The sequence below is a fragment of the Magnolia sinica genome, chromosome 2, assembly GCF_029962835.1.
Source record: "Magnolia sinica isolate HGM2019 chromosome 2, MsV1, whole genome shotgun sequence".
Taxonomy (NCBI): Eukaryota; Viridiplantae; Streptophyta; class Magnoliopsida; order Magnoliales; family Magnoliaceae; genus Magnolia; species Magnolia sinica.
In genome coordinates, this window is record NC_080574.1 from 127,062,489 (window position 1) to 127,206,667 (window position 144,179).

The 144,179-nt window shown below is 39.6% G+C and overlaps 2 protein-coding genes across 4 annotated transcripts; both read right to left on the reverse strand.

The window, feature by feature from the left end:
- Positions 1 to 39,130: 39,130 nt before the first annotated feature.
- LOC131237585 (elongator complex protein 2) lies at positions 39,131 to 84,447 on the reverse strand. The gene is made up of 10 exons (XM_058235431.1): positions 84,235 to 84,447; positions 84,072 to 84,159; positions 81,742 to 81,827; positions 77,612 to 77,765; positions 66,914 to 67,074; positions 65,814 to 66,491; positions 63,413 to 63,734; positions 55,875 to 56,092; positions 49,048 to 49,225; positions 39,131 to 39,674 (listed from the first exon to the last, which is right to left on the reverse strand). The coding sequence occupies exons 1-10, from the start codon at positions 84,364 to 84,366 to the stop codon at positions 39,211 to 39,213; spliced, it is 2,481 nt and encodes an 826-aa protein (XP_058091414.1). The 5' UTR covers positions 84,367 to 84,447; the 3' UTR covers positions 39,131 to 39,210.
- A 4,395-nt stretch (positions 84,448 to 88,842) lies between these two features.
- LOC131237586 (uncharacterized) lies at positions 88,843 to 98,914 on the reverse strand. 3 transcript variants are annotated; one of them, XM_058235434.1, is made up of 6 exons: positions 98,223 to 98,892; positions 95,802 to 95,960; positions 91,390 to 91,485; positions 91,125 to 91,280; positions 90,246 to 90,393; positions 88,843 to 90,009 (listed from the first exon to the last, which is right to left on the reverse strand). In XM_058235434.1, the coding sequence occupies exons 1-5, from the start codon at positions 98,763 to 98,765 to the stop codon at positions 90,256 to 90,258; spliced, it is 1,092 nt and encodes a 363-aa protein (XP_058091417.1). In that variant the 5' UTR covers positions 98,766 to 98,892; the 3' UTR covers positions 88,843 to 90,009; positions 90,246 to 90,255. The 3 variants fall into 3 exon arrangements, with proteins under 3 accessions (XP_058091417.1, XP_058091416.1, XP_058091418.1); XM_058235433.1 differs by lacking the exon at positions 88,843 to 90,009 and having other exon boundaries at positions 90,055 to 90,393; positions 98,223 to 98,888; XM_058235435.1 differs by lacking the exons at positions 88,843 to 90,009; positions 95,802 to 95,960 and having other exon boundaries at positions 90,055 to 90,393; positions 98,223 to 98,914.
- Positions 98,915 to 144,179: the final 45,265 nt, after the last annotated feature.

The following is a 144,179-nucleotide window of genomic DNA, read 5'->3' on the forward strand; positions in this document are numbered from 1 at the left end:
CTGGATCCTATCGGTTTCGGGTATTTGGATCTAGATATTGAGTTGGGTCCAGGACAAATAAAAGCATTAACATGGTTGGGCCCACACAATGGATGGATGGATTTTATTCCCCCACATGCACCACTTCAGCACGTATATGAGGTATAAACAGGCTTTCTTATATGCATGTAGATTAGGAAGCCTTATTTAGAGAGAAACAGAGAGATATAGGTTCTCATGAGAATCCTTTTGAGAACTCCTTTCATATTACCACACCGGCTCTTCATCTAGCCTAAATGAAGGGTTTGGCAAAAAATCATATTGTTTTACAACTCAAGTGGGCCCCAGTGAAAATCAAGGGTGGGAATTCGATCCAACCATCTTTCAAGGGTCAAGTGTCAATGGGCACATTTGAAAATTCAATATTTGAAATGTTTATAGATTCACTCCATCTTTAAAATGCAAGAGCCTGCTGCAGAGGGTCTAAGGTAGACAATCTTAAACTACAAAATGGTTGAAGATTCAAAATGAAATTCCCAGAATGAAATATTTCAGGCCTTCAATTAAGACCAAAAGAACAAAGTACATGCATTTCAGTAATCAAAGAGCCCAAATAGCCCTCAAATTGTAGTTACATCCCTTTTGGGTCCAACTTGAAAGAATCCCAAATTGGAGCCTGGCCCATTGAAATGAACGAACAGGATGTAATCGTCATTTAATTTTTTTAGAATCGACGCAGGATGATATTATTTTTACACCCAAAAATTTTCAGCCAACAGCAGTTCATGCACCCCATGTCAAGGTTGCTATGTGAGAAATAGGTTCTGAATTCTACTGTAACGCTATTGATGGGCCCGGCCTGCCTGTGGGCCCAATCTATTTAAATTTCTGATTTTTGGGGGAATGGGCCCAGCCCTGGCCAATGGACAGATTGTCCACACAGAATACACGCTGGTGCTTGAATGCAGAGAGCTATCAACCACAACAGATCTATGCAGTTGGGCAGAGAAAAATCGCTGGCAATCAAACAAGTGGGTCATTTCCATTAATGATGTTCAAAAAGTACAGTGCTGAGCATTTATCAGAGGAATGATAGGGTGATGTACATGGTACAACAACAATGTTGCACTGGCGCCTTCCCTACCATACACGTGTTGGGTTGCCCAAATCCAAACGGTCCCAATTAGTGGGGCCTATTGTAAATGGATTAAAACGCAAAGATCACGATAAAAGTGCAACCCTAACTGGTAATTGGTGATCATCTGATGGACAGTAGAAACAAAAGTAGTAAATGGTCCTAATTCAATATAATAGATGCTATCCTGAGAATCATAGTTGAAGGTTTTCCCCCTTGTCTCTACTCAATTTAGAGGTGTACGCGAACCGAGCTAGCTCGGTTATCTCGCTCGACTAGACTCGAAAAGGCTCGATATGGCTTGGTTCGAAGCCAAGGTCGAGCTGAGTCAAGCTGATTTTTTGAGCTTGAAAATGAGTTCAAGCCGAATTCGAGCCGAGTTTGAGCTGCCCCAGGTCGACTCAACTCGGATCGAACCCAACTCGAATCGAACTCAGACCGAACCAGTTAGATGACTCGGTTACTTTGATATTGATGTTGCTCACCAAGTATTTGATGAAATGACTCAAAGAAGTGTTGCCAGTGGCAAGGAAGGTATGTATATGAAACCAATACTCTTTTTTCCTTGATTTTTATGTTGCTTAAAAGGTGTTTGATAAAATACTGTAAAGCCATTGTTGTTGTCTCAAATATAGTGAGATTTTGAAGGTGCAGTCCAAGTGTTTGTGAAAATGCTACAATAGCAAACTCGGCTCGATCTCAGCTCTATCTTGGCTCGAACTGGCCCAAGCTGCTGACCGAACCGAGCTGAGCTGGCCAGTCAAGCTCGAGAACCGAGCTGAGCCGAGTTCGAGTTGATGTCAGCTAGTGGCCGAGCTAAGTCGAGTTGAGGCCAGCTCAACTCGATTCGACTCGATGTACACCCCTACTACTCATGCATAAGTGGTAGACTGAATTTCAACATGGAGGTCACGGGTTTGAGTGCCCATGTGATGTATGTGGGTATGAGTGTGTTAAAAAAATAATAACAAAATAAAAATAGTTAGGTTTTCTCATCTCTCTTCTGAGAGCATTCAGAGGATTGGTGTATTGTATATTGAGGGACTTTAACACTTTCCCACATGTGCAGGGTGGAGCACAGGAATATACTAGGCAAAGGTAACATTTAAAGACTTGATATTTCACTCTAATACTATGTCAAACAATCACCATCTCTAAAAGCTCAAGTTGTTAGAGGATGATGTGTGTGTGTGTGTACACACACACACATCAAGGGACTTTAACACTCCAACATAACCATCATTAGTGGCCCTAGAAAGGTTTCAACAATGAGTTTCTTTATCACCATTACTTTATGTGGTGCAGTCTGGACTCGCCTAATTTTTGGACTTATACCCTAAAATTATTTGGAAAAAAAATTGACAGATGTGGATAGAACCCATACATCACAGTGGGATTGGGATGCATTAACAACTTAAATGTGTGTAAATGGCCGCACCATAACTACCACGACAATGGGACAAGTCTACCAAGAAAAGATGCCTAAGTGCCACAATAAAGTTGGTCACGTAAGGTTTTTAACAGTGATAAATGCAAAGGAATTAAAATTTTGAATTGAAGATTTAAAATCACCGTTTATGAATGTTGTCATGTTTTAAAAGCATAAAACAATTATACATTGATTCCTTTGGTAGGGATCAAGGATTAACCAAGTGTCAAAAAGTGGGCCACAAAAGCTACGATGTGTGCATGTGTGGAAGAGAAAAAATGAGGACGCCTACTCTTCTCTCTCCTCCTCTCTTTATTCCTTGCATTCTTTTTACTATCTTTGAAAGTGGAAAATGTGGACGTTCAAAGCTTCTCTCTTATTTCTCCTGCAATAGGATCTCAAATAAGAGGATATTTAGGGTTTTAAAGGAGCACCACATCAGGGTACTCTACTACCCATAGCACTTCTATATACTCTACTTTAAAGGATACATGTTTACCTTCTTGATCCATCCACCCCAACCATCTCTTTCCTTCCATTATCCGTGTATCTATCCTTAGGTGAATCCCATGCCACCTAAATTGTGGACCATAATATCTTAGCCATTAAATATCCATCATGCTTGACTTAAAACATATCAATGATTAAAACCTAAAGTTTAATGATTAAAACCTTCGATTAATCAATCAGAAAATATAGAGTTGCTTGTTAGCCTATAAATTATATGATAGATGGTTCAAACCTTACTATTAAGTCACTAAATATAAGTTCTTAGGTAAATCAAGTGAATCTCATGTTAGATCATGTGATCCTTAATATACTTAATGAAGATACTCCTAGTATCACCCACTTTTAGTAGTAATAGAGTGACCTCGTAAAATAAATTGAAGTACTTAATATCAAGCCATCTTGGTCCACATATCCTCAGGTTTAAAGATATAAATGGATTTAGTGTAAATTTCCAAATATCATCCTAATATGGACAAAATCAGCCTTCTAGTCTCAAAACTTATGAGCAGTCTTTCTGTAACACCCTGAAAATCAGGGGTCGTGTATAGACTCGACTCCCGAGTTCCTGTGGTCACTTATAACTGATTTTCACTAATACACATTTAATCAGGTTTAAATGCGTAGCCTGAAATTTTTTGGAACATGAAGCACAACTACACAAGTCTACTGAAATAAAGGAGATCAAGTATATATATATATGTCCAAAAATATATAAAATGGTTGCACAAGGCGCTGCCCAATAAAACCACAAAAAGAATGATATATGCAAAAATAATGCTGAGAACACAACTCAGCAATCTAAACCCCGCCTGTCAAACTGATGGAGAGTCGCCTATCAACTGAAAGTAAGACAGCTCGTCCTCCTCGTCTAAGCTCGTGCCGCCAGGCTCCTCATACTCTTCGTTACCTACAACTATGGGAGAGTCTGATTGGTGTTTTAAAACACCGTCCCAGAGTGAGAGTAAGTAATCAACTCAGTGGGTGTTATTAATCTTAAGTTGTAACAGGCATCAGTTATATTATGAATTTAATGAAAAGCAATCATTCATAGACACCTATATAATCTTATTAATGCGTATGCATGATAGATGATATGGTGCATGCCCTCGCCACAACACTCCCTCGAGTAACTCCATCTAACGATCGCATATGACCAACACTCCCTCAGAGCGACCTCGACAGCCGAGTCGCCACCCTAACTAGTGTGATGCAATGTGATCGTATTGGTCGAGTTCTTAATTAAGTCCATTCATCCAGCAGGTTGGAGAATCTGATACACCTCACGTATCAATATCCTCAACTGGTTGCGATGCTAAGGCCTTGATCTCGTCGGGTTTCCCATCCCTGACTTCAAGCACATGGGGAGTGCTACGAAAGGGATCGCTCGCGGTCATACAGGGAGGCGCGTCACCCCAACGTAGGCCAACAGCTCGGCCAAAGTGTCTCATTCCACCATGTCTGGCTCACAAGTCGGTAGATCAGATTTAGATGGTTATCAATGGGCTACAGCGGTTGTAGGGTGTTCCAAGTTTCATTTATATGTGAGCAAACAGGGTCAACAATCAAGATTGGTCAGTAAGTAGGCTAGACCGCACGAGTCAGGCAAGCACGTGATGAACGACATCTGGTGTAAGAGACCCATGTAGTTAGACTACTGCCGCCCATACGCACCCACCCAATCCACGGGTTTAGCCTTAGGATAGTCCTACTAGTGGGGCTACCATCTCTCCTCATGTTCCTGACCAATCCAAGGGTTTGATAGTGATCCATAACATGCCAACTATTAAGGTTATCACTAACATAACAGCATCATGCTTGCATACAACTCAACATACGATTCAGATACTCCTAAAAAGCAAGCTACATTATCATGAATAAGGTGCATGTGAGTCATGTGGGTTAGTGAGGAAATGAAGCACTTCCTACAATCTCAAAGAACCAAAATGTATAAGGGCTAATGAATCATACATATCATAAAACAACACTATATGGGAAAAATCACGCAAGACATGAATATGTAATCATCCATTGTAACCTAATCATGTGAGAGGCATAAACAACATTATATAAGAATTAAACAAAACATACAATTCCATACATTCCAAAACAAACACCCAAATCCTAGGTTTTCTCTAGATTCTCTAAAAATATCATCCAAGCAATCAAAATCATTAGACTCATAGTATAATTGGTGTTAGGCCACCTAAGGATACTAGTCTGCACCTATGGATCGTTGAATCTTGGAAAACAACCTAAAAGCGTCGAACTCGGTGTCGATCGGCCGAAATCCTAAGACAATACACTTGCATGTTAGGATTTCATACAAATCCTAGCTCAACACAAAGGATTACAAAAAGGATGGGTGCTTACCTCCCCAATCAGATGGAATTTCAATTTAGAGTGGTGGGTGTGAGATCTCTTGAGGAAAAAGGAAGGAGTTGCAAGGATCGACTTCTCTTAGGCCCCACCTTCAACTATGGCCCACTTTCTCTCCCTTCTTCACTCTCCCTTCCTCTCTTCTTCCTTTCTTCTTTCTCCCTTTTCTCTCTTCTCTCTTTCCCTTCTCTAGGGCAAATTCGTATGAGGAGAGGGGTGCCCAAAAGAAGCCCCTTTTATAATGTCAGATTTGGTGCAAATGGCCCCAAGTGTTGGGTTTTTACTATACTAGCCCTATGGGAGGATTTTTCTAGCCTCTAGGGCCCACTATGGGGTGTACAAGTTGATATACACTGTAGGATAGTTAGCCTTAATGATGATCTACGTATGGATACGATCGGCCCGCCATTTGGATGCGCCAATTGACAGATATTATTAGAAGTTTGTTCAACAGTCACCGATAGTCAATCAGGGCCGCGGCTGTACTGATATGAGTGAAGAAATATCCTTACTTCACGTGTAAATTTTGGTCGTAAACCAATGGTCTGAAATCCTCAACTTTGCATAAGAGTGGAAGACCCAATTCACTTAAGTTGCAGCCTCTTCCTTTAAGATATTTGCACTTCTCATGCACTCGTCCTTTGGTTCAAGTTGAGCGGTTCTGAACAGTACCCAGGTCCAACTCCCGCGATAGACGTCAAGCCCAGTAAGACGGACATTATTTTATAGTTTTGGAACTAGTGGCCCACCAACGAGTGGTCTAGAGCTTGTTCGAAAAATTGGGGCATTTCTGGAATGAATTTGGTAGTGAGATTTCTTGTGGGCAATGATTAGGTTTTGGATTAGCTATGTTCATAATGTAACCTATTTATAACTAGTGAAAGTGGAGATTTGGTCATGATTACTCTAAACCATCGGTTTTAGGCTAAAAGAGTAATGGGGTTAATTTGGTCTATTAATCAAGATCTAAGCTATCACGCCCCGAACTTGGAAACTGAGCTCATAATATTCCTGATCGCCGAATCCTGCACCGATAGCCTCCGTAGTACCCCATTCTCGACTCCCGGTACCCATACACCAGGTTCCGATCCTGGGATGCTAGAAAGAGGATTTATAATCATCAATCTGATTCATAGTGAGCGTAACCACAAGCATAACCCACGAACAATAACCACAAGAACACCATCACAAAATCTACTATGATAAAAAAAATTTAAGTACAATGTGTCTGAAAGGACATACAAGATAATGCAAATAACAGAACTCCAAAAGCTCGACTGCACGCTCCCACTGCTACTATGCTACGACTGCGTCCTGGCGTCACCTGCACACATCAATCGTGCATAAGCTTATAGAAAGCTTAGAGGGTGGTGTAAGTGTGTGCGCAATATGATCGTGCTTAGAATGCAAGGTCAGAGTAATGAGGAGTCATGCTGATGAGTACATGAATGCAATCAGTCATATCAGGGCTATGCGGTGCATAATGCAAGTCAAGCATGACAATCCACATCCACATATCAATGCATCTCCTCACTAGAGCATCAAATCAGTACGGTTCTCAGTCTGGATAATCATCGGGGTTTAGTGCACTCCAAATGGCACTGTCGCTCTCCCAGCCGCACAGTCCAAGTGAGCGTAAGAAACCTCACTATCTGCCTGATCAATAGTCTGTCAATATCTATCTGGCACATCAATAGCGGACCCATTGACGAGCTAGTCAAACTCAGCATAGTATTGCCCCCTATGCTTGGGCGTGTAAGGCCACACCCATTTCCAACCGACCACGACACAGTAGGAGACGCGGCTTCCTGGTATTCGGCCCTCGTGCACTCATATATCCACTCGATCTCGACGTTAGAGTCATCCTCTGATACTATCGGGTTTAGGAATTTTCACCTAGGGACATCTATGGCGCCCGATGCTTAGTAACAATATTTCCAGTGTCTGATCCTGCTATCCACGATGTGCCTGTGGAGGTCATAGCCCTAATGTCGCTAGGACATACAATAATCACAATCACAAAAATGCAAGTGCATGAATCACACTACCAGTCATGCAACAATCCTGCAAGTACCACGCACTCATGTAGGAAAACTCCACCTATCAGGGAGCCCATAAACAATCTGCCTAAAGGCATATGCTATGATCAATCACTCCTCACATCAGGTATACATATGATGCGTATGATCATGAATCATGGATATATACTAAGCATGTTATGTGGTGATGGGCCCTGTTCATAACGAAGATGGGCCTTGACGGCCTACACACTACAAGTATGGGCCTACTAATGGGCCTTAGGGAGAGTCATAATGCGGACATTTAACCAACATTGCTCCCAAGGCACAGTGATTCACACATTGCAATAGGCCTTATGTACATCCTGTTGAGCCTCGACCCAAGGGCCTCTAATACATCAAATGGCCTTATAACATGGGTCTTGTATATATATTAAGGTGGGCCTCAACAACGGTCCATAAATACATCAAGATGGGCCTAATCACATGGGCATTATATTCATCAAGTGGGCCACATCAATGGGCAGCACTAATGGGCCTTATGTACATTATAATGTGCTACGCCAATAAGCTCTAACTATATCAAATAGGCCACACCTAAATATAAGTGGTAATAATGATTTTCACCATTTAAAATTCCCAAGGCCCGCCAAATCATGTATTTCGCATCCAATTTGATCATAAGGTCTCACAGACCCGAATTAAGAGGGAAAGCAAATATCATTTTGGTCCAAACCTGGTAGCCCCTAAGAGTTTAATGGTGGACATTCAAACTCATTGTTTCCTATCTTATATATATATATATATATATATCTATCTTATATATATATTCCATCACAGGCCTTAAAATAATCTCCAAAATGGTTGGACGGTTTGGATGAAACACATGCATTATGGTGGGTCCCATATGGATGGACGACATAGATAAAGTACCTACTTCATGGTGAGGTTCCACACCAATGAAGGGCGTGGATATAATACATACATCAGTGGTCCCATGTGGGGCCCACCATAATGTTTATCTTCCACCCAACTTGCTAATAAGGTCACACGTGACCTGGGCCCACTGTAATGTTTGTTTGCCATCCAAACCTATTGATAGGGTCACACGGGACCTGAATTGATGAGGAAAAACAAATTTCATTTTGATCCAAAACTTTTGACCCCAAAAAGGGGTTTCAATGCTATACATTCAATCCCACTGTTTCCTCTGTCGTGGGCCACCTGAGCATTGGATATGGCTTATTTTTGGGTGACCCACAACCAGGGAGGGGGGCCAACAAATGGATGGCGTGGATGTACAAACACACATCATGGTGGGGCCCACAGCTGGACCGTGGGTCCAGCCCGTCCGTCCGCCCGGCAGCGCAGGACGCTGCTGCGTCCTCAGCAGCTGCAGCGGCTGCTTCCTTTCCTTCATTTTTTTTAAATAAAAAACCTTTTCTCACGGTTTTTCACAGGTGGGGCCCGCATCAGAAAAATTCAACCCAACCATTGGTCCCTGTGGCTCAAAACAAACCTATCAAGTCCAATATTGGATGATTTTTTATGTACAGAAACACCAGGGAGTATTTCAATGGTAGAAACACTGTTTTCTATACTATGGCCAGCCGAGAAGCCAGATCAGCCTCATTCTTTTCGGCTCAACGTCCAAAATGATCTGAGAAAAAGGATGGACGGCTTGGATCAACTACATACATCAAAGTGAGGCCTGTAGGAGCAGTCCACCCCAAATTTGCAATATAATATTATTTTTTTTTTTGTTAGCCTGTTAGTACTTACCCATGTCAACGTACACACTCCATGTTAGCCACCCCTGGCTCACATCCAGTGTCCAGAGACGCTGGACAGCATGGATATACACAGTATCATGGTGGATCCCATATGTACGTGGCCCACCTGATTTTTGATGAAGCTGATACTTGTGCCTTTCCTTCCGTCTAGGCCTACTAATGGGATGGATGGTGTAGATCCACACATTCAAATGACAGGTCCCACATGAAGGTAAATGGATTAAAAATATGTAATCCATGGTGGGACACACACACTAGATGGGCCACACACCCTTCATCATCATCATCATATAAGGAGAGAGAGAGAGAGAGAGAGAGAGAGAGAGAGAAATACACGTGAAGGGGAGGGACCCCGCCACTATTGGGCCCTCCCAAATATGATGCATACATCAAGTGGGTCCCACAACAAGTGGGCCCTTAAAATTAAAAACAACGGTAGATCACCCATCTCTAGGCCTTCTCCTTGATCCCTTAGACTCCTTAGCTCCTTACCTTCACTTTTGATGGAGGTTGATGGGGTTTTGATGGTGGGGATGAGAGATGAGAGGGTGGGCCACACTTGTTGCTCTTAGAAATGCTTGGAAAGGCTTGGACGTGAGGTGCTTGGGAGGTTTAAGAAAATGAGAGGGAGAGAGAGAGGATGGGATGATATAGATGGGATGATGTAAGGGAGGTATGGGTTTAGTTTAAAATTTTGTAAAGAGGGATGGGGTTTTTTTGAAAACTTGTAAAAGAGGAGTGGTGAGGGGAGGGAGAGGTTTGACTTGTGGAAAAAGAGGGAGAGGCCACTTGTACTTGTTGTTAGGTGAGGTGGCATGGAGGTAAAGTGGTGTACTTAACTAGATTTGATATGACATGTCGTAGAGATTCCCTCGAAGTTCATAACGCGCGGCGTTTCTTCGGAATGAACGCGGACCCACAACTTGTAGCGTGGGTATCGGTTCGGTGCGCGAGTCACGGCGTTGGAACCACGGCAACGGCACGGTCGCTAGGGTACAAGTTTCAGTTCGAACCAACCTCGGTATGTGGGACCCGATTTAGGATCACGCGCAAACGTTGGATACGAGTCGAGGGTTGCCAGAATTCGACCGAAATGACCGCGGAAGCCAACTGAACGGTACGGAGTAGGACACCGGTCTTACAGCTTTACCCTCCAAATAAAAATTTCATCCTCGAAATTTACACAATCATTGTAAGTAAACATAACTTAAAAGAAAGAGAAAATATGGTATCATCATATAAAATCAAAGACAGCATACAAGATACAACGTACAATCAATCATAAAAGAGATGGGGATAGTGCTCTCGAATCTTGGCCTCGCACTCCCAAGATGCCTCATCAATAGAATGGTGACCCCACTGAACCTTCACCAAGGGAATGACCTTAGTCCGGAGGACCTGCTCCTTCCGATCAAGGATACGAACTGGCTGTTTAATGTAAGAAGCGTCCTTATGAACCTCCAACGGCTGCCAATCAATAACAGGAACGATGTCTGACCTACACTTCCTCAACATAGAGACGTGAAAAATGTTGTGGACGCTAGACAACTGAGATGGTAAGGTAAGCTGATAGGCCACGGAGCCAATGCGCTCAGTGATCTTAAAAGCTCCAATGAATCTCGGGGCAAGCTTACCCTTCGCTCCAAATCGAATAACGCCCTTCATGGGCGAGACCTTGAGATACACGTGGTCCCCTATATCAAACTCCAAGGGACGACGCCGTCGATCAGCAAAACTCTTCTGCCGGCTCTGAGCTGTGCCCATCCTCTGCCTGATGATATCGATAACCTCTGACGTCTGCTGCACAAACTCGGGACCTAGGAGACGCCGCTCTCCGACCTCAGTCCAACAACTCGGAGATCTGCACGGTTTGCTATATAATGCCTCAAAAGGAACCATGTCAATGGTTGCCTGATAGCTGTTGTTGTATGCGAACTCAGCCAATCGCAGATGCTCATCCCAACTACCCCTGAAGTCAATCATGCAGGCCCGAAGCATATCCTCAAGGATCTGGTTGACCCTCTCAGTTTGGCTATCGGTCTGCGAATGGTACATGGTGCTGAGTTACAAATCAGTACCCATAGCTCTCTGAAAGCTCCTCCATAATTGAGACGTAAACCTCGGGTCTTGATAAAAAACGATCAAGATTGGAATGTCGTGCAGTCTCACAATCTCCTCGATAAATAATCTCGCAATCCGGTCCAAAGGCCAAGTAGCACGAATCGCAAGAAAATGTGCCGACTTCGTCAGATGATCAACGATGACCCAGATGGCGTCATGACCGCGCTGAGTCCTTGGCAAACCCATAATGAAATCTGTAAATACGTGTTCCCACTTCCACGTCGGGACACTCAACAGTTGCAATAGATTAGGGGGTCTCTAATGATCGGCCTTAACACACTGGCACGTGTCACACTCGGCTACAAAACTGGTGATCTGTCGCTTCATCCCCACCCAAAAATACTGTCTCCTCATATCACGATACATCTTCGTCGAGACAGAGTGGATAGAAAACCACGATCGATGTGCCTAGTCATAAGATCTCTGCGCAACTCAGGAATATCCGGGACACATAATCGGCCTCTGAAGCGAAGTCCACCATCAATACCAATCTGCCAATCTGTCTAACTCTTAGATGCTGTCTTTGCTCGATAATCTTATAACAACTCGTCTGCCTGCTGAGCCTCGATTACCCTTGTGACAAGAGATGGTTGAATCGACAGGCTCAATAGCTGAACGATAGAAGACTGCAGATTAAAATCAAAGTCGTACTCTGCTATATCCTCGAGCATCCTCCACTCCTGAATCATCATATGTGCCACCAGGCCTCGTGGTTGACTGCTAAGGGCATCTGCCACCACATTCGTCTTGCCTGGGTGGTACTGGAGGTCAAAATTATAGTCCTTTAGAAGCTCCATCCAGCGTCTCTGCCTCATGTTCAGTTCAGACTGAGAGAATAGATACTTCATGCTCCTATGGTCAGAGAAGAGCTCGAACCTAACCCCATAGAGATAGTGTATCCACACCTTTAGTGAGAAGACGACTACAGTCAGCTCTAAATCGTGCGTGGGGTAGTTCAGCTCATGGACCTTGAGCTAAAGAGACGCATAAGCCACTGGTCTCCCGTGCTGCATCAGGATAGCACCCAAACCAATACGTGAGGCATTGGTAAATACAACAAATCCATCACTCCCAGAGGGAAGAGTGAGGACAGGAGCGGACGTTAAACGGTCTTTCAGCTCCACGAATGCCTGCTCACATGTGTCAAACCAAACAAAATCTGCTCCCTTTCGAGTCAACATGGTCAACAGGGCTGCAATACGGGAGAAGCCCTTAATGAAACGCCGATAGTATCCAGCTAAACCAAGAAAACTGCGGATCTCAGACGCGGTATTGGGCTGGCCCCACTAACGCACTGCCGCAACCTTAGAGGGGTCCACTGCGACACCCTCCCTCGTCACCACGTGACTGAGGAATCTCACCTCCTCCTGTCAGACCTCATACTTCTCCAGCTTCACATACAGCTGGTGGGCACAGAGGGTCTACAACGTAATCTCCAAATGTTGCATATGGTCCTCACGGGTCCTCGAATATATCAGAATGTCGTCGATGAAGACCACAATAAACTACTTGAGATATGGATGGAAGACCTCATTCATCAACTGCATGAAGACCATGGGTGCATTGGTCAGTCCAAATGACATAACATGAAACTCAAAATGACCGTAACGCGTTCTGAAAGCCGTCTTCGGGATGTCCTCTCGGACACGAATCTGATGATACCCGGAACATAGGTCAATCTTCAAAAAGAACTGTGCACCCTGCAGCTGATCAAACAAATCATCTATCCTCTAGAGTGGATACTTAATCTTAATCGTGACCCGGTTGAGCTCGCGGTAGTCCATGTAAAGCCTCAACGAGCCATCCTTCTTCCTAACGAAGAGTACCAGCGCTCCCCAAGGCGAACTGCTTAGATGAATAAATTCCAACTCACGCAACTCGTCCAACTGTCACTGCAGCTCACGTAACTCCATCGGTGCCATACGGTACGGGGCCTTCGAGATAGGCGCGGTACCAGGCACAAGATTTATCTGGAACTCAATATGACGGTGCAGCGGCAATCCCGGAATCTCCCAAAACATGTCAAGGAAATCGCAAACAACCGGCCACTGATCAATACAAATGGTAATAGGCTCCTCGACGGCGCAGGACATCAAGCAAGACAACGACTCTCCTCTGGGCTCAGCAATGAACTGGAACTGTGGCAAGCCGGATATAAAGAATGTGACGGTCCTCACAGAACAATCCAATACGGCGTAGTACTCAACAAGCCAATCCATGCCCAAGATAACGTCAAAATCTGACATCAGCAGCACAAATAAATCGGCAGGCAAAAAGATATCACCGATAAGAACCGGGCAAGATGAACAGAAATGGTCCAACACTATAGTCTTCCCCAAGGGCGTCGATACGGTCAACCCCTCACGAGCAGACTCTGTCGGCAATCCAATCGAATGACAAAAATTCTCGAACATGAATGAATGCGATGCACTGAAATCAAACAGTACACGTGTGATACATGCGGAGACGAAAAGGATACCCTCAATGACTCCTTCAGATGACTGAGGATCCTGCTGAGCCGCATAGAACCTAACCTGAGCTGGCTGGGGAGGTGTCTGTCCCCTCTGAGGTCCCTAGTGCTGTTGTTGTCTCTGCGTCGGCCTGTGCTGCTGTCTCTGCTGCTGCTAGTGCCTCGGCGGCTGAGGTGGCTGCGGTCGCTGCTGATAGAGTCGCTGCTGTGCTGGGGGCTGCTGCTAAGGTCGCTGCTGCGCTGGAGGCTGTTATAGCTCTCTTGACTGCTGTAGATGAGGGCGAGGGCACGCAGACAGGTGGTGCCCTGTCCCACTACATCCAAAACAGGTCCCTACAAATGGTTGTTGGGGTGGCGCTGGAGGTGTTGCTGGTACTCTAGCAGGTGGGTGGCTCTTGTATATCTGTGGTCGTCGATGCTGCTGGGAGCTACTAGAGGGGGCCTGCCTCTTCCGATTCTAACCCCTCTTCTGATCTCGGTCGCTTTGTGAGCCGGCCCACTCAGTCTCATAAATCTGGGCCCTCCATACTACTGCCTGAAAAGTAGGAAGCCCATGCCCAATGACACGGCCTCGAAGACCGTAACGTAAGCCGTTCTCGAAATGACGGGACTTCCGCCCCTCATCATCAACCAAATAAGGTGCGAACCTCGATAGCACCACAAAACAGGCCATGTACTACGCCACGGTCATGTCCTCCTACACCAAAGTCTCGAACTCCAGTGCTCTCTGACGTCGAATGTGGTCAGGGAAGTACTGCTCCTCGAATCAGTCAATAAAGTCTTCCCATGTCCAGATATAATCAGATCCTGCAACATGGGTAACAGAAGTCTATCAGTGCTAGGCCTCGCCCTGAAAAAGAAATACTGTCAACCGGACTCGCTGCTCGGTCGTACATGCCATAGTATCGAAGATCTTCTCCACATCGGAGCACCATCTCTCAACTGCGGTCTGATCTAGCTCGTCCTGAAAACGCGGAGGATCGAGCTGTCGGAACTCACAAAGAAGGGCGCTCGCGCGCTCCTACTCGGCTTGAGCTGACGAAACAACTAGGTGCCTACCCTGTCCCTGAAGTGTGGCCGTCACGGCCTTCAACATCTGTTGTAACTGCGATGCACTTATAAGCACGGTCGGATCCGCACTTGCATCAGGTGGAGGAACGTCATCCTCAGGCAAGGGAGCAGGGATCTCAGGGGATGGAATGGGAGGGCATGTGGTAAAGCTGGAGCCTCAGGTGGTGGAACGGGGTGCGCTCGGTTCGCTCTCTTGGGCGGCATGTCCTATAGGAAAGAACAATGACGCCAATCAACCTTGAGAATCGCACGTTAGGAAACCCAATCGGAAGGTTTCATACTCGGAACCTAATCATCTTAAACTCATACCAAACATGTGATGTCGTTCTTGTTTATTCCCAAGTAATGCTCTGATACCAACTTCTGTCACGCCCCGAACTCAGAAAACAGGCACACAAAATTCATGATCGCCGAATCCGGCACCGATAGCCTCCGTAGTACCCCATTCTCGGCTCCCGGCACCCATACACCAGGTTCTGATCCTGGGATGCTATAAGGAGGATTTATAATCATTAGTCTAATTCATAGTGAACGTAACCACAAGCATAACCCACGAATAATAACCACAAGAACACCATCACAAAATCCACTATGATCAAAAACTTTTAAGTACAATGCGTTTAAAAGGAAATACAAGATAATACAAATAACAGAAACTCCAAAAGATCGACTGCACGCTCCCGCTGCTACTATGCTACAACTGCGTCCTCGCATCACCTGCACGCATCAATCATGCATAAGCTTATAAAAAGCTTAGAGGGTGGTGTAAGTTTGTGCGCAATATGAGTGTGCTCAGAATGCAAGGTCAGAGTAATGCGGAGTCATGCTGATGAGTACATGAATGCAATCAGCCGTAACAAGGCTATGCGGTGCATAATGCAAGTCAAGCATACCAATCCACATCAACATATCAATGCAGCTCCTCACTAGAGCATCAAATTAGTACAGTTTTCAGTCTGGAGAATCACCGGGGTTTAGTGCACTCCAAATGGCACTGCCGCTCTCCCAGCCGCATAGTCCAAGTGAGCGTAAGAAACATCACTATCCACCTGACCAAGAGTCTGCCAATATCTATCCGGTACATCGATAGCGGACCTATTGACGAGGTGGTCAAACTCAGCCTAGTATTGCCCCCTACCATCGGGTTTAGGGATTTTCACCCAAGGACATCTATGGTGCCCCAATGCTTAGTAACAATATTTTTGGTATCCAATTTAGCCACCCACGATGTGTCTATGGAGGCTATGGCCCTGATGTCGCCAGGGCATACAATAATCACAACCACACAAATGCAAGTACATGAATCACACTATCAGTCATGCAACAATCCTACGCGTACCACGCACTCATGTAAGGTAACTCCGCCTATCAGGAAGCCCATAAACAATCTACCCAAAGGCATATGCTATGATCAGTCACTCCTCACATCAGGCATACATATGCTACATATGATCATGAATCATTAATATATACTAAGCATGTTATGTGGTGATGGGCCTTGTTCATAACGAAGATGGGCCTTGACGGCCTACACACTACAAGTATGGGCCTACTAATGGGCCTTAGGGAGAGTCATAATGCGGACATTTAACCAACATTATCCTTACAATGTGGACATCAAACCAACATTGCTCCCAAGGCACGGCGATTCACACATTGCAATAGGCCTTATGTACATCCTGTTGGGCCTCGACCTAAGGGCCTCTAATACATCAAATGGCCTTATAACATGGGTCTTGTATATATATCAAGGTGGGCCTCAACAACGGTCCATAAATACATCAAAATGGGCCTAATCACATGGGCATTATATTCATCAAGTGGGCCACATCAATGGGCCGCACTAATGGGCCTTATGTACATTATAATGGGCTACGCCAATAGGCCCTAACTATATCAAATAGGCCACACCTAAATATAAGTGGTGATAATGATTTTCACCATTTAAAATTCCCAAGGCCCGCCAAATCATGTATTTCCCATCCAATCTGATCATAAGGTCTCACAGACCCGAATTAAGAGGGAAAGCAAATATCATTTTGGTCCAAACATGGTAGCCCCCAAGAGTTTTAATGGTGGACATTCAAACTCACTGTTTCCTGTCTTATATATATATATATATATATATATATTCCATCACAGGCCTTAAAATAATCTCCAAAATGGTTGGACGGTTTGGATGAAACACATGCATTATGGTGGGTCCCACAGGGATGGACGGCATAGATAAAGTACCTACTTCATGTTGAGGTTCCACACCAATGAAGGGCGTGGATACAATACATACATCAGTGGTCCCATGTGGGGCCCACCATAATGTTTATCTTCCACCCAACCTGCTGATAAGGTCACACGTGACCTGGGCCCACTGTAATGTTTGTTTGCCATCCAAACCTGTTGATAGGGTCACACGTGACCTGAATTGAGGAGGAAAAACAAATTTCATTTTGATCCAAAACTTTTGACCTCAAAAAGGGGTTCAATGCTATACATTCAATCCCACTGTTTCCTCTGTCGTGGGCCACCTGAGCATTAGATATAGCTTATTTTTGGGCGGCCCATAGCCAGGGAGGGGGACCAACAAATGGACGGCATGGATGTACAAAACACACATCATGGTGGGCCCCATGGCTGGACCGTGGGTCTAGTCCGTCCGTCCGCCCGCCAGTGCAGGACGCTACTGCGTCCTCAGTAGTAGCGGCAGCGGCTCCTTCCTTTCCTTCATTTTTTTTAAAAAAACCATTTTCTCACGGTTTTTCATAGGTGGGGCCCGCATCAGAAAAATACAACCCAGCCATTGGTCCCTGTGGCTCAATACAAAGCTATCAAGTCCAATATTGGATGATTTTTTATATACAGAAACACCAGGGAGTATTTCAATGGTAGGAACACTGTTTTCTATACTATGGCCCGCCAGGAAACTAGATCAGCCTCATTTTTTTTAGCTCAACACCTAAAATGATCTGAGAAAAAGGATGGATAGCTTAGATCAACTACATACATCAAAGTGAGGCGTGTAGGAGCAGTCCACCCCAAATTTGCAATATAATATTATATTTTTATATATAGTTTTGTTATTAGCTTGTTAGTACTTACCCATGTCAGCGCACACACTCCATGTTAGCCACCCCTGGCTCACGTCCAGCGTCCAGAGACACTGGACGGCATGGATATACATAGCATCATGGTGGATCCCATATGTACGTGGCCCACCTGATTTTTGATGAAGCTGATACTTGTGTCTTTCCTTCCGTCCGAGCCCACTAATGGGATGGATGGTGTAGATCCACACACGCAAATGACGGGTCCCACATGAAGGTAAATGGACTAAAAATATGTAATCCGTGTTGGGACACACACACTAGATGGACCACACACCCTTCATCATCATCATCATATAAGAAGAGAGAGAGAGAGAGAGAGAGAGAGAGATACACGTGAAGGGGAGGGACCTCGCCACTATTGGGCCCTCCCAAATATAATGCATACATCAAGTGGGCCCTTAAAATTAAAAACAACGGTAGATCACCTACCTCTAGGCCTTCTCCTTGATCCCTTGGACTCCTTAGCTCCTTACCTTCACTTTTGATGGAGGTTGATGGGATTTTGATGGTGGGGATGAGAGATGAGAGGGTGGGCCATACTTGTTGCTCTTAGAAATGCTTGAAAAGGCTTGAACGTGAGGTGCTTGGGAGGTTTGAGAAAATGAGAGAGAGAGAGAGAGAGAGAGAGGATGGGATGATGTAAGGGAGGTATGGGTTTAGTTTGAAATTTTGTAAAGAGGGATGGGTTTGTTTGAAAACTTGTAAAAGAGGAGTGGTGAGGGGAGGGAGAGGTTTGACTTGTGGAAAAAGAGAGAGAGGTCACTTGTACTTGTTGTTGGGTGAGGTGGCATGGAGGTAAGGTGGTGTACTTGACTAAATTTGATATGACATGTCGTAGAGATTCCCTCGAAGTTCATAACGCGCGGCGTTTCTTCAGAATGAACACGGACCCATAACTTCTAGCCTGGGTATCAGTTCGGTGTGCGAGTCCCCGCGTTGGAATTGCAGCGACTGCGCGGTCGTTAGGGTACAAGTTTCGGTTCGAACCGACCTCGGTATGCGGGACCCAATTTAGGATCGCGCACAAACGTCGGATACGGGTCGAGGGTTGTCAAAATTCGACCAAAAGGATCGCGGAAGCCAACGGAACGGTACGGACTAGGACACGGGTCTTACATAGGCCTTATCTGACTCAGCTTCGGTTAAATCTTTAATTTATTTATAATTGTCGTGATCAGTTAGCTATGGGTCAATTAGATTTGGGCCTATGTGAGTAAATCATGGGGCTAAACTTGATGTTCAAAAGATCGGGTGGATTCGTTGGCTTTCTACGATTAATTAAACGGACTTGTGTGGTTCTTTACTAGTACCACCCCTGTATAAACTAAAATTGAGTGCTAATGGTCATTAAGTGATATTATAAGTTAATTAATAAAAAAATTCAAGAATTTTTGGAAATCCAAAACAGTGAAAATCCAGGATGTTACACTTTCCAATGTGAATGACCAAATATTCAACAAAGTGGATCATCAATGGCTTAAACACACACACACACTTTTGTGTGAAATAGGGTGTAGGTACACCAACACTAAATCAGGTCGAATAGTGGAGACTATCCATCGTAAAATCTAATTAGTCTCCCCACAAAAGATGACCATCAATGAAGAACAAAGATAAGTCTTGATACCTTTTGGTCATCTTCTAGATATTGAGATCCATGAAGGCATCTCTTCCATGGCACCTGCCTGATGTGTTCAATCTTTAAAATGTTTAAGTGTCATAAATCTAATTAATCAATAATAAACATGTCCACACACAATAACCATGCCATATGTATGAAAGAAAATCCATGTATAGCCAAATATAACTACGTCCAAGAGTAATTAAAACATTAGTTTTCTAAGGTACGACCCCGACAATCTCCTAGTTGCCCTAAAACCAATTGACATCAATATGTAAACCCTTACTAAGAACATAGGTATTAAATGAATGAGCCAACAAATCATTGGTAAGATGATCCACTACTTTTTTAACTGATGTAACTTGTAACACCTTAATTACCCGGTCCTTAACAGACCCTCTCACGATGTGGTATTTCTTGTTAATGTACTTGGCCTTGCAATGATTACAAGGGTCCTTATATTATGTGACTGCTCTAATGTTATCATAATAAATAGACAACGACCTATATACTCTAGGTAACTCTAAAGCAAACTTCCTTAGCTAAACAGGTTCCTTGGATGTTTCAGTAGCGACCATGTACTCTGCCTCCATCATTAAATCAGCGATGCACTTCTGTTTGGCGCTACAACAACAAACAATATCATCCACCATAGAGAATATGTACCCATTCATCAATCACCTTGTATCTGGATTTGCTTAAAAGTCTATATCAGTGTACCCAATAATGGATAGATCCTCATGCCCATAAACTAAGATTCAGTCCTTTGTTTTCTTCAGGTACTTCAAGATGTTTCATAGTCGTCCAAGGATTAATGTCAGAATTACTTTGATATCGGCCCACTGCTCTCACTTAAAAAGAAATAGCATGCCTCGTACGGAGCATCACATGTCTCCCAATGGTAGATTTAAAAGGAATATTCCCTATTGTATGCCTTTCTTCCAGAGTCTTGGGATAGTTATTCACACATAAACTAATGTTGTACCTACAAAGTAGGTCAATATTTTTGACACTAGCCATGGAGAATCTCTTTAAGGTCTTGCTTATGTAAGTCGCTTAGGAATGTCCTAAGATCTTCACTAATCAATTCTGATAGAGCCTAATGCCCAAGATATAAGATTCATCTCCTAAGCTCTTTACGTCAAAATTGGCAAACAGCCATACATTCACCTTCGTTATGAATCTAATGTTATTTCTAATCAGCAGGATATCATTCACCTAAACAACAAGGAAGCATAACTTCACTCCAATGGATTTGAGATAGGCACAAGGTTCCTCAGGGTTCTTCACGAAGATATAAAAGGGCACTAGCTAGTTGAACTTATAATTTTAGCTCATAAATACTTGCTCGAGGCAATATTTAGATCTATGAAACTTGCACACCTTTAACTCCTATCCAGATTGACAATATATTTTCAGATTCTCGATATAAATTTCTTCCTCTAAAAATCATTAAGGAATGTAATATTTATGTCCATCTTCCTTTAAGAAACTTTTTTTCTCCCTTTTGACTCGAAGGCATTTCCATCGACTTCATATTCTTAATTTTCTTAGTGTATGTTATTATCATCTTTCTTGAATCTTGATTTGCATCATTGAATTTCATTAAATTTATCTTGTATATTAATATCTTTTATTTCTCTAAAATCATTAATGTATTCTAACACGTGTACCTTAACTTATATGTTGATTTTCGTATCTATATGTATCATGATTGTGAGTGCTTGAACCTATATGCTTAGATTGCATGACTTATATTGAAAACATTGTTAGGGGCCGTTGCACAAAACCTTAGGATCTAGCCTCCCAAAAACACCAGACTTATGGGATAATAAAGCAATGAAATAAATCAAAGCACAAACCACATGACACAAGATATTTTTACATGGAAAACCTTCAAAGAGGTAAAAACCACGGGACCTCGTCCAGATCAACAATCCACTATAAAGTAGAACGTTACAACCGATCACAAGCACACACCGCTTGGATCAAACCTTCTTCACTCATGTAGGAGCGGATAAATAATAAGAGAATAAAATAAAATTGGAGAAATCTCACCAATTACGAGGACGTAGAAGCACTGAGATATCAAGTGCACAATAGATCACCTCTATGAGCATAACCTCCCTTCCACAAGCTTCCTCTCTCTCTCTCTTTCTTTCTCTCTCACACCTTTGATAGCCCTAAACCCTCTAACAAACCCTTGTAAAGCTTTAGAAAATCCTCTTGCATTACCTAGAAAAGTCCTAAGAACCCCTATTTATAGTTTAGGCAACTCCGTTCCGCACCATGGCGAAAACTGCCTCAAATTTACGCAGTCCGCACAAAATCCGGACATGAATCTACGTAAACTCGACTGGTCGAGCAGAGTCCTCGACTGGTCGAGCAGAGCCTCAACCGGTCAAGCAGACTCCTCGACTGGTCGAGCAGCATGGACGAATTAATTCAATAGGTCGCTGGACTTTGAGTCGAGCCCCACTCGACTGGTCGAGCAAGGCACTCGATCGGTCGAGCGACGAGGAGAAAATCCTCATCAAATCTCTCCATTTTCAACTCATGAGGGATTTACCTTCTTCAAGACAACCCGATTTCTACAAACCTCAAACTTACCATTGAGCAAAGCGTTGGTCATCATGTCTGACCTATTATCATCCATGTAGACCTTCTCAAGCTGTAACACCTTATGTTCCAAAGTAACCCTGATTTAGTGATATTGAATCGCTATGTGTTTCGACTTAGAGTGATAACTTGGATTCTTGCTCAAGTGTATAGCACTTGGATTATCGCAATAGACCACGTGCTACTCCTGCTTTAGGCTAAGTTCTTGTATGAACCTCTTCATCCAAAGCATCTCTTTATATGCCTCTGTGACCGCAATGTACTCAGCCTCTGTCGTCGACAATACTACGACTTTCTGTAGCTTGCTCTGCCAAGAGACCGCTCCTCCGGCAAACGTGAACATGAACCCCGATGTAAACTTCCCAGAGTCTAGTCACCTGCCATATCTACATCTGTGTAGCCCTCTAACACAAGTTTTTCGTCACCATAGCATAGGCTCAACCTAGATGAGCCACTTAGATACCGCAGTATCCACTTCACCATATCATAAGTGTGGTTCTTATGCAAGGATTCCATCTCCTCTTGCATAGCTTTCAACCACTCCCCCTTATGCTCGTCGGTTAAGGCCTCAGAATAGTCTTCTGACTCTCCCCCATCAGTGAGCATAATGTATTCATGCGGTAAGTACCTCTTGAAAGGATGTCTATCCCTAGATGACCTCCTCACCTGTAGCTCAACAAGTGGATCAAGTGGGGGCTGCTCCCCCGGTCCATCTTCTATAGGAACTCCCTCGTCCTTTGCACCTTGCTATACTCCCCCGTCATCAGGCACCACGGGAGGAATAACCGGATCCATATCCTCTAGTTCACCTGAACTAGGCTGGTTCTTCTCTAGCTTACAAATATCTTCTATACACTGATCTTCAAATAAAACCACATCTCTACTCCTGACGAGCTTCTTCTCAGTCGGATCCCACAATCTGTAACCAAACTTTTTATCACCGTATCCCAAGAACACATACTGCCTGATCTTCATATTGAACTTGGTACGTGAACGAATGCCCTACATCCAAACACCCTGAGATGACTGTACGATAGATCTTGTCCAATCCACACCTTCTCGGGTACTTCTCCATTCAACAAGGCTGATAAAGACCTGTTTATCAAATACATTGCGTGTGCATTGCTTCTCCCCAGAACGTCTTGGGCAACTTCGCATGGGATAACATGCATTTAATACTCTCTACAATGGTGTGATTCATTTGCTTAGCCACACCATTATGCTATGGGGTCTTGGGAACCATCTGTTCATGTCATATGCCCAAGGACTTACAATACTCATGGAAATCACCAATGTATTCACCATCATTGTCAGTACGGATGCACTTCAATGATCTACCTCTCTCTCTCTCTCTCTCTCTCTCTCTCGACCATAGTATGAAACAATTTAAACACACCAAAGACCTCGTCCTTAGATTTTAAAGCATAAACTCAAACCCTCTTAGATGCATCATTTATAAAAATGACAAAATATAATGCCCCACTCAAGATTTTTGTCCTTATAGGACCACAAACATCAGAATAAACCAAATCTAATGCATGTACTTTATTAACATGAAAGCAGATTTAACAAATGAAACTCTATGATATTTTCCTGATAAACAATCAATACAGGTTTTGAAAGGTATACCTGTCACGTTTGGAATGAGTCACTTCTTCGCTAGTACCTGAAGTCCTTTTTTCACTCATGTGGCCTAGACGCCTGTGCCCCATGTCAATAGCTAAATCTTCCACTGCGTTCAACCCACCCTTGCATACACTGACACTTGCCTTGTATAGAGTGCAACACTTCTTTTTTCTGTCTACAATTAACGAACCCTTAATGAGCTTCCAACGCCCACCAACAAAACGGCTTTTATAGCCATCATCATCCTTCCCGCCGACATCAAGTTGAGGCGAAGGTCTGAGATATGCCTCACATCCCTAAGAACCAATGTGCAGCCCATATCCATCTTCATGCAAATATCACCGACCTCTACGATATTCAATACGTCAGAATTTCCCATCTTCACGGTACTAAAGTCACCTGACTTGTAGCTTATGAAGAAGTCCCTGCCTGGAGTCGCATGAAACAAGGCTCCCAAGTCTATCACCCAGTCAGTGTCCTGACTCGTACCCATAAGATAAACATCATGATCTGCAGAAAGAATAACTATAATGTCACCATCTGAAGCGACCGCAATGGAGTTTGATTCATTTTCCTTCTCATTTTCTTTTCCTTTCTTGTCGTTCTTATTCTTACGACATTCATGCTTATAGTGGCCCTTCTTGCTACAATTCTAGCATTCAACGTCCTTTCTGGTACTCGACTTACCTCTTGATGTATATCAGACCTTCCCACCCTTTTTGTTCTTTCCTCTCCCTCGTTCTTGTGTCACAAGGGTCTCTTGCTGAGTAGATCCCTGAGACTTCCTTTTTATCTCTTCATTGAAGAGACAGCTAGTTACCTGTTCAATGGATACCTTTCTGTCTGATGCAGAGTTACTTAGAGACACCACCAATGTCTCTCAACTATCAGGCAAAGAGCTAAGTAATAACAAAGCCTATAATTCATCGTCCAGGACCATCTTCATAGTGGAGAGCTGGTTCAATATATTACTGACTTCATTCATTTGTTCAGCTACAGAACCACCATCTTTGAACTTGAGATTCACAAGTTGTCTTATCAGAAAAATTTTATTGCCGGCTGTCTTCCTCTCATATAGCCCTTGCAGTTTCAGCCATAGGCTAGCGGCCGAGGTCTCTGTAGACACATGGTGGAATACGGAATCGTCCAACCATTGTCTCATAAACCTCACCGCCTTCCGGTCCAATTTCTTTTAATCATCATCTGTCATATCCTTTGACTTTGCTGATATGCCTTGAATTAGAGAATATAAGTCCTTGCAATAAAGCAAGTCCTCCATCTTAGCCTTCCATATGGTCCAGTTAGAACCATTGAGGCTAATCATCCTCGATGAGCCACCTTCCATAATTCAGAATTGATCCCACTCCGTTCAATGAACTTAGCTTTGATACCACTTTGTTGGGGGCCGTTGCACAAAACCTTAGGATCTAACCTCCTAAAAACACCAAAATTATGGGATAATAAAGCAATGAAATAAATCAAAGTACAAACCACATGACACGAAATTTTTACGTGGAAAACCCTCAAAGAGGTAAAAACCACAAGACCTCGTCCAGATCAACAATCCACTATAAAGTAGAACGTTACAACCGATCACAAGCACACACTGCTTGAATCAAACCTTCTTCACTCACGTAGGAGAAGATAAACAATAAGAAAAAAAAATGGAGAAATCTCACTGATTATGAGGACATAGAAGCGCTGAGATATTAAGTGCACAATAGATCACCTTTATGAGCATAACCTCCCTTCCACAAGCTTCCTCTCTCTCTTTTTTTTTCTCTCTCTCTCTCACCTTTGATAGCCCTAAACCCTTTAACAAACCCTTGTAAAGCTTTAGAAAACCCTCTTTCATTACCTAGAAAAGCCCTAGGAACCTTTATTTATAATTTAGGCAACTCTCTTCCACACCATGGCGAAAACCGCTTCAAATTTACGCAGTCCGAATAAAATTCGGATATGAATCTGCATAACCTCTACTGGTCGAGCAGAGTCCTCGACTGGTCGAACGGAGCCTCAACCGGTCGAGCAGACTCCTTGACTGGTCGAGCAGCACGGAAGAATTAATTCAATAGGTCTCTAGACTTTTAGTCAAGCCCCAGTAGGACACTTGACTGGTCGAGCGACGAGGTGAAAATCCCTATCAAACATAGTGCATAATGATTGATTTGCTTGGCTCATTATAGAACTATAAGAATCATATAAGGTGGGCCTTATTGATCAACTGTCTAGATTAACCTAAAGGTTAGATAGTATGATCGGGTGCACCAGTAGGCCCCACTAAGTTGTGATACATCCAGAAATTTGTGTAAAGGGTGGAGTTCTACAATTGTAATATGCACACAATATTTTAGAGGAACTATGGTTTCAAAATCCTCACCCCTCTTCACCTATATTCACAGGGCTGGGTCCCCAATCCAACGCCACTGACAGAAGCTCAAGCCCATCATATCTTCTCTAAAGGGTATAAGGAAAGGAAGACCTCAGCGTTTCGTTTCATAACAATGGCATCACAGCAAGGTTAGCTATCTATTCCTTCAAATCTCCATATCCAATGCACAACAAGGTCCTTTGGCAATTTCACATTAAAAATTATATTAATGACGGATATGAAATTGTGATGATATTGTTGTGATGTTTAATTAGGGGATCATCAAGCATGTGTTACCTTGGCCTGTATGGAAAAAAATGATGTTGATGTTCGATTGGGGGGATCATTGAGTGAGGGTTCCCTTAGCCTATATGGCAAGGATGATGATATTTTTAATTTGGGGGATCATCAAGTGAGGGTTTCTTAGCTTGTATGACAAGGATGATATTGATATTTAATTGGGGAGTCGTCAAGCGGAGGTTCCCTTGGTCGTGGTGGAAATGATCTTGTTAAGTCATGTTTTTCTTTCAATAAGATAAATACATTTTGTCTTAACAGTTTATCTTGTTAAGCCATGTTTTTTTTTTTTTTTAAATTCTCGAGTCTATATCAAACTTTTAGTGAAATGATCTCATTGAGCTTCTAGCTTACCCAATCAACAATAGTTACAGGTTTTCAGGATGAGAGAGGAGCTGGAGATGAAGAATACTTAGACACCAATATTCATTAGAATTGGTTCTTAATTTTATTTTTTATTTATTTGAGAAATTTTAAAAAATTAAGACAATAAGTGATGGGAGGAATTTGTAGTAAAAAATGATAGCGAATTTAGATTTATAAAGTTTAATTTAAAGTTTAAAGTTAATTGTATCATGATTGAATGATTTAAATTATGGTTTGAAATGGATGAATGATGAATTGAATGAGAATGTGATTAATAAATTGATGAAATTATATTTCACACCCTAGAACTCGAGATCAGAGACACCGTACTCGGGTTCCGAATTTTGGAGCGTGGCAATCCATGCTTTAATAGTTTAGATGTGGAGATAAGATTTCTCCTAATCACGGGGCTATACAAGCAACCATATATGATGATCTTATTTTTTCTACCTATATTTAATACTACATTCCCCGTAGTCTCCACTCAAATTTTATTATCTGACCCCATGTATACATACATCTCATCCTCTTGTAGCGCCCTAACCTTAGACATGAATTGTAAGTTATTGCACATGTGTACAATTGCCCCAGTATTTATGCACCAAGTCTCTAATGATGTGGAGACATAGTACTTCATCTTGTAAGTGCACCCACCTTTACATATTTGTTTGTCAATCACGTGACTAGTTGTGTCAAGTAGTTGGATGAATTCTTGGCAAATGAAGATCAGCGACGCAACTAGATCAAAAGCACGAAAGCCACATTAAAGACAATGAACCGCTTCTACAATCTTGACCTTACAAATAGATGATCCCAACCTAAATAAGAAAACCTACTTAGGTCATCTATTCAAAGCCAATTCCGAGTTCATATTTTCTTTCCTTTAGTCTTGGCTTTAACAAGTCCTAAGTTGATGAATGGTTAAATGGATAAACAGAAAAATCTATCTACTTTCGGTAGGAAAAGGTGCCACCGAATAGCACTTTTAGTATCACCGAAGATACCTTCGATGTTACCGAAAGCACTCAAAACAGTCCAGCAACATTTCAAAGGTAATTCAGTACCACCGACTGGACATTTCGATAACACCGACTGCCACTGATGAACAAAGTTCGGTGTCACTGAAAGAAACCTTTTTCATTCAGCAAACATGAGGATTTAATTCAGTATTATTGATTGATAATTCGGTACCACCAAAGCAAGTTCGGTGATACCGAAGATAGCTTCGGTAGCACCATAAACTAGTTGTTTTCTATTAGTTGAAACTTTTTCTCTATAAAAGCGACTTGCAAAAATGATGGATTAAGGTATTTAGAGACTCTAGTACATCTCAAGCCTAATCTATAGCCTAGAACTCTTTTCCATTTAGATTCATGTCATCTTCCTTGTGATTCATCACTCAACAAGCATTTCATACTTCTATTAAGGAAGAACATGATCTCATATCTTCTCTAGAGTATTGAGACCAACCTTATAGGTATATCTATAGTCTTTATGATACTCTGAAGTGTCCATCGGTTGAATCCCCTAGGATAAATAACTACCCATTAGTTGCAGGAGATTCAACCCACTCTCATCACCTTGGTCATCTTGAATGAAACATCAAATGCAAGGAGATTGATGTCGAGCTGAAGCCTTGGCAAAGCTGCAGTAGCATGATCGGGGGAGCATCGAGAAGCTTATTGAAGCATGGAAGAGCAGAGATCAAGCAACCCAAGAGGAGATATAAAAAGGGACTCAATCCGACAAGTAAGTGTCATTATTAGGAGTCTGTAAGTTAGCCTCATTCCTAGTTTAGGATTAAGGCTAAGAATTTGCTATCCTCAAACTTGACCGCGTTCGGGATTAGGACCCTTGCTCTTGTGTAGAGCATAAATCATAGTTTCAAGATTAGGGCCTTGACTTGTGTGGCCTAAATTGTTGAGTTCGGGAGTAGGACCCTTGCTCTTATGTAGAATATAAATCTTAGGTTTGAGATTAGGACCTTGTCCTATGTGGCCCAAATTGTTTGGTTCGGGAGTAGGACCCTTGCTCTTGTGAAGAGCATAAATCTTAGGTTCGGGATTGGAACCTTGGCCTGTGTGGTCTAAACTGTCAGGTTCAGTATTAAGACATTTTCTCTTGTGTAGGGCATAAATTGTAGAGTCCTTATGTAGGGTTATAAAGGTTTGAGGTGAACCTGTTTTAAAACCTCCGATAGTGAAATTCGGTACACTCATGGGTTGACTGCGTCCGTCGGGAGTGGAGTAGGCACGTAGCTGAACCACTAATCGTATTTGGGATTGTTCTTTGTGTATTTATTTAATTATGCTTATGTGTCTTGAATGTTTAAATATGATGCATGATTAGATGAATGTCTAGGATTGACAAGAAAAATATTTGACACAGTCATATATACTATTTTATTTAGGCTAGTTGCTTAACTTGCATATTTAGTGTAGCATATGTGATTGGACCCTCTATTGGCTTGGAAGCCTTTAGAGTTATATTGCCTTACTTAATTTAATTGCAAATTAGTTTAAGTTAGGCACCCCCTCCCCCACTCTAGGACTTAGTCTACATTTTATATCTCAGCTATATTCTGCACTTAGACGCATTGCGGCCCATAACCGCAATTTCACATATCACACACAAAAAGGTTATTACCATGGGTGAGGCATATTTGTGTAACAACATAGGCTCGATAATCCTAAGATCAAATGTATAGCGATTTAACATTAGTGCATAGTATAATTGACAGATTAGGGTATTAGAATCAACTAAGAAAGCTTTAACAACTCATATAATCTACATCACATGAATACTAGTTATTATATGGACATGGTGTACCTCGTTCTAGGGAATAGAGTTTTTAAGCAATGAGAAACTATGGCCTAATACTAAGAGCCCCCTCAAAGTTTTCACACTCATTGCCAACAAGCAATAAGTATCTATGGGTATAGAACCCATAACATTGGGGTGTAGATGATGAGTATACACTAGGATTGTGAGTGCCAATACAACACCCATCATGAGAGAGAATCACATTCACACCAAAATTAAATTTGATATACACATGTACTATAAGCTTATGTACAAAATACAAGGCATCTATTTCAATTGTCTTGTCATCTCTAGTGCATTGCGTTATGTACGCACTTATGTAACTAGGGCACCCATGACGTTTGTGAAGCTGTGAGATACAACTTAAATCATGTCCATGGGATTAAATATGTAAGTCATAGGGACTGTGCAAATATCGTCATATGCGTGATTAAGGTTGGCCTGTCAAAAACCCATGATCAAACCTCTATTGATTAATATGAACCATTGAATGAGTTTACCGCATCACCATTAGGTTATAACGCAATCCGATTTCAGATGAGTAAGATCCATTAAAAATGGATCCAATTATCTAGATTAAATTAAGAACAATCATCCCACATTAGATACAAACCATCCGATTGATAGATTACATGAAATAAAGCTTCTACATCAATCTTTGGGTCCATTTAACCCAAAATAAGTAAAATTATGCCTGACCAAACTTAAGACATAACCACCACTCAAATCGTGCAATGTCCACAGAAAAATAAATGATTGAGTATCTATCATATGTAGTGTCTAGTGTTAAATCATTATCTCATTGACTCGTACAGTGTGGTCAAGCCTATAATTACACGATCAAAAGAAAATCTAACTTGACAGTCAAGATTTTGTGATCGGGTGAGCAGGCTCATCGAGATAAGGGCTCTAGATAACCATGTAAGCTAGACATGTGGCACCACTACCCACTATGTGTGGGTGACTCCACACGGCCCACACGTGTACGTCCAATCAAGTGAGCCATGTAAAGTGATCCCCACGTACATATAAACATATATATATATATGCAATAAAGTGGGTTATGCTTAGTTGTAAGTTAGAGAGATGAGACAACTTAGAAAGTGAGAGAGATGAAATGTGTTTATGAAATAAAGAGAGGGAATGTAACATCATCATAGCGTCACCCCTCTCCGCAGCTCTCCTACCAACATGAGAATGGAAGACGCAAAGGGTACAAAGTCTAGATGCCCTATGAGTGAGCCCCACATGATCTAATGAAAATAGATGGCATCCGTCAAAAAGTCTTCCTTATCTCACTCTCTCCAACAAGCCCAATATTGGTGTATGATTTCTCCAAAGTATCCATGATGCATTTCAATGGCTTGAAATGACATCTTCAAGATCTTCAATTTACATCATTTTTTTAATAAATCCAAACCACTTAGGAAGTAAAACAAATTGAAATATATGATCAAAACTCAAATTTTTCATAAGTACAACTCAAAAATAGAATCATATCTCAGAAATTTCTAATTAAAATAGTACAAAACTAAAGAATTCTTAAAAACCATATTAATTCAAGTCATGATAATTATCAAACCAAACCATTCATCGTAGATATAAAGATAATCAATTTTTGTAGAAGAAAATTAATTAGATCAGCCTTTATGCCCATAAGTGATCGTATATCTAATTTTGACCATTATGATATGGTAAAATTGGAACCCTTTGATCTCTCAAACCATTAAGCTACTTAAATTGAAATTTTACTCCAAGAAACTTTATAATGAGTATTTCAATTTGGTCGATCAACACAAAAAAGGTAGATATGCATAAGCAAAGTTTTCGAGATGAAACAAGAAGTTAATCATGGGACGGGTGGCTCTAATATCACTAGTGATAAACGTATATAATTAAAAAAATTAAAATTCTTTTACATATTTTAGATTTTGGATTACCATCCATAAATCAAATTATGTTTCAAAAGTATAAAATAATGATTATACATGAGTGTAGATTGATTCACCCATTTTTTGCTACGATCAATCTCCTAATGCAAAGTCTCTCCCAAATCTTTTGTGGACTTAAGATGTGGAAAAGCTATGTTGATTCCTTTAGTAGGGAACCGGGGATCAAGAAAACTGTCAAAGAGTGGACCACATAGATCGAGACATGTGCACATGTGAAAGAGAAGAAGTGAGGATGCCTACTCTTCTCTTTCATTCTCTCTTTATAACTCACACTCTCCTCTCTCTCAAAGTGAAAAATGTATGAGGGAAATGGGATGTCAAAAGCTTCCCTTTCATCCCTTTGTGTAATAAGATCTTAAATAGGAGGAATTTAGGATTTGAGGAGAGCACCTGCGCTACTGCCCACATGAGCTCTATATACCTTATTGTGAAAAAGGCATGTTTTCCTTCCTAAACAAATACCCCAACTGTTTATTTCCTTCCACTATCTATACATCCATTCTTAGGCAAATCTCATGGCACCCAAGGTGTGGACCATCAAATCTTAGTCATTAAATGCCCATTGGACTTGATTTAAAACATATAAATGGTTAAAACTCAAAGTCTAACAGTTAAAAACTTCGCTTAAACAATTGAAAAATATAAGGTTGTTGGCCAACCTTTAAAATATATGATGGATGGCTCAAACCTTAAGATCAACCCACTAAATATAAATTCCCAAGTAAACTAAGTGGATCCCATATTTGATCATGTGATCCTTAATGCACTTGATGAAGATAGCCAGAATCACCCACTTTTAGCAGTTATGTAGTGACATCGTAAATTGAACCAAAGCACCTAATATATAGCCAACTCAGCCCACATATCCTTAAGTCTAAAGATATGGATGGAGCTAGTGCAAATTCACAACTATCATTCCAACCTATACATGATAGGTCTTCCAATTTATAAACGTACAAGGGATCTTACCAACATTACTGACCAAAGATCCTAATAAGTGGATCATCCACGGCTCACCGACACCAAGTTAGGCCTGATGGTGGAAACAGTCCATCCTGACACAAGATGACCATCAATGAAGAACAAAGGTAAGTCATACTACCTTTATAGTTATGGCCTTGTAGACACCCCACCCAGGCTAGCAACTTGATGAGGCATGGATAACCCGTAAGCACCCATTATCTAAACCCTCAAGCCTCAAACCGTTCTCAAACCTTAGCCATACCCAAGCCTAGCCATTACTTAAGCCATTAGTAAGCCTTAACCACTTTCCAAGCCAAACTAAGCCTAACCCAAAAGCTCTAAATTTGGCTAATTCAAGACAAATTCGAATCAAATATAAGCCAAATGAGAAAAAGCCTAAAAATAGAAATAAAATCCCAACACTCACAATAAACTACATTCAACTGGAACCTTAGTCCTTTTGGAGATTATAGGACAAACCACACTAGCTAGCTAAAATTCAAGGCAAACTAAGGGTGTGGCAATATTCGAGGTGCCACCGGCAGCACTCAAAGTACCACTCTAGTTTGTAATGAGCTCAACCCAGCCAGTCGTTGCCTCTCTAAATGAGACAAATGTGTTGGCACTACCAATGCCCCCAGACTTTCACTTATTTACCCATGTGATATGCCATATAGCACCTCTTTTCCCTTCACCAATCACAAGACTCTACCCTGTCCTTTACCCCCAACAGTCCGTACAATTACTAGAATGCCAACCAAGGGGTTATAAATACCACCCTCCTCATTTCAACATACAACAAACACTCACCAAGAGAACGAGAGAAAGTGAGTGAGAGGGAGGAGAGCTTGAGCTTTCAAGCCTTCATCACTTTCAGCTTCCTCTAGCTCTCTCCTAACCTCCTAGCCCATTTGGGTCAACCCTTTTAGCTTAAGCTCACATAGGACTAAAAGTTCCAAACCACTATAAGCTGCAAGCTAAGGATCGAGCCATCATCACTTGCATTCATACTTTATACATCGCATTATCACTTCCCTAATCAACTCCCCTACTCGAGACTCCTATTGGGCATATACTCTGTAACTTGCCGGAATTCCAAATCCTATCTCATCAAAACTCATGATTACCTAGTCCTTTCACATATTATTCTAACATCATCACATCTCCTCTCAGCTCCTTTTTTAGGCTTTCTCTAGACGTATGTCCTATGGCTTGCTAGAATTCTAAATCCTGTCACATCAGAAATTTAAGTTTGTCTAGTTCTATTTTTGGTACTTTTGTATTTAAAATAGAATCATCTTATCCCCTAGAAAACAGTTAACCTCATGAAGGATAGATGCACGTTTGCGGGTAGAGAGGGTGCCCAACACCTTCCCTCTCAGTAATCAAGTTCCCTTACTCAGAATCCCACGTGGCAGATCAGGAGTCACTTTAAATCAATAGGGTCCCTAGATTCTCTGGGTTTCATATATTCCACCGAGTCTAGCCGGCTGTGGGCCGAATTTTAAGCTAATTAACTAGTGGCGACTCCAACTCTACTACATCATCAGTACAAGTCAACCCACACCACAATAACAAAAACGCATGGGCGCTAATTTCCAACATTCACAGACCTAGGCATTAAGATCCGAGGACCGTAATCTCTCCCATGACACTTAACCATTGTGTTCAATCTCCAAGATGCCTAACGAGTCAAAGGCTATATCTCAAAAGCCGATACAAATGACAAACATGTCCACCCATAATAATCATGCCTTATGTATAAATTAAAATCCATATATAGCCAAGTATAACTAGGTCCAAGAGCAGCTAAAACATTAGTTTTCCAGGGTACAACCCCAACATTATGAAAATCAGTTGCAAAGAGCAGTTTTCTAGAGTACAACCTCAACATCATGAAAATCAACTGCACAAAGCATGGTAGTCGATTATAACCGTAGCTGGTTTAGATTCTTGGTGATTCGAGGGCCTATCCTAACACATTCCAAGTCCTGGTAATTTAAGGTTCTTAAAATTGGATTTGAATATAGATGTCGTCATTGCCAAGAATGCTCATCCACTTCACGTGGCGTAATGAAAAATGCCCATTAAATAACAGTCGTTGTGTTCTCAACAACAGCTATTATTTCACCAAGGACATATTTTCTATACACCACCATTATGTTTTGTTATAAAACGCCGTCATTTTCCAGTTTATATATATATATATATATATGGGAAAAGGTTCTATACATTCGAGCTCATGGTAACTCCCCTTGAGGTCGAGCCGTGTGGGCCCCACCATGATGTATGTCGAACATCTACCTCATCAATCAGATGCACCATTCCATAGTGGGCCTAGGGCTTATAAATCAAGTCAAACCATGACTTGTGTGGGCCACACCACATACAAAAGTTGAGAGGGGTTACCCTCCATTAAAACATTCATAATCATTTTTGGGCCCACCGAGATGTGGTTCACAAATCCAGCCCATCCATTATGTGTGTCCCACTTGGATGAGGGGTCAAACCAAGTTTTAGACGCATCCAAATTTTAGGTGGGCCCCACCAATTGCTTTTATATGTTTTAGGCATGTCTTCACATGATTTTAGATGGTATGGCCCACCTGAGTTCCGTATACGACTGATTTTTGGGATATCCCATATTTTAAAAGGGACCCATCAAATGCACGGTGTTGATGTTTGACATACATCATGGTGGGGCCCACACAGCTCGACCTCATGGAGAGTTCCCATGAGCTTGACCATATAAAACCCTCTCTCTCTCTCTCTCTCTCTCTCTCTCTCTCTCTCTCTCTCTCTCTCTCTCTCTCTCTCTATATATATATATATATATATAGGAATGGTACTATGTGGTCGAGCGCGTGCAAGGCTATTGTGAGGTCGAGTCGTATCTCCTCCTCAACCATCGGATAACATATTTGAAAATATACAGGGAAGATGTCTATGTTGTAACAGAGGCGCGAAGCGAAAAACAAGGGAAAGCGGCTATAAGCAATTAAAATTTGTTAATTAAGTATCCTAGTAGGTGTTACTCTATCATGTGGGGGCTCACTTTGATGAATTTTTTATAGATCATCCATTTTTCCAGCTCACTTTAAAAAGTTATACCAAAACTTAAGCACGTCCAAATCTCTTATGGACCACCCACAGGAAAAGGTGGCAAATGACCTTTAAAAAAAAAAATAGGCCATGAAAGTTTGGGATCAATAGATTTGTATTTTCCCTTCATCCAAGTCTGTTTGACTTTATCAATAGGTGGATGGTAAATAAACATTATGGATCTGCTTTCGGTGGGTCTTGGTAAGCTTTTAATGGTGGGTGTTCAATCACTACATTTCTTGTGGTCTATTGTACTTGACATTTGGATCTATTTAAATTTTGGTACAACATTCTAAAATAGACTGGAAAAAAGATGGACAGTGTGGATATATAACATATAATCAAGGTGAGCCCCATGGTAAGGGTAACATGTGTAATCCAGTAACACGTAATATGGTGCCCTACGGCTCCCACGGATTGCATGGTGTGCACGAGACGTTAGTGGTGCTTGGATGTTATCAAGTTTTGTGGCCCCACTATAATTTATGTGTTATATTCATATCATTCATCCATTTCACGAGATCATTTGAGTGCATAAATGAAAAAATTGAGGCACATAGAAATCTAAGTGAACCATAGCTCAAGTGGTAGATTGAGTGAAAGATACCTCGTTTCAACATTGAGGTCTTGGTATCGATTCCCTAGTGGGGGGTTCCCTAACAGGGTGTCACTAACAGTGAAGTGTGAACTGGCAATGGGTGTACTAACAAGCTAGCAAAAAAAAAAATCTAAGTGCACCAACACCAAAGAAAGGGTTGGGGACAATGATGCCCACCTTGAAACTTCAAAGAGACCAGCGAATAATGTTTATTTGTTATCTAACCTGTTCCTAAGGTCACACATACTTATACTTGGATTAAGGGACAAAACAAATATGAACTTGATCCAAAACTTTTGTGGCTCCCAAGAAGTCCTCAATATTAAGCGTTCAATCCCCTGCTTTTTATGTTGTGGTTTGCCTGAGCCTGTATTCCCCCTCAGTATTGGGCTCATGCCCTAAAATGATCTCGCAAAATGAATGTACTATGTGGATATAACATTTATCATAGTGAGGCCCACGTAACTTACATTAGGCAATTCGCTTTTGATGCCACAGCTTGTCGTCCATATTGCCTGCGCTGCGGATGAATTTCTAACTACGGTAAGTTAAGTGGGTACTCCATGATATTTGTAAGAAATCCACTCCATCCAACCTTTTTGTCAGGTCATGTTAAGGCAGGCCCAAATATAATCAGATCTAAAAGTCAAGTGGGATGTGTGACAAGAAAAAGTAGGTAGGGAAATGCTTACCGTTGAAACTATTCTAGTGTCCACCGATGATGCTTATATGCCATCCATACCATTCACAAGTTCATTCCTAATGGGATGAACTGAAAACACAAAAATATCAACCTCATCCAAAACTTCTGTAGCCCTGCGAAATGTTGAGCAGTGGAGGTTCAATCATCACTTATTCTGTCATGCTGTCAATTTGCTTTCCATTAATTGGACAACTAAGAATGTCAGGTTAGTGTCATTTTTGTATATGATAAATTAAAAATGAGACCCACAATTTGGTTAGACTGGATAAATGTAAATCAGTGTAACGTAGAGGAAGATTGAACATTGAAAGTCTACACGGTGGGGAACTAATATTGAAAGTCCAACGAGTTTACAGTACATGTGCAAATGGCAACATCACTGGAGTTCTTCAAGTGGGACCCACGTATTCTATACACCGTTGTACTATATACACCGTCCATCCATTTGGCAAGATCATTTTTCAGCATGAGTCCAAAAATTAGACAGATCTAAAACTCAAGTGGACCACACCATGTAGAGCAGTGGGGACAATGACATGCACCGTTGAAACCTTCCTAAGGGCACACCATGCTTTTTGTTCACAATCCAATCCGTTCACAAGGTCACACAGACCTAGATGAATGGAAAATGCTTTTTGTTCACAATCCAATCCGTTCACAAGGTCACACAGACCTAGATGAATGGAAAAGGCAAATATCATCTTGATCCAAAACTTCTATGCCACGAAGAAGTTTCACTGCTAGGCGATCAATTCCCATTGTTTTCTATGGTTGAGCCATCACAAGGTTACAACACCGTTGTTTGAACATTGATCATTGGCCAGGATTGTCTAATCAAATCCAATTTTGGGGGTGCGATCAATCTACTGGTAGCCCCACTACTCGAGCCGATTGGATTTTAGGTATATGCCATGTACAATAGGCCACCTGCCTGTGGCAGTAGATCGTAGTGGTATAATGCCTAGCACCCATTCATGCCCTTAAGCATCAAAATAGAAAGATGGCCTCAATTTCGGTCAATTTGAATGCTGAGTTCCAATAAGCTGAGCTGATTTTCTTGCTACATATGGAAAGGATTGCTGGATACATTCCGACACAATGTTATAGGAAACGCTCCGACATGGACCTGTAAATCAGGTGTCATATTTCAATGATCCAAACCATTCATATGATTAGCCTCACCTTAGATAGGGAAATAGGCAAACTCTTATATTGGATTGTTTCAAGTCATTGGTCATTTGATTCTTTTTCTTTCAATGTGGCTGATCCCATAAACATTTAAATAATCAAATGATTGAAAATGTGTGCGTGTGTGTGTGTGTGTTTTCTGAGAGGCGTGGGTGCTTGCACACGTGTGCATTTCCTGTCAACGGTGAGGCCCACCATGTAAATGGTTTGGGCCATTGAAAAGGACCCCAACCCATAAGCTACATTCCCAACGATCTATCAGCAAGACTCTTCTATATGATATTGGATAACCCATACATGAAAGTGCGCGCACCACTTCACCAGAGTAGCACAAAACCAAGGTGAGTGGGGCCCGTTTACCATCATTTTCCAATATTGATCAGACAGTTGAGAGATTCTAACATGGAATTAGCATTTTCAAACCGGATCATATTCCATGTTGAAAAATATATCTTGTCTGTTTGGAGAGCACTTTTAATATCGTGTGCAATCATCACGCTCTCAGTAGGGACACCCGGCACGCATGTATTTGCCTATTGGCATCCGAGAAGCTCGTGGACCATAACCCAAAATGGGCCACGGTCAGATGATCATCCTAACCTTCAAATGGACTAGTTTTGAAGAAACTGAGAAAAGAGAAGATTATGTAACAGCCAATCGAGCCTCTAGGGTCATCTGACTGGTGTGATTTTTGGGCCACGGCCAATCCACGATGGAGCCTGTTGGATGAGTTATCGATGTGATGCACACCTTCGTCATCTCATGGATTTGTGTTTGATATGCTTGCACTTAAAAATAGCTGGTGAAAAACATATTATGGTACACAAAATCCAGGAGCTGCAAAGGCTACCCATTGCAATCTATATTTGTAGTGGAAAAAAACATGAGAAGCGAATTGTTACAAAATGGCCCATCACGGATCAGACCTCCTTCTCAATCAGTATCATAAGTGCAAACATAAATATCGTTACCATTTCAACCTATGCTCACCTGAAAGACTCTCATGCTGTGATCAGCTCCACATGATGCAAGCTGCAGGGTCCTACAATCTCCACTCTCCATGGCATTTCTTCTCCATGCCAAACGGTGCACTGTCGAAACATGGCAGAAGAATGGATCAAACCGGATGGATGGTGCAGCTGCACCCCTGGAAAGACTCCACAGTTCGATGAGCCCGTCATCCATTCCAACCGCAAGAAGCCCATCATTGCCTGAACGATCACAGCCGGCCCAAGACAAGGCTGTGATGCTGCAGTTGAACTGCGGGAGAACCATGAGTTGCCTCACAGAATCTCCATTCTCAACAGCCCAGATCTTCACTGTCTTGTCCCTCGAACCTGTCGCAAATTCATGACGATGTGGGTTCCACGAACACGCCCATATTATTCTCTTGTGGGCCTCGTGCCTGGCAACTAACTGATATCTGACTTCCCCAGCTTCTGAAATTGTAACACACAGGTCAGAGGTGTTATGATGCGTCATGTCTCATCGACAAATTGAGAATAAACCGAAATTCTTATTTATTGAGCCTTGCTAGGCACACACACTGCAATAAAGCTTGTGAACACACTACACTTGTGCCAGCATAGCACATAGGTGTGAGATCTAATCCATTCATCAGGTTGGTCCGACCTTTTACATGTTTACCCAAAAATAAAATCTGGTCCAATAAGCATGTGGGCCCCAATATTGGAAACCCGTGTATGGGTTAGAAAACTTCAGCCACATTTTTTGGAGCCATACTTCTGTTTTGCAAACTATGGCCCACCTGACTAGTGGATCAACCTGATTATTGTACTAGAGCATCACTATAGTGGTGATGTTCTGATGGATGGATTGGATCTTGGACCTATCAGGCCATGCTCATAAATGTGTGGCTAGTATATGAACTCAATTTGATCCAGGACATGAAATTTTAAACATGATATGGCTTTAAATCATACTGGTTCAAAACAATCACACAAAATTCTACATCCCACATAAAGTCAAGCACTCGATCAAAGGGAATCTATGCGGGTTCATGCCTACACATGCTGGGGCTGGATCAATTTAAATTATAGACCAAACAATACTCAAAGGAGAGTAGATTTAGCCACACATACACAGGAATAATTTTCCCAATCCAAAGGATTCACAAGTTTCAATTCGGAAAAACCTAGGTTTCAAAAGTGGAATAGAACTTGAAAATTTGAGATGATTAGAGTTAGGGTTATGGAAACAAGGCGAAAGAAGAATGAAATAGAGATGAGAGGGAACATGTGATCAGCCCGCACGTGTGGACAACAAACCGACCTAATGCACGTGCGTAGATGGCGGCCCGCACGTGTGTAGAGCCCACGAATCTGGAATTGGCCAGCTAGGGCCTGGTCGGCCAAGGATGGGCCACCTTCCCTCCAAATTTCAGGTCAAACGGATGATCGGTTTGAGCACAGTGCTCCGCCGAAGTTTCATCCCTCCTGTAGGGCCAGATTCTGGAAATCTGCTGTAGCGGAAAGATTAGCTGCAAACATGGGTGAATTTGATCAGGAGATGGCTGTAAGAGATGAGGAATATGGAGGGTAGGAGATGGGGGCGATATGGGATGGGCATGGCTTCGCACCACGGTAGTTAGCCCTTCGAAGAATGGAGGGTTTCACACCCAATTAGGTTTCCACAACTCAGATAAATAGAGAAGCAGGAAAACGCAGAATTTTATTAATCATCTTCAATAGGAAAAAAAAAAAAAAAACCCTACAAGGAGTTGCCTATTTATAAGAAAAACCTATACCTCAAAAACCGCACCATGTGCACATACTATTACTTGAAGACAGTAATCAAAAATAACCACTAATCAATGCAATCTAAACCGTTCATAACGTTCATAATAACGATAATAAGCAAAACTCAAAGTCCTAGGTCACCTAAGGTAGTGGACATGATCATGAGATCCAATGATAAGATCCATATGATGATTGGGTCTATGCTGAGGAACCAAAACACAGTCCTCTAACTAAGAGGTCCTCCATGGATATCGTCATCGATCCAAATCGAAAGTGGGGCCCTCCTCCTTGCGTACATGCGTAAGGGGGGCGTGCGTGTGCGCGAGATGTCCCCATCAACTCTCCTCGGCTGCGAAGATTTCGCCACTGGTGAAACAAAACTCCTAAACCGCTCCAAAATGTCAGGATCAAGTCTCTGAAGCTCCTCAATGAGCCACGTATTGTTTGAAGCTGGGCGTGACTTCCACTTGACCAGAAACTTTTAAAATCCGCCGTTTAACGTCGATATTATTTGATGGTCCAGAATATCTTCTATCTCCTCTCTGGGTGTGGAAAGGTAGGTATGGGAAGTAAAGGCTGGGAAGATGGGTCGGGAGGGGGTTATGGATCAAGGGAAAGGTCTGGGGAATGAGGACGGTTAGGTGACAGGCTGGACAATATATCAGTGGTCCCCTGAAATGTAACTAGATCCTCCGCATTTAATGTGGAACTAATTCCCATGAAAGGTGGAAGATCTACCACATACGCATTGAGACCGTTTCGTTTTATAATTTTGAACGGTCCAGCGCTACGCGCGTGTAATTTATAAACAGCTCCCTGAGAGTGCCGCTCTGGCCTAATGCGAACCATCACAATCCCTTACAATGAATTCCTTGAAACATTTATATTGGTCTACAGAAGTTTGTAATGTTCATTACTAGTAGTGGTGATCTTTCTTCTAATTTCCTGATGCAATGAATGAATGTGATGTACAAAGGACTATGGCCTATGGAACAATGACATAGGGACAAGACCAATAGGCTTCCTAGGTTTATAACCAGTAACGACTTCAAAAAGACTTAAACCTGTGGACCTATTAACAGAACTATTAAATGCAAACTCGGTTATAGGTAGTGCAGTGTCCCACATCCTGGTGTGCTGTATATCCCTCATAGGGAGAAACTCATCTGGTAGATCATCAGGAAAGACATCACGAAACTCATCCACTACCAGAATGGCCTCAGTGGGTAACTCTATACTGGACTCTGGTGCACTCTCTAGCCACAAGGCCGTACATGTCGTACCACCTAAAATAGTGGTTCATGTCTGTCAACCAATCTAAAAGAGCTTTAGGGTTCAAGTAGTCATCAAACGTGGGGCATCTACTCTAACTCTTGTGAGAAGTTGTGCATCGGAGTCATAGTGGTCTTGATGTCCCTCACGGCGTAGGTGCACGAGTGCGCGCCCATAACCGATTCCTTGGCCACCTTCATTCTTTAGTCTATCCTCCTGACCACCTGCCTGAGATTGAGCATCTTCTCCAATGGTGGGGTTTGCCCTGACGGAGGTCTCTAGTTGGGTAATGCGCACATCAAGCTGTTCAAAGCGTTGGTTAATACGTTGTTCCAAGTGCTTTACCCAAAGACTCAAACTACTGGGTCATTTTGTTCATTGATTCTTGCAATTGCTCCATGTTTAGTGTAGGGTGTAAGTCAAAGCCACGACCCGTACATGTGGGCATACAACAACTAACTCAACTAAAAGACCTTCTAATACGACTATATGCGTCTAAATGGGACTAAATGATCCTATGAGACTTTAAATGAGGGAAACTACACAACGCTACCAAAATTCAGCAATACAACTATCAAAATAAAGGGATAACAGAAATTTTCAACAATGCGAATTGCTAACTTTCTGATAACAGAAATTTCAGCAGCTTATATCAGGAATTATGGACCTCTAAACAGCTCTATATGATGAGACTTGATACATAATGGACATAAACAAACAAAACCCTAAACATGCAATGCATTCCCTTACAAGAATCCTAAGCTCTGATACCAAATTTGATGCAAGACATGAAATTTTAAACATGATATGCAAGAGTCCAGGCTTTAGATCATACTATTTCAAAACAATCACACAAAATTCCACATCCCACATAAAGTCAAGCACTCAATCAAAAGGAATCTATGCGGGTCCAAGCCTACACATGCTAGGGCTGGATCAATTAAAATTATAGACTAACAATACTCAAAAGGGAGTAGATTCAGCCACACATACACAAAAATAATTTTCCCAATCCAAGGGATTCACAAGTTTCAATTCGGGAAAACCTAGGGTTTCAAAAGTGGAATAGAACTTAGGGATTTGAGATGATCTAGGGTTAGGGTTATGGAAACAAAGCAAAAGATGAGTGAAATAGAGATGAGAGAGAACCTATGATCAGCCTGCATGTGTGGACAGCAAACCGGCCTGACGCACGTGCGTGGATGGTAACCCGCATGTGTGTGGGGCCCACAAATCTGGAATCGGCCAAGGATGGGCCACCTTCCCTCCAAATTTCAGGTCAAACGGATGATCGGTTTGAACACGGTGCTCCGCCGAAGTTTCAGCCCTCCTGTAGGGCCAGATTCTAGAAATCTGCTGTAGGGGAAAGATTAGCTGCAAACGTTGGTGGATTTGATGAGGGGATGGTTGTAGGAGATGAGGAATATGGAGGGTAGGAGATGGGGGCAATTTGGGATGGGTGTGGCTTCGCACCACGGTAGTTAGGGCTTCGAAGAAGGGAGGGTTTTGCACCCAATTAGGTTTCCACAACTCAGAGAATTAGAGAAACAGGAAAACGCAGAATTTTATTAATCATCTTCAATGAAAAAAAAAAAAAACCTACAAGGGGTTGCCTAAATCCCAAAACCCATGCCATGTGCGCATACTATTACTTAAAGACGAAGTAATCAAAAATAACAACTAATCAATACAATCTAAACCGTTCATGATGTTCCTAATAACGGTAATAAGCAAAACTCAAAGTCATAGCTCACATAGGGTAGTGGGCCACGATCATGAGATCCAATGATGAAATACACATGATGATCGGGTCCACCCCAAGGAACCAAAACACAATCCTCTAACTAGGAGGTCCTCCATGGATATCGTCATCGATCCAGATCGAAGGTGGGGCCCTCCTTGCGTACATGCGTAAGGGAGGCGTGCGTGTACGCGAGATGCCCCCATCACTATTGCACGTATGGGCTTAGCAAAGGAGAGAGTTGGAGGCAGCAATGATCAGAGATCATGACCCCACAACTTTACAAAACAGACCAAAAAGAGGCAAAGAAGTAGAAAGAAAAGAAATTGAAGGATTTAAGTGACGGGTGAGACCCAATTGACCACATTCAATTGGGACTTCCTAAACACCTCATCCCAGCTAGAAGCATGAGGAAGAAAGTAGGAGGCAGCAATGATCAGGGGTTATCAACCACAACTTACAAAACAGACCAAAAAGAGGCGATGAAGTAGAAAGAAAAGAAAATAAAGGATTTAAACGACAGGTGAGACCCAATTGACCACATTCAATTTGGACTTCCAAAACACCTCATCCCAGCTAGAAACACGATGTGGAAACATCTACTGCAGATGCGACCAGAATTACAAAGGGATTTCACAAAAAGGGGAAGAAATGGAGTTTTTGATAAATTCTTTTCATTTTTTTATTTCTTTTTTTTTTTTTTTTTTTTTTCGGAAGAGGAATAAGCTACCTCAATATCATCGATATTCATTGCATGTATCAATGATATCAGGAAATATTTGTGAAGGGGAAGTGCAATATTTTGCGATATATCCGTGTATCAACAATATATCAAACGATACATGCAATATTTTCAACAATACGGGAGAATTTTACAATTTCCCCCCTATGTTTCATGTTGGGCACATGCAATATCAGTAATATATACCAGTTTTTTTTTTTTTTTTTTTTTTTTTTTACACACACACACTCACGCTGGTGGAATTTCACCACCTATGGATACTCAAACCCTTGACGAGTAGTTGAAACTCCTGAGAGTCTACCACCCAGGCAAGAGTAAGGACCCAGTAATATATATCAGTTGATAGTAGTGATTATGCAAACACAACTCCCATCACATCATAGGCCTAAGGATGGAAGCTAGGGTGTACACTTATTGAGAAGATCAGGAAAAGAGATTAGTAACTATAGATTAGAACTAATGCTGGTAAAAGTTATAAGCATTATAAATAGTTTTTTTTTTCAAAGAAGATAACAGATATTTCTAACCCAAGGCAATTAAGAAAGAGCGAATGAATCCCCAATTGAAAGGCCGGGCAGCTCACACTCTCATTGCCCAAGAACTGGCAACAAAGCTTGCCTCTTTACCAACATGGGTAAATTAAATGTAGCCTAGAGGCCATCTCCTGGATCTCATTCAACATAGAACAACTCCCATGGCTAGGGGTAGTCATTTTCGTGTAAGCCACTGCATCCTTCAAATCCTCTTCAAGAATCACCATGCTAAGAACTCGTTGCTGAAAATTTGTAAGGCATTTCGGAGGGCAATAAAATCAACAACATGAGGAACTCCAAGAGGATTCCTAATAGAAGTAGGGTTTCCAAAAATGAAAGGAAGTATCTACAATTCTCTAAAACAACCTACCGAAAGTGACTAATTTTCCATCCCAGATAATAATTACAAGTATGCCAGTAACAAGTAAAATTATAAATATATCGCTGCTTATAATTTTATTTTATTTTAATATATATATAAAAAAAAAAAAAAAGATAAAATGATCACTTAGCAACCAACCTAAATGATCTAACCAATCAAATCATTCCAACATACTTCTCTACATCAGGCTACTCTGTATGATGTTAACAGGATTTGAAGCATAAGACCTGGCTTCTGAACTCTCTACTAAGAGATTAGATCTCCATCAAACCTGCACAGAACATCCCGTATCGACGTATATGCCCTAGAAACACGTGGCCCATCCTAGAATTACTAAACTATGATACCTTTGCTAGCAACTAAATGTTCACTCATTTGCCTATGTGATTTGATCCACTTAGAATGATAAATTGATAATCATGTGGATGCTAAAGTGCACACAGCACACATCAGAAAGAAATGAAAGAAAAGAAAAAGAGAAAAAAGCGAATCAAGCAAGGATTTCATAATGCAAATTTTCAAAAGCTCATTTTGGCATGTGTTAATACTGCCATCATCATTAAAAGTGGGATATATGTGCACACTGACCCTCAGTGAAGCATGCATACACAATCACATACCTATCATATTTGTAATTCCCTAAAATTGTCATGCTTATGCTAATCCAGCAAAACCTACAGAACCAAATAGTTGCAATAGGTGCCACAAAATCTTCCCCATGCACTACAACTCCATATTGTCACTTGTAAGAAGTGTTATTACAGCCGAATAAAGAGAGCCATGGTAAAATGAGCTAAATCAACAGTCACCAAATCTCATCTAATGATGCAGCAAAGAAAGTGCTACAAGGTACCAGAACTGCTAAGAACTGCTGATAGGTAGCTATCCTGCAACTCATTAGGTAGTAGCACAAGGTACGACGCACACACCATGGTACATGTAAGGATCGCCTGCATAGCATCCTTCAACAAGGAATGCAAGTAATTCTCAGTCGACTGAGAATTCACTGGGTCATCAAGATGTCCTAATCTGGATCTAAACAGTCTCTGTCGTAAACACACATGATTAGTTCTCCTCCAAAACAAATAACTCTGAGCTTGATCATTTTGTGTCAGTAGCGAATTCATTCTACTGACATGTAAAAACATAACATGAGAAGTATATACCAAAATTCCTAGCTATTATATTTCCTCACAAAGAAATCATGCCGTGTTGAGTCCACAGGCATCTATTAGCCAGCCCATCTACACCCCACTACATGTGCCAGCATGACACATAGGTGTTAGATCCAAGACATCGGTCCATGGGTATAGATGCCCTAACCAAGAAAACCGGCCAGTCCACTCTGCAGGTGTCAATCTTCAGGTGGGCCACAGGCAGACAGCTTAGAAATACTTCTAGAATTTTTGTCAGCCGTCTGTTTGTTTCATGCCCTCCTGATGAGTGGGCTGGCTTGATTTTTGGGCCAAGGCATCTACATGGTGGGATCCCACCTGATGATAACTTGATTCTCATACCCCATATCCCAAACGGGCACATGTGGTGGTGTGTACATGGGCATACAAGGTGTTCCGTATCTATTATAATATGCCCGTAAAGGCCAATACGTATAGGTAACGACCATGATCATTACGCGATATGTGGATGAAATGGGACAGTTGGTTTTTTAGGACCATATTGGCCTTTACGGTGGTCGTAAAGGCCGTTACAAAGCATAACGACCATTACCCCCGTAATGGTCGAAAAACGATCACTTATTTTTTTCTATTTAAATCCGTTTTCTCCTCTTTTTTTCACTTTTCTCATTCCAAAAACTCTTTAGATCATTTTACAACAGATTTCGACCACTCTTACTATAGTTTTTAAAATTAAAACTGTAGATTAAAGTGATTTGAGCGAATAGAAGCTTTGAGGGCCATTTTTCAAAAAATTGAAAAAGCAGTATTTATACCTTTTTTTCCAATTTCTAATTTTAATGCTTGATTGTGATGTGTAAACATTAGAGACATAATCATGTTCACAAATTCACTAGACAGCACGATACAACACTCTCACCAAAGAGTGGACCGTTACACTACCATAAACATGTTCAAAACAAAAAATGAATACATATTTGGAATATTTACATTATTCTGGATTTTCTAAATATTTTTTCATAATTTTCGGGCAAAAGAAAATCTTCAACCATTACGGGGGTCATAACGGTCGTTACACCCCCGTATCGGCCGTTTCGGCCAATACCCGTATCAGTAATAGTGGTGACCGTTACGTCCACTGTTACCGATACGGAATACCTTGTGGGCATAGCAAAGTTCCAAATCATTGAATATTTCAATCAACACTGTGATAAGGAAAAGAAAATAAATGAACAACATACACAACTCAATCACAAACAAGCTAAAATGAATTGTCAATGTCACTCAATGTTCGAATTATCTCCGATATTATCTTTACCTCCAGCCCAGCAATATCGATAGCATTGGTAGCGATATCGATAACGCTGGTAGTATCAGAAATTCCAGATATTAGCAATGTATCGCCAACATATCAATATCGCTAATGTAATCGCCAATATTTTCAACTATGTAAATTCTAGGTGTCTCTTGTATTGCCAATGCATTTATATCGCCAATGTATCATCAATATTTTTGACTATGTAAATTCTAGGTAATGCTTGTATCACAAGTGTATCGACGATATTTCAATAATATTGCCAACGTATTGATATCATAAAAATTTTGTTTATTATCAAACTTTTTTTCAAGTTCTTTTTCATGGGCACATGGTTGTATGTAGTGTTCAATTTGCAATTGAAAATATTGATAATATCTCGATATTATCGATACCGCAACATGCGCGATATTGAGACCACACTCTTTCGTTTCCTTTCCAATTGTTAATAATTTCTTGTTGAAATATCATGTGTTGTTGATATTTTGCAATATCAATGGATGTTTGGATGGAAGGTTGGATAACTAAATAGGCCGGATGGGATAGTTGGACTGATTTCTTACAACAACAAATGCTTTTAAGGCCCCATTAAATGGAAACTTCTTATGTATGCATTCTTTTTTGCAATTTTTTTATTTCTAAATATACAAATACGTACATTTTAACATCTCCTGAAGTTTCGCTGAAAATTCCACAATTTTCCCATGTTTCCCTCCATTTCCGGTTATCGGCAATATTATCGGCGAAATCAATATTGTTTCCGTATCCCTAGCCAGCGAAACTTGTAACGATACCGATACTTCGAACACTGATGTCACTTATGTAAAAGTGACTGAAAATCATGCCAAAAACTAACATTAAGTCAACCACCACGCAGGCATTGATTGATATCATTACTGTGCATCATTCTTGAACTAGTGAGTTTCGCATACCTAATTTCTTGATTGAGAAAACGGAGAACTGGCGATCCCTCGAGACTGCCAAAAGGAAGGCATCATCGTGAGAGAATTCCAATTGCGTAACTGTTAGACTGTGAGACTGCAAGCGAGCAACTGCCTTCCATGATCCCACTTCCCACAGCCATATTTCTGCTACCGTCGGTGATTGTGCCTGCAAGACAGATAGAAAATGACCAGATCATCTATGATACCCATGGGAAGGCATTCATAAAGCATGGATACAGTATCACTACTCGTTTTTTCAACAATAGCAAGATTACATGTTAATAACTGAAATATACAACATGGGTATTCCAGATGCAACCAGTGAATGCAATCAGGTAATTCTTTTATGGGCAACAGTAAAGTTTCATTCAAAGATAAATCATGGTACAGTATCCAAATCAGACTGGATTATAAAAAATAAAAAAATAATAATAATAAAATTTTAAAAAAAAAAAAAAAAAAAAAAAACAGAGATAATCTCATACCAAAGAATCAAATGCCTCCCACCTGAAACACCTGAGAATACCCAGACTAATAGACCCATTCCATTTATGAGGGGTTTATCTTTTCCACCATCCAAATATCTTGTGATATCATGATATCTAAGAATTTCATTACTGCAGCTCATATTTCGCTTCGTTAGAATTTTTTTTAATTTTTTTATATGTGGCACTACAATTAAGCAGCAAAATGCAGTAGCAACAAAGACACTTGAGAAAACTCATTACTTGAATAAAATAGTGGTGACCCCATTTACACAGGCATACATGCATGCTAATCTAGACTGTCCAAAAGTGGGCTCCATTGTGGATGGAGAATGGCTCAAAAACCAGTGTCCAAAAATAGGATCAGCTGATGAATTTGGGCCATGGACCATGTTCTTTTTCATCTCCAACTGATGGCCACCAATTCAGTGGTTAGGATAATCCAATCAGTGGGATTTTGGGGATATGCTCCAAGCCAAGGTAACCTGGATCGCGGGTTGTTCCTACACGTTATAGGTACAGTTAAGCAGTACGATTCCTCCAAAATATGGCATGCTTTGGGTAGGGTTGTGTAGATCTGATCACCCCAGTACATGCTACTAGGTATACATAATGTTTATATGTACAAATTGATGTTGTAATTTACATGCACAATGATGAATGATATTATTATAAATAAATACAGCATGCAAGTATTATACAGTATTAGTTTCTCAACACTTCACTTCAATAGCGGTGACTCATCCACCATACATGTGGCATACTTGTAAGTCAATCCAACAGTCCAAATGGAAACTACAAAGAGATTTTTTTTATTTTTTTTATTATTTTTTTTTTTTTTAAAGGTCCAAATGTTGGGCCCAAATATGCATGGTGCAATGTTACCTAAAACACCCCCTCTTTGAATTGCCTGATCTGGTTTATGGGTCATTTTCGATCCAGATCACTATTTTTATCAACCCAAAATCATGGTTCCATGCTCTTATTGTTGACTAAAGTTGTACTTCAAAATTTATGTTTAGAATTTAGAGACATATTTTGATTTCACAAATCACAATATTAGGCATATACAATCAGTGTTTTAAATAGCAGTACCATGTTGCATAGCATTCAGCCCTCTGTAGCATGTAGCATAAGCTACACAAAACTTCTATATTTTAATTAAAAAATAAGAAAAATATAATAAATAGTAAGAAAAAACAAAAAAATATAAAAAGGCCTAAAAGATGATTCATTTTTTCAAGTATAAGCATGTTAAAACAAGTTATTAATTATCATTTATCAAAAACCAATCCACATATATAACCAAATCAAATCATTATCACACAATGTTTTGAATAGCATCCATAACATAGTGTATCCACGACGCTACTTTGCGTAAATCCCCGATAGCGTGTATGCTACAGGGGTTGTAGCGTATGTAGTGTATGCTACATTTTTTAAAAAAGATAAATGATAATTGCACTTGGATTGGCTACTTGATGCTCTCAACCTATGGGATTTTAATTTCTTTTCATACTTGTGGCTTGTCGTTTCAATTACACATTATTAATTAAAGTGGTTTGTTTAGAAAGTTGTTGATGTGATAATGATTTGATTTGGTTTATATATGCGAATTGGCTTTTGATAAATGATAATTAATAACTTCTTTGAACATGCTTATACTTGATAAAAATTAATTATTTTTTAGGCATATATATATATATATATATATATATATATATATATATATATATATATATATATATATATATATATATATATATATATTCTTACTATTTATCATATTTTTTCTATTTTAAATTAAAACATAGAAATATCTTGTAACACTACACGCTACAGCTATTTAAAACATGTAGCACAACACTCCAACCCTCAATTTATAAAAAAATGTCAAGTAGGGAATATATCATAACCAAGGTATTCCATATCGGTCTCGGTGGGCGTAATGGTGCCCACAGTTACCTATACGGATACGCCCCGTATCGGTAGATACAGGGCCGTAACGGTGTTTTTTTTTTTTTTTCGTTAAAAAATTATGAAAAAATGTCCATTAAATCCGGAATATTCTAAATATTCCAAATATGCATTCGTTTATAATTTGGAACATGTTTATGGTAGTGTAACGGTCCACTCTTTGGTGAGAAGTTGTATCGAACCGCCTAATGAATTTATGAACCTGACAACCTAGATTGGCTATAGATCTTTTATATTTAATTATCTAACTATATAATATCAATATGAATTAATTAGAATGAATCTAATACCGAAATATCTCATATTTGTAGGTATTGGTGTATTACATACCTTGTGATTTGTGTACATTTTATTTCAACATACAATCTAGGGACTTTTATGTCCAATTATATAATTCATATATCTAACAAATTAATATAATTTTTCCCAATAAATCTTAAGAAAAAAATTGAAATTATATTCTAGTAAATAGTGTTGTCAATTTAGAGCTGATTTGGTGGACCATTTGATGCACCAAATCAACGTTAAATTCATGCAATCTATTGGCACTTATCTCACTAATGGATTGGTGGATATTTATTGACCAGTGAAGAATGAAAAATATCAAATGATCCTATTTCAGAAAAACAAATGTTTGCAAATTAACGGTGAAAATCATTTAAATAATTTAATTTTGGAATTATGACATGGCAACAATAGTGCCATAATTTGATTTATTAATTTTGAGTTAATGTATGCCTCGTGGACAATTTTTACGGCCATGTACATAGGGCCCACCACGATGTATGTATTGTATATCAATGACATCCATCCGTTTTATCAAATCATTTTAAGGCATGGTCCAAAAATGAGGTAGATCCATATCTAAGGTGGACCATTAGTGGGTGAGGCCTTGAAATTGGGGTCCACCTTAATGTATTTGTATATCCATGTCGTCGATCTATTTTGCCAACTCACTTTAAAGCATGATCCAAAAAACAGGCAGATTTAAACCTGAGGGGGCGTTTGGCACATTGTATTAGATGGGATTAGGTGGGATGGAATTGCATTTGGTCCCGTGTCAATTCCACTCAATATTTGGGAAGAATGGAAAAGCTTGGAATTACATTATATAGAATTCCATTTGGTCTCATGCCAATTCCACTCAATGTTAGCAAATTGTGTAGGTCCCACCATGATGTGTGGGCTATATCCACACTGTCCACCCATTTTTCGAGATCATTTTAGAGCATGGGCCAAAAAATCAGGTAGATCTAAAGCTCAAGTGGACCCCACCACAGAAAGCAGCGGGGATTGAACACCTACCATTGAAAACTTCTTTGGGGCCACATAAGTTTTGGATCTGCCTCGATTACAAAACAGATGAACAGTTTGGATATAACACGTGTTATTCTCAATAGTTTCAAATGATGGTGGGTATATCTAATTCAATGTAAAGCAAACCAAAGAGTGAATCTTACCGTATTACAAACATAGCATGGAATTAGGCTTATCCCATGGTAACAGGGGGCAATCCTTGTCATATGTAATAATTACATTTTTTGAATCCCATCCCATGTAATCCTTCTCAATACCATGTGCCAAAGACCCCTTAGGTGGACCGCTAGTGAATGACGCCCTGAACATAGGACCCACCTTGAATCCTTGATGCATTTGTTATATATCCATGTTGTCCATCCTTTTTGCCAACTCATTTTAGGGCATGGTCCAAAAAATGAGGCAAATCCAAATCTTTGGTGAACCACACGGTGGGGATTGAATTCCCACAATTAAAACTTTTATTATTATTTTTTTTTTTAAAGCTGCGACTTTTGTTTTCCTTGACCCAGGTCCATGCAACCTTATCAGTAGTTTCAATGGTACATAAACATTACAGTGGGCGATAATAAGTTTTTAACAGTGGGCATTCAATCCTATTGTGCGGTCCACTTGAGATCTGTATCTACATCATTTTAGGGACCATGCCTTGAAATGATTAGGAAAAACCGATGGGTAGCATGGATACATAATACAACACATAAATCAAGGTGGGCCGCATGCACTAAAACAATGCAAGTGCACAATGGGCATTCAATCCTATTGTGCAGTCCACTTGAGATCTGGATCTGCTTCATTTTAGGGACCATGCCTTGAAATGATCAGGAAAAACTGATGGGTGGGGTGGATATATAATACAACACATAAATCAAGGTGGGCCACATGCACTAAAACAATGCAAGTGCACAGTGGGCATTCAATCCTACTATGCGGCCCACTTAAGACCTGGATCTGCTTCATTTTAGGGACCATACCTTGAAATGATCAGGAAAAACTGATGGGTGGCATGGATATATAATACAATACATAAATCAAGGTGGGCCGCATGTACTAAAACAGTGCAAGTGCACTAAGCGGCGTGCGCCGCAGACCACTTAAACAAATAAGGTGCACCTGTTCATTTTTTTCCAAACCGAGAGAGGGAGAGAGAAATGAGAGGGAAAAAGAAAAAATGAGAGGGAAAGAAAGGGAAAATGAGAGAAGAAGAAAACGAGAGGTGCAGCTGCAGCAGGGCCGCAGCCGCAGGCCGAGAAGAAGAAGAAGGTGAAAACGAGAGGGGCAGCTGCAGCAGGGCCGCAGCCACAGCCCGAGAAGGAGAAGAAGAAGAAGAATGAAAGAAAGGGGGGAAAAAAAAAAGGTATGTTTTTTTTTTCTTTTTTTCCTATTTTCTTTAGGCCCATAACAGTTGTTATGGTACCGTAACGGCCGTTATGGGCGGGCACAAAAAAGAGGGGATGGCCGTTATGACCCTGTAACGCGTAACGATCACGGCCATTACTGTTACGTATCGGCCGTTTGTTATGGTACCGTAACGGCCGTTATGGGCGGGCACAAAAAAGAGGGGATGGCCGTTATGACCCTGTAACGCGTAACGATCACAGCCATTATTGTTACGTATCGGCCGTTACGGCCAAAACGTAACCGTTTTCGAACACCGTGATCATAACAGTTATCAAAGAAGTAACGTGGTGTGATTAGTGTTCCAAATATCGACAATATTATCGATGATACCACAAATATTATCGGTATCACCAATGCAATGATACTAAAATTGCTGAAAGTTTAAAATTTTCCAAATATTGCTGATATTTTCGATAATATTGGGGATACCATCAACAATATCCCCTATACCAACAATAATATTCCTGATACTAGAAAAACATTCGTAAATAGGTTAAAATTTAAAAAAAAAAAATCTTCATTTTGTTGTAATTTTTTTAGTTTTGTTCCTTTTAGGTGATTTCAATCACTCTTGGTTTTTATTGAATCATGTTTTGATTTGGGAAGAAATTTAAACTTCAAACAAAGATGAACTGGAACTCAAAGGTGAAAAACATCCAATGAAACTTTTTTTTTTTAATGTTAGAATGGATTACAATGGAAATTCATGCATAGTCATGGATTTGTGGCGAAAAAAAATAATAATATTTAAGTGAGAAATGGGGAATTTTGATGAAAGCCTAATTTGTTCATTTTTATATTTGAAAATATGTTTTTCACTGTTAATTAATGTGGAAATTTAATATATTAACGTGTTAACTGATTTATTGATTAGCTACAAATTTTATACATTTATTTTATACTAATTCTTTCAACAACACATGCCTAGGCCCCTATAAAATGGAAAATTATTATATACAGTTGCTTTTTGCAATATTTGGATTCCTACATGTCTAAACATGTGTCTTTTAACATCTCCTGAAGTTTCACTAAAAAATTCCACCTATTTCCCAATGTTTCCCCATGTTTCCCTCAAACAGTGATATTTTTCCGAGCATCGATGATACCGATACATGTTTCCATATCCTCAATCATCCATAAATGTAATAATACCGATACTCTGAACACCGGTTGTAATAACTTCATCAATTGCAGAAAATGTAGAGAAAAATAAGAGAATGGACCAAAGCTCCCTTCCTATTAACTCAAGATCATACAAAGGAGCAAGAGACAATGGTAAACTCAAATGAATAGAGTGACCAGAAATTTTCCTCTTTCTTTCTTTCTATCTGTCTTTCTTTTCTTTTTTCTTTTTCTTTTTTTTGTTTTAGTAAAGTAGAAGAAGATATCGCTCGGAGGAGAATGAGAGGTACAACTAAAAAGAGAAAGAACAAATAAGTAGCTTCTTTGAAAAAATATTTGGAGATTGTCAGGAATTTCTGGCTTAAATTTTTAAGTAATGAAAATAAAATTGCAACGATGAGATTCATTGTACACATGATATGTAACATTAAAGGTCTCCATTTATATATGGCTATGTCAACTAAAATTTTAACAAGAAGATAAGTATTAAGAATAATGGGCAAAGTTGACTACCTTACACGATGAAGCAACAAGCTTTCCCTCGTGGTCACAGCAAAGAGAAAATAGCTCATTGCCATGACCATAAAGCTTGTGTGACTCAGGCCATAGCGTATGCCAGGCCAGTTGTTCCTCAATAGGGGGCTCGGTTAAAACGATCGGAACCGCATCGGGGATAGTCTCTAGGGAGTCTGAAACATCATGACCACTTCTGTCTACAGTCTCATTTACAGCTGCATACATGAGAAAACTATTTGAGATATCCATACTAGATTTAATAAATATGATATGACAGACAGCATTGTCCAAGAAAATCATCATCTTCAATGCTGTTGTCATCATCAAAGCCTTGTCCCAGCTATTTGGGGCTGGCAATAGTCTAGTAATAAATTTAAAAAAAATCATCATCACCACCATTTCATCATCATCATAGCCTTGTCCCAAGGTCAGCAATCTTTTTCTAAGAAAGTAAAGTCTGAAAAATCAGGAGTTGGGATGACCACTGTTATAAAGGGCGCAAAAACTTGCAGCAAATAGAAGCATGCAACGCCAACATATTATCAACAGCTAAACTATATCAGCATATTTTCATCCATCCAAAACATGTTACCTCCAAAAAATTCTTTACGTTGAGACACAAGGTAGGAACTGCAAGATGAAATAAAATAGATATGAAGACCCTCTCTCAGAACCAGTTTCTATAGAGAGGTGATGACTTCTGAACCAAGGGGGTCATTTGGGATCGTGTAATCAGTGGTAATTTGTGCGTTTGGGAGAGTTTATATGACGTGAATTGGAATCCAATTCACATCAACTACACCAAAAGCCCATTTTGAAATCATAGCAAAACAATGTGATTTTATTTCACATTGATTTCGATTACCACCGATTCACAGGTCGCAGTCCTCTCTCCACCAATGTATTCCAAATACAGGCTTCCAAATTCTAGTGGATTCCAATTACATGCTACCAAACACAACTGGTGATTCCAAATCACATGGATTCCATGGTAATTGCCAATGCATATCAAATACACGCTCCCAAACAAGGCCTAATTGTGCTCCTATCGAGTTAGAACATGAACAAATTACTCCAAAGCAGAGCTCCCAAAGCCAGCTGAAGCTGATATAAACTGCAAAAAGCAAATAGAAGAGCTCCCATCTCTACTCCAAAATAAAATTGGACAATGAATCCAAAGGAAATTCAATGAAAAAGTGCCAAAATGCAGGTCGGTGTAAAAACTAAAACATAAGGTTGATGTAAGTAAGTGTAGGGAGACAAAAGGGCAGCACCTGCAAACAATTTTAAACAGGAAGAGCAGTTGGAATGCCAAGAAAAAATAAAAGTCTACATTCAAAAGATAAACCAGCCATTACAGGAGTGACTTTAGCCCTTGTGTTCAATATTGATGGACCCGCATCAAACAGACATGGCAATCAGAGTGGACTTGAGCTCCTGAGTACAAAGTCATGAAAACTTTCAACCATTACAGTCTATTAAAGATCTCTAACAGAGCCAAATCTGGACTAGCCAAAATGGCGGATTCACCTGCTACATTACAATACCTCGCTCCTTATACAGGAGCGGCTCTAGCTGAATATTTTATGTACCGTGAACGGGGTCTTGCCGGTATCAACAACGAGAATAAACAACAAAATGGAAACAGCGACTAACTATGGGTCTTGGACCAGACAACATCCTAGGCATAGGGTAGTAAACAAGCTCCAATTTTTTGGTTTGGCCAATTCTACAACACTTCCAAGAAGAGAAGATTTTTCAGAAAAAGATTGGATCACTTGATGTTTGTCAGGAAGATTGACACAGATTGTAGTGGTTACACTTGTTCATGATGATACAATAATCACTCAAGCAGAAAAGATAGAAACAAAAGCACTAGAAAAATTTGCAAAAGAGTTTCTAGTGATAAGGTAGATTCAAAAGCATTAAAAAAATTGCAAAAGAGTTTCTAGTGCCTTTTACAAGCAGAAATGGGTCAAACTTGTACAACTAGGGTAATTAAGCAACAAACAAAAAGGGTGGAAATTTATGCATCATTTGGTAATTCCTGGTTCAGGTCATCACAATTCATCGGTGGCTAAAACACGAGTGAGATTTTCTGGGCTCACATGAGATTTGGAGCAGAAAAATCAGGAAAATGGAAACCCACTTTATGCGGGTTTTGTTTTCCACGATTCCCCTTCTAGCCATTTTGTATGATTTTATATATGCTTTAAGATTGATCAGTGTCAAATAGGACATACTCCCTATCAACGACGAAGATGGTCTACTTCAAAGGTCATACCCAGTGTTCCAAATATCGCCGGGTGGCCAATACAAATACTAGGAGAAAAGAAATTCTTTTAGGTGAAAAGAAATGCTTTTACTTTTATTGGTGATATTTTCACCTGTATTGCCAAAATAACAGCAATATATCAATATGCTGATATATCATTGACCCACCACTACACATGTTAACATGTATGGTAATATCGCCAACCCAGATGTCTCTCATGAAAATTTGCAAAATTTGTGGGAAGATGGAAAAAAATCGTGAAATTTACAAAAACTCAATTTTTGTGAAAAGTTTTTGTGGATTCGGAATCCAATTAGATTTAATCCACTTCCTTTTTTGTGAATTTGATCTTGAATTAACGAAAGAAATCGCTACTTGAGAACGGAAACAGGCTGGAACTCAAAATGTGAGAAATTTTCAAAATGGAGCTTTTTTAAAAATCATAGCATGGATTTCACTAGAAATCAATGTCTATGCATGATTGGCATGCATTGACATAAATTTGAGTTGGAAATCTCAACATTTGGGAAGTGGAAATTGGGGACAATTAGCAAAACCCTATTTTTTTTTTTCTTAATTTCCTCCATCTTCCCCCTAAATTGATAATTGATGAGTGGAAATTTGATATGGTGATGAAAGATGGTCGATTTATTGATTCACCAAAAGTTTTTCAGTTTTTGGAAAAATAAATTTTAATTATTTAAAAATTACGAAAATGCAATAAAAATCTACTTTATTAGGGAAAAATAATTATGCTATTTCATTAAATATTTCTTAGTTGCATGTATTTATGGATGGATGCTGATTGTTGATGAGTGATGTATTGCTTTTATGGAGGAAAAAATTTATTTTTGAATGATTTAAAAAATAAGAAAATAAATTAAAAATCTATCACTTTCAAAAAATAATTACATTGTCTCATAATTATGTATGCATGTATGTGTAGATACTAGATAGATGCATGCATGATAGACGGATGGATGGATGTATCATGCATGCATGTTTGTATGTACAAACAAATGTACGTATGTGTGTATGGATGGAAAGATTGATGGCTTGATGGATGCATGGAAGGATCACGTATGTGTGTATGTATGGATGGATCATGGATGTATTATGTGTATATATCAGTGTTTTCAGTAGCGTGCGTAACGTATGTTACGTAGCGTAGTGCTCCAAAATCGCTACGTAGCGTGTACAGTAGTGTAAATCCCCTGTAGCGCATGCTACAAGGGTCGTAGCGTACGCTACGGACGCATAGCTTGTATCGTATGTAGCACACGCTACCTGTGGTGATATTTTTTTTTTGTTTTTTCACTGCCGAAAATGGTGGTGAACTCACACCACAGCAAAAAGTTTATTTTTTAAAAAAAAAAGCCCTTTTCGAGCAGTCTATTCGACTGCCAGCCCTAAATCGACGCAAACAACGCTGCTTCCTCTCCCCCCTCTTCAATCTTGTGATCAAAAGGCCATTTGAAGGGGCTTCTTTGGCCGATTGTTGGAGACTACAAAAAGCTCCATTTGGTGCGGTTTCATCAACAATGGAGAAGAAATGACGGAGAAATCGGATTTCCCCTATTCCGGTTGTGATCGGCTGTGGAGCTTCAACTTTTGCATATTTCATTAATTCAATCTCATTTTGAGACAAAAATAGGTACGCACACTCCTTTTTTTTGAATTTTTTTCGATGTACAATGAAAATAACTTGGTATTTTGAGTTTTTTCTCATTTTTTCCCTTTTAAAATGCCGGTTACCGTGCGTTTTTTTGTTCTTTATAAATTTTTTTTCATTTCTTTTTCTGTGGTATGGCCCACGTGGGGCCCACTGAGGTGCGTGAAAGGGTGAATGTGCATTATTTTCTATGGTGTGGCCCACGTGGGGCCCACTGAGATGCGTGAAGGGGTGGATGTGCATTGTTTTCTATGGTGTGGCGCATGTGGGGCCCACTGAGGTGCATGAAGGGGTGGATTTGGATTGTTTTCTATGGTGGGCCCGCTGTGGTGTGCGTTTGGGAGGAATGCGACATTTATATATTTTTTTTTTCTTACTATTTTATATATATATATATATATAATATTAAAAAATAGAAGTATTGTGTAGCTTACGCTACACGCTACAGAGGGTTGAACACTACGCAACACGCTACTGCTATTTAAAACACTGGTATATATGTATCCATGTACATATGCACCTTTGTGGATTTATTGTTTATGTTTTATTACTTGCATTCAGTGTTTTAAATAGCTATGCTATGTAGCATGTAGCTCAAGCTATGTAGTGTAGCTTAGCCTTAACGCTACGTAGCTTATGAAAATAGCTTGAGTCACGTGTAGCCTATGCTACATGATTAATTTGCATAAGCTGCACGCCACAGACTATGCTATGCGCCACGTAGCGTTATTACATTTTTTCCTTTCTCAATAAAAACCAGTTAATCTTTTTCAATGCTTTTAGCAAAATAATATTAGTATTAAATCAGTTTTGTTACTCCTTTACCTTTATACTTAACCATTACCTTTCCTATTACTTTAGATTGTGTTTGGTTGCACCAAATATCATGAAATTTCGTTAAATTTCATTATTAATCAATCTAATTTGGTGCAAAATATCATGAAATTGATGCAACCAAGCACAAGCTTGATTGAAAATCTAGAAGTATTGTGTAGCTTACGCTACACACTATGTAGCTTACACCTCACGCTTCAAAGGGGTGAATGCTACGCTCAATGCTATTCACTATTTAAAACACTACTTGCATTGTATGGTATTGAATGGTATGAACTCATTTTAGATATAATTGAACCGCTCTTTCCGACAACACATGGTTTAGGCCCCTATAAAATGGAAACTTATAATCATTGTTTTAAATATCGACGATATCGGCCAATATATTCCACGATATATCTTGTATCCCACTTGTGCGATACAAAACGCATAGGTAGTGCCGATATATCTCGCGCATTTGATTCAGTGAGCATTTTCAATTTCCGATCCTTTTTTTTTTTTGAAATTATGTTAAATCAGTATCAAATTGTTACGAATCTATTAGTTCTTCATGTTTTGCATGAAAAATCATGAAGTTGGAGCTTTGATTTCGATATCCATTGGTTCTTCATGTTCTCCATGTTTTTATCAAAATTTTCTTTCAACTAGCTATCAATTGAGACTAATTTCAAAGTATTTAGTGGTATTTGATGAAATGATCATCACATACACTCTAATTTTGAAATTTGAGTGTAGGTGGCCCAATTTTGGAAATTTTGGGGAAAATTAGAAATTCCCCTTATCGCTCCCAAATTGCTTGCAATGTTGCATTCCAAACATGAAATCAAGCATGCATGAGGGCTGATCTACTGATTTGTCAAGTCCTTGTCAATTTTTGGAAAATAAAAATTATTTTAAAATTAAAAATATTAAAATATTAATTTTTTTTCGAAGTTTCCCTTCAAAAAGCTATCAATTGAGACTAATTTCGAAGTATTTAGGAGTGTTTGATGAAATGACCATACACTGTAAATATTATGCATTTAAGTTGAATATAGTTGCATTAGTTTAGTCAGACAATGCATAGCTTAGGACCATATACAAAGGAAACCTATTATGTGCACCTCTTTTTTGAGATGTTATGATTTAAAAGTGTGTATTAAGGTCTTTGTTAATAATCCCTGAAGTTTCATTGAAAAATTCAACCATTTTCCCAATGTTTCCCCATGTTTCTCAAAAAGTGTGATAAATTACCCAATACAAACAATATATCCCGTGCGATAACCGATATGTATCTATATCCCAAGGATGTGATACGTAACGCAATACCGATATTTTGAACACTGCTTCTAATATATAGATGTTTTCTATAATATTTTGATGCCTAAATTTGTAAACATGTCTTTTAACATCTCCTGAAGTTTCACTAAAAAATCCCACCTTTTCAAATGTTTCCCTCAATCGGTGATATTTTTCCAAATATAGGTGATAACATTAGTGATATCACCACGTCCTTCCATATCCCCAGTCATTGACACATGTAACCATACACGATACTTGGATCACTGGACATGCCTATATTAGAGAATGTTTTAACTTTTGACGATATCGGCCGATATATCCCACGATATATCTTTTATCCCACCAGTGCAATACGAAACGCACATGTAGTGCCGATATATCCCACATGTTCGATTCGGTGAGCATTTTCAATTTCAGATCCCTTTTTTTGTTGAAATTATGTTAAATCAATGTCAAATGGTTATAAATCCATTGGTCCTTCATGTTTTGCATGAAAAGTAATGGAGTTGGAGCTTCGATTTCGATATCCACTGGTTCTTCATGTTCTCCATTTTTTTCGAATTTTTTGTTGAAATTATATTAAATCAAAGTCGAATTGTTATAAATCCATTGGTTCTTCATGTTTTGCATGAAAAGTCATGGAGTTGGAGGTTCGACTTCAATATCCATTGGTTCTTCAGGTTCTCCATTTTTTTTTGAAATTTTTCTTCAACCAATTGTCAATTGAGACTAATTTTGAATTATTTACGAGTATTTGATGAAATGATCATCACATACATTCTAATTTTGAAATTTGAGTGTAGGTGGTCTGATTTGGGAAAAAATGGGAAATTTTCAAATTTTCCCCAATGTCTCCCGAATCACTTGCAATGTTGCACTCCAAACATGAAATCAAGCATGTATGAGGGTTGATCTACTGATTTGTTAAGTCCTTGTCAATTTTTGGAAAATAAAAATCATTTTTAATTAAAAATTATTAAAATATTAATTTTTTTCAAAATTTCCCTTCAACCTGTTGTCAATTATAACTAATTTAGAAGTATTTAGGAGTGTTTGATGAAATGATCATCACATACACTCTAAATGTTATGCATTCAATTTGAATATAGTTGCACTAGTTTATCTGACAACGCATAGCTTAGGACCAAAAACCTATTATGTGCACTTCTTTTTTAAGATTTTATGATTTAAAAGTGTGTTAAGGTCTTTTCTAATACATATGAGGGCTCCCAAAATCAATGTATCTAATACATGAGAATGCATATTGGGAAACATTGATAAATCCAAAATAGCAATTGAGGCTCAGTTGGACATTGATCACATATCCAGTCGGTTGCAGTCAATTATAAAGATATGCTTTTTCCTAGAGCAGCAGAATGAAGCTGTAAAGGGGCTAAACATAGAGTGCCACATTTAAGATTATTCAATGAGTTCACACTAAAAAGAGAGAGGTGGAGAGGACATGAATCTCACTTTGAACATAAATGGGTTTCTGTGATAGTCCAAGTGCAGACATATTTGCTCCCAAAATCTGCACATCATCACGAGCATCTTCAAGGCAGCTAGATTTCTGTAGCATTGCCTGGTTCAGCGTCTTCAAAAATGATATAGGGGATTCAAAGACTCGGGAAACTTTTTCATCTGCTCCACTAACAAACCGCTGATTTCCTTTTCCTTGAATGATTGTAACACAGTTGATATCATGACCGTGAACTTGAGGACGAGCTATTTCATGCCAGGAAACCCCATCTCCAGGACGTTCTTCGTATTTCCATGGAGAAAAAATGCGAGCGGTCTGGAATTTGTTTAAGATCACAACACTAAATAAGGTTCCATATTGGCCATAAACTCAATATTTCGTACCAATTTATGAACGTTTTCACTATTAGAAATTGCTTATCATGCTATGATACAACTAGAGACTAAATAATCACAATGAAGCACATAAACTTTAGACCATGAGAAGGATTATCAAATTGTGCACAGACTGGAACTTCTGGCATTTGGTTCAACCAATTATGGCATTATTCAGAAAAATAATTAGCTGGACTTACATTATCAAGTAATTTGCACAAGTATTTTTATCATGTCTGCTAACTTTTCTATTACTAAAAGTCTAAAACAGCTAAGCAAATTAAAATCATGAAATGAACATTCAAAACAGCAGGTGGTGTAGGAAATGAAAAGTGCAATGAAATGTCAACGATATATACAAACCATGGCAAATAAAAAGGAGCCACAAGGAAGATACTAAGGGAAACACAATGGAAACAAACAGGTACCTAAATAAGAAATATGCTTTGAACTCTGCCGATATGATATGGGAAACAACAAAGTGACCAGAAAATATGGAACCTCAGGTATTTAAAATAGATGAAGATTCTCTTGTTTTTTCTTTCTTTTTTTTTCTCTTTTTTTGGATACCAAAACAACATTACAAGATGTCTACATAAATTGCTTGTAGCACTCTAATGCAGTGTTTGAAATATCAGTATCACATTACGTATCGCTTTCTTGGGATACGGATACATATCGGTTATCGCATGGGATATATCGGTTGTATCATGTAATATATCATTGTTGTTGAAAACATGGGGAAACATTGGGAATTGGTCGAATTTTTCAATGAAACTTTAGTGATTGTTAAAAAAGACATCAATACACACTTACAAATCAAAACATACAAAAAACAAGTACACATAATAGGTTTTCTTTGTATGGGGTCCTGAATCTATGCGTTGTCTAACTAAATTGATGTAAGTATATTCATATAATTTATAAATGTAAGAAGATGTGTGGAAACACAAGCAATATATTCAAAAGTAAAATAAGAATAACTTGATTAGGTTACATACATGTTTGATTTTATGTTTGGACACAGATTGCAAACGATTTGTGAGAAATTGGGAATTTTTGATTTTTTTTTTCAATTTTCCACAACTTGGCCTCATCTCCTCCAAATCTCGAAATCGAAACTCCCAATCCATGATTTTTCATGAAAAACATGAAAAATCATGGATTTGTAACAATTTGACACTAATTTAATATGATTTACAGAAAATAAAAGGATTGAAATTCGAAAATGCTCACCAAATAGAACATGTGGGATATATCGCGCTACCTATGCGTTTCGTATCGCACAGGTGGGATACAAGATATATCGTGGGATATATCAGCTGATATCGTCGATATTTAAAACACTGCTCTAATGATGCATGCTAAATGCTTCTATGAAAACCTTATGGGCCTATCCCAGTTTCTCTCAAAATTTAAAATAATAATAATAATAATAATAATAATAATAATAACAACAATAATAATAATAATAATAAACGATTCATAATCTCAATAGTTAGTTTAGTATACCAGTTACCACATAAACCGGAATTAATTAGTAAGCATCACATGCACAAATATGCACCATTATAAAAGTAACTTTATGATTTTTAGCAAATTAACTTGTACTGTAATGAATACAGGATAAATGTGTAAACTATTACAATTATTTCCAAATTCGTTATCCACAACTATTATTGAAATAGTTTTGTGCTTTTCGAGGAATTGCCCATCTTGAAAACATTTATCAAGTCTACATCAAGAATGCTACCAAACTGGTTCCTAGGCTTTCCTCAAAATCTTGAAAACATAAGATTCAGTTGTCTCAAAAGATCTTCCTAAATCTTTACCCAAAAAGAGTAACAACAAACAAGTTTGTGATAGAAAATCAATCACTTAAGCAAATGCCATTGATTTTATTTTTTTTTGTCTTTTTTTTTTTTTGTTTGATGAACATTAAGCTAATGCCATTGATACTATAAAGCAATAAGAAACAGAAACTCATAAAGTTACATAATCCATGGAGGCAACATATCACCTGATCATGACTTACAGACAGTATATATTCACCAGATTTGGACCAAGAAATATCTGTTACAGCAGCATAGTGGCCAGAGGGAACTATTTGTGGTTGCCAGTTTTCATAATTCAAGCCGATATTTTTCCACATATGGAAAGACCCACCAAACCCATGAGCTAGAATTGAATCTCCACGTGGGCCCCAGCGACCCCCATAAAATCCCAAGGCACAGTGACTTAGTTCCCCAACAGTAACAGCATTTACCCAAATACCAGTAGTTCTTTCAGGTCTCCATATCATCATTGTCTTGTCCATAGATGCAGATAAGATGCTCTGGGGTTGATACCAATCAGTTCCCTCCCCCGAAGTGCTTAAAGGAGGCTGCCATTCCACCGAATAAACCCAGTCCTCATGCCCAATGAGTAGAGATTCTAGAGACACCTGATAGGAGGAAGAACCGGCCACGAGAACAGGACCTTCAATATAAGATGTCAGGCCTAGTCCTTCTTTCCTGTAGGGCACTGTAGAATTAGCTTGGGAAACATGCAAGGCCAGCTTCCAGATGCGTATGCTTCTGTCCTGAGATGAACTTACAAGGAGAAGGCTATCTTTTTCACCGTCAGTGCAAATAGGTAATGAGAAGTCCAAACTTCTAATCCAATCCGTGTGTGCCTTCAACTCACATGCACGAATAAACTGGACGCATAAAAAAAGAACTGTTTAAACCACTGAAAAGATGAGGGGCCAGATATGAACCAAGAGTTTTGCAATGCATACACACACCTATAGACAGCCAATACCAGCATGCATACAGACATCCTAGCCAAGCACCATATGGGAACCCATTCTGTAGATGACCTAGGTCAAAATGAACTGTTCTACTCATAAGGACAACCACGCATGTACATTGAATGCGGACCATTGGCAATATATTTCTTTAAACCATTCACCATTTGTGACATGTCTCACCCACGAAATGAGTTGGGGTGGCAGGATTTTGGGTCCAGTTCATCTACAAGGAGTGGCCCACTTGATGCAATACTTGATCTTCTCACACATGCACATGCCAAGTTGGCACATGTGGACGAAAGCTGTAATGTTTATGAGAGGTCACTAACCTTCCCTGTCCTTTCCCCACAATAAAGATGAACCTTATTATCTAGGCCTCCCATTGCTAAAACTATATGCCCTGTATTCCCCGGCAATTCTGCTAAAGAAAGTGCAACCATCGGCCTTGAACCCACCACAAGAGAGTCCACACATGAAAGTTTACAGTCACCTGCAATAACCAAATCAGGGATATAATTGACAATAACAAGTACTTAATGACAAATTATAACAGATGGTCCCCTAACACCTATTGGGGGAAGGGGTATTGTTTCCATTTTACCACCATTCTCCTTATCCACCGTTTTATCAGTTCCTAATATTGCTTCTAATTTGTTATCCGTTAGTCAGATTACAAATGACATAAATTGTAGTATGACATTTTTTCCCTGATTCTTGTGTCTTTAAGGATTTGAAGATGAAGAAGTTGTTGGGTGGTGGACGTGAGAAAGATGGATCATACATTCTTTATTTGAATTCTTCAAATCGGTTTAGTGAATGTCTCAGGGTCAAAAAGAAAGAACTTCTTCAAGTTAGTTTAGTGAATATCTCAGTGTCAAAAAGAAAGAACTTCATATTTGGCACTGTCAGTTTAGTTATCCTTCTAGTTTAATTTAACAATTTTCGTTACTTCAGTCAGTTGAGTCTAGTAATCTCAAGAATTTACAATGTGAGATGTGTTTTAGCCAAACATTATAAGTCTGTTTATCCTCCTATGGAGAGAAAATCTAATAGAATTTTTTCTTTGGTTCATTCCAATTGCTTCTAATGGATTTAGGTATTTGGTCTCTTTTATTGATGATACTTCTTGTATGACGTAGATTTATTTAATGAAAAATGGAGATGAGGTTGGCTCCACTTTTAAAGTGTTTCATAGTTGAGTTAAAAAATAATTTAATATAAATATTGATACTCTTCGTACAAATAATGCAACGGAATATCTTTTTTCCATTATATAACCTCCAATCTTCAAGAGCATGGTATTAATTCTCAAACCACTTGTATGTATACGCCGCAGCATAATGGAATTACCGAAAGAAAAAATAGCCGTCTCCTAAACGTTACTTGTGCTCTTCTCATAGGTTTGTTTGCTTTTAAATCTCTTTTGTGGAATGTTGTCCATACTACATGTTATTTAATTAATCATTTGCCTACTAAGATTCTTTCTGGTTAATATTGTATTCAATATTTTCCGGTATTCTATCTTATTCCCTTAATCCCATTGTGAGTTTTTAGGTGTGTTTGTTATGTCTATAATACTGATCTTCATCGAAATAAATGGTCAAATCAGGTCGTCAAATGTATTATTGGGATATTCGTCTTCACAAAATGAGTGTTTTGATCCGATCACTAAAAAGTGTTATCTCCATGAATATTAAGTTTTTTTTAAGATGGTTCATTATTGGGATATTCGTCAAATGTATTATTGGGATATTTTACCATAGGTCAGGAAGAGTACAATTCTATGGCTCTAACCGTTCTTGTTCTTGAACCTGTGTGATTGTTTTTGTTCCTTTTAAACATGATAATATTAGAGATAAGGTTATTTTCTATTCACAATCAACTAATTCATACTTGAAGGTGTATGAAAGAAGGATGTTTGTACTCTAGTTCTTCCTCAAGTCACCAGAAGCATGCTCCTTTAGCGACTGGTACTTATAATGTTCCCACTAGCTTGCCTGTTTAAACTAATCCATATTTAAAATCATCATTGGATTTGTCTATTGCTATTAGAAAAGCAAAAGGGCAATGAACTTCTTATCCTATTGAACATTTTGTTTCCTATCATTCTTTGACTCCACTTATAAGTCCTTTTTTTCCTGCCCTTGAGCATTCGTCTTCCGTTGTTCCTAAAAATCTTATGAGGATCTTAGGTCTCCTCTACAAAGACAAGATATGGATGAGGAGATGGTTGCCTTGAGAGGAATCATACATGGGTAGTCGTTGGAGGCATACTCCTTAGTTAGATCACCATTAAGAAGGCATTCGTGGAGGTCTTCACCATAGGTTTTCTCCCTATAAGTGTGGGTTCGATTCCCCTCCTTGGCTTTACCCGATACATGTGGTTGTGGGTGATTGCGTGTATCCGCAGGGATTAGTCTCACTTCAAAAAAGAGGTGGGGACACCCTGTGTCTTCAAATATATATATATATATATATATAGATCGATATAAAACTCATCCTGTAGCTAAAGGATTTACACAAACTGAAAGTGATGATTATTTTGAGACTTTTGCTCCTGTTGCTAAGATGAAATCGATAGGAGTAATAATTTCTCTTGCTGCTAATTTAAATTGATTGTTATACCAATTAGATGTTAAGAATGCCTTCTTAATGGTGATCTAACTAAGGAGATTTATCTGCTTCCCCTAATTTTGCTAGAAAGGGAGAGGGAAGAAAGGTATATCATCTTAAGAAGGCTATATATGGTTCTAAGCAGGCCCCTCCAGCATGGTTTGAAAAGTTTACTTGGGCCCTAATTCGTATTGGATTAATTTGCATTCACTCTAACTATTTTGTGTTTGTTAAGCAACATCATTGTGTGTATGTGGATGATATCATTTATTACAGGTGATGATGCTAGTGCAATTTCTAAGTTGAAACTCTATATGAGCAACGTTTCAACACAGATTTGGGACTGCTAAAATACTCTCTTGGAATTGAAGTCTCGCTCTAAGAAGGGCATCATTTTGTCAAAATGAAAATATGACATTGAGTTATTGACTTCAACTGGTAATCATGGTGTCAAACCTATTAATTTGTCGTTAGAGGTTAATAAGAAACTTTAGGCCAATGTATTCAAAATCGTTTACGTAACGGTAATGGTCATAACTGGTATACGTTTCGGGGTCGAAACGGCCGTAACAGCCCCATAACAGACCGTAACGGCCCTGTAACAGTTTTTTCAAAAAATAAAAAAGGGTCGTAACGGTTGTTATGGCCTGCATCATAACGGTAACGGTGATGGCCGTTACGACCACCGTTACCGTTTTGGAACACCTTGCTTCAAGCTAATGATGAGGATCTTCTTAACGATCATCACATGTATCAGTGTTTGATAGGTCGGTTGATATATTTGATTATTACTCTCTCAGATCTATCTCATACAGTGAATTTGGTTAACCAGTTCACATGTGATCCTCGATCTAGTAGCCTTGAGGCTATTCGCCGCATCTTACATTACATTGAGTCTTCTTCAGGGCATGGCATCTTGCTTGGTTATCACAATAACCTCAATATTAAAGGCTTCTTCTTCTTTTTTTGCAGTTTGGGAAGGCTTTCCAGATGATCGATACTTTACAACAGGATATTATACTATTTTCAGAGGCAATCTCATTACATAAAAGACTAAAAACAGCAGTTATATGATTAAGTGCTAAGGCTGAGTACTACTACTATGCTATGGCAAATACTGCATGTGAAATTTTGTGGTTAAAGAGTTTTGTTGTTAAATTAAAATTTCCAGCAAAGACTTCTGTGCCTATATATTGTGACAATCAAGCTACAATTCATATGGCTTCTCATCATGTTTTTCATGAGCAAACAGAAAGCATTGGAGCTAATTGTCACTCTATTCATGAGAATGTTGTTGCTGGCATTATTTCAACTCCTATTGTTCCGTCTACCACTCAAATTGCAGATATCTTCACTAAGGTTCTTACTATTAAAGTTGGATGACATATTCTTAGCAAACTGGGCACAATTGATATCTATGCCTCAACTTAGGGGAAGTATAAATATTTCTACACCATGTGCCCTCTCTCTGGATCATGGTATGCCAAATCGGTTACGTATCGGCCGTATCGGCCGATACGTAACGGTAACGGTGCGAACCGTTACCCGTTTCGGGGCCGAAACGGCCGATTCGACCGAAACGGTAACTTTTTTTTTAGCTCTGTTTTTGCTGTTTTTTTGAAACCTCTTGCTTCCAAACTGTTTCTAAGTCCTTCTACTACTAATTTCGACCAACCTTAGCTAGGTATTTGATAGAAAAACACATTATATTATAGATTTTTTTGAATCAAAGCTCGGTGGGCCATTTTTCAGAAATTCATCAAAAATAGATATTTATACTTTTTTTAATATATTTTGCTGTTTTAGTCATGTCATATGATGTGTTAATCATAGTAGAATACGTTAATGTGCATTTTATAGATTTGGGGTGCCATTTAATAATTTTTTAATATTTTTTTCTATTTACGCATGAATTTTGGCCCCTTTTTTTAAAATTCGAAAAATCAGTTTTTAATGGTTGTTTTGCTGTTTTAATAATGCCATTTGATGTATTAATCATAGTAGAACATGTTAATGTGCATTTTACAGATTTGGGGCGCCATTTTATATTTTTTTCTATTTACGCATTTATTTTGGCCCTTTTTTTGAAAATTCGAAAAACCATTTTTAAATGATTCTTTTGCTGTTTTAATGATGTCATATGATGTGTTAATCATAGTAGAACATGTTAATGTGCATTTTACAGATTTGGGGTTCCATTTTATATATTTTTTATATTTTTTTCTATTTACGCATTTATTTTGGCCCTTTTTTTGAAAATTCGAAAAATCATTTTTTAATGATTCTTTTGCTGTTTTAATGATGCCATATGATGTGTTAATCATAGTAGAACATGTTAATATGCATTTTACAGATTTGGGGTGCCATTTTATATTTTTTTTATATTTTTTTCTATTTACGCATTTATTTCGGCCCTTTTTTTGAAAATTCGAAAAATCATTTTTTAACGATTCTTTTGCTGTTTTAATGATGCCATATGATGTGTTAATCATAGTAGAACATGTTAATGTGCATTTTACATATTTGGGGTGCCATTTTATATATATTTTTTATTTTTTTCTATTTACGCATTTATTTCGGCCCTTTTTTTGAAAATTCGAAAAATCATTTTTTAATGATTCTTTTACTGTTTTAATGATGCCATATGATGTGTTAATCATAGTAGAACATGTTAATGTGCATTTTACATATTTGGGGTGCCATTTTATATTTTTTTTCTATTTACGCATGAATTTTGGCCCTCAAAAATAATTGCAAACACCTAAATGTAAGATATTTTCATATTACATTCATTCTAATATATCTATCATTGATAGTAGATAGTTAGAAAATTAAATATATGAATTTTGTAGTCAAATTCAGGTTATCTGGTTCATAAATTCATCAAACAGTCCGATACAACTTCTCACTAAAGAGTGGACCGTTACACCACCATAAACATGTTCCAATTTATAAATGAATGCATATTTGGAATGCTTAGAATATTCCGGATTTAATCCATATTTTTTCATATTTTTTTGGCAAAAAAAAATTTTTGCGCCGTTACGGGCCGTTACGCCCCCGTATCACCGTTACGCCTCCGTATCCGTATCGGTTTTGGAGGTCACCGTTACGCCAACCGATACCGATACGGGACACCTTGCTCTGGATCATGAGCCGTCTTTTATTCTTCTCTTATTTCTCTTATTATTTTTCTTCTTTTTTTTCCTCTTTCACCCTTGGTTCCAAGCAGTATTCAAAATATCGGTATTGTTACATGTATCGATGATCGGAGATGTGGAAACATGTATAGGTATTGCTGGTACTTGGAAAAAATATCACTATTTGAGGGAAACATTGGGAAAAGGTGAAATTTTTCAATGAAACTTTAGGAGATGTTAAAAGACACATTTTTTAGAGATATTAAAAGATACATGTTTCACCTTATGAAATGGGATGAGGTTTGCAAGCCGCCAGATGAAAGGGGAGTCAAGCTAAGAATTTTGGAGGGTGTGAATTCCGCTCGTCTCAGTAACTGGCTTTAAGGGTTTGCTTCAAAAGATAGCAGTCTCTGGGGGAGGTTATTTCAAGAAATTATGGAGAGCAGTCAGGAGGATGGTGAACAAGGGACTCATCTTTATACAGGACCTCATTTTTATGGAGGTTAGTGGTCAGTTTGAGAGAAATTTTCTTAAGGGGGTGAGTTTCTCCATAGGGAATGGTAAGAAGATAAGGTTCTAGGAAGACATTTGGTTAGGTGATAAATCACTAAAAGAAGATTCCCAAGGTTAGCCAGAATTTTTGTCGAGACAGACATTTCAGTTGGACGATGCTATTCCCGGCCAGGTAGGGAGGTGGTTTGTGCTCCTCCTTGTCGTATGAGTTATGAGGCTTTTAGAGTAACCATGCATCGTGCTCCCTTCGATGGAAGAAAAGGATGTTATGGTCTGAGCTAAAGAGAAGTCTAGTCATTTCTCGATCAGCTCTACATACAGATTAATTGTTGGCTTTTCGGTGGGATGGGAATGAACATCGACCAATCATGTGTAAGCATTATTGGGCTCCTCCCAAAGTTGCGGCACTCACTTGGCTCATGGGTCGGAACAAAGTTCTTACCATAGACGACTTATGTAAGAGGTTGATGGTGGTTCCAAATGTTTGTGTGATGTGTTTCAAGGACGAAGAGTTGGTCAATCATCTCTTCATCCATTGCCCCTTTCCTAAATGAATCTAGGAAGGCTATTTTATTTATTTAGGGTGGCATGGGTGATGCCGGGCTCGATCGGGAGTTTGTTGTTAGTGTGGCATGGGGTGGAGTTGGAAAGATAGGGAGGGGCAGTTTGAGGCTCTCATTGCTAGCTGGAATTTGGCTCATTTGGAAGGAGAGAGACGATCGTTGTTTTAGTTACCGTAGCGAGGGGGTTGCGGAGATTTTTAGTAAGGCTAAATCTTATGTTATAGGATGGCTCTAGTGTCAAAAGTAGTGAGAGATGGTTCTTCTTTTCCCCTCTCTTGGTTTGATTTGTAATTTTCATCATTTCGGCATAGGCCTCTTTTAATAATATTATCACCTTTCAAAAAAAAATCTAAGGAGCAGAGGAGGCCATTTCAAATATGCATGGAAGATGGCATGCAACTATGTGGACAAGGAGTTAGGTGTTCAAAAGGCCAAGTACTCCTACTCCAAAAGAAGTAGGAAAGGGGTTTGGCCCTTCATCGTTGGGTCTGATGTCACCGGCATGTCACATTGCTCGTCAAATGTTGCAATGCAATGATGGGAGACAGTGATGTCGTATTATCAGGAAAGAAATCCTTCTGCGATGCTCTTAAATTGGGTAATAAGTTTGTGGTGGAAAGGAACCCACAAATTGACAGGGCGAAAAGAGATTTGGGGGGGGACTAGACTGTAATGGTCATTACCCCATGATGGAGAAGAAAACAAAAAACAAAAAAAACAAAAAAAAAAAAAAAAAACTCACCTCTTCTTCTTCTATGATTGCAGCAACTATTGCCAGCCTCTTCTCTTTAAAGGAGAAGGCTATGTGGCCTTCCCACATCCACTTTTTTTTCCTTCTCCGGTGGTCTGCAACGTTGTGCACTTACACTATTACATGAGGCCCACCTTGATATATGTGTTGTATATCCAAGCCGTCCACAATTTTTCTAGATCATTTTAGGGCATGGTCCCTAAATGAAGCATATCCAAATCTCAAGTGGACAGCACGGTAGGGATTGAACCCCCACCATTAAAAACTTCTTAGGACCCCCTATGATGTTTATTTTCCATCCAACTTGTTGATAAGGTCACACAAACCTAGATGACGGGAGAACACAAATGTCAGCTTAACCCAAAACTTTTACGGCCTCCAAGAAGTTTTTAATGGTGGGCATTCAATCACCATTGTTTCCTATGGTGTGGTCAACCTGAGATTTGGATCTGCCTCATTTTTAAGATCATGCCCTAAAATGAGCTGGCAAAACAAATGGATGACATGGATATACAACACATACATCAAGGTGGACCCTAGTTCAGGGCCTCAACTAATCGAATTGGATAGTACGTGGCAAAGTTTTGTGGGCCCCACATGATGCATGTGTTAGATTGACAATGTTTATCCATTTTTCTAGATTATTTTAGGGCATGAGCCCAAAATTGAGGCAAATCAAAAGCTCAAGTGGACCATACCACATAAAACAATGGGGATCGAACGCCAACCATTGAAAACTTCTTGGGGGCCACAGAAGTTTTGGATCAAGCTGATATTTGTGTTTTCCCTTCATTTAGGTCTGTGTGACCGTACGAACAATTGGATGGCAAATAAACATCATGGTGGAATTTAGGAAGGTTTCAACGGTGGGCGTCATTGTCCCTACTGCTTTCTATGGTGTGGTCCACTTAAGCTTTGGATCTACCACATTTTGGGCTCATGCCCTAAAATTATCTAGCAAAATGGATGGACGGTGCGGATATAACAAATACATCATGGTGGAGCCCATAAAACTTTGTCACGTCAACACACCACCGAGGTCAGTGGTATGCCACATTATGCAATCTAAGCCCACCTAATTTGGGCCCTAAAAAAAATTGTACACGAGGCATTTATTAATTCAAAATTAACCAATTAGATTATGGACCATTGTTGTTAAATCAAATTGTTTGAACAATTTTAACCATTAATTTATGAACACTTATTTTTTGAAATAGGACCATTTGGTATTTTCATTCTTCACCATTTAACAAATGTCCATCGATCCATTAGTGGGGTAAGTGCCAATAGATTAGATGGATTTAAGGTAGATTTGGGGCATTGAGTGGTCCGCCAAATTGACCCAAATAGACGACACTATACATCCGAATTTAATTTCATTTTTTCTTGAGATTCATTAGGAGAAATGATATCAATTTGTTAGATATAGAAATTACATGATAGGAATATGACACAAACTACAAATCTTTGGAGTTTGTACATTGAAATGAAATGTACACGAGTTGCAAAGTATGCAATACACCAATACTGTAAATAATACTAAAGCCTGCAAATGTGATATGTTTTGGTCGTACACTCATTCTAATAAATTTTTCATTTATATATATAGTTAGAATATTAAATATAGAAGGTTTGCAGTCAATCCCAGGTTATCGAGTTCATAAATTCATCAAACAATCCAATATAGCATTCTCACTAAAGAGTGGATTGTTACACTACCATAAACATGTTCAAAATTATAAATGAATGTATTTGGAATATTTATAATTTTTCAGATTTTCTAGATATTTTTTCAGATTTTTTTCTTTTTTCTTTTTTCTTTTTTTGAAGACATAGGGTGTCCCCACCTCATTTTTGAAGTGAGACTAATCCTTGCAGATACACGCAATCACCCACAACCACGTGTATCGGGTAAAGCCAATGAGGGAAATTGAACCCTCACCTATAGGGAGCAAACCTACGGTGAAGACCATTCGCCCAAACCTCGTTGGGTTTGGTTTTGGGAGGGGGGAACGATATGGGGGCATATCAACTATTACGTTGATTCTCCGTATCAGTAATGATGGTGACCGTTATGGCCACCATCACCGATATGAAACACATTGCTGCTGGGAGGTTCAGCTGAGTCCCAATAATGCTTATAGTGTGCCAAGTTAGTCATCCAGTGGGAAACAAAGGTACATCTCCTTCGCTGCTCCACAATCCTCAGTATGAGTGGATGTGTTGTCCTTTTCCTATTAGGTCATAGAATAGTGATAATGACCCAATGTTGGTTAATGTCATATAGACCTCGTCCGAAGATATTCTGAATTTTAAAGGTGTAGGTCGTGCTGAGGTTATCGCTCGTGTGAAGGAAAGCGAGGTCAAGGTTGATGTTGAGGCAGTGATCCATGATGACATGGCAAATAAGACAAGAACACAAAAGCACTATCAAGTAGGGTGGGGCTAGCCTCTTTCTTTTTTCTTTCAATAAATTCCAGTATTCTCTAAAGAGAGAAAGGACACTCCATTTTCTAAAAAATTGACATGCATGATGCCCATCTTAGACATGCATTAGAGTTCTATTATGGCCGATTTGGAAGCGTGGAAAGGAAAGAAAATGTTATGAGTATCTAATGTTTATTTCCAAGAGCACTATTTCCCATGGATTCCATTTTTAGGGGTCATGTTTGGATAGCAAGTGAAAATCTCATATTTCTCTCAAAATATACTTAGTATCTTGTGTCCTAGAATCCTAACTATGAAAAGGTCTAGTGATTACTTTGTGGATCCACTCTTGTCTTTGCTATCCAAATATTACAAAAGAACACACGAATAGAAGACTCTTTTAATTTCCCACCTTTTGCTATCTTTTCCATATTTCCGAACAGGCCCTTAGGGAAACCATATTTTACCCTTTCTTCTTGTATTTAGAAATATCTGCATACTTTCATATGGTTCTTACTGTATTGTTAGGCTTCTAGATGCATCTTCCATATCTTATGCATGTATGGAGCAAAAAATATACAACAATACAATTTTCAATATCATCATTTATCTACATGAACATGTTAGCACGTTAGGTCTCAGTTTCCCCAGATTGACAATCCATGTCAGATACTGACATGTCTTGGTGTCAAGTTCCAGTCTATGACAAGATAAAGAACAACTTGAAATATGACCAGTTACATAACCCTCAAGATAAAATTCGCAGGAACCAAGTGCTTCTGTTAAGAGGAAAAAAAAAAAAAAAAAACATTTATCTTAACAGGAACAATTATAAATTAAAAAAAAATAAAATAAAATAAAAATAAAAATAAAAAAAAACCCTTCAGGAGCACTATCAAGAACAACAAAAAAGCTTGTGCAATTATAGCAGATAATGGTCCACCTTTGCAATAGGAAATTCATTAAACGTCTCTTGCAAGGCAGACTAAATCAAACTAATGGATAAAGCAGTTTATTTACCTCCCGTACTAGATGGAAAGACCATTTCCCATACAAAAATAGTACCATCAGATGAGGTGGAAGCAAACATTGCAACGGTTTGAGAAACCATTATTCCAGTAATGCATGTCACACCATTTTTGTGTGGTTGAGGTACTTGCATTACACACCTCCACTGCAAAAATACATGAAGGAAATCTGAGTATAAACCATAGTAGATGACAATATTTGCCAGGAAAGCACTTCTTTAAATGATCGTTTGACAATTGACAGAATAAGTATATTCTCAAACTATAAAGTAAAGCATTAAATGAGTTGTGAGTGTGGTATATCCAACAAGTTAATAAGCTGGTGTAAGTTATTACACAAGGTCATTAAATTTATTATTTAAAAAATAATAATAATAACAGCATAATCTACAACCAATTCTGAATAGAAAGGTCCACAAAGTAACCATAACTACCAAACACAAATAGTGGTGGGTACATCTAAAAGGACATCACATTTCTTTGAGAATGTACCTTATTTCCCATCACAGGTGGCTACACTAACTACATCCAATAGTGATGCTTTGCCTCTACAGGTTATGGATGACACTATAGGTCCAAGTGAAATCATTCTTGAGTCGTGTACAAGCCATTAAAGGTGTACACTTGGAGGAAAAACAAGGACCAGCCCTCAAAGATGCCTGACCACTCCCCATTCCCCAACTTGCAAAACACGTCATCCTCTTGTGATTTGCCGATCGCATTGTGAAAAGTGTAACGCTTGTGTACTTCTCACCCCATCAATAATTTTGTCTCATGTCATTCTATCTATCCTTCCTTTAAAGCATTCATGTCCTCCATCTTGTCCGTTGCTATTCTATCTAATGTTACAAAAGTAATGGCTGGCCCTAGTTGGAAAGCTACAACAATAGATGAAATGTCCAATCTTGAGAAACAAGGAACATTGGATTTAGTAGATCGCCCTGACAAAAACACATTGTTGGGTGTAAATGGGTGTTCGCCTTAAAACATAGTCTAGATGCCTCTATTGCAATATGTAAGGCTCATCTAGCTGCAATGGGATTCACACAACAGTTTGGAGTTGACTATCAGGAGATGTTTGATCCAATTGCCAAGTTGAACTCCGTGTTGTTCTTCTGTCTGTGGTTGTTTTATAGTTGCACAAAGCATGAAGCAAAGTGACAACAAATTCGGGTGTAGGAGCAAGGAAGGGCATGAGATTTAGAAACAGGGATTAGAAGCGAGGCCTAGTTAGAAGGATCTTGCAACTGTTTATTGTTATTGGCCTCTTTATAGCTAGACATGAAGAACTCCTTTCTTCATGGCAAACAAAATGAAGTTTTATGCCTCTTCCTCCTGGTTGTCGAGCATCTGGTACACAAGGAAAAGTCTACAAACTTAAAAAGGCTCTATAAGACCTTAAACAATCCCAAAGGGCATGATTTGAGAAATTCAAGAATGTCATTTTAGAGATTGGGTTCCGTTGAAGTGCATGTGATCATTCAGTGTTTATTGGAGACACTAGGAAATCCTAATTGTTTTCATTGATAACATTGTCATCATTGGAGATAGTTGATGAGGTGAAACAATTTCTAGCTTAATCCCAACCATAACATGGTATCCACCACTGTTGTCAAAATCCTATGATCTACGATTCACAATTTATGATTTCGGTTGAATCTTAAGCAAAACAATTTGAATCCCTTTTCATATGACTCCTACGATTTTATGATTTGAATCCTACAATTTACGATTCAAATTATACTTGTTTTCTTCTGTTTTAAGCTTCACTCAACTTTCATTTTATGTTTTTAAATTGGTGGAGGTTTTAAGAATCATTTTGAAAAAACCTTTTAAAAAATCATTTAGAGAAGGTAAATTATTTTATTTTGTTCTTTATAAGAGATTAAATTATATAGATTCCCTTCAATGTTAAATCCTAGAGCTTTTTTTATGATTTCTTACTTCTTAACTGGCCGAAACACCAAATTGATGTATGACTTATCTAGAATGCTTTTATAGATGGTTACGATCATGTTGACTTATGTATTGTGGAATGATAGTTAGAAATCCAAATATCTTTTTGCTTCAGTCTATGGAATCAAATGCCACTTTTCCAATGCGATTTTACATTCAAGAAAGGTAACAAGAAAATAAATCATTAAAGATCCTTGTATGTTTTTTAAGGAAAATTTCTTGAAAAAAAAAAAAACAAAGATAAGAATCATTTAATTTTTAAGTAATACTATGTCATGATAGCGTTAAAGTTTTTTTATTTTTTCATATTTATTTATATTTTCATATTTTTAAATACATCAAAAAAATCTTACGATTTACAATATGATTTGCGATTCAATACAATTCAACCCCTATTACGATTTGCGATACGATAACAATTTTGACAACATTGGTATCTAAATATCCCAGAGAAAGTATGCTCTCAACCTTTTTAATGAGATAAGGATGGTGGGCGCCCGCCATGCTTCTACGCCTATTGAAGTTAACCATCGTCTTCATCATATAGAATCCATAGTTCTCAATGATCCAGGCATCCATGTTGAGTAGTTAGGAAGCTTCTTGATTTGATCATTACTCAACCGGAAATTGCATATATTATGAGTGTTGTCAATCAATTCATGCAATCTCCTTGTGCTCATCAGTCATCACCTCAATGTCATGTATAGAATCCTACATTACTTGAAATCAGCTCCTAACAAAGGGCTATTGTATGCCGACCATGGCCATCTAGACATTCAAGCATATTGTTGGGTTGGGTTGTCTGGCGATCATCTTCCCCTTCCCATTAGTGTATGTTTGTTGGTGGAAATCCCATTTCATGAAAAAGTAAGAAACATCGATGGTTGCTCATTCCTCCGCTGAAGCTAAATATTGTTCTATAGTACATGCTACCAGCAAGTATTTTGTTGTAGTCCCTCTTGTGTGACATGCGCACCATTGTTTTTACTTTGATCCCACTATATTGTGGCAATCGGATCGGTATTCGCATCACCCCTAATCCCATCTTTCACAAAAGGGCAAAACACTAGAGGTTGATTGTCACTTCATTCGTGAGAAGAATTCATATGGACTTCTTCATATTCCTTTTGTTCACACCAATGATCAGCTTGCAATATTCTTACAAAGGTTGTTCTTACAAAGGTCGTTCAACCTTCTCATCTTCAAACTATTATGGGCAAGCTAGTCATGTGTGAAATCCATGCTCCAACTTCAGGGGGAGTGTAAAAGATGTAGTGTGTGTGCATGAGTGTGTCTGTATTTGTGTGGAAATCTCACCTTTTTTGGTGTGGGTTACAGCCCTTTTTCTCTCCCACAATATTCTTTTCTTCTTCTCCAAGTGAAAATAAACAGTTCCTAACAAAGATAGTCCATGCGAAGTCAGAGCATGGTGTCAAAACCCTACTAGCTTGATTCAATCCAGTTAAATAATCTGGACCATCCACAATCACTAGGGTGTTGTCTCTACAATATATTAATTCAAGAGTATGGATATATTTAAAATATTATTTAAATATCAAGCTAGATCTTCAAGCCAACCAAATTGAATCTTCTAGTTGACCCGACCTGGCTCAAAGATAAGTCAAGTCAGTCTTTTGGGTTTCCAAATTCAGACTATAACAGAAAACCTGATGCAGAACAATTAACCAATTACCCTAAAAGCTTGAACTGTTAGAGCATGGCGAATTAATCCCTTTATCTCATAGCCCAGGCCCAACATTTCATGAGTTAGGACCTTGGCCGAACCCCCCTTGTGGGCCCCAAATCACATGGGCACCACCTGACACGGGCTGCCCACCCCGAGTGTGTCGCCGCATCCCACAAGCTACCCCACTCGAGTCCGGTGTGAAATGCGCATTAATCACCCCCGGTGAGGAGTCTCGAACACGAGACTCCCGCTCTGATACCAATTTGATGCAGGAGCTTTTAGAGCAAGTGGTTAATTGTCCTGCATCAAAACCTTTCCCAAAAGGAAATGGGGAAACTCACAGCATCATCATCATCACCACCACCACCAAAGCCTTATCCAACTAATTGGGGTTGGCTGCATGAATCCTGCTCAACCAAATGGGGAAAATCACGGCAATCGTATCTAAAATGCAAATGCAAGATGATCGCAACAAATACCTTTCTTTCTTTATGAGATATCCCCCATACCATGATGACACCATCTGCACTTCCTGAAAGCACAAAATGTTCTTCTTTGTGCTGAACTGTTCATAAACATAAGGGAGAATATTTAGTAAGAAATATAAATAGCCTAATAACAAGTATGACTCATCCAATCACCCCTAAGAATACACCCAAAAATTCCATGGTAGTAGCAAGAATCACTAAAAAAAATGTAGCTTGCTTCTTCTTCTTCTTCTTCTTCTTCTTCTTTTTTGCTTTTTTTTGCTCAAGTTATGTCCCCATGGTCAGGCCTAATTGGAGAATACAACACAACAATGAAGGACACAAAATATTTTCAAATGCATACTAACTTTTTTTTTGTTGGCCTGGCCCCTAAATAGTGTACATTAATAAGCATTCATGACACATGGCAACAAATAAGTTCTCAATGCAAAAACAGTCCCCATTGAACAGAGCAGTGTACAAAAGTCAGTGACAAAGAAAGATTTGTGAATGGGTTTCTATTTGGAGTAGATCATGTCAGATGAAGTGATGCCTGGTTGGAGTAAAGCACATCATAAGCAGTAAAATGCCTTTGTAGATGATTGAGAATATCACATCAGTTAAGGGAGTAAACCAAAATTAAAGCAGAAAAGCTGTTCTGTAGTTCGTCTTACTACAGAAAAGTCAGACTTCCATTCCATATCGATGCACTCAATATTCATGGTGAAACTCTTAAAAGTTGAGGCATGGTCCCTCTAGCACCTGTCATGATCTTCATGTGACTCTAGAGGAAAGGGCATGGTTTGCACGGGCGGCTAACAAGTTCTAGGAAGCCTAAACCAGCAGCATGCATACGCTGGTAGCTAAAACACCCTGCTTCATAAACATCACTTATTTGACAAAGTTCCTTGAGGGCTCCTTGTTTTCAAAAGTTTGATCATTCTTGGTGTCCCAAAGTCACTGTGTCCAGCGTCTACAAATGTTCCCAGATGAAAAAAGATTGAGGCTTCAGGATGTTTTAACTCAAGAGGATTCGATTTTTCAAGAGCCATGCATGGGTTTTGGACAGTGCATTGATTTTCCATCAATTGAATTCAAAGGCTGAGTCTAGATTGATTTTCCATTAGGGTTTCAAGGACGTTTTTTGTAATTTACCATGGATGGTAAGAAATGCCTAACCTAATGAACGGCCCCAACCTTGAACAAAAGTGGATGGTCAGGCTTACGCTCAGGACAGGCTTGGACTGGATAATCATCACAGGCTGGACTCAAGCCTGCTTGTTTTGGCACATCACAGGCCTGAGCTGAGCTCGGGCATAGGGAGGGTTTACTTTGCAGGTGGGACTTGGACAGACGTGGGCCCAGCCTGTTGAAAGCCCTACATGCACCCTCTGTAAATAGGTTATAATTGGATGCTTGTAAAATCTTTAGTTGCAAAAAACCTTACACCTGTAAAGAATTTCACAGGTATATTGTTTACATTCTGTAATGTTTGGCTTTGAAGAGGTAAACTGTTTCGTGTTTGGCTAACTTGTATGGCATTTACCATATAGAAAGTGGGTCTCACACCACACAGAACTTGGAGCGGTAACTACCACCAAAATCTTCAAATCACATAAAAAGGGGGACCTAAGAGAGCATCAATGGACGCACATGATGGATGGATTGATGTCCTGCACCCATCATAGTGGAGCCCACCATAGGCATCCCATCACAACTCTTTCCTATCATGTGGCCCACCTAATGAATCAATCAACCTTTTTTTAGGGGTCCTAGGAAAGCATCAACAGAGGAACATGATGAATGGACTGGACGTACCGTACACTTCATGGTGAGCCCCATAAACTGTGTACATCAACCATCATGTTCCACTAGGTATAATTTCTTTGCAGGTGAAAACCCTTTTACCTGTAATTTGAAGCCCCGGAAGTATTTATAAGTGTTTGCACTTACAAACACTTTACACCCCGAATTTCCCATCCAAATGCTACTTGTGAACCCTTTAAGATTAAAGGATTTTACAAGCATCCAAAATCCAAATGACCCCTGAAATAATATCAATCAAATGATTGTAATCTTCTGATTTAAGCGAATTTGTTTGTCAAATCCAAACCATTGGTTACTTGTCATTCTGATCACCCATTAAATATCAACTAATCAACCAGATAAGGCATCACTCCAGTATGATTGTTGTTTCATAAGCCATCTAAAGTGGGGCCCACTATCTGGACGGTTGCATTTTGAGTTATGAACATGCCGTGAGTGCGTGCTTATCATCCATCACAGTCTACCAGAGTAATTGTAAGGAGAAAGATAGATTTCTTGGGGAAGGAAAGAGATACCTTTGAAAGCATCCTTATTGGTAGGAAGCCAATGAGTGCAATTGACGATAGATTTATGCCCAGGAAGTGTTGTCAATATCTGCGCAGTCTGCAAATAAATAGAAAATTCAATCAGCAAAAAATCAATATCCTAGAAAAGAGAGATCGAGCGAGAGAAAGGTACGTTTGGGCAAAAGACGGCGATTGCGTTTTGACAGCCAAACGCTACTAGATTAGAAGCGCCCCACGAGACGTTGTTTACGATTCTGTTGCATCCTGCTCCTATGAATACTCTCTCTACTTCGATTCCACTCATCTCTCTCTCTCTCTCTCTCTCTCTCTCTCTCTGCTGTAGCTTTTGAAATGCTCCGCTCGCTCTCTAGCAGGAAGTTAAGATTCCTATGTTAGTTCTGCACCATTTAAACGTGGGGGTGATTCTTCAAACGTACACATGGGAGAGTAGTAAGGACATCCAGACCGTCCAAATTGATTTTCAGATGGAGAATTATATTAAAATTGCATGAGAAGATTATAATAAGAATTTGATTTATCAAGCTCTCTCTATTTTATTTTTAACCATCAATTTGGTAGCCATAAATTGGATGGCTAGCAATGATCAATCAGTGTCATTTTACATATATGCTCTGTTCACAGTGGGACCCACAATCTGGATGGTCTGGATAATTTTCTTCAGTTCCACATGTGAGGAGAATGAGGGACCAACATTTTTTTAATGGCGAAAATGCAAGTTGGGACATACACGTTAACACATACCTCTTCCCGTAAATAGTGCTGTCAACAAGCCGGGCCCGGCCGGGCCGGTGGATCTCTTGGCCTGGATTTTGAACTATTTCGGGCCTATTCAAAATTCTGATTTTTTAGGCCCGACCCGGCCCATTGACACCCCCCGCGCCCTACCCATAAACCCTACTTGGAAGTGATTGGGTGTACCCCACAAACATGGTGCAGGTGAAGCTGATCGTCACCATACGCGTGGCTTCCAATTTAAGCACGAGCCATCCAAATTGTGTGAATCACCATATGTGACTTAAAAGTCAAAATATTACATTACAGTAGGGTTATAACTTGTCTATTGGTGGGAATTTAATGGACGGTAGGAAAAGAGTTCTAGTATATGGTTTAAACTTAACAGGAAGACGTCTATTAATCAAAGATCTGAGTCGTTTAAGAAATATGGTTTTCTGTTATTTGACTAATTTACGGTGGTTTACGACATTTGGACGGCTAGGATTTGAAATTAGTACCGCGAGTATCAGGAGGGTAGCCAGCACCAGTCATTCACAAAATACTGCGATTGCATGGCGCCTATTTTAGCCCTGAGTTTTTCCTACTGTACGCCCCACGTTTACGCGAGCAACCATACCACGCCCGTCCAAACTTACATACTACGGGCGACTTTTCATCGGACCAAAATACCCCCGCCATTCCTTTCGGAAGCGGATTGGGTGGTGTGCGAAGACGGGCGCTGACGCTCCTCGAACTCCGACTTGTTCGAACGGTACAATAGAGATCTAAGATCAAAGTTAGATGGCCCCCACAGTTACGTATTTATTATATCCACAACCTTCATCCACATTTCTATATCATTTTAGAACATTATCAAAAAAACGAATCGTACCCAAAGATCAACTGGACAGCGTTCATCCACATTTCTATATCATTTTAGAACATTATCAAAAAAACGAATCATATCCAAAGATCAATTGGACCACACCACAAATAACAGCAGGGATATTAATTTTCACTATTAAAATTTTCATAGAGCCCACCATAACATTTAATTTCCATCCAATTTATTCATAAGGTCAACGAGTAAAAACAAATTTCATATTGATCCAAAACTTCTCCAACCCTTAAAAGGGTTTCAATGGTAGACATTCAATACCCCGTTGCTTTTTACAGTGTGGTCCACTTGATAATTAGATTTGTCTTGTTTCTCATCTCAAGCCTTAATATGAGCTCACCACATGGATGGACGGTTTGGATATAACACATACCTCATGATAAGATCCACAGAACTTGTTGACGTCAATACAACGGTACACCAGCCCATCCGCTTCCTGCTTCATGGGCGGCACTACTGTTCTCTATCCAGCGGGCAGTAGTGTTGCGGTCCCACTGTGTGCGGTTGGTTTTATCTGTTTGTTTGTTTTTTTCTTTAGGGAGGATTTTTTTTTCCCCCATATTTTGCTCCCATATATATTTATGTAAATATGTATATATAAAAAATATTTTTCTCTATTTTTATTGATTTCTTTCTTTATTCATTTAACAAGCATATCTCTCATGTCATAATGAGTTACTTCATGTACCATATTTGATTTTAGAGTAGGAGAGGCTACTTTAGCCAACCAACCTACTTATTTTTCAAGATTCTATCAGGTCGATGGTTGAAAATCCATTTTATTTTTGTTTTTACTATTTATAGTAAGTTTTGGTTTGATTATAACTCTTCATCCTTTGAACTTTAGGAGTTGTGTCCAACATGAAAAGTGCTTAGAAAAATTAAAAGAATAAAGTGGTTAAGCTATATAGGAGTTGGTGAATTTCATTCATTTCGTAGTCAATTTCATTCACTTCGCGGTCAATTTCAATCAATTTGCGGTGAATTTCATTCACTTCGCGATCAATTTCATTCACTTCGCAGTCAATTTCAATCAGTTCACGGTAAATTTCATTCACTTCACGGTCAATTTCATTCACTTCGCAGTCAACTTCATTCACTTCGTGGTGAATTTCATAACATCGCGGTCAATTTCATTCACTTCGCAGTCAATTTCAATTAGTTTGCGATGAATTTAATTCACTTTATGGTCAATTTCATTTACTTCACCATCAATTTCAATCACTTCACGGTCAATTTCATTTACTTCATGGTCAATTTCATTCACTTTGCTGTGAATTCCCTTCACTTCGCGGTGAATTTCCTTCACGGTTAACTCCCTTCAATTCGTGGTGAATTTGCTTCACTTCGCAGTGAATTTAATTCACTTCGCGGTCAATTCCATTCACTTCGCGGTGAATTTCTTTCACTTCGGGGTCAATTACATTCACTTCGCAGTGAATTTCTTTCACTTCACAGTGAAATTCACTCATTTCGTGGTGAATTCCATTCAATTCATCTACTTCGCGGTCAATTACATTCACTTAGCGATCAAATTCTTTCACTTCGCGGTGAATTTACTTCACTTCGCGGTCAATTTCCTTCACTTTGTAGTGAATTCCATTCAATTCATCCACTTCGCAGTGAATTTCCTTCACTTGGCGGTCAATTCCATTCACTTCGCGGTGAATTTCCTTCACTTTGCGATCAATTCTATTCACTTTGCGGTCAATTCCATTCATTTCGCAATTAATTTCCTTCACTTTGTGGTGAATTTTCTTTACTTCACGACTAATTCCATTCACTTCGTTCACTTCACAGTCAATTTCATTCACTTCGCGGTGAATTTTCTTCACTTCAGGGTCAATTCCATTCACTTTGAGGTCAATTCCATTCACTCCGTGGGGAATTTTCTTCACTTCGCAGCCAATTTCATTCACTTCGTTCACTTTGCGTTGAATTTCCTTCACTTCACGATCAATTCCATTCAGTTCGCAGTCAATTTCAATGGCTATTGTTATAATCCGTAGCCATAGGGAACCTAACTTTCATTCAGAAATGACATTTCTGATAAAGCAAGGGCATTTTGGTCCAGTAAATGTGCATCCGTACAACCGGGGAGTAGTCTGGGAAGGTAAGTTTATAAGGGCTAAATAAGGTACGTGGCTACAAAGTGAGGCGTACACTAGGAAAAAAACTCTTTAGTCTTTTCCAAGGGGAGGGTTGTAGTAGTCCGCGGGTGTGTCGACATCATGGTCCCGAGGGCTAATCAATCAAGGCGGGGCCCACATGGATTGTCCAATGTATAAAAATTGCACGGACGGGATGATTCCTAACATAGTTCTATGGTTTTTTCCTATTTTATTTTAACCGTCAAATTTTAAAAGAATGGGAACCGTCCAAATTGAGCGCTGTAGCTAGGAACGGGGATGGGCCAGGGTTCATGCTGCCCAATCATAACTTAAAATCATCTAAGCTCAAGCCCATTCAAATACCCGACCAAACCAGAAGCCCATACCCGATCCGGCCCAGCTGCGGTCAGTCGCCCCTTCCAAGTAAGACTGAATGGATGTTGTCACCTACATTGAAAATCAGGCCAATCCAGTTACTAGATGGGCCATGTATTCTTGGAGCTCATTTAAACAGAGATTCGGGGCATTGTTTGTGAGAAAACCCCACAATACCTTTTATATGTATGACCTGGTCTGGATCCTTTCGTACCCAACCCCGACTCATTTTGACTTGGACCTGAACCAGACTCGACCCATGTTTTAGTGAGGTAAGCCTGGCAAAAATGCTGACCCAATTATTAAATAGGCCCAGATGATCCAACAGACCCATTTGCACTCCTAGATGGGAGGGTCCACGGATCACTTGTTTCTACAAATGCTAGCTGCACCTATAAAATGGAAAATCTCGAGTCATTACAACTAATTCAGCCATTGAATATGGATCAGAGACTCCTTTTCAGCCTTACATTTCATTTGATGGCCACCAACCAAACAATGAGAATGGTCTGATTAGTATTATTTTAGGGCTATACTACATCCATTACAATTTGAATTGTCTTTCATTAAAATTACACGTCCACCATCTATGACATCCAACCTAATTGAAAAGTAGGCTCCACACTTCAAAAAGGCAAGCATAAAAATCAAGTCCATTCACTCATTTTCAAGTGGGTCACACCATAGAAAACAATTGAAATTGAGTCCATCCACTCATCATCAGGTGGGTCACTGTAGAAAAACAATCGATCGCCACCTATCCAATCTCTAAATATAGGTGTAGCCAACCTAATAAGCGGTTGGCCCAGTCTTAGCACCAAGTGATCCTCTTGGTGGGGCCAACATTTTGGATAAGTTAGGTGATATTCATGGTGAGTCCAACCATTTGAAGGGTTTGGATGTCAAACAAATACATAACATTGGGTTTATGTGCAAGCTGAACAGTACCTAAGCAGCTTACCAACTTTATAGACAGTAACTTGCTATTGAACCAGATCAGACCCAGCCGAGCCCGAGGCAACTCAGTCCAGTCACATGGAACTCGTCCCAAGCTGCACAGGCATGGACTCCAGCCCTTCAGCAGACTTGGTCCCGAATCAGACATTTTGATCAGAACAGGCCCAGCAACCACCTTACCTATAATAACATGCTTCATTGGGCCGTTAGCTATGCTTTCAAAGCTTGTAAATAACACATGCCATAACCCAATCAGCGATTTGAACTGTCCATTCACTCAAAATCACACTGACTGTATTATCATCAAATCAAAACATCCACTGTCCATCATGGATTACTCAAAAAGCACCAGCCTTGCCTTGCTTTAGTGGTTTTGCTGAAAGCAACTTCTCCACGGAAAGGATCGAGGCATGGCATCCCTCTCTCATTATTTAATAGTCAGTAGCAGGTAGGTACCATTATTGGATGGGAATGGTTCTTCCACCAAAGGGGCATCGACTGTAGGTCCCACCTGTTGGGCAGCTCACAAAAGGGCCGTGTGTGGGTACAGCGACAACGAACCATAACTGACCCATTGCACAACAAGCTGAAAATTTTCATTAGTGACTGCTTGCAACCACATTTGGAAGGCACGAGACTGAGAGTCTGTCAGACAGTGGATTCAACTCAACTGATGCCTTCATGCCACATTACAGCAACATTCTGAACGCACTCCTCTTTCAATAATAGTATTCGGTCTATGAATAGAACACAGCAATGATCCATAACAACAGAGACCAAATACCAAAAGATTAAGAACTTCCAAGATGTGAACTTCTTGGGTATCCCAATTCACGTTGGTTGGTGTCCACCAGATCAACGGTCTGATCACCTAACCATGTCGAAGCATCAGAAAACTGGATGTGTAAGCCCATGCAGAAATGCCAATGATTTTCTACCCAAAGTAAATGGAATGGATTTGAAATACTTGTGAAAGAATGAAAACTATTATTTCGGAGTTGGAAAGGATATATTACATTCACTTGAAAGAGAGAAACAGAGAAACACCAACCCAAAAACCATCAAGGTGAAAAGATGGAAAAAAAATAAATTTGCAATTCATCTCACTTGTATTTTTCTATAGAGCGGCATCAGCAGCAGCAGCTTTGCAGACGGGGCAAGCATTCTTCTGCAGAAGCCACTGCTTTATGCAGTAAATATGGTATCCATGACCACACTCGAGCTTCCCGACCTCATCGTCCGCTTCGTATTCCTCCTATATTTTTAATGGACACAGAATGTTATCAACCTTGCTATTTTTACATGAAGGAAATGTGAAATGCTCGGACTGGTTTACTGGAGTTCAAGTTCATGCCAGCATTGGATATAGGTGGGTCCTGCCTTTTGGCAATCTAGCTAGTAGAGACCACCATGACTGAGCACTAGTAAAACTCCCCGTCAGAATGGACACACTAGTCATCTGATCGCTAGCCATGGACCCCAGCACTCAGACTGGGTGGGACCCACAGGATGAGCAAACTGGAGATTGGAAGGTCTCCACTTGCACAGAATACTGGCCCGAAACAAAAATGGCATTGGTTTGGGCTGGAGATTGTGGTACATGCTTAAACATAACCCAACAGAAATCATACAGTCCAGTCTGGGGATAAAAGTAGGGCCCCTGGTTCCGGTATCCAGATTGTTAATCTCACAGCTCCACCACCGGATGGATGACGACCTGAAATCTTACAAATTGAAGATTACATGCATCCAAACTTTGCCCCACCACTGTTGTGTTTATTCTTAAACCTCATTTTTGAAGCCACTAGTAGAAGGTTTGGGGTGGGGTGGAGGGGCGTGGTCAATCCACTACTCAGGATACCAGATTAATTATCTGAATCTCCCAAACAACGACCCACTTATATGTTGATAGTAACATGTCCTCAAGCCATGAAACATACAATTCATCATCACATGGTGAAATGAAGGGGACAAGCTCCCACTCACCTGACAAATGCTACATTTCCATTCCATTCCAGTGGATAGATGGGGCGGCAAAGCATCCAAGATCGAGTGCTTCATTTTCCGGAGGCAGCTGAAGATCTCATCTTCTCTCAACCCAGTGTTCACATACCCAATTCTATCACCTAGCTCAAGCAATTCCTGGCAAGCAGGAGAAAAATGACAATGAGATGGTATCAACACAATCATCGTTGATGCAGATGAACATTGATAATGAGCAGAAATCTAACACAAGGCCGCAATCACGCACCTCATATGACATGTTATCAACATCAAGCCGCCAATCCCTGTATCTGTCATATCCATCCGGTCCACCCAACAGGAAGCCAGTTTGTAGCATCATGATCTGCAACCAACTACACTAGTTAGAAAGTGTAGTTCAAAATCATCTTGTTGAGTTAAATTAAGAAAAAATCTGAAGGCTAAATGCTAATATCTTAGTTATCTTTTTTTTTTTTCTTTTACGGGCAATGCAGTTTGATGTCAGGTAGGCAGCCTGTCATTAAGATTCTGTCGAATGATTCGTCTAACTTATGCAAGGACGACTCCGAATGGATGGGTCAAGGATAGAATGATGATGATGATTATTTGATTCAACTATATTTAAAATGGAAGAAATTACAGAAGAGATCCCAAACAAGTTTTGCAGTAATGAAACCCCTTTTCTGGCAAGATTTTTTGCATCCACATTGGCAACAGTGGGAACCAAGGAAACTGCCTATGGCCTCAAAGTAATGTTCACAATCTTGCTTAAAATAAAGGCCAACCTTGAACCTCCATATGTTTGATAGCCAGTTTAAATTTTTTGGGAGTGGGCCATCAAGTGGGGAAAAAAAAGAAGAAGAAAAGATTTTATATGTGCCACACATTTACGAGATCCAGACTGTTAATACATTTGTACCCTACCATGAATCAGCCATGCACTAGCCAGTCAGATTATCCTAGCCATCAAGTATATTATGTCCATTGACGATCGACTATTGGTTGGATTTTTTCCTACAGGAATCCCTAAATGAATCCTCCAACCATTGTGGCTAGGATCATCTCAAAATTAAAGTTGATATTTGGGCTACACCATATCCTTGTAGGGCCCAACAGATAAGATTTGGATCTCATAAATATGTATCAAGTGTAAGGATATTGAATGCTTGACAACTAAGATAATATAGCTAACAGTGGATTCTCTGTTATTATCTGATCAACCCCGAAGCTCGTAAGTACAACAATTCCTTGTGTGCAGTCTTCAAATTATCAGATTGTTTGTGTCACATTGTGAATGTATTACAATAAATTCATTGTATGATGTGATAAAAAAGTTTGCATCAAGAAATGGCAATGTACTGGAAAGTACTGATTCAGGAACATATTCATGATGCGTTCCTCAAAATTTTACTGGAATTCAATGATATATGAAGATCAATAATGTTAGAATGTATCATATTATATAGATCATGCATCACGATAAATTCACAAGGCACTATGATATGCTCAAATGACATTTTTTGAACCAACCTTGAGCATATAGCATAGGAATTGTGTCATACTGGAAAGCGAACTAATCAGTTATAGCCAGGAAGTATGATAACTTGTCATCCAACCAGGTCTTTCCTGCCATCATTCCATCTTTGTATGGAACCCATGAACTGTAAATCCCACCATGAAAATCCCCTGGCAAAAAAATAATAATTTCGCGCCAATCTGCTCATCAGGTTGGTCATACCAGTATGTTGAATCAGACCATCATTTATCCACTGATTCCAATAGTGTGGTCCACAAAATGAGAAGACCGGCCTGATCTTTGTGCCATGTGATCTTCATGGTGGGTCCCTCCGCTTCCATGGTATGGTGGCATGTTGGCGGGAAAAACCTGGTTGAAACAACATGTTAAGGCCTGTTTGGACGCACCCTTCGAAAGGGCATTTGAGGCCTAAACGCCATTTTAATCCAAACAGCAGGTGATGTTGTGCGTTTGAATGCACTTTGCAAACCTGTGTCTCATCCCCCACTTGACAAATTTGGGACCAAAACACACACAAACAAAGGATTTGAAACCCCCTTAAGAGGAAGTGCGTCCAAACAGGCCCTTATGGTACTTCCGGCTGCAAGTGATCAATTCTCCAGCAGAAAACAGGTCTAACAACATTTATGTTTACTTCTTTCACCTTTTCTCGTTATTTTTAGCTGTTCTATATAGTTTTTCCAGTAAACCCCAACAACAATGGACATTTGGACCAAACCCCAACCGTTGGAAATATAGTTTCCCCTGATACACTTCTCTGAAGTCTGCTGTTGTGAGCTCCATTTCTCTCTAAAAGTTCCAGCCAGGAAGTTTTCAACGCTAAGCTTTTATCGATAAACAGGTCAAATGCGTCAATGGGCCTTCAAGAAAATCAAAATCTGCCACATAGCAGTTTCCTGATTATTACGTGAGGGGAGAGTGCATTGCCAACGTTGATGCCGCTAGATTCAAAGCATTCCAAAACTAGCAGTCTGTCATTAGTTCTCAGCATCACTGCAAATATGTGCCCCGGCCACTGGTATTTCTATCTAGATTGTGATCAACACTTTGATTTGGACATTGCTTTCAACTCTATCACTTGGATTACTAATCTTAGAGTTCAGTTCTAGATTAATCAATCTTTTCAAAATCCAAATAAAAGATTTAAGCATCCACTCCCTCAGATAATGGAAATCCAAGTCTGCCATGGATTAACATCCAGTGCACTGATCAGAAAGTTCCCTGACATTACAGGTTCACCGAGTTGCTTCTACATCTATCGAGTTGACCAGAGCGTGTTGGTTGTCAGGTTATTCTTAATTTAACTCCAAAGAGTCAGGAAACATCAATGAATATCCAGAAATGTTCAAACAATCAGCACATTATGTTTTTCTTTTCTTTTCTTTTTCGATAGAACAGTCCTTTTTTTTTATGATTCACACAAGATCAATTTAAATGAAAATAAAAACACCACAATACATCGGGAAGAGATTCCCAAGTACATACAGGTCTAACAACACTCCCCTATAACAATGTTGTCCACTAATCACTTGCCTAACAAAATACATGCATAAATTTGATTCCTAAAGAGCTAATCAAAATCTCGAATCTCCTCTATAAATGCATCAATCTCCACAGACCTGGCTTCAAATCTGAAGCCCAAGATATGACTCACCCTCCATAGGATTTTAAGAAGGATATATAATACATAGAGAGATTACAGACCATAGACTTTATGAGTACCATCCCCCCACCTAGAACCAAACATTGCCCATTCTACTATAAAGCAGTTCCTTTTTCCACCCTCTCAATAATCAGATCCATGAGAGATCTGGAACGGATGCCCAATCCCTTAGGAAGACCAAAATAAGTGATAAAAGAGTGTCAATTCTACAATCAGGAATAAACATGAAAGCCAAAACATTATTTTCCTCCATGTTGATGCCGAAGACTGATATTTCCCCAAATTAATCCAAAATATCTGTCATTTCAAAGTACCTCAAGGTGCGTCATAAATTTCTCACTCCTCCATGGCAAAAGAAAAGATTTTAGCATCATCTAATAATTGAATGTGTAGTATTGGGATGGATGTTTCCAACTCCACATTCACATTCATCATTTCTTTCTTCTCTCTTTTGGTCATACTCACAAAATTTCATCCCTCAAACGAAACGTCCAAAAATAATTTTTCAAAGCAAGAAAACACTTGACTTCATTCCAAAATCATATTGCACTAGACCATCAGACTGAAATTTCAAAACTCTTGCCTCTGTACAGAAGTTTCCAAACTCTCACCCCCTCTGAATTTCAGGATACTCCAATCTTCCAACCATCTCTAAACTTCTAACCTCTTGTAAACCTTTAAGCTAGATTTTCTCAATATTCATCATTACCTATCATCGAGAAATAAAGTTATCCCTTTCCATTGTCAGTACTATGTTCTCCATATGGCTCCTCTTCCTTCCTCCCGAACTTCTAACAGTCAAATTAAGCATATACAATGTTTAGAGACAGATATTCTCAGCTTCTCATAGGTCACAGCCTGACAGTCATGATACAATGCACTGACATGCAGGTGTCGATCATCTGGCCAGAGACCATATTCCCTAGGAGAACAAATGCAATACCAAGAAAATGTTCAAAATCCTCAGGGTACTGGCAAGGAACAAAAAAACAGAAGATTAGCAACTCAGGACATACAAATTGTTCTAGTGATATGTTCAAAGCTTTAACTACAAATGAAAAAAAAAAAATGAAAGAGGAAAGCAAGCAAGTGCATGATTCGGAGTTCAGAATAACCTCAAATAGAAAACAATGTGTCTCATACTTGAAATGTGTGTGTGCTCGTGCGTGCGTGCGTGTGTGTGTGTGTGTGTGTGTGTGTGAGAGAGAGAGAGAGAGAGAGAGAGAGAGAGTGGACCCTGGTAAGAATGGTTAAAGAACATGCCAGGTGTTTTTACAGTGATAAATGTAGAAAAGGATCTCACACATCCTCGTAATGACTCCCTGTGCATAAAAATAATGTTATATCACATGAAGAACATTTGAAGCTAGAAATTTCATAATCAGAATCAAGCTAAATTTAAAACCAGAAAACAAACTAGTGGTCGACCTTCTTAGCGACTATTGATACATAAAAAGTGGGATAATGTGTATAGGTGCACCTCTGCAAGACCTCCAGGAGAACGGTGAAATCCTCGCGGATGACGATAGTGTCCAGCAGGCAGTAGATCAGGTCCAGATCGGCGTGTTTCAAAAGCAGATGGAGAGTCCAAGCTGGAGAGGTGTTCTAGGTTGCTGCTCCGCCTCACAATGCACGGACGCTATCAAGCAAAAGAGAATCTCAAAGCCTTTCATCACACGCATACAACATTCATGATAAAAAATAATAATAATAAAGCAAATTATCATATATCATTGAAAACCATTTCAACCATGCAAAAATTATTCAGAGGACTCATTCGATGGTGGAAATGAGAAGGCTACAAAGTAGGAATAAGAGAAGGGAAGTCAGAGATAGGAAAAGCAAGAGCAAGAAACCCAAACATTGCTGAAGAAAATAAAACGAAGACATGAAAAGGCCAAGTATTTGAAGAAAGCAAACTGTCACTTTGAACTAAGGATTCAAGGAAGTAGAAAACGAGAAGCACATTGCTGGCAATTCCAAACTCACCACAAGAACAGAACAGAAGTAGAAGAAATAACAAGATAACGAATCATCTCTTTACAGTATTCGGAAACCTCCATCGCAAAGGAAATAAAAAGGTTTTAAAAAAATATCTTCAGAATGTACTGCATTGCTATTGGAATTTATTGCAATGCATTCCCAATATGATATGATTCCTTCCTATATTATTGACCTTGGTCATCATTGTCATCATCTAAGCCTTATCCCAGATAATTGGGGTCGGCTGCATGAATCCTATTCCACCATTCCACTATATCAAGGACCACATCCTCAGTTAAATCATAGATCATCGAGTCTTTTCTTACCAACCCAACCCAGTTGATGCCCTTGCTCTTTTAGAGCCTTGAACTTGTACCAACTCATTCCACCTAACCAGCACGGTTCCTGGTCTCTGTTGCACATGACCAAACCATCTAAGTCTACTTTCCCTCATCTTATTACCTATTGGTACTACTAAATTCTCTCAAATGAATTTATTTCTAATTCCATCCTTCCTTGCCTTTGCACTCATCCATCTCAACATCCTCATTTCAGCCATGCTTATCCTACTAACATGTTGTTCCTTGAATACCCAACATTCTGTCCCGCAACGAATGGCTGGTCTTATAGCAATCCTATAAAATTGCCCCTCCAGTTTGATTGGTATGCAGTGATGGCATAGAAGTCCAGAGGTACATCTCCACCTCATCCACTCAGCTCTAATTTTATGAGAAACATCCTTCTTCTTCTATTTCTTTTTTAATTTTTGTTTCTTTTCTAAAAGAGATGAGCAACATCCTTCTTAATCTCTCCACTCTCATGAATTATTAATACAAGATATCAAAGATGGTCAGTTTGGGGTACTTCTAGGTCAGCACCCAAAATGACCATATTGACCTTGTCATGGTAATAAATTCCATTAAAATTATGTGTAGGAAGGTATAAACAACACTATGCTTGCAGCAGAATGTACAGTAAAATAAACAATACCCTGTGATGCATATCAATTTCATGCACATACATTTGTAGAGTATTGCCAGGTGAATTTATCACAATGCAATTGCAACACCATGATAAATTTGTATATTTTGAACCTCGGGAAATAAGCCTAAACCCAAAATTACAGAAAATATCAAAAAAATCAAACGTCCAAAAAAAAAACCTTGGAAAGAAACAGTCATCTAGTAAAACGACGAAAATCGGTTATCAGCGTATAAGTAAGAAGGAAGAGGAGGAGAGGAGGAGGAAGAAGAAGAAGAAGAAATATGCAAATGAAACGGGAAGAAAAAAGAGACTGTAAAAAGAAGAGAAGGAGAAAGAGATGACTAAGAAGGAGAAGACCCCAAATGAAAACATACAAAATAAAAGAGGATTCCATGTGGATAAGAAAAACGTGCAAGAAAATCAAGAGATCCCCGCATGAAAAAATCCAAAAACGCCAAACAAAAGATTTTTTATTTTTTATTTTTTAAATGACGGTCATCAGATCACACAGAAAATCAGTTCTTTCTGAAGAAGTAGAAGAAACTGGGGAAAATTCTACTAAAAACGAATAACTGTAGCGAAAGAAAACCAAGAAAAATACTAAAAAAATCAAGACAGTAGCAAATGGCAAATCTAAAGTTATAACCTCACACCAGCAAAAATGTCCAATAAAGGAAAGAAATATGCAAAAAATCAATAAAAAGAAAAGAAAAGAAAATCTTTCAATAAAATCAAGAAACACCCAAATAGCAATTCCAGCCCAACCCGGAAAAATGGGGGGGGGGGGAAAAAGACGAAAGAAAATCTAAGGAAAAATCAAGAAACGCCCAGTTGCCAAATCCCATCCCACCAACATAAATTAAAATCAAAAAAAGAAAAAAAAAAAAAAAACTTGAAATTGAGAATAAAAAGAGAGGGAAAAAGAAAAATCTACCTCTCCTTGATTCCTCTCACCATCTGCCCTCCCTCTCGTCCCTGCAGCAGCCCGCCTCGCCACGACGCAATCCACAGCCGCATCGTCCGCCACGAACCCAATTCCAGGCGAGCACCACACGTCCGGTACAACGACCGCCGGCCCCGAAGTGTTAGACGACGACGACCCCGACGGTTGCTTCTTCCTCCTCTGCTTCTTCTTCCTGACCCTCTTCGCCTGCCAATCGGCCGAGGATCTTACAGCGGCAGCAGCCGGCGCCGAAACCTCCGCATGCGACGCGCATCCCAGCCCGCGGAAAGTCGCGGAAGTGAAGATCGTCTTCTTAGAAGAAGAAGACGAAGAAGGAGAGAAGGTGGAGAGGAAGAGAGAGGAGATTGAGGATTTGCATGTGGTGGTAGTTTGCAGAGGACGAGAAGATGATGAAGAAGAAGAAGATATTAGTGGGTTTTGGAGGATTGAGTTCTGTTTCTGTTTTCTTCTAAATCGTGTTTTGGATGGATTTGCGTTTGGCTCTGGTGAGATTTCAGATTCCAGATTTGCCATTTTCTTCAGACAGAGAGAGAATGGCAATGGAGAAGTGAGGAAAGGCTGGAACTTCTGGTTTTTGTTTTGTTTGAGAGAGAGAGTGAGAGAGAGGTCTGCTTTACAGAGAAGTGGCAAAGGGATTCGCGCCAGGATGGCGTTACACGTGCCAGCTTGGTTCGTACGTGTGAATGATGGGGGCCGTAGAATTTGCTGGGGTGGGGTCCAGCTATCGCTTCATGTGTTGCATGCGTATATGGTAGAGATAGGAGGGTTTGAAAAAAGATGCGTACTGTGTTGGGTAGACGCTTTGCTGCAATACATCCACGTGTATTGCTGGTTGATGCATCAGGACATCCGGGTCATATTTCAGTGTTCCAGACCGTCTGTATCATAATTCAACGGGCGCGGACGGAGTGGGTGAGATCCCTGACTGTGGGGTCCACCAAGATGTATGTTCCTTACATCTACGCCGTCCAACCATTTTCTCATTTTATGGCATTGTTCCAAAAATGAAGCACATTTAAATCTTAAGGTAAAAAAGATATGGATGAAAGGCCCACACAAATATTAGATTGATCTGAAACTTTTGTGGCCCACAGTGAATTTTTAATGGCCAGTCACCACTGTTTCTTGTACTGTGGTCCAACTAAGGTTTGGATCTGCTTTAATTTTAAGATTATGGCCTAAAATTAGCTGTAAAAATGATTGGACGGCGTGGATGTAAGGAACATACATCACTGTGGGCCCCACGGTCAAGGATCTCACTCAGGAACCTGGGATCCACCGAAGCCGCGCCCGAAGTCGACTTGGATCTGTGGTCATATTTCAGTGATCCAGACCGTTTGTATAAAGAATTCAACTTGGACGGGAGATGGACGGTCAGATTGGAATGTACGGGCCTTTTGACGGTTTGACTCTTTTCCTTTAAACACGGAGGGTGTCCTGAACATTTGAAAATTTAAAAGATTGAAATATTTCAATCTGATATTCTTTTCGTGTCTCCCATTCCGGTGTGGCCCATCATATAGACGGTGTCGGCATCGTGATGGACCCCATCAAACAGCAAAACTACCGAACCATGCGTGGAATGTCGTCTACCAAACTCGTGGTTGAGTGCTCTCCTCCGTATACAGTGCAGCCGGTTTGAGGAGCGGACTGACGCGAGGGCATGCTTTGGATAGTTTCCATTTCTTGAATGGACTAGATCTTCTACACGTGTAGCAGGTATGCCCGTGAGACGAGGAAGCGGATTGGCTGCTCCCCCTGCCACCGGCCAATGGCTGATGGTCGGTGCTCTGTGGGACCCCCAAGATGTATGTGTTTCATCCATGCCGTTCATCTACTTTTTTAGATCATTTTATACAATAAAACTAAAAATAAAGTATATACCAATCCCAAGTATACCATTAAGAAACAGTGTTAAATGAACATTGGCCATTAAAAACTTTTTTGGGGGTCATAAAAGTTTTGAATCAAGTTGATCTTCCCTTCATTTGGGTATGTATGACCTGATCAACAGATTGGATGTCAAATAAACACTACAGTGCGCCTTAAGGAGGATTTAAACGGTGGATACCCAGTCACTATTGTTTTCCTGTGGTGTGGTACACCTGAGATTTATACGTAGTCCACCTGATATTTATATGCTTCTCATTTTTGGGATTAGATGTCAAATAAACACTATAGTCGGCCTTAGGAGGATTTAAACGGTGGATACCCAGTCACTATTGTTTTCCTGTGGTGTGGTACACCTGAGATTTATACGTAGTCGACGTGAGCTTTATATGCCCCTCATTTTTGGGATAGAGCCCTGACGGAACGGACGAAACACATACATCGTGGTGGAGCCTACACAGCACAGACCACCAGTCACGGGGCTCGTGGCAGGCGGAGTAGCCAATCCGTTTACGTGAGGCGAATGGTGTCATTAGTGGACGCGGATTTCTTGCTAAAGGCATTCACAGAAAGTTCCGGAGCTGGAACTAGGTGGGCCTACTGTGATGTTTGTGAGAACTCCACCCTGTCAATCCGTTTTGGAAGTTCATTTTAAGTTATGAAGTAAAAAATGAACCGCGTCTAATGTTCTAAGTTAGCCTAAAACGTAATAACTGAACGTCCACATTTGAAATATTTGTGGGGCCACTGAAGTTTTGAATCATGCTAATATTTGTGTTTTCAGTTCATCCCATTAGGAATAGGGTTATTAACTGTAAGTATGGCATGTAAACATCACTGACAAACCGAGGGAGGTTTCAATGGTAGGAATTTCTATGACCACCTTTATAGCCCAATTGAGTCTTAGATCTGCTCACTTTTGGTCAAATTTAATAAAATGAGCTCAAAAAACGGATGAACGGAGTAGATTCCTGAAAATCATCACAGTGGGCTCCACCTGGGTTCCCAGTGCAGGAACTTCATGCGGAAGCCCTTCGAAGGAAATCCGCGTCCGTCTTTAATCTCCACTCGCGAGTCGCCTTTTGGTTTCGGCAGTGTCCAATGCGGATTTCGTGGTGAGGCTGCAAGTGGTGGGACTCAACGCAGTGGAATTTGATTGGGCCGTGTACCACTGTAAGATATGAGGTACGCGGTTCAATCAAATCCCACGGCAATGTGTCACGCGGACATTTTTGTAGGCATGCAAGATGCGTGGTGGCACGAGCATCCTGACCGTCCATGGTAACCCTACGACCCAAAATAATGGTGTCATTTGATTGGGCCATGTAAATAATGAAATAGGGTTACTACAGATAATCGTGGTGGTAGGGTCACTATACTTCCGCTGGGTGTATTTGAAGGCATTGAACTGGCGTTTGCATTTCCAATTATATGTGTAAATACATGTAAATATATTATCATTAAATGGAAACTGTGCAAAAGCTAAGACAGAAAATGAGCTGTGAAAGAAAACTATGGTTCCACTATTATGCATATGCATGAGCCCAAAAATGAGATTGATCTAAAGCGCAAGTGGACCACACTATAGGAAACAGGGAAAAGTGAACATCCACCATTGGAAACTTCTTGGGGCCACATATGTTTCCGATCAAGCTTAGGCCTATTTGGGAGCGTGGATTTGGAACCCCTGGATTTGCAATCCTCCTAGTGTGTTTGGTACCTTGGAGTGGGAATCAACTTTAATCCAAAAGTACCTATCCATAGTATATTTATAGGTGTTTGAATTTAATTACTAAATTAACTTAAGAGCCTATTTGGCTGGGCAGATCCCATGGTATTAGGCGGGATGAGATCAATTTTAAGATAATGATGGTGGTGTCAGTGGACTGCTGGGAATCCCATGGGATGGACCAATCCCGGGACGGAAATGAAGGGTATGTTTGGGTCATCCATGGGATGTGGGCCATATCCCGGGATCATACACATCTGGCGTATTTGGTTAGTCATGGGATTGCAGCAATCCCTCTGAATTTTCCACGTCTATCTGTTTGGCAGGGCATATCCCATCCCAGGATTGCTTTATAAGTGTTTACGTAGCCAGTACTGTTGTAATGGTCTGTTGTGGGCCCCACCATGATGTTAGGTGGTTTTCTCCCTCCAACAATAGCACATAGACACGTATTGCGTCCTACCCCCGCATGGACGATAATCCGTCAAGGATGGCATCTGTGGGGCCCACCGTAAATGGTGGACGTTTAATCCTCACTTTCTGGTCCATGTAAGCCCTGAAATTGAATCATTTTTTGGATCATACCTTAAAATAATCATATAAAAATGATCAATGGTGTGGATAAATTACTTACATCACGATGGCCCCCACAGTACCCTGCGTGGACGGATTACCGTTCGAGCAGGAGTAGGACGCACTCTCATCCTCACAGACACGTAATCCACAGTACTGTAGGCCCATTTGACCATTTCGACGGTGATTGTCAAATCCATACCAACAAAGATATAAACCATACAATTGGATGATTAATAAAATTTAAAAAATGGATCAAAATCTAACATTGATCTGCAATCAAAGATAGATATAAAAACCATACAATCTGCAGATATAGCTAAAGATAGCAAAAGCATTCAATCATAATCCAAAAAAAAAAAAAGGTAAAAAATAATATTCATTCGGTTACAGAAGCTCTACAGCTAGAATTTAATAATGATAAGCAGCGTAAAGAAAATAATGACAATGCCAATCAAAAGTCCACAGAAACTCTCTCCACAAGATGGGGCAAGATCATCAGTCGTTGTGGACCTGGGGACCATGGCCCGAGTCGTCTGATGGATAGACGAAGTCGACGAATGATGGATGTCGACCTCGTCTAACTGTGCGACGACATGAACCGCATGAGTTTTTTGTGGCAGGCTGAATTGTGCACTAGTCCCACCGAAGTAACTCTCCCAGCAGGAAACCGCTTCCCTCTAATTCTTGAATGCCCGGTGTCTCCCTCCGCTCAATCCATTAACTTCCATCCTAGCATCGTCCCACGTCAGATAAATGCTCGGTCGACGGCCCACGAGAAGAACATAGTACTTCTCTTTTGCTATCTGCATTGACATGTGTATTATTGGCATGTTCAAGGTGCAGCAGGTCTGAATGTGCATATACTAAATACAGAAAATTGTCCCGTGACAAATAAATCAAAAATACGATCAGAGGATTTGAATTTCAAATAACTGATAGTATGTTCCCTTCATCCATATGATGTGTGTGGCTCTATTTGTCTTATTGTGCTGAGCAACAAGCATGTGGCAGAACATATATAAACTATATTAAACTAGAAAGTTAGAGTATTACTACACCATTCAAATTGGTATACACCGTATACCAATTGTATCAATCCAAAAAATTTAAAAAAAAAACAGTCACCAGCGTATAAAAAAGTTATTACAGTCCCACAAAACAACAGATCAACACAACGATGGGTAAGAGCATCTCAGACCGACCTAACTCCTGCATTGAGATCGTTCTCGTGGAGTGTTCTCCTCAGCCACTCAACGCGCCTCTCGGGTGGGAGACTGATAAAGAACGATGCCAACTTCTCGTCCCTACTCAACAGCTTACCAACTTCGATAAATTCTGAGTTGGTCAACCCTTGCACCTCTTCAAGAATATCAAGTACCATACTAGTACGGTTTACCTCCTTGCCTAGGCCAAAATCACGCATAGCCTCTGCAACGGTATTAAGGGAGATGTTGAGTACATTGCAAGGACGAGGAGGCCGCATACGTTTCTTTGATGCACCTCCATCTCGATTACAGTTAGAATCTGGAGTCCGACTAGGAGTGCCACAGGTTCCACATCTTTCTATCGATGGAGTATCTGAGGAAAAATTTTCGCCTGACGAGTCCGCTACGTGGTCCTAAGAGAGGTCAATGGTATCCTCCAGATCATCTTCAACATCTCTCCAAGACCCATTGAGATCTCGCTGAATCTGAGAGGATGACGTGGCGATAGTCGTACTTCCCTACACATATCGTCCAATTGCCTGATCAGATCCGACGATGACTGCAAGGTCGTCCATTCTCTCAATTATTTTCCCGCGTAGATGTGTAGCATGCGGGTGAGACTGCAACCGTAAAATATAATTGTTAGGAAAAATACATTCAATAAATGGGTTTGTGAGTGTACTATAGAAGATGCACTTATATAAATCATACCTTAAGGTAATGCTCCTAGATCTCATCAGGGGCCGTAACGACCATGAACTCATTATCTTATCCGAACCCAGTAGCCGCCAGCATGTCCTTGACGACAATATGTTCGCGGTTGTAATACCTCAGATGGTTCTACACATTCTACCAGTTGACGGGTCAGTTGACGGGTATGTCCGTATGCTTCATGACTTCTTCTGTTATTGCTTGGTAGGCTTCCCTTTTGAAACCATTATCTGTCTTACGTCCCAAAGAAACCCGTTCTAGTAGCACGTCGAAAAGCACTTGATCCATTTCTGCACTCCATTTTATTTTAGCTGCTCGAGACAGAGGCTCAGCGAGGGATTTGACCGTCTTCCCATGTGGTGAACTTCGAGTTGGCATCACAAGTGTCCTAACTGGTGATTGTGTCGGTGTTGAACTATCATTAGACTTTGGGTCTGCCATGTCACCTATGCATGCAACACATGTCAAGTGCATATTAATTACATTCAATGTCAACCTTCTTCGTGTGAGAAATGGAACATTGTTGATAAAAAAATATGGTGCATTCATGAGCAACATAACCATATTTCCATAGTTAAGTAATAAATATTACGAGGACTTAAGTATTGTTCGGTCAGCAGGTAAAATTGCAAAAGGGAGAAGTAAAAGTAAATTAACTATCTATTCCTATTGTTCTGTTGCGCATCTGCCCACATTCGAGCAGTAATATCATCCCGCACTCGAATTCAAGCATCCTTTTCTTGTTGAGTGACGCGTAGCAACCATTGCCTTTCGTCATTTGTTGACACCTCATGCGGTGTTGGGTTACTCTCCTCTACAAGAAAAGATCCATCGTCACGAGACTGAAGTACGGATTGTATGAAATTGTGTAGCATGCAGTACTCTACAACAATTTTCACTTGTGTGTGAAACTCATACTGAATGGCCGTCTTCAATATGGGAAATCTGTTTTTCATTACACCAAAACAACGCTCGATTACATTGCGTAATTGTGCATGTCGGTAATTAAACAGCTCCTTCATATTCGCAGGCGCTTTCCCGGTTCGTTACTCTTGTAAGTGGTATCACACGCCTCGATATGGAGCCATAAAACCGGGTGAATGCGCATATACAGCGTCGACAGCATAATATTTCCCTACACATTTAAATGAATGTTCTATCAAATGGACACTCAAATATTTTACAAGTATTAAATGGAGAGGTAATCTAGGAGGGATATAACTAGTACCATGCGGGACATGTAATGGATCATTTGATCGGGTCAGAGCGTTGTGTAGCACCCTCGCATCCAAAGGTGAACCCTCCCAACCGGCTAATATGTAAAGGAAATTCATGTCAAATGAACATGCCGCGAGTACATTTTGTTAGAGGAATTCTTTTTTATTGCGGAAGCTCGCATGATCTGCAGACTGGACCTGAGCAGGTATGTGTGTCTCGTCAATTGTACCAACACAGTCCTATATGCATTTCATCAAATTTCTTTTAGGGTCGGATTTGTTATTAGGGGTATGGGTATAGCAACGTACATATACATTGATTGTCAATGAAATTGATACCTGAAAGTATGGAGCGCAACTGATATTCATCTGAATCTCGGGTGGTGTTTCTAAACTTGGCTGTTTAACAAACTCCAGGAATAATGATACAATCGCATCCAAAACACGGTTAAAGTCACGGCTAACAGTTTCGCCGGATCGAATAAATCTATGCCTTATGACCCTATTGCGAACATTATGGCCAACGGTATGAAGGAACATAACCACCTGTTCTTCGAGACTCACATGGCGAGTGTCACACAAATGTGTCTTCTCGCGAAGTGTAGTACACAACTCAAAGAAAGCATCTCGACTCATCCTGAGTTGAGCTAGACAATCCACGTCTGTTGCCCGAATGATAGAGTTGATGAACCTTGCCCGCTCATCATCTCCGTGTCGCGTCAGCTGTGTAAACAAATATACGCGACAGTATTCCCTTCTAGCTGCTACAGAAGCTGTCATCGCTTGCATGATAATAGCCCTTTCCCTCTCTTCTTCCTCACCACTGTCCATTCCAGATCCAACTGTGTACCTATCTTGATGGATTTTGTAAGTTTTAAAACACTTACATCACGATGGGCCCACACAGTGCTGCCTGGACGGATTTCTATGTCAATGAAATGACAACAATTATACTGATTAGATCTTTATTATATTTTCAAAGCGATCCATCTTATCCTATAAGGTATACTAGATCTAAAGCTTCAGTCGACCCCCAGCAAATGCTATAAGTTGGATGTTAAATGAACACCAACCACAGTGTCCTCCATTAACTTTATAAGTTGTCATGAATCCCAAAATTATCCTTAAATAACACCACAATCGGATGAATCACACAAGAAAATTTTTGTGATCAAACAATCTTGACCGTCTATCTGGAGGAATTTGTGAAGCGAAAATAAACGACCATAAAACACCAAGTCATATTCCCACACCTTTTGATTTTTATTATTTTTCAATCTAACGTATAGTGGTGGGGCTCATTCAAATTGTGGACCTTTTATATTAGGTTATAAGCCATACAAAATCTGGAGATCATGGAATGGTGATGAGTATCCTGCTTGGTGGGCCCCACACATAACGTACACGGGTCCATATCAGTTGTCATGTTTTGATCCATTGTGCGTCGAATGGTAGGCCCAACACACATCTTGCAAAGGTGAATGTGGTGATGTTTAATCTGCTTGGTCTTGGTCCTTGCCAGGTCATTTTAGGGCAGCATTTACTAAATTTAAGAAGATCTAAAGTTTAAATGGACCACAATCCAGGAAACAGTGCAATCATGCAATGCCTGACACTTGTTACATCTACTACTGAAAAGAATACCAGCCTTAGCTAGATGCGGTACATACCTGGATATCAACTGAAAGTAGGCCGTGTGCGATGAATTTCGTCTGTTAATCAAAGTAATAGATCCCGTAACCTAAACTTACAGAAATATAATAGAAAATTAAGAATAAACGATTTAAGTTGGCCCAAAATATTTAATCTTCTAACTGTGAGGAAGATGGGCCAAAATATATAACACACCCTACATCACTGAAACTAAACATATATACTAGTTAAAGCTGGATCTCTAATATGAAATTGATTGTAAAACTGAAACAGATTAACCAAATAGCCATAGTGATTCATCTATACCAATTCTCAAATATGAAGTTCAAACTGAAACTGCAATCTGAAATTCGAAAGTCATTCATCTTTATACCAGTTCTAGCAGAAATTGGTATCTGAAATCGAAACCGAAGGTGAAACTGAATGTAAACATCTATAGTAGTTCAAACTAATTCTGAAATCTGATAAATCTGAAACTGAAACTAGATGTAAGCATTTATACTAGTTCAAACTGATTCTGAAATCTGAATCTGAAACTGAAAGTGAAGCTGAATGTAAACATCTATAATAGTCCCATCTGATTCTACAATCTGAGAAATCTGATTCACTAAATCTGAAAGTGAATAGATAACTGAGGAATAGTAGTTCCAGACAGGGCTTTTGTGTACAGAGGCTTATAAATAATCTCCATGTCTAAACGTATGAAAGAGATTATTTGTTTAGAAAAATAGATAATTGATTTTTTTTCCTCTCATTATCCCTGGATGGGATTCTTCCATATATTGGTGCAATGCCTTAAAAACCTTAGAGGATACAATGCTCTAGCTCTAGGCTTGCACAGAGCAATTATGCACGCTATTCTCTCCTTTATGATCCTTCATGCTACAAAGTTCTATGTAATGCTTGGGAACTAGTTTTTATCTTGTTTCTAGATTCATCTGGTACTGTAGAAAATAGGCATTGTAGGTCTGTTCATATATATAAATAACCTTTGGGTGCGGAAAAAAAAAACAGAGAAGCATTGCAGCCTACCTTTCAAACATGGTCTAAACTTAGAAGTTAGAGGGTGATTAGCCACAATGTGAGAGCTTTCAAATTAGAGCTTCTTGTTCCATGGAGAATATAGCTTTGAATTTGAGAGCTATTTGGTTTATGGGGGAATACGTTTCCCTGATTTTTGGGTAACCTATGGAAACTTAAAACAGCAGGGTGTTTGCAGAAACAACTAATTATGTTTGGTTGACAGTTTGTGTTTTCTTGGGAAACGTCTAAATTCTATTTGGTTCATATTGATTGACACTGTGCATTTTCTTAGCCCTCATCCCTCATCATCACCATCATTATCAATATAAAATAAAAGAAAGCAAGGTTGTACCTGTAAATTTGAGATGAAGTGCAAGCAATATAAATGATTGAGATGACTCAAAATATTTTGTTGGAATGCAGACGATTGAAGTAAATAGAACTTCCTTTAAACAAATCCACTACATTGCTTGATTGAATAGTAGACCCTCACAATATCTTCTTACCTAAAGGGATATGAGTAGTTCAAAGTTTCTCGATGCGACATTTTCAACCATCAATCATATGCATAGGAGGTTACTCTTTGGAATATCGATACTAGATGGTGATGAAAATGCATTTTTAAAAATGCCCTCTTCTAACAATTTGTTATCTTGGAAACAAGATAACACATGTATATATACACACTTCAACATCAACATATTCCAAGAAACAGAGTAAGCTAGGCCATGATTCAGGTTGACAATTACATTTGGACCAAATATACAATAAGAACCTAACTACATAGTTATATATGTTTTGAGATCCAATAGCTGACACAATGTAGTTGTGTGGAAATGCTCAGGAATCTAAAAGTGAATCTGAATGTAAACATCTAAAGCAATTCAATTTGATTCTGCAATTTGAGAAATCTGAAACTGAAACCGGATGTGAACATCTATACCAGTTCAAACGGAATCTGAAAGCTTAAATGTGAGAGTGAGTCTAAACATATATACAAGTTCACACTGGATCTCAAATCTCAGATGGAATCTGAATCTGAAACTTGACAGTGAACATATATATCAGTGCAAACTAAATCCGAAATCTGAGAAGTGAAATCGATCCATTAACCAATTCTCAAACATTTACGCAAGTGCATCTAAAATATATAACTGAAACATAAAACTAAACAACCATACCACTTGAAAAAGTCCACAGAAACTAAGACTATACATATATACCACTGCAAGCTAGATCTCAAATCTGAATCTGAGGTTGATCTGAAACTAAACATACATACCTGTGCAAACTATATCTGAATCTGTTTCCATTCTGAAACTGAATGTAAACATCTATAGCAACAGAAACTGTTATAGCTATGAATCCTATATGTGTTGCTGCATGTATAATGGAAGAGTTTTTGATTTGTTAGGAAATAACAAAGTTGTTGTGATTCACTTCTATAACAGTCTCTTCATTGATTCTGACATCTAAAATCTGAAACTGATTCAGTGTTTTGTAAATGGTACTAACATTTACTTTCGGTTTGTTAGGTGCTCCAAATCATACATTCGTTCATAGCATGCACAAGGGCAGAGGGTTGTTGTATGTATAATGACAAAGTTCCTGATTTCTCTGGAAAAAACAAAGTTGTTGTGATTCATAACCTCTCTCACAATATAAATAGCTAAATTCATTCCAAGTAGCGTTACCACAACTCGTATATTTAGCTACCTGAGATCCCCATCCTTTTCATGTATGAAATGAATATCACTCAAGCATTTTGGGGAGCATAGCTACCCATGACATATTAACAGGAACTCTGATAAAACAAAACATAACAAAAAAAAAAAAAACACATGCATCATACCTGTGTGGCCCACAAAATCTGGACGATTAATTCATCAGGTATCTATACATTTGTTAAAACAATACACAGCTTCAAAATATAGTTTGTTGATATATAATAGAAGAAAAGAATGGACAAACAGTTCATTTACTTTTAGGTTTCTAGAGAATTACAGATCATAGATCTACATGGAGCACCACATCTATATTCAGATGGATAAATGATAGCAAGCAGAAGAATATGTTTTAATCGAAAAGAACGCCTCCAACAATAGCAGTCGCACCACATTTACGTGGACATTATAAAATAGAGAGGGAGAGATCGATGAAAAAAAAAACTGAATCAGTATTGATGGTGGGAATCCATAAGTGCTTAATGGCCCAATAGATTACTGCAATGACATTAGAAACACGAAAATCATATTGAAAATACATCAAGATACCCAAGAATTACAATAAACATTACTCGATTTCATCTCTACATCACCCACCTTGGGGCATGAAACTGTAGCCGGATGCCCAAAAATACCTCAACGAAAACAATCCAGCAGAGATTATTTTGGATGGAAAAGGATAATGACAATATCCAGATGGCAAAACCCCCAAATTATAGCATTGAAATCATTCTTGGAATGAACTTGTAAGGATCAAAATCCCCTAAAGGAAGGCGTCAATATTGAAATCCACCAAATAAAACACGCAGATAGGAAAACCCCTAAATGGGAAGTATAAAACCATAATCGAATGAACATGCAGGGACCAAAACCCCCTAGAGGAAGGCATCAACAGTGAAATCTGCCAACATCCTCGTCCAGAAGACATATTAATTTTCGAAACCGGACATGACAACATGCACGAGGCAGAAGCCCCAATTTCTAGTAGAAATTGATAACTGGACCATACATGCAGGAAGAGATCCCCAATCAGGAAAGCATGAATATAAAGTTAACACATGAAATACAGATGCGATTATCAAAGAAGCATAGATAGAGGCTTCCCTTCAGAAGGAGATGAACACATACCTTCCACAAGCAATCCCTCAGATCAAACTCATAAGGACCAAGACTCACATGGAGGCCCGGGTATTTGTACGCATACCGGATTCGCGTTAGAATGATGATCTCTCACCATCTCCACCGACTTCATGACCGCACTTACAACTCCATCCCATCGGTCCGTACGCTAGATGGGAGAGGTTTCCATGGGATGAGCTCGAGGTCGCAGCGCGGGATGACAGAGCATCCCGAGAGCGATTTCGAAATCCCTCGAAAATTCAGTGAAAAATGCATTCGCCACGGGATATATGCCTCCCTAAACAGACGAGTGGGATCAACGGACGGGATATGGCGATCCCATCCCTCCTAATACTGTGGGATCCGCCCGGCCAAACAGGCCCTAAATATCTATAATTAGTGAGATATATAATTTTTGACACAATGGTTGTGATAAGCCCGCTGAAATATATGCTTTGCCCGAAAATGATGAAATTCTAAGTCTCGAATGAGCCACAAGCACAAGATCATGTTTGCGTGACTAACCAACAATTTTTAATCGTTGATTAACATGGACAATGTTTGGATGGTGCTGATCATCATTAGTGGGCCATGTGCCTAATAGAATGATAGTGTATAGTGGCACAGATGTTACACCTACAACTAGGATTACAAACCCCCTCAAAGAGGGGATTGGAAACCCCTGGTTACTTTATGCTGCCAAAAAACCAGGGGATTTGAAACCCCCTCAAATCCCCTCCAATCCATGGTGCCAAACGACCCCTTATATTTGTGTATTCCCTTTTGTAACGTCCTGAATTTTTCACTGTTTTGGATTTCCAAAAAAAAAATTCTTGATTTTTTTTTTTTGTAATTAACTTATATTATCACTTATTGACCATTAGCACTCAATGTTAGTTTATACACGGGTGAAACAAGTAAAGAATTGCACAAGTCCGATTAATCAACCGTAGGAAGCCAAAGAATCCGCCCGATCACTTGAACTTCGAGTTTAGCCCCATGATTTACTCACATAGGGCCCAAATCTAACCAACATATCGCTAACTAATCAAGATAATTATAACTAAAGTAAAGATCTAACCGAGGCTGAGTTAGGTAAGGCCCGGATCTTGACTAATAGATCAAATCAACCCCGTTATTCCTTTAGCCTAAAACTGACGGTTCAGAGTAATCATGACCAAATCTCCACTTTCACTAGTTATAAATAGGTCACAATATGAACATAGTTAATCCAAACCCTAATAATTGCCCACGAGAAATCTCAATACCTAATTCATTACAGAAATGTCCCGATTTTTCGAACAAGCTTTAAACTGCTCGTTGGTGGGCCACTGTTCCAAAATTATAGAATAATGTCCGTCTTACTGGGCTTGATGTCCATCATGGGAGTTGGACCTGGGTACTGTCTAGAATTACTCAACTTGAGTCAAAGGACGAGTACATGAGAAGTGCAAATACCATAAAGAAAGAAACTGAAACTTAAGTGAATTGGGTCGTCTACTCTTATACGAAGTTGAGGATTTCAGACCGTCGGTTTACGACCAAATTTCACACGTGAAGTAAGGATATTTTCCTCCTCATATCTGTATAGCCGCGGCACCGATCGACTATCGGTGACCGTTGAACAGACTTCTAATCATATCTGTCAATCGGCGCATCCAAATGGCGGACCGATCATATCCATACGTAGATCATCGTTAGGGCTAATTATCCTATGGTGTATATCAATATGTACACCCCATAGTGGGCCCTAGAGGTTAAAAATATCCTCCTATAGGGCTAGTATAGTAAAAACCTGGCCCTTGGGGTCATTTACTCCAAATCTAGCACTATATAAGGGTTTTATTTAGGCACCCCTCTCCCCATATGAATTTACCCTATAAGAAAGAAAGGGAGAAGGGGAGAAGAGAAAGAGGAGAAAAGAGGAGAAAGAGAGAGGGAGAGCTTAGAAGCATAAGGGTTTGTACACCTTCATCCTCTCATCTCTTCTGTAGCAACATTGTCCTTCATTGGTGTCGATCTGGCGACGATTGAAGGTAAGTATTGAGTTATGTTTGTAGATTTAGGTCTTGTGTTTAATTCCTTCCAATTCTTATAAGCTTGTATGCTTATTTAGGCATTTCAACAATAATTTTCTAACACCCTAACCTTACGGACACCATGAATCGAGCGGTTCGTCACAAGGTGTGGACTATTATCTTTAAGTGGCCTAGCACCAATTTTACTATGAGTTTAATGATTATCAATGTTAGGATGATGTGCTTGAGTAATCTAGAGAGAACCTAGCCAAAACTCTACATGGTAGATCCCCCTAAATCTTATGAAATGGTTAAGTGTTGGTTATTTGTTCTTCAACATGATTGGGCTTGATTTGGAGTGGCATGTTCATCTCATATGTGATTCTAGTATAACCTTCCTTGTGGCATGTATGATCGCATAAAAATCCCTGTTGTATGTTTGTGCTAGCATTAACCCGTGTTGTATGTTTGTACTATGAATGATGTCTAACTCTTGATCTCTTCGGTAACCCCACTCAACACGCACACATATTAATTTCATATTTTTGTTAGTAGTTGTATTGTAGAAAATCTAGGTTTTTGTTTGATGTATGAGTGCATGGCATCACTTGTGTTATATAATGAATTCTGATTCATTGAAGTATTATTGAATATCATCAAATTTCTAGGTTGGTCAGGAAATGAGGTGGGAGAAGATGGTCCCGTTGGTAGGACCATCTTACGGCTAAACCAGCGGGTTTGGGCGGATGCGAATAGGCGATAATAGTTGGACTACATGGGTCGCTCGTACTCGATGTCGTCCGTCACGTACTCGCCTGAACTTGCACGGTCTAGTTCACTTACTGGCCAACCATGTTTGTTAGCCATATTTGCTCACGCCTTTATTGAACCTGTAACACCCTTCAACCACTGAAGCTTATTGATAACCATTTGAAACCAATCCACTGACTCGAGAGCCGGGCATGGTGGAATGGGACACTGTGTCTGAGCTGTCGCCTACGCTGGGGTGACGAGCCTCCCCGTAGTGACCGCAAGCGATCCCTCTTCTCAGTATTCCCCATATGCTTGAAATCGGGAATGGGGAACCCAATGGGATCAAGGATCACGGGGTCCTGACCTCGCACATTGAGGGGCCTTGGCCTCGCAACCAGTTGAGGATAATGATATGTGGGGTGTACCAGTTTTCTCAATCTGCTGGATGAACAAAGTTAATTAAAAACTCGGCTAACACGATCACGATCGCATCTGTCACGCCCCAAAATTTAGGTACCCGAATAGGGTGTCCAGGACCCGAATTCCAGACCCGTGACCTATATAAAAAAATAATTTTAAAAAAAGATAAAGCATAACAATTTCACATGCATTTCATTTTCTCCCACCATAACCCAAAACTTTAAAATCCAAACACATACTAAGATAACTAATTACATAATCTGTTATTACATCGATGCATAATTATTTAACTTAACTTAAAGTAAGAAAATCAAGTCAAACATTACTACATTAAGAGTTCTAAAATAAAATAAAATTTATCCTATGTAGCATGACATGCCACGTGCATCCAACCACATTCCATGCTCCACTACTAATAGTAGTACCCTGCATCTTCAAAGTATTCATAACTTGAAACGATTAAGACATAATGAGTTGGCAACTCAATAGGATCACATCAATCCCAAGTTGAAAGTCTCACAAATATTACCAAATTTAACCTCGATATATTAATCAAAATAAGGCGAACATTAGATGTAAAATCATAGTTAATAATTTGACATTCATGAATATGAAAGGAATCACTCATTTAAAGTAGCTTTCTAAAAATACTAAGATTTGGAGTGGGCAAAACACTCGTGTGTGCTGATTCTTTTAGGGGATGACCCACGGCAGAGCACCGGTGTTGATCCTTTCAGGGTATGACCCTTGGCAAAGCACCTGTGTAACCTTTTAGGGACAAAAGTCCAGGGCAGTGCACCCGTGTGTACTGATCTTTTTTTAGAATCACCCAGGGCAGAGCACCCGTGTCGATCCTTTTGGAAATGAGCCTGGGCAGAGCACCCGTGTTGTGCTGATCATTTTGGGAATGACCCTGGGCAGAATACCCGTAAAAATCATTGCATAAAAAAAATTATTCACATAAGATGCATCTAACTTACAAGGAAACATGGCAGATATGATGTTTATATTCACATAATAAATATTCAACATCACCACTAGATAATATTAAATAAATAAAATAATAATAATAATAAAATTTGCATTGGTTCAGTCAAATAAAGAATATCCTTCAATGGGGAATTACTTATGAATCTTTCAATATCTAGATTATATAAGACAATTACTTATGAATCTTTCAACAGGGAATGATCACCTACCTGCTATGGAAATAATAGTGTGATGGGAGGAAAATAATCTGAAGCAATGCTGATTTCTACGTGTACTAACTTGTATTGATCAACTCTGAACTCGATGTTGAACACTCACGGATACTCTCCCTTCTCCTGATCTCTCTTTTCTTCTCGCAATCTTTCTTTTGTGATTTTTTTTATCGTTTTTCTCCAGGTAGCATGAGAAATGGAGTATAAAAATAATGCCAGGTGAGTTAGTGGGTTAGGAGTTCATTGGACGGTTTAGATTGGATTAGTGGATCCCACCATGATGATATCATGCATGGTGGATGGGTTCACATCCACAACCGTATTGCGGAGAAGTGGGAAAGAGAGAGAGAGGGCCGTGGAGGAGATGGATGCTCATGGGGTGACGTGCTTTAGCATGTCACTTTGCTTTGGTTTTTTTTTTGAGAATGGGTCCCACAGGAATCGCGTGATAAACCCACACTGTTCATCAGTTTTGCCCATCAAAGTTAGGGCATGTGCCCAAAAATGAGGGCCATCCACAGTTCAGGTGGGCCACACCAACGGCAACAGTGGAACCCACCGTTAAAAGAAACGGAGTATTATAGCATCGCACTAGTTAGGTTAGCGACTCGGCAGTTGAGGTCGCAATGAGGGAATGTTTGTCATGCACGATAGTTAGATGAAGTTGCTCGAGGGAGTATTATTGTGAGGTCATGCATTATATCATAATACATGCATATGCATTAACAAGACTATTTAGGGATCTATGAATGTATGCCTTTCATTAAATTCATTATATAATTGATGCTTGTTGTAACTTAAGGCTAATAGTAACCACTGAGTTAGCTACTCACTCCCACTCTGGGACGGTATTTTAAAACACCAACCAGACTCTTTACTAGATGCAAGTGAGGTGGATCTCGACGAGCCGAGCGAGGTGAGCATGGATAGGGAAGAGGATCTTTCATACGTCCAGCTTATGGGTGGATCATCGTGGACTGTGCGGGTTGTTTACGGTTTGTTGAGTAGGGATCTAGCGTACCATTTTCTTTGTGCATTTCTTATATAAATTTTGTTAGGCGACGCCTTGTGCGACCCGTTTGATATTCCTATAGACTTGTAATTCTTAGTCGTATCTATTTCGGTAGATTAGTTGTGGTTGTGGTTTACGTTCAAGCCGATTCCTTTATTGCTCATTTAAACTGATTTATATACAAATCACCATAATTAGGATATAAGCGACACCCAGGAATTTGGAGGCTGAGTTCCTACATGGCCCCTGAAAATCCGGGGTGTTACACCTTTGGACATGTTTGTGTGACCTTGCGAATAGGTTGGATGATAGATACACATCCATGTGGACTATACAAGGATCTAACTTTCAATGGTGGATGTTATTTTGAGTGTTGTTACCTGTTGTGTAGTCTACTTGAGTTTAGAATTTGCTTTATTTCATAGGCGGATTGTGTCCTACCCTGTCTAGTTAGAGATGGGTACGTCGGTGTGAGAGCCTATTCATGATGTCTATTCCTTTTCTCGGGTCATTTAAAGGAACGAGCCTAAAAATGAGGTAAGTATGATGCTCAAGTGGACCATGCCATAAATGACTCTTGCATTTAATGGGACCCAGCATAACTTACGTTTAATACTTTGGGCATTTAATGCAACCTAAGCTTGCTATTCAGTGTGGTTTACTCGAGTGGTGGATTTACTTTATTTTTGGGACCATACCTTAAAGTAATTTGAGAAAAGGGATGGACAATGTAGATAAATATATGCATAAAGGTGGGCACCCACACAGATATGCTCATTCCTAGCGAGAGACTAACAGGGTTGGACACAATCTGCTTCCCCTTATTTTTGGGCTTTTGTCGTAAAACGAATTGGTAAAAATGGATGGATAGTGTGGATCAAACACATACATCATGGTGGGGCTCATAGAGATGACGTGTATGCAAGCCGATGAATTTTCTTGCATGAAATCACATTTTCCAAAGTTTACATTAGTTGTTATTTCACTTTCTACCTAACACCATAAGTTATGGTAATTGCTTAGTTACTACCATTTACAAGTGGAAATGAAAAATCAAATACCCCTAACTGTAAATGGAATCAAATCTCTCACTTGGTACCATGTATTTGGAGGTAAATGAAATCTAAAGTATTTAGAATATCTTATGTGTTTTGAAATGGAATCCGGATCCCCTTTTTGCCACAAACAAGTTTTTCTTATTTCCCTACATTGTGATTGGTCCACATTGTCACTAATATTGTCTGCACTGCTATATTAAATGCGGTCTATGCTGATGTGGCCCAATCACATTGCAACAAACATGTTTTTCCTATTTATGGCAAGTAGAAGATACAAATTCTTTGAAAATTTATATTTTTGTTGAGATTCGAAGTATTTAGAGTGAAATATTTTCTTAACTCTCCTTTTTTTTAAATGATAGAGTTTTACATGTAACAAAGGTGTCACCAGACTATTAGTCTATCGATATCTCAAAAGAATTTACTTATTAGCTACAACACTGAAATCCAATCAGTAGTATGATTTGAAATGTCCAAATGTTGCACATCTAAATGGATGGTTAAAAAGTTTATGCGAGTGACTTGTTTATGATTTTTTTCATTTGTGGCTGTTCAAATTTTCTCATTTTTTGTTGAAATATATATTTCAATAGGCTTAGCATGTAAATTATTACATATGTAGCCTATTTTAGGATATCAAAGTTGATTTAGTTAATTACATTTAAGATATGTGAATTTGCTACAAAAAAATCCAATAAATTCTAAATCTAAGTTTCCAAATGGAGAGTTTGGATTCTAATGCATTTCAATTACAAGCTACAAATGTGTATGTGTATTTGGAATCATCTTGATTCAATATTTGAAATCCAACACTTTCCAAATACAAGCTCTCAAGACCAATTCCCAATTAGGGCTGTCAATGGGTTAGACTTGAGGTAGATCTTGGCCTGGATTTTGAATTATTTATGGCCAAGGCCGGCTCTATTCAAAATTCTGATGTTTTAAGCATAGGTCTATTCAAATTTCTGATTTTTTAAGCCCAAGCTTAGCTCATTGACACCCCTAGTCCTTAAAAGTGTACCACATCTAAAGCAATCGCTTGTGACATGGGGTGTGATGAATCCAGTCTTTGTTTATTTTGAAAGACCACATCAGGACAAGATTCTAAAAATAAGGTAGATCCAAAACACGTGGGCCATACCACATGAAACAATGAGGATTGAATCCGTGGCGGTGAAAGAAGTTTTGCATCACGACGACATCAGTTTATCTAAGTGGAAGTAATTCTATAAACAGTTTGGATGGCATATAAGCATCGTGGACAGCTTAGGAAGGTTTCAATGGTGGACGTTGTTGTTCCCATTGTTTTGTTGGTGTGGCCCACCTGAGATTTGGATTTGCCAGAAATTTAAGGGGGTGTTTGGCGCATGGTATTGGGAAGGATTAGGTGGGATGGGATTAAAAAAAAAAAAACGTAATTATTACATATGTCAAGGATTGTCCCCTCTTACCATAGGATAAGCTTAATTCCATGCTATGTTTGTAATACGGTGTGGTACATTGAATGGATATACCCACCATCATTTGAAACTATTGAGAATAACACATGTGTTATATCCAAACCGTTCATCTATTTTGTAACCTCATTTTATGGCATGGGCCTAAAAATGAGGCAAATCCAAAACTTATGTGGCCCCAAAGAAGTTTTCAACAGTAGGTATTCAATCCCTGTTGCTTTCTATGGTGGGGTCCACTTGAGCATTAGATCTACTTGATTTTTTGGCCCATGCTCTGAAATGATCTCGAAAAATGGGTGGACGATGTGGATATAGCCCACACATCATGGTGGGACCTACACAACTTGCTAACATTGAGTGGAATTGGCACGGGACCTAATGCAATTCCGTCTAATCTAATTCCATGCTTTTCCATTCTTCCGAAACATTGAGTGGAATTGACACGAGACCAAATGCAATTCCATCCCACCTAATCCCATCTAATACCATGCGCCAAGCGCCGCTTGGCGCATGGAATTAGATGGTGTTGAGTGGGATGAAATTGTTTTGTTTTTTTGCAATAAATGCACTTGTTGGTAGATTGTCTCTTAATGTTATGGCAGTAAGCTATTCACTTTGGTATTTGGATCACGTAGGATGTATGAGTTAAGTACATATTTTGATTCATGTAGTGTTTGGTTGTACATGAATAACAACTACTAATCTCGAAAATCATGTTAGAAAACTACGTTGAGAAGTAAGGTAGGGCCCACCTTGATGTTTGTGATTATTTCATCCCGTCCATCCGTTTTGTGAGATCATTTTAGGACATGCTACCAAAAGTCAAGCAGATCCAAAACTCAAGTGGGTCATATGTGAGGAAAGAGTGGGGAAAGAATTTCTACTCGTTGAAACCTTCCCTGGCCCCCACCTTGATGTTTATACGTCGTCCCAACTATTTAGAAGTTCATTCCTGTCGGGATGAACTGACAACATAGAAAACTTTCTCGTGATACAAAACTTGGTCGCCATATAAATGTTCCAATGGTGGCCACTCAATCCTAACTGTTTTCTCTTGCATGGCTCCCTTGAGTTTTAAATCTACCTCATTTTTTGTCTCTTACCTTAAAATGATCTTGTAAAACTGATAGATGGAGTGGATTCCTCACAAATATCAAGTTGAGCCCCACCTTTATTTCAAAAGTAAAACTTCCTAACTCATATATTTAGGAGGAAATCTCATAAATTCTGCAAATCCAAGTTAAATTGTGGAAAGCCGTCTTTCACCCTTCCTACTCGATACAAGGATCCATTGTTGGAAACATACGATGAGCCAAATAAAAATGATTTTTCAAACCATGAGATTTACCGAATAGAGATGACTTTTCAAACCATGGATTTAAAGTTTTTAGGGTACTTTTGTCACAGACGTCTGTGTGGACCCCGCGCAGTGCGGGGCACAGAGATATCTCACAGGTGAGATCGGTAACCCGCTACCGCCCAAGCCTAGATTCGCACCGAAAGGATAAAATCGTTATTTCACACGTAGGTTCCACGGGACGTTTTTCCATCTGTATCCACCGTCCTGTTTTGTTTCGTTCTGGGCTGAATTGTAGACGCGCCTATAGACAGGCACCTTACACGCGGCAGCTCGAGCTAAGATTAGACGTGCTTTGAGAAATCTCAACCGTGTATCGGATGGAAAACAGGCTCAAATGATGATTAGACAAGATTCGAGAAATGATATGATGGATTTTACTTGTATAATATCTAGAAGATTAGAAACGCTTCCAGTGGTCCACATTCGACCTTAATGTAAGATCATCATGATGAATAAATTCTGGACAAAAATATCTATATAGGAACATCAGTACATTATTCATGGTTCCGATCTCAGACACATATGCAATGCAGATGTATGTGGTCGCGTGTAGGTGTGCGTGTGGGATTAGTACAACCCCGGCAATGTTCTGTAGCATATCTCTCTGGAGAGAGAGAATTGGAAAAAGGTCAAAAAAGGTGATGGACCAGGAAAGCGACGTGTCTCTCGGGACCACCTTAAAATTTGTGTCCCGAGGCGACGCAGATTGTCTGCCAGTACGCAGATTGCGTCTCGGGAGCGGCCGGGAGCTTTGAGTGGCCACCGGATGTATGGGTCTTATCCACGCTGTCCATCTAGTTTCGGTATCATTTTAGGGCTTATTTGGACTGTGGTATTAAGTTACATTAAATGAAATTGCATTACTAATCTTACTTTGAAATTGAGAATAACATGTTTGGAATTAGTGTGAGATCAGATTAAAATTAACTTAGCAGGCTTTGGAAAATAAGCCTTGTGCGGGAAAGAGTGAGACGATATTACTACTCTCATGAATGATGGATTTTTGCCTCGGCCAAGTTCAATTCAAGTGCAATTTAAAATAAACCTTGAAATTTATTTTTTAATACATACATCTTGAACATAATATTTGAAAACATGGGATACACCCAATCCTAAGGTAATACCTTATGAATGCATTTATTATAACTTCTACAATTTCCTCCACCTTAATCTCACCTAATGCAGTTGGCCAAATAGGCCCTTAGAGTATAAGACCATATATGAAGTAAATCAGAGGCTTATAAAAACAATACAGTAATTACAAATTACTTTTCCTATCTTCTAAATTCTTTTGTATTTGATAAGAAATTTCAGCGTTTGGCAAAATTATGAAGATGAAAAACTTCCCTTGCTGCTAATCGGTCACCAGTATAACTTTGGGCAGTTATATAATACTCTGGCCGTGACTGACACTTGATACGTATGCACTTCTAACTTGCAAACGCGACATGCATTAACTCAATTTAAACCATCTACAACAAGGAACTCATTTTAGTAAGTAGACTTCCAAAAATCAGATTGCTCACACAACTCTAGCCTCTCATTCATGAACATCCGTTTGTTGAAAAAAACAACATTTTCAATCTATCGGTCTAATAAATGCCCATCTATCTATTCTAATACATCTAATCCAGACTATGTTGTCTGGATACTTTACCTAACTATAATATATGCCCTAAAAATAAGTTTTAAGAAATTTCTCAATGCCTGCATATCATCCATCACACTCAGCCAGAGTATCAAAGTTTTTCTATACAATTATTTTACGTAGGCGCTGAAGCCGCATGGGACCAGCCATAACGTTAGTGAGAAATTCAAAAATTCACTGTTCCAATTTAAACGGCTCATGTTAGGACATGAGCCCAAAAATATCATATTAAAATTTTATGTGGGCCACATGATATTAAAGAGTAAGGATTAAATGCCACCGTTGAAACCATCCTAAGGCCACGGAAGTTTTGGATTAGCTAATATTTGTATTTCCAATTTTGTATGGCCTGTAAAAATCACGGCAAGCCTTGTAAAGGGGTCGATGGTGTGCATATCCAATTTTGTAAAATTTGAGCTTTGGGGATTATGTCCTAAAATGACCTAAAAAAACTGATGGATGGTGTAGATTTCTCACCGCTGTGGGCCCTAGCTTCTGCCGCGGGAAGTTCCTGTCAGCGGTAGCGGATTGCATGCGCCATGGGGACTGAGATATATCTGTGCCCAGGGTTGTGTGGGTCCCATAGAGATGACCATGTCAAATCTACTCCGTTCATATGTTTTGAAATACAATAATACAGCAGGATTTTAAAAATCAAGCATATCCAAAACTAGTGAGCTACACCGCATTAAACAGTGGGGATTGGAATATTACCAGGGAAGGAAGTTTTGTATCAGGATAATATTTGTTCCTACAATTTATCTTAGTGTTAATAATTCTATGAACGGTTTGGATGGAAAATAAATATAATGGTCAGCTCTAGGAAAGTTTCAATGCTGGACGTTGCTGTTCCCATTGTTTTTCTGTGGCCTAATTTTTAGAATACTCTCCTGTTGTGGTATTTGAAAACATACGGACGAAGTGTATTTGTCACAGACATCTCTTCGGAGAGGGATATCTCAGTGACCGGGGTCACGCGCAATCCGCTCCCCCTAATAGCGGAGGCACAGGTAACTCGCATCCAATAATTTTAATTTTAGTGGAGTTATTTGATACTCCCCCTGTGTATGACACTTGATACTTAGGCACTTCCAAATGGTACAGTTGGCAGATGCTAACTCAAATTCAACTGGCGAAATTGTAGAACCCACTGTTTCCAAGTTACACTAGAAAAATCAGATCAGTTGCACAATCTTAACCTCTGATTTGTGGACACTTGTTGGAAGAAATAAGACCATTGGATTATTTATTTATTTTTTGATTTGAACCGTTCAATAAATGTCCACTGATCTAATATTCATACAACCAAATAAGCTTACCTTCCGGTTCGTAATTAGATTTAAGTTGGCATACATAATTTGGACGGTCTAATTTGAACTACTTGTATGTCAACAGATGCAATTTCCAAGTAATTTATAACTAGACGTGTATCATACATCACAATTTGCCAGAGTACTAAAGTTTTTCTCAGTGCTCCACCCACAATCGGTCCACGATTTAAACGGTCCAGATTGGATGGATCTCGAGGTGGGTTACGACATTATTGCACGTGGCCTGCATCTTTACACAACATGCACATGACTAGTACGTGTGTGTCCCGCGTGATGAGTGGATAAGCCGTGAATTAGGGAGAACTCATCTTCATCGAGAGCGCCATCAGTTACATGACTTGGATTTCATACACGTGTGCTAGATTGGCACGTTTGCGCTGTTCACCTCTTCAATCAGTTTTCAAGGGACGCGGATTGCGTCCTACCCCCGCCCGTCTCCAGCTGGGAACGGGCAGCAGCTTTGAGTGGCCAACATGATGTATGGGTCTTATCCACACCGTCCATCCATTTTTTTCGTTTCATTTTAGGCCACAAACCCAAAAATAAGGCAGATCCAAGCATAGGTGGACCACACCACAGGAAGCATCTGTGATAATGATTCTCACCGTTGAAACTTTTCTAGAGCTCACCGTGATTTTTATTTTCCATCCAACCTATTTATAAAGTTTCACAGACCCGGATGAAGAGAAAACACAAATATCAACTCAATCCAAAACTTCTATGGCCCCCAAGAAGTTTTCAACGGCAAGAGTTTAATCCCCATTGTGTGGTCCACTTGAGCCTTTATCTGTCTCATTTTCTTCCATTAACTAAAATGATAGGAAAAAATGGATGGACGGTGTGGATAAGACCCATGAATCACGGTGGCCACTCAAAGCTGCTGCCCGTTCCCAGATGGAGACTGGCGGGGGTAGGACGCTATCCGCGTCGGTTTTCAATGGTTTGTACAAGGTCGGGAGAATCGAGAAGATTGCTTCTACGCAAGGTTTGGCTTCGGAGGAATCACGAGACCCCATGTGACAGGTGGGCCACTTTACACGCCAATCCAAACCATTCGTACAAAAGTTTTTTAAAAAAAAATCCCATATCGGAAGATCCAGACCATCCATTAATCTTTGGACCCTTTTAAGTTAGACATTGGACCCTTGTTGAATTTCTCACAAATGGATGGTTGTGATTGGCCACTCAGGAGATTTTTTTTTTTGGCCATGATTCATCCACAGCTGAATGCAAGAAACAAGTGGTCCCACCAAAGCATGGGCCCCACTTCTCAGATTCGAAAACCATTGCATAACGTGTAATAGTTGCTTTTTGTTTGTACTTGTTTGTTTTGTTTCTCTTGAGCTGAGGTTTGTAAGTACTAACTCTATTGTAATAGTATGCACGTGGGGAGAGAGAGAAAGAAAGACGGCTTTACGGTTAAGGTTCACGTGTGGCCATCAGAGCCGTTTAAAGATGTGGACCCCGCTTTATGTCTGTCCATACTAAACTTTGAGACATTCAGATCATGTTGGAGGTTGAGACAAATCTAGATTTTTGTTAGAAAAGGTGTGAAAATTGAAATGAATGGAGGTTTGAATGTGGCTAAAATTCAAAAATGAAAAATAGGCACGTGTAACAGATAATTGAAATGCACGTGAGTATATGTTGGGCTCAAATTTTCCTTTAGAGCTTGTTTGGATTCACCAAAAAGTAATTTGACTGCCATTTTATGAAAATGCTACATTTATTTTCTAAAAATGACTTTTTATTTTCTATAGAAAAGATATCATTACTAAACTTCTAAATTAAGGAAAATGAGAGGAAATGACTCTTCTTCTTGAATAGACGCGCTACAACCCATTATAATTTTAACCATTTATTAATCTCAAGTCCCATTGCCTGTTTTCTAAGTGCTTACATGTAAAACATTGACACCATCCATCTTAAAGTATTAAACGTGTGTTAAAAACAACTTCCTCCTTCAATGTGGCAAAAGAAAATGAAAGTGACCGATAGACATCTGTCATACCCATACTGTCACGCCCCGAACTCGGAAACTGGGCTCGCAAAATTTTCGATCACCGAATCTGGCGCCGATAGCCTCCATAGAACCCCATTCTCGGCTCTCGGCACCCATTTACCAGGTTTCGATCCTAGGATCCCATGAGGAGAATTTCTAATATCGATTTGATTCGTAATGAGCATAACCATAAGCATAACCTACGAACAATAACCACAAGAACACCATCACAAAATTCACTATGATCAAAAACTTTTGAGTACAATGCGTATGAAATGGAAATACAATATAGTGAAAGTAACAAAAACTCCAAAAGCTCGGCTGTACGCTCCAACTGCGGCGAGACTATGGATACGATTGCTTCCTAGCGTCACCTGCACGTATCGATCGTGCATAAGCTTATAGAAAGCTTAGAAGGCGGTATAAGTGTGTGCGTAATATGAGCGTGCTCAAAATATAAGGTTAAAGTAATGCGGAATCATGCTGATGAGTACATAAATGCAATCAGCCGTATCAAGGCTATGCGGTGCAGGATATGAATGCTATCGGCCATAACACGCCATGCGATGCGAGATGCAACTCAAGCATGCCAATCCTCATCATATATCAATACAGTTCTCATTCTGGATATTCACCGAGGTTTAGTACACTCGAAATGGCACTGCCGCTCTCCCAACCGCACAGTCCAAGTGAGCGTAAGAAACCTCACTATCCGCCTGGCCGATAATCTGTCAATACCTACCGGCACGTCGATAGCAGACCCATTCATGAGCTTGTCAAACTCAACCTAGTATTGCCCCCTACCCTCCGGCAAGTAAGGCTACACCCCTTTCCAACTAACCACGACACAGTGAGAGACGCGACCTCCTAGTATTAAGCCCTCGTGCACTTATATATCCACTCGGTCTCGACGTTGGAGTCATCCTCTGGTACCATCGGGTTTAGAAATTTTCACTTAGAGACATCTATGACGCCCCGATGCTTAGTAACAATATTTTCGGTATCCAATCCAGCTACCCACGATGAGTCTGTGAAGGTTATGGCCATGATGTGCTAGGGCATATAATAATCACACAAATGAAAGTGCATGAATCATACTATCAGACATACAACAATCCTGCGCGTACCGAGCGCTCATGTGGGGCAACTCCACCTATCAGGGAGCCCATAAACAATCTGCCTGGAGGCATATGCTATAATCGTCACTCCTCATATCAGGTATACATATGATGCGTATGATCATGAATCATGGATCTATACTAAACAAGTTATGTGCTGATGGGCTCTGTTATAATGAAGATGGGCCTAGACGGCCTATGTGCTACAAGTATGGGCCTATCAATGGGCCCTAGGGAGAGTGACAATGCGGACATTCAACCAACATTGTCCTTATAATGTGGACGTCAAACCATCATTACTCCCAGGGTATAGCCCACTATAAGATCAACACATAAACCATGGTAGAATCACGTTATAATGGGCCTTATGTACATCCCATTGGGCCTCGACCCATGGGCCTCTAATACATCAAATGGGCCTTATGTATGTTAAGGTGGGCCCACAACAACGGGCCTTATACAAATCAAGGTGGGCCTCATGTATATTAAGGTGGGCTTACAACAACGGGCCTTATACAAATCAAGGTGGGCCTCAACAATGGGCCATATCTATGGTAAGTGGGCCACATGTATATCAAATGGGCCACACCCAAATGTAAGTGGTGGTAAGGATTTTAACCATTTAAAATTTCCAAGGGTTTAATGGTGGACGTTCAAACCCTCTGTTCTCCATAATGTGGTCCACCTGATCCTAGATCTGTCTTATCTATATATATATATATATATATATATATATATATATATATATATATATATATATATATAATTCCATCACAGGCCTTAAAATAATTTCCAAAATGATTGGACGGTTTGGATGAACACATGCATCATGGTGGATCCCAGAGGGATGGAAAGGATGGACGGCATATATGAAGTACATACCTCATGGTGGGGACCACACTGATGGAAGGTGTGGAGAACACACATCAGTGGGTCCCGCGTGGGGCCCATCACAATGTTTATTTTCCACCCAATCCTATTGATAAGGTCATACAAACCTAGGGCCCATGAAAATGTTTATTTACACCGAACCTGTTTAAGAGGTCACACGGACCAGGGGCCCACCATAATGTTTATTTGCATCCAACCTGTTTATGAGGTCACACGAACCAAGGGCTCACCATAATGTTTATTTGCATCCAACTTGTTTATGATGTCACACGTGTCCTGGGCCCACTGCAATGTTTGTTTGCCATCCAAACCTGTTGATAGGGTCACACGTGACCTGAATTGAGGAGGAAAAACAAATTTCATTTTAATCCAAAACTTTTGACCCTAAAAAGGGGTTTCAATGGTATACATTCAATCCCACTGCTTCCTCTGTCGTGGGCCACCTGAGCAATGGATATGGCTTATTTTTGGGTGGCCCACAGCCAGCGAGGGGGCCAACAAATGGACGACGTGGATGTACAAAACACACATCATGGTGGGGCTCACGACTGGACCGTGGGTCCAGCCCGTCCGTCCGCCCGCCAGTGCAGGACGCTGCTGCGTCCTCAGCAGCAGCAGCAGCGGCTGCTTCCTTTCTTCATTTTTTTTTTTTAAAACCGTTTACTCACGGTTTTTCACAGGTGGGGCCCGCGTCAGAAAAATCCAACCCAACCATTGGTCCTTGTGACTCAATACAAACCTAACAAGTCCAATATTGGATGACTTTTGATGTACAAAAACATCAGAGAGTATTTCAATGGTAGGAACACTGTTTTCTATACTATAGCCTGCCAGGAAACCAGATCAGTCTCATTTTTCGGCTCAACGCCTAAAATGATCTGAGAAAAAGGATGGATGGCTTGGATCAACTACATACATCAAAGTGAGGCCTGTAGGAGCAGTCCACCCCAAATTTACAATATAATATTATATATATATATATATATATATATATATATATATATATAAATTTTGTTAGCTTGTTAGTACTCACCCATGTCAGCGCAGCACTCCATGTTAGCCACCCCTGGTTCACATCCAGCATCCAGAGATGCTGGACGGTGTGGATATACACAGCATCATGGTGTATCTCATAGGTACGTGGCCCACCTGATTTTTTTATGAAGCTGATACTTGTGCTTTTCCTTCCATCCGGGCCCACTAATGGGATGGATGGTGTAGATCCACACATCCAAATGACGGGTCCCACATGAAGGTAAATGGATTAAAAAAATGTTATCCATGGTGGGACACACACACACTAAATGGGCCACACACCCTTTATCATCATCATCATATAAGGAGAGAGAGAGAGAGAGAGAGAGAAATACACGTGAAGGGGAGGGACCTCGCCACTATTGGGCCCTCCCAAATACAATGCATACATCAAGTGGGCCCTTAAGAATTGAAAACAACGGTATATCACCCACCTCCAGGCCTTTTCCTTAATCCGTTGGACTCCTTAGCTCCTTACCTTCACTTTTAATGGAGGTTGATGGGGTTTTGATGGTGGGGATGAGAGATGAGAGGGTGGGCCACACTTGTTCCTCTTGGAAATGCTTGGAAAGGCTTGGACGTGAGGTGCTTGGGTGGTTTGAGAAAATGAGAGGGAGAGAGAGAGGATGGGATGATGTAAGGGAGGTATGGGTTTAGTTTGAAATTTTGTAAAGAGGGATGGGTTTGTTTGAAAACTTGTAAAAGATGAGTGGTGAGGGGAGGAAGAGGTTTGACTTGTGGGAAAAGAGAGAGAGGTTACTTGTACTTGTTGTTGGGTGAGGTGGCATAGAGGTAAGGTGGTGTACTTGATTTGATGTGACATGTCGTAGAGATTCCCTTGAAGTTCGAAACGTACGGCGTTTCTTCGAAATAAACGCAGGCCCACATCTTCTGACCTGAGTATCGGATTGGTGCGCGAGTCGCAGCGTTAGAACCGCGGCAACGGCGCGGTCGTTAAGGTACAAGTTTCAGTTTGAACCGACTTCGGTATGCAGGACTGGGTTAGGATCGCGCGCAAACGTCGGATATGGGTTGAGGGTTGCCAGAATTCGACCAAAAGGATCGCGGAAGCCAACGGAAAGGTACGGAATAAGATATGGGTCTTACAGCTCTCCCCTCTAAATAAAAATTTCATCCTCGAAATTTACACAATCATTACAAGCAAACATAACTCAAAAAGAAAGAGAAAATATGGTATCATCATATAAAATCAGAGACAGCATACAAGATACAACATAAAATCAATCATCGAAGAGATGGGGATAGCGCTCTCGAATCTCGGTCTCGCGCTCCCAAGATGCCTCATCAACAGAATGGTGACCCCACTGAACCTTCACCAAGGGAATGACCTTGGTCCGGAGGACCTGCTCCTTTTCGATCAAGGATATGAACTGACTGCTTAATGTAAGAAGCGTCCTCACGAACCTCTAACGACTGCCAATCAATAACAGGAACGATGTCTGACCCACACTTCCTAAACATAGATACGTGGAAAATGTTGTGGACGCTAGACAACTAAAATGGTAAGGTAAGCCGATAAGCCACGACGCCAATGTGCTCAGTGATTTCAAAAGGTCTTATGAATCTCGGGGCAAGCTTGCCCTTCGCTTCAAATCGAACTACGCTCTTCATGGGCGAGACCTTAGGATACACGTGGTCCCCTACATCAAACTCCAAGGGACGACGCCGGCGATCAGCAAAACTCTTCTGCCAGCTCTGAGCTGTGCGCATCCTCTGCCTGATGATATCGATAACCTCTGACTCTGCTGCACAAGCTCGGGACCTAGGAGACGCCGCTCTCCGACCTTAGTCCAACAACTCAGAGATCTACACGGTCTGCTATACAATGCCTCAAAAGGAGTCAAGCTAATGGTTACCTGATAGCTGTTGTTGTATGCGAACTCAACTAATCACAGATGCTCATCCTAGCTACCCTCGAAGTCAATCACGCAGGCCTGAAGCATGTCCTCAAGGATCTGGTTGACCCTCTCGGTCTGGCCATCGTTCTGCGGATGATATGTGGTGCTAAGCTGCAAATTAGTGCCCATCGCTTTCTGAAAGCTCCTCCAAAACTGAAACGTGAACCTCGGGTCTCGGTCAGAAACGATCAGACTGGAACGCCGTGTAGTCTCACAATCTCCTCGATGAATATCCTCGCAAGACGATCCAAAGACCAAGTCGCACGGATCGCAAGAAAATGTGCTGACTTCGTTAGATGATCCATGACAACTCAGATGACGTCATGACCGCGCTAAGTCCTCGACAAACCCATAATAAAGTCTGTAGATACGTGCTCTCACTTCCACATCGGGACTCTTAACGGCTGTAATAGACCAGGGGGTCTCTGATGATCGGCCTTGACACGCTGGCATGTGTCGCACTCGACCACAAAACTAACGATCTTGCGCTTCATCCCCGCCTACTATCTCCTCATATCACGATACATCTTCGTCGAGCCAGGGTGGATAGAAAATCGCGATCGATGTGCCTTAGTCATAAGATCTCTGCGCAACTCGGAATATCCGGAACACACAATCAGCCTCTAAAGCGAAGCCCACCATCAGAACCAATCTGCCAATCTGTCTGACTCTCAGATACTGCCTCTGCTAGATAATCCTGTAACGACTCATCTATTTGCTGAGCCTCGATCACCCTTGTGACAAGAGAGGGTTGAATCGACAGGCTTGATAACTGAACGATAGAAGACTGCAGACCAAACTCAAAGTCGTACTCTACTATATCCTCGAGCATCTTCCACTCGTGAATCATCATATATGCCACCAGGCCTCGTGGCTGACGGCTGAGGGCATCTACTACTACATTCGCCTTACCTGGGTGGTACTAGAGGTAAAAGTCATAGTCCTTCAGAAGCTCCATCCAACGTCTCTGTCTCATGTTCAGCTCAGACTGAGAGAATAGATACTTCAAGCTCTTGTGGTCAGTGAAGAGCTCAAACCTGACCCCATAGAGATAGTGTCTCCACACTTTTAGTGCGAAGACGACTGCTGCCAGCTCTAAATCGTGCGTGGGGTAGTTCAGCTCATGGACCTTGAGCTGACGGGATACGAAGGCTACAGGTCTGCCGTGCTGCATCAGGACAGTACCTAAACTAATACGTGAGGCATCGGTAAATACAACAAATCCATCACTCCCAGAGGGAAGAGTGAGGACAGGAGTGGACGTCAGACGGTCCTTCAGCTCCACAAATGCCTGCTCACATGCGTCAGTCCAAACAAAATCTGCACCCTTCCGAGTCAACTTGGTCAATGGGGCTGCAATACGGGAAAATCTCTCTTTTTCATAAAGCCCCCACTTATGCACATCTTCATGTTTTTGGTTGTCTATGCTATGCACATGCTTAATTTGAACATTCATCGTGATAAATTTTCACCACGTGCCTCCTATTGTATTTTTCTTGGTTATTCTCTTAGCCACTCCACCTATCGTGTATATAGCATAGAAACCAAGAAATTTTTTTCTTCACGAGATGTTCGGTTTGTTGAGACTGTCTTTTCTTGTGCTGACCCTACGACTTATAACCTCACAGACACCCCACCCACTGTCCCTACTATCTCTATCGACTCCACCCATATCTTTCCTACACTTCCTCCCCAAGAGCATCTTTCTAACCCCACAGATCATCCCACTAATAGCCTATCTCTTGAACTCGTTGAACCCAACCTTCCCACTGCCTCCTCTCGGCCACACCGCCAGATCATTTGTCCTTCCTACCTTCAAGACTATATTTGCTTAGACCTCCTGGAGACTTCACGTTCCACTCCCGATACATAAACTTTCTCAGGTACGGTTCATTCTTTACCTAATTTTGTCTCTTATCATTTTTTTAGTCCTAACTGTTTTTCTCACCTCTGTTTTTAAAAATGTTCATGACCCTCACTTTTATTCTCAAGTTGTTCTTGTCCCTCACTGGTGGGCTGCTTTGGCTGATGAAATCAAAGCCCTGGAAGCCAACTATACCTGGACTCTCGAACCCCTTCCTCCCAACAAAAAACTCATTGGTTGTAAGTGTGTTTACAAAACCAAACTCAGGGCTGATGGATCCATCGAATGTCACAAAGCTCAGTTGGTTGCCAAGGGACATTCTTGTTACTAGCAACGACCTTCTAACCATCACTACTCTTAAGAACCACTTGGCTACTGCATTCAAGATCAAAGACCTAGGGAATCTGAAGTATTTTCTTGGCATTGAAATAGCACGTTCACCTGCTGAAATTTTTTTCAACCAACGCAAATACATTTTAGACATTCTCTTCGATACTGGTCAACTTGGTTCTCGCCCTGCTTACTTTCCTATGGAGCAGCATCTTAAACTCAATGACACTAATGGTAACCCTCTTGTTGATTCAGCCTCTTACCGCTGCTTGGTTGGTCGTCTCATCTACCTGACCATTTCATGTCTAGATATTACTTATACAATCAATCTTTTAAGCCAGTTGATACATGCTCCTCGTGCGCCCCATCAGCAAGCAGCCCTCCAGTTACTTCAGTATTTAAAGACCACTTCCGGTTTTGGCTTATTTTTCTCTTGAGCCTGCAGTTTCCAATTATCTGCCTATTGTGACTCTGACTGGTCCAGTTGCCCTATGACTCGCCGATCCACCACTGGCTTTGTTGTCAAACTTGGCGATAGGCCCATCTCTTGGCATACCAAGAAGCAATCCACTATCTCTTGCTCTTCTGCTAAAGCTGAATATCGTGCCATGGCCAACACCTCTTGTGAGATTAAATGGCTACACTCTCTTCTTCGTGATCTGACAATCTCTCATTCTCACCCCGCACTACTTCACTACGACAATCAAGCTGCCATTCACATTGCACGCAACCCGATTTTTCATGAACGGACCAAACACATAGAGATTGATTGTCACTTGGTGCGTGAGTATATTCGTGCTGGTCTTCTTACTCCCGCTTATTCACCCACTTCCCAACAATAAGCTAATCTCTTCACAAAACCTTTGGGTCGCGAATTATTTGTCTTCTTCAGATGCAAGTTGGGCATTACAGATCTTCATGCTCCAACTTGAGAGGGAGTATTGACAATTATGGAATAATTGCACAAATTAAGCCCCATATCAAGTACAACCATGTATGGAATAATTACACAAATCAAGCCTCGTATCAAGCACAGCCGTGTATGGAATAATTGCAAAAATCAAGTCCCATATCAAGCACAGTCATGTACAACTCATAGTACATTTCATATGTAGCACCATTTTAGTTGTATAAATATAACACCGTGATTGTTTTGTAAATATACACTATCAAAGAAAATATAAAGCAGACGAGAATATTTTTCTCCTTCTACGTTTCTTATCATACTTCGTTCATCCATTTTTCCATATCATTTAAGTATATGAACTAAAAATTGAGGCGGATCCAAGGCTCAAGTGGACCACATTGTGAGGATTGAGCTCTCACCATTAAAAACTTCTTGTGAGCGACAGAAGTTTTAGATCAATTTAATACACACACACACACACGCACGCACGCACTTTCATCCAATTCTATATGACCTTATAAATAGGTTGGATGACAAATAAACATCACGGTTGCCCTTAGGAAGGTTTCAACCATTAATTTCATTATTGTTGTTGCTTCCTATGGGGCGGTCCACTTGAGCATTGGACTTGCCTAACTTTTAGACTTATACACTAAAATAATTTGAAAAAAATGGATGGACAGCATGGATAAAACCCATACATCATGGTGGTCCCAACAGAGCCCCTTCCTGGACACATTAAGCATTTAATGCATCCACGTGGGTGCACAAGGCAATATGCTTCCTTCAAATCTTCTTCCTTTTTTTTTTTTTCCTCGATTGATTGCATACTGATACAAATTTTTTCTTCTTAATAGCTTTTCTTTAAGCTAGCTTGATATCTTCCCATCTAGAATAAGTTTAAGGTCTTTTCATCTATTATGGTCTACTAAACCAGTGGTATGGATCATTGAACTGTACACTTTGCTTGTACTAATTGAAAAGCTAAGTGTAGTGTACCTTGAGTCAAGCATGGTGGTAATTTCTTGAATAAATTTGCAATTTAATTGGTAGAGGATGTAAGATTTTTATAAGGTGGGCACCTTGTAATCAATGGTGTGGATAATCTGACCATCAGATATTTAGCTGAATCATGAAATGCAGGATTACCTAAGCATCAATTATAGAGATCACAAAACTTAAAACTTTATTGTATACATGAATAACTATAAATTATTTGAATGAGGAACAATAAATTTAATCTTTCATACTTTACACTCTCATGGAAACTTATTAACAAGACTTAGATTTTTTGCTGTATAGGTAAGAAAACCAAGATCTACATTTATAGAAAAGGATCTTGAGTAGTTCATCCCATCACAATCGCTCCTTCCTCAAGAGTCTTCATACTGGATAAAGTCCATGTCTAATTGAAATATTATAGATACATAACACAATCTAAGCGCACCACCCTATTATGTGCCTAAATTTATCACACTTGTTATGGGCCCAAAGTATGCTTAATCTAAATATCCAACGATCAGATCATCCAAACCATTGATCATATGGGTATCACCTAATAGAATTCTTATAAATAAATCTCGTTTATAATTGGCTTAACTTGCTTATTAGTTAACATGTACAAGTGGGGCCATGCTTCATTGATCAGGCCAATCGATACAGACTTAGATTAAATAGTAATGACTCAAAACTCTTCCAAAATTGAAGATCCCCCCCTCCCTTTGTTTTTACACAAAGGATGTGCATTTTGTCCTAACATTTATGATGATAAATTGATAAGAGGGTCATAAGCATTTGATTTAGTAAGTTTTATAGGCATCCCTTATTTAAATTCTAGAGCATAAATAAAACACCACTTGTTAGAAATATTTCAAATAAAAGAAAATAATAATGTTTACACCCATTTTCAGCATCCTGATGTGGACCAATAGGAAAATGTCACGTAGGGACACTACGTGTTTGTCATATGCAGAATTCGTACTTGCACCTGAAGAGATTTGCTTATGATATTCCTTTAGCGCTATGTATTTTGTCATTAATGCGAGGATACAGACTCTTTTCAGGCCCTTTAAGGGGATGAATTGTTACATGCCACATGGGCATGATTAACGTGCTTATTAAATGAGGCAATGTGCTTAGCACATTTATATCCATTGATCAATGAGTGTATCTTATCTCATAACTGGATATGATCTCATCTACGAGGCCATTTCTCATAATCCTTATAAAATGGGAGATTTTCCCATAAACGTTCAGAGAACCAACAACAATCTAAAGTATTTTGAAGACTAAGGGGTCAAATAGACTTCTGAGCCAACCCAGATGCGATCCCAGACCTAAATCATAAAGGGACTACTGAACCTATATCAGGTCTCATTCTATACGATGATCGGAATCAAGAGAATGAGAGGTTTGGTCTATCCAAATGAAAGATTAGTATTGGGAGTCAATCCCTCCAGCACTCTAAACCATAACCTTCAAGATGGTTAAATGTAGGAGGAGGTTTGATCCAGACCATCCAACACCTCAAACTTGATGAGGTGGGCCACTAAGAAGTATTAAGTGGCCATGTTCGATAGAGATCCGACCTTGAGCTCCTCTCGAACAATGGCCTGGTTGTCTTCATTAGAGGAACTTTCGCAATCCCAGGTCTAGTCTTGAGTGGGCTACAAATATCTCTATGAATGATCAACTACTGAAGAAGATCTGAGAAGCCAAAGAGTTCAAAGCCCATTCTTTCCAAGGCAAATTCAGGTTTGTTAAGGAAAATATTATGTATCTGAAAAGCCCGCATGAGGGATCTACAAGCCCAGTGTGGGACTCTCATAACCTCGAATAAAAGGAACGCAAGAAGAAGAGCTCGATGCTCCACGCCAAACACATCTATTTACTTTTATATTTACTTTCATGTTTATCTTACTTTTCATAGTTTATTTTGCTACTTGTTAAGTGTGAAATATTGCATATTTTTTCCTATTTATGCCTTGATTTTATAGACATGATAGTGCTTAATCAATCTAATTATGCATGTTTTCATATGTGAGGTGATTTCGAGAGCTTAATGCGAAATTAATGTTAAAAGGAATATTTATATTCAAAAGATTACTAAATGAGATTTCGAAAATTTGGAAGTCATCAATAAAGAACTCACATATCAAAGATCAAAGGAAACCAAGTGAAGAATGAAGAGAATTAAATATTTGAAGTGAAGAAAATGAATTCTGAAAACTGGCCAGAAAAAATATATTCTAAAAAGTGAAAGTACTGAAATAATTCTCAAAATAGACTTTGATGTTATCGAAGGCCTTCAATGACATCGACAATTTCAAGAATTTCGGGCTAAACTTGTTGGACAGTTCTGAACGATTTTTCGATGACATCGAAGTTTGCCATCGAAGATATGCATAATGTGTAAATTTGAGGCGGTTTACGAACTTTTTCGAGGCAATGCGAAAGTTTGAGTTGCAAAAATATTTAAAGGAGTTCCTAAGCTATTCCAAATCATCTTCTAAGGTTTGAAAAGAGAGATAAGGCCTAAGTGGAGCGTCGACAACGTTTTTCTACTTCGATTTCTTCATGGATTCTAGTATATATTTTAGTTTTTCTTTTATTTTTGAGTTAGCTATGACCAGCTAATATCTTAGCTAAGGCTAAGAAGTGAAGCTGTAATTTATTTTAATGTTTACTTTACTTTGATTCAAGTACATGTTGGATTTCCATTAATTTTTTGTTTGAGTAAATGAATATTTTCAGTTTTCTATGGTTAATTGTGACTGAAATTATAGTAGGTGTTGTGAAAGATTTTGATATCTTCTTATCTATTTTGGAAGTATGTGATCTATAAAATTTGTGATTCATCATCGTCTATAAGCACGGTAGATGGTTGAATTCCTTACGATTATCACATGGATGCTTCATAAGAGAACTATATTAATGAAAAATTCAAATTTTTTGGTTTTTATTGCTTTATCATCCAACCAGATAGGATAAGACTCTGATTCCAGTTGTAGCTCTTTGAGTCAAATAAGATAGCATCTTAATAACTACAAGTGGATCCTTGGCGCCCTGGTACCCCTTTTCTTATTGATAGTTTATTCACAATTGATCTTTCTTATTCCGGATTTTAGTTTAAATCTTATTCTAGTTCTAGTTCTAGTTTATTTTCAGAATACGTACAAATTAAGTCCCTGTGGATTCGACCTCGGTCTCACCTAGTTATTACTACATCGCGACCCTGCACTTGAGGTTGGGAACACTACTCTCAACGGCTGTCCTTGCAGTAATTTATCTTAGGCATAGGTTAAATATCTGCGACCTTAAGTCACCAGATCAACTTGTTTATCTAAGTTTTGATTAAGTTGTTCATTCTCCGATCATATCTTACTTACCACCTGTCTTGATCATCTATTCTGATAGGCGCATCAAGTATTTATATACTCTCTCGCTTTTATTTATAGTTAGATGCAAAGAACAATGATTGTAACAAGACCAAGTTATTAATAAAAATCAATCATGTTTAACTTATATTATATTTTCTTTTGTGCAAATCTTCCATTCTGATTGAGAAAATATCACACTAAAGCTATCACACCTCGAAAATCGTCACCCGAGTATAGATACCCTGGTCCCTGAGTTCCTGAGTGTGAATAAAATGAAATGCACGTGTGACCTCGTTTAAATTCACATTCATGTATTCCAATACATGAATGTTAAAAACAAGTGGGCGGATTACGATACTTCAGATGTACATTTGTTTCATAAATTGTGGACCACCACTGAGTACTTTAGTGAGGGCATCTTTGTAGTGGGACACCATTAATGGATGGTTAGATCTCATGACTATGGGACATGCGAGCACATGTAGAGTCCATCTAACGAAATATATAATGATAAATTTTATTGGATTAAGCATTCGTGTTGAAATTTGGTGACATGTCAGTAACAAGTTTTGTCTCATATTTTATAAAGTAAAGAAATTAAGACAATGTGAGCAAATATGATAAATTATTAATTTTCAGATATTTGTGATTTGTGATTCCCATATATATATATATATATATATATAACAGATTTTCAGTATATATAAGTACTAAAATTCAATGCTTAAATTAGTTTTCAGAGCTAATTTTTTAGTTTATCAAATGACACCTTAGTTAGGGAAAAGTTTGAAAACACTGATAGAGATGGGACTTAAGCCTATAGAGAAATGAATCACTAAAAATGTTAACCCAACATAAAAAGTTGGGCTCCCAAGAATTAAATTCAGTGAAAAATAAGTTTTTATATCATTCCTAATTGAAATGCATTGCATAAACTGTTGGGATTTGTACTGCGAAATCACAAAGATTTGGATCTAGGATAGCAATCCAATGACACCAAGCAATCACAAGAAACACAAAGATTTAACGTGTCGAACAACCTTGAATCTCACTCTTGCCACACCCTTTAAAAACCCTAAAACCCTTTTAAGAACCCTTCGAATACCTTTAGGAAGCCTTAGAATTCACTTAGAAAGGCCCTAGGGACCCCTATTTATAGTTTAGAAAACTTCACTTATGCACCTCTTTGAAACCGTCTCAAATTTACGCAGTCTGTGCACAAACTGCGCACCGTCTGCGTAACCCTCGACCGGTTGAGCCTAGGCTTCAACTGGTCGAAGGGCACCTTCGACTAGTCGAGACTGTCCCTCAACTGCCAGTCACTCAACTGGTCCAACAGCGCGGTAAGATTTAAGACATCTTACAACATAAACTTAGGAGAAATCGTTTCTCCGAGTCCATCTCTATGATATAAGTAATGTTATTATCTGTAATAGGTTAAAGTTGGGTTTATTTCTTAACGAGATAACTTGTAAGGTATAGTAATAGTGTAGAGTAGGGCTACTTATTATGAGAATTTAGTTAATTCTCTAGAGCACTTGTAAAATCGAGATATTGCACATGGCTATAGAATGCAACTTTGAACACCTTTTCTAAACTCTTAAACGGTTGTGTCTCATGTACAATCTACATTAAATATATATATATATATATATATATATATATATATATATATATATATATATATATATATATATATATATATTAAGATTTACTTCACTAAATTTTGATGGCCCGAATGCATTTCATTAAAAGGGAGGTTTAAAACAATCCATCATCTTCATTTATACATAGTAGTGTTTCATTATGCTCATAATTTATTTTATTTTGAAATAAGTATAGAAAATTTTTAAATAAAATAAATTAATAAAAAGAAAAATAAAATAAAAAGAAAAAGGAAAAAATTATATATAATTTTTTTACATCTTTCAGTGCAAAATCTTTAGTCCTATATGGATGAGGAGAGGGAATGGAAAATGCTTATAAAACATTTTTCACCTAAGCCTTTTATGAAATGTGCTCATTTGTACTCTGGCCTGTATGCGCATGTGATCGGCCTGGGAGAAAAACTAGCCCAGAAGCTAGTTAACAGGGTGAGTGCACATGATACTCGTGCGTAAGGTGGGTGCGAATCTAGGCTTGATAGGCTTTCTAAATTTTTCTTTAGTAATTTTTCTAATTAAATTTACAATGTGTTAAAACACTTCTAGCCATTGTGATGTGGCCCACTTTAATTAGGTTGTTTTCATTGTGAGAAATATGTCTCAAAATGCCCAGTCCGCCATAATGGTTAGGAGTGTGTGACCGCTGTGGAAATGGTCCATTTTTCGTGTTTATAAAAGAGCCTCAACTCTAGTTCTTAAAACACAACAATGAAGACCTACCTCTATCGATAAAAAATTAGACAAGGCCCACAATCAATAGTGCATATGAATATATATATATATATATATATATATATATATATATATATATATATATATATATATATATATATGAATAATTTTTATTTTTTTAATTATAAAAATTATATGTTTTTATGTTAAGATTTCCAACAGCTTATATTTTGATAATAGCACGTCAAGAGCCTACTGTACCAATTGGATTAACCAAGAAAAGCAAAGTATCTTAAAAATAATAATTGTGTTTGTGCTTTGCTTTAAGGGGAATTCAAATACACCATATGTATCCGAGGAATAGCACATTTGAAGCCTGCGGCATTGGTTGAACCAATCGTCAAAAGCAAATTATCTCAACGACAACAACAATATCTCTGTCTTACCCCCACATAAATTCAGTTACATTGTCAGTTGCATGTGTTCTGTTTTTGCAATCATCCTAAAAGATATAATCTTAGTTTTGTTTTTGTTTGAGTTTATCTTTTGCACTCATCACAACCTCTTTCGGCCTGTTTGGCCGGACCAATCCCACGGTATCAGGAGGGATGGGATTGCGGTATCCTGGGATATGCATGACGAGCCAAACAGACCCGGTGAACTTGTCCTGGGATATAAGCAATCCCATGGATCTTAAAACAATCCACTGACATCACCATCTTTACCCTAAAATTGATCCCATCCCTTGGTTGGAGGGATTGGAAGGTAAAATTCTGAGATATGTCAGGCGTGCCAAACAGACCCAGTGAAGATGTCCCGAGGTATAGCAATCCCATGGATCTTAAACCAATCCACTCATACCACCATCATTACCTTAAAATCCATCCCATCCCTCCTAATCCCATGGGATTTGCCCGGCCAAACAGGCCCTTAATGACTTGAGACAACATCATTATAGTTTCTCACCAGTTATATGACTCTAGCCTTCAATAATTCCAAGCTTTTCCATTCTTCCCAAACATGGAGTGGAATTGGCACAGGCCCAGATGAATCCCATCCCACCTAATCCCTTCTAATCCCACTGCCCAAACACGCGGTAAAAGAATTTTGCCACTAGAAGTAAGTCGAATAGGGTTTTCCTGGAGTCAATGGTTGGACTCTTTTCTTCACTGCTATCTGCAATCATTGGGATGTAAGAACTCTATTTAGTGGGCCTCACTGATCAACGGTCTGGATTGTTATCAGTTGGACTGGATGATTGAGTAGACCAGTGGGCCCCACTTCAGGTGATGTGCTGCGCAGTCTATCTGCGCAGCTCTGCGTACTAGGGCTGGAATGCTATAGCTGTCTTACGCAGATAGCAGTTTGAGTTGAACTAGGATGCTACAACGTGGAGCATGGGAGAGAGAGTTGTGATGGGTTTCAAACTCCCTCTCCACAGACTCTATAAAAGAGAGCTGGGTCCCCAACCCTACACCATAGCAGAAATTCGAGTCCCATCTACTGATTTGCAGAAAGGGTGTGAAGGAGAGGAAGATCCTAAGCTCTGCAGGTTTTCTGGTATTCTTATCCGGCTTCCATGGCAGCGTCTCAGCTAGGTAAGCTATCCGACCCATGCCATGTCCCATTCACAGACAGATCCGTGGGCGTATTCCGCATCTAGATAAGATCCCACAGTTGGTATCAGAGCAGTCTGTGCATAGGTATGGAAGATCATATTCAGTCTTCTCACATCAGCATAAGAGATTTTCGAATTCCTGGAACAGTTGAAATCAGGGATTTTTCCCTGAATTCAGAAATCAACTATTGGGGATTTTTCCCGGAATTCAGACCTGAATAAAATAAAGGATTTAAGATTTGGAAACCCCAAATCAGGTAATTAGGGTTTTCAGATTTGGATCCCCAAAATCAGATAAATTAGGGATTTCAAATCCCAAATCTCAAATTGGGGATTTCATATCTACAACCCCAAAATCAAGTTGAGATTGGGAATTTTTGAATCCCTGGATTCTGAAATCAGACTTATCAGAGATTTAGATTCGAATCTCCAAATCTGGATCCAGTAATTAGGGTAATCTGGAAATACGAAACCCACATCTATTTAGGGTTTTCAGATTTCAGAATGCAGAACTTGGATTCGCATTCGATTATCGCAAATTGGGGATTTCATATACCCTTACCTGTATTTCTGGGAGATGACCATGGAGACTGTAGCCGCCATCTCTGTTGGACAGCTATGCGTCTTCTACTTCATCCGCATCCACACCAGCGTCTCGTGCTTTCGCGTCCATCAATGGCAGCCGCTGTCTCCGCCGCAGCCGCTGCTTCCGCTAAGGTTTGCAGAGATGAGAGGATCTCGATCTCTACTACTTGTATCGGACGGACAAGGGGAATAGCTGGGATTTGATCTTCCCTTCTCCCTCCTTTCAGACGCGGCTTGGAGCGGGGCGAATTTTTTTTTTTTCTTTCCCCTTTTCGCTGTGAGCATTAGGTCGAAGTCGACCTTATATGGAATCGGGTCTTCGGACCCGATTAAGCGCATTCGGGTCCGACTCCTGTACCCGCGAACCGGATCCATTCCCACTCTCTCGTGGGCTTATCACCGGCACTTTGCTCACTATACTGATTTGATGGTCGGCCCCCTGAGTTAAAACTGTATGGACCATCATATATCTTTTCATGTCCATAATCTGGGCTAACTTATGGACATATTATGTCTATTTTGCTTGGTAGATGATTACATGAACTTCCATCTATATTAAGCGTTTAAACTAATCTGTCCATCTTGTGGACACCTATGCATGGACCTAACCATCCAATTGCAAAATTCCGTACTATTTGTCTATCATGTGGATATTAGGAACTAGATTAGTCATGCTCATTGAACACTTTCAGATCGTATAGAGTACAGGTGCGACCCTATTATTGGCCCATCACCCATCTTTAAGCGTTGATATGGACCGTTGGAATATAAGATGTGAAACCTATTTCACTTTAAGGAATTCCAAAAGGTCAAAATCAACTAACTTATGGACCGCATCAGACTGTTAAGATATAATTCATGGAGAGGCAGGATTATGATTGCAATCTTGAGGCTGTCTTTGTAGTGTTGGATTCGGTTGTGTTAGCCACCATAGTGACCTCAATCGATGAAAACTTTACAAGTACAGACTTGTAACATTGGGATCAGAAAGATTGCATATAGTTGCGTTCACATTTTCATGCATACGGTGACGAAAACATAGACGATTACCGTTTGGCAGTCAAGTGAACGGGTGAAGTAAATGGTGTTAGTAATGTAAAACTGAAAGACTCATCTCACCCATAGGTGTTGAGTGTCTCAAATTTACATGACTTACATCACTCAGCTTCATGTTCAGGAGGATCACTAACATGTTATTATTACCTCCCACAGGAGGAATGATGATGATGTAACAGATTCTCACTAGGATGTGATGGTTGGGCCCATTTTCATCCTGAAGGATTCAGTTGATGCCTCTCTTAGCAACTGAATTGATTAAATTTGCCTGATATTTTGTTTACATTCATGAAATTGCTTTGTGAAATGATGAACTAATGTGAGTATATATATGTATATCTTTTATTTCAGTCTCAATGCCAATTAATGAGAATCAAGTCCCTACCCTAAATGGATTTAATTATACTCAATGGAAGAACGTCATTGAAGTTGTACTGGGTTGTCTTCAATTACATCTGTCCCCGATAACATCAGAACCTCCAGAACCATCTGATGATGCCACTGAAGCTGAATATAATCGATGGGTTGCATGGTTTAGATCAAATGATACATGCATGAAAGTAATTAAGTATTCGATTTCTGAATCTATGAAGGGCGCCATGCCTGAAATAGACAATGCCAAAACTTTCCTCACTTAAATGGGAAAACGATTCAAGAAATCTGATAAATCTGAAGTAAGCATCCTTATGAATAAATTGACTCGCTCGTCCTACGATGGAAAAGGCAACATCCGTGAATACATTGTAGAGCAGATCGAGGTTGTTTCTAAGATCCGTGCTCT

Bases quoted from the DNA above. Each gene is read 5' to 3' on its own strand.
- LOC131237585 (XM_058235431.1), bottom strand. From the start codon at position 84,366: ATGAGTGGAATCGAAGTAGAGAGAGTATTCATAGGAGCAGGATGCAAC. The intron at 84,160-84,234 runs GTACCTTTCTCT...ATTTATTTGCAG, and splicing joins TCGCCGTCTTTTGCCCAAAC to ACTGCGCAGATATTGACAAC. The intron at 67,075-77,611 runs GTAAATAAACTG...TGGTTATTGCAG, and splicing joins CTTTCCATCTAGTACGGGAG to GTGACTGTAAACTTTCATGT.
- LOC131237586 (XM_058235434.1), bottom strand. From the start codon at position 98,765: ATGGCAAATCTGGAATCTGAAATCTCACCAGAGCCAAACGCAAATCCA. The intron at 91,486-95,801 runs GTGCACCTATAC...AGTTGGTTGCAG, and splicing joins CTCCTGGAGGTCTTGCAGAG to ATCATGATGCTACAAACTGG. The intron at 91,281-91,389 runs GTGCGTGATTGC...CCTGCTTGCCAG, and splicing joins TTGATAACATGTCATATGAG to GAATTGCTTGAGCTAGGTGA.